At 39.2% G+C, this 120,933-nt stretch overlaps 3 protein-coding genes across 14 annotated transcripts; 2 read left to right on the top strand and 1 right to left on the bottom strand.

The window, feature by feature from the left end:
- The first annotated feature begins 5,145 nt into the window (after nt 1–5,145).
- Nucleotides 5,146–57,934, top strand: LOC139452740 (protein hu-li tai shao-like). Of its 9 annotated transcripts, none has more exons than XM_071234319.1 (19): nt 5,146–5,249; nt 32,501–32,591; nt 36,764–37,015; nt 38,024–38,172; nt 39,110–39,340; nt 40,046–40,189; nt 40,796–40,894; nt 41,458–41,628; nt 42,105–42,247; nt 44,457–44,586; nt 45,094–45,213; nt 45,565–45,657; nt 46,214–46,400; nt 47,154–47,237; nt 48,493–48,582; nt 52,060–52,125; nt 52,647–52,706; nt 53,548–53,654; nt 54,849–57,934. In XM_071234319.1, exons 2-19 carry the CDS (start codon nt 32,525–32,527, stop codon nt 54,960–54,962), a joined length of 2,307 nt encoding a protein of 768 aa, XP_071090420.1. In that variant the 5' UTR covers nt 5,146–5,249; nt 32,501–32,524; the 3' UTR covers nt 54,963–57,934. The 9 variants fall into 9 exon arrangements, with proteins under 9 accessions (XP_071090420.1, XP_071090424.1, XP_071090425.1 ...); XM_071234323.1 differs by having other exon boundaries at nt 46,217–46,400; XM_071234322.1 differs by lacking the exon at nt 5,146–5,249 and adding an exon at nt 5,615–5,676.
- A 4,267-nt stretch (nt 57,935–62,201) lies between these two features.
- On the bottom strand, nt 62,202–82,624 carry LOC139452272 (ras-related protein Rab-24-like). 2 transcript variants are annotated; one of them, XM_071233674.1, is made up of 8 exons: nt 82,545–82,624; nt 77,838–77,984; nt 76,766–76,834; nt 74,803–74,949; nt 73,805–73,904; nt 69,933–69,983; nt 66,574–66,636; nt 62,202–64,544 (listed from the first exon to the last, which is right to left on the bottom strand). In XM_071233674.1, the coding sequence occupies exons 2-8, from the start codon at nt 77,958–77,960 to the stop codon at nt 64,480–64,482; spliced, it is 618 nt and encodes a 205-aa protein (XP_071089775.1). In that variant the 5' UTR covers nt 77,961–77,984; nt 82,545–82,624; the 3' UTR covers nt 62,202–64,479. The 2 variants fall into 2 exon arrangements, with proteins under 2 accessions (XP_071089775.1, XP_071089774.1); XM_071233673.1 differs by having other exon boundaries at nt 82,541–82,624.
- Nucleotides 82,625–84,366: 1,742 nt separating this feature from the next.
- On the top strand, nt 84,367–117,739 carry LOC139452446 (probable tRNA(His) guanylyltransferase). 3 transcript variants are annotated; one of them, XM_071233923.1, is made up of 7 exons: nt 84,370–84,451; nt 102,594–103,347; nt 110,884–111,060; nt 111,917–112,086; nt 112,560–112,648; nt 114,038–114,145; nt 115,694–117,739. In XM_071233923.1, exons 2-7 carry the CDS (start codon nt 102,674–102,676, stop codon nt 115,868–115,870), a joined length of 1,395 nt encoding a protein of 464 aa, XP_071090024.1. In that variant the 5' UTR covers nt 84,370–84,451; nt 102,594–102,673; the 3' UTR covers nt 115,871–117,739. The 3 variants fall into 3 exon arrangements, with proteins under 3 accessions (XP_071090026.1, XP_071090024.1, XP_071090025.1); XM_071233925.1 differs by lacking the exon at nt 102,594–103,347 and having other exon boundaries at nt 84,367–84,451; XM_071233924.1 differs by lacking the exons at nt 84,370–84,451; nt 102,594–103,347 and adding an exon at nt 103,554–103,559.
- Nucleotides 117,740–120,933: the final 3,194 nt, after the last annotated feature.

A 120,933-nucleotide genomic window follows, 5' to 3' on the forward strand; every position in this document is an offset into this window, starting at 1 on the left:
CACGCAGGCAGTCTTTTTCACTTTAGAGTGAGTGAGTGAGTGAGTATGTTTTTTACGCCGCTTTTAGCAATATTCCAGCAATATCACGGCGGGGGACACCAGAAATGGGCTTCACACAATGTACCCATGTCGGGAATCGAACCCGGGTCTTCGGCGTGACGAGCGAACGCTTTAACCACTAGGCTACCCGACCGCCCTTCACTTTAGAAGAATAAGCACGCGTCTTTGTTTAGTAATTGTGGCGTTGTTTGAGTCTATTTCAATTGGTGAGGACTATAAGCAATTAGGGCAACGAAAATTATTTTTTTCTTGTCCTCAGAACAATTGAGCAGTCTCGGACTAGCGGACCAGCGCTAATTTCGAAGGCTATTAGTTAAGCAGTACTAATGACGTCTGTCATGCAGGACTAAAAGAAAAAAACCGGATAATATTATCATGATACTGCTTATATGTGTTTATGGTGTTTGCATAACTTGTAAACATAGCCTGTCCGCTAACATCAGAATGTATTATGGTCCGACTTCGATGAGTGATGGTTATTTTCTGATTAAGTTAGAACAATGGCTGCACTGTTGACCGGGCTTGGCGTTGAGGCGGGGGTCGCGGTTTAAACGTTATATCAACAGCAGTCTGTCAGTCAGCAGAGATGCTGAATGTTGTAAACCCATTAATTGATAGGAACTTCGAGGCGTGAGCTCATAGACGTAACATATGGGATAACAGTTTATAAAGCATGTGTAAACACGTGCAAATAAACATAAATATGTCTCGTGGAGCAATACATTTTAAAGGAGATTTTATAAGTCTAGTGGAAAATGAAACATTATACCATTAACGAATATATTTTCAGAAACACAGCGCCGTGTTAATAATGAGAACTCTATGTCGTGCATACGTTTGTTTTAGTGTATCCGTGAATAGATAATATTCGCATGACTCGTGAGAAATACATAGTCTTGCTCGTTATTACAGTATAATAAAGAAGTTGTTGCCATAAACTTTGTGTCTACTTTGTCATCCGTCAATTTCTTTAAAATGCCTGTCAAACAGAACGTATTTTAATTTTAGCGAGGGCACGGGTGGCGGTCTGAGGCGCCGCGATTCGCTGTGCAGAGTTGCGTCCCTTGGACACGCCAGAAACCTATGTTTGTGGGTCCGAATCCCGGTTCGCCCCAATTATGTTTCTAGGTTTGTCAGCACCATACCCGTGCTCGTGGGTTTCACCGAAGTGGTAAACGTCTGAGACCTGCATCACTTCGGGCTTTCCTCCCGCATTTAGCTGACACGCCGTGATAAAACTGGAATAATGTTAAAAGCGGCGTTAAACACAACTCACTCACTCACTTAATGTTAGCGTTCGGGATGAAAGGTGTGTTCAAAGAAATCATTCTCTAACCTAACGGTTGTAGTTGTTTCAGGGTTGACGTGGTATTTATGATCAGAAATACAAAACATCAATACGCACAGTTCATTTGAGCAACAGGTCAGTGTTTGCAATAACGCGAGAATGTCCGTCTATTTATGAAATCTCGCGATATTTACGTTGCCAATTTGCTGAGATTTAAATGTCCGACCTTCTTTAGACCTCGCTTATCCAGTTTCAGTAAGAGTTATCTCCCCTTCTTTTCTTTTCAATGAACAGCATCGTGATCGGTTTGTTGTTTTCACTGTTAAAGTATACATATGTGGTATCCGAGTGGTAAAGACGTACATATACTACATGCCAACAACCCGGGTTCGATGCCCGATGCATGGTTAAAAGTGAGACGCCCAATTTCTTCTTGACATAGTTGCAAGCGGAGTTAAATCTTACTCACTCACTCATTCTGTAGTTCCATCTAAACTTAAACTGATATTCTTTTTTGTGCCAGAATTATTAAAAATGTATATATATATACATACATTTGAGGGACATATATAGATAAACTGTCTGGCAAAAGAAACTAAACACCCATATAAATGGTTAAAATTGAAACAAACAAGAAATGGTTATTGGATGGCGATGTATTTGATACGGGTATCATAGTTGTTGTTGTTGTTGTTGTTTGCAGTGTTTCGGCGACTGTATTCAGCCTAGTTACGTTTTGATAATTCTAGCATGTTTTTTGGCCCAGTCCAATGTTCAAGTGTATACTTCATTTTGCCCGGCATTTTAGTTAAAATTGGAATTTAGAAACAACGGACGTCTGGTTATACAGCACATCACGGTTATAACAAACTCAAATGGACAGCTAGTTATATTTCGTTATAACCGAAGTTCGTTATAAGCATATATACAAGATATATACAACAAATGCCCGGGACAAAAACAGTTCGTTATATCCGTCAGCTCGTTGTAAGCGTGTTTGTTATAAACGTAGTTGACTTTAACTACCCATGTGGTACATAGTACTTTGGAGAATATAATTATGACAACAAACCTTAAGTGACCATTGAAAAAGATTTTAACAAAGATATGAATTGATACATGAATCCAGATATATTTAACCGATCACACATTTCTCCAGAAAAAAAAGAATGTGTTTCGGTGAGTGTGCCTGTGTGACGGGTGTTATTCAGGCTGCAGTCCGACTCTGATGGGACGGGGAAATTGCGATGGCTATTTATTCTTAAGTTTGTTCCCGCAATCTCTAGGGCCCAACAACAAACAACTGCTATCTTCCGTCAAACACTCCAGGTAAACTTTGATAGTCGGCAGATAAATCGAAAATGTTCATTCCCGCGACAGCATTAGTAGCGTAAGAACAGCCAGTGGATGGTGGACAGTCCTAATTTTCAGAGCCAGGTGACAGTTAAATAATTATAGAGTAACGAGGGAGGGGGCTCAAGTTTAAGTGGTTTAAACATTTTCATACGATGTTTATTTTTCAAATACAATATTTGACAAAGACAACCACCTGTATATTTCTGATTGTTATTATATGTTAATGTTTTCATCAATACTTAATATAGAATCACTATGATAATCATATACTTTTCAAGTGTGCGTTAGTGACAAACATCATGTGTTATGCATTATCAAGTTCTATGCATCACACAAGTCTTTAATAGGTTGCGAATGTTATATAATAGTAATATAAGTATTTCAAATTATGAAAACGTTCAAGTGGTGATAACTTTATTGGGTACTAGTATTCAGACACCCCCACAGGTTTATCCTCTTTAAAGTAGTGCTAATGATGACGAAGCTTTCTGCCAGGAATGTTGTGTGTATTAGAGAATGTATCTTAAGTCTTAATAACGGTACGCTCTGAGATGTGGTAATCGCAGCTTGTATATGAAAAATGCCACAGCTTATGCATGATATAGTAACAATAATGTCTTCTAATAGAAACACATCAACTTCGGGTATCCCATCAAAATGTTATGTAAACAATATGAATACTTATGGAATTAAATATGCAACTGCATACTCTGGTCCTGTTAACATCATATATGCAATTTGGTATACAATGTGTGAAACCCATTTCTGGAATATTGCTAAAAGCGGCATAAAACCAAACTCATCCTCTCATATATGCAATAGACATATAGATATTGGCGATGTACTGCTTGGTACATATGCATTAAAAGAAAATAATCGCAAAGAAATTATAGAGGTGTTCTTTGAGATCGTAGTGTATTTGTTATGAATAAAGTGAATGAATGAATGAATGAACCTAGCTAAACAGATTGTTGTGAATACTTATAAGGATCCATTACTCTTACCAGATATCCAATATATATATCATTGACCTGGACAAACACCCAACGGAAAAAACAATAATGATTAAATGAAGACGATATGTGACAATATTATGACTTACTATCCATTAACAACAACAAATGGATCCACAACCATCAAGAAATACATGGAAACGCTTCATTTTGGCTGAACATGGTTTTCACGTGGGGAAACTCACACATTATTTCATTTAAAATTAATATGAACACGAGGAGCGAAATTATAACAGCGTGAGAATTAACCCAGTATACCGTTCTCTCTACATCGTCTTGCACGAAGCACAAATTAGAGAGAGGATTGTGGTGACAAGACTCCGTCGTTACACGTACCTCCGACATTTCCTCCAGAATAAGTTATACAATTGAGTGGAAAGGCATTCTGCTTCCTATCCCGCAATTCCCTATCAAATTCGCGGTTTTAGGTTGAGGACATTTCAAGAAATGTGTCTCGGGGTCGAAATCTCGCAAACTGTGAATCAAAATCCATGGATACATTAAAGCTGAATATCTCACTTTGAAAATCAAATGGACAATTCCCTCTCCCTGCTCCAACATCCTTGATCGTCCTGGGCATATTTATGTTGACTCTTTGTTGTATGACGTCATTCCAAACCAAAGATGCACGTGTACGTTATAGAGTTAGTTAAGTGGACATTTGCATAACTGGGGATTTGTGGCAGGGTGTACAGACATTCGAACAACGCGTTTCTTTCAATTAATTCTAAACATGACAATTTGATAGCATTAAAATATATTAAAGATTATATCGAGTGTAAGTGTTGTGCTCAAGTTTTTTTTTTTTTTGAGTGACTTGTTTTAGAAAAAAATACATGGATGACGGAAAACTTTAATTAACGTGCAGATAATTCAAGAGACACAGAATTCGAGGGAATAAAATATGCTTAAAATCTAAGCCTCTGAAACCATTATTGATAAAAGAAGACTATTAAATTTAACGGTCGTAATATATTTTACCTGGCTGACAAATTTCACTGCGCTAGTTTCACGCGACAAAATCATAAGTTTCAAAGAGATATTAAAGCAGCCTTTGAATAAGAGTCTTCTTTGCCACAGGTTCTTTTGCGTAACCTTCAAACATGTCAAAAGAGCCGCGAAGCTACAATCCGTTTATTGTGTCACCTGTGCGATATAGCTCATTATTGTATGCGAGTTTGATGTCACCGCCTAGACAGTCCACTTCCGGTGGCTTTCCTCCCTCGGTAAGAAGCAGTCTTACTTGCTTTGTAATCTACCCAAGCCTGTGTTTTATCTTGGGTTCTCTTGAAAAGTTTATATACAGTGTTGGAGTATATCAAATAGATGTGAAAAAGGCTAATTGGTCCAACAAATTCTTAACGTGAATCACACAGACTATACGAGGTACACGTTTTATTGACGGAACAGCCGCCGTGGTTATTTCTGTACGCTTTTCCCTGTGTATTTGCATATTAGGAAGCCTGGTTTGTGGATCTGGGTCATACGGCGGCGCTATTACTGCCCAAGGATTTTCGTTGTTTGAATTACAGGTAAGAAATATATTGCTGAATAATATCTGTGCAGTTTTGATCGAAAAAGAAAGCCGGTAGATGCTTGAACACAGTGATCGCACGGTCTGCACTTCTATCGTGTGAAGCCAACACATTTGCCAGTGGACCCGGGGCCGGTATTTCAGATCATTCCAAAGCAAATTGCAATAGCGTATTACTTATAAAATGCAGAATGTCTGGAGTATTAGCGAAGATTGAAAAAATGAAAATGTATCGTAACGATTGATTTGCAGGATTATGTACAGCTATGTGTAAATTGTTCTGATCATGAAGTAAGCCGCCATTTTGGATAGTGAAGCATATGAGTCGGCCATTGGCAGTAGCCTTCGTTCAGGTGTGTCGGGGTACAACATATTCCTTCTCACTTGCGGAGAGAAACGCCTTGCATCTCCTCACCACTTAAGCTGTGAGTGCAAATGTGTAAATAATGTTTTAGCAAGTAATGTTGTTACAGTAAGGTACAGTAAGCTGATGGCGGACGCCGGTCTATCCATCCCCCGTTCACCTTGTAACTTTGCCTTGATTATTCACTGTTGCGCCTCTTCCCATTCGAACATGATGTTTGGATAGTGTATCGTCTCTATTCTCACCAGACCATCATTTTCGAATGTGTCAATATTAAAGTTTTAAAAGTCCATGGAAATACGTTCCATTTTGTATTTTTACTAGAGTGCACATTGCTTATTCATTCATACGGATGAGTGACATATTGTATGAATCATATCGTGATTCACGGTGATCATTTCATTGTTTGATCTTTGATCATTACACATAGGCTATGTGCACCGGTCAAATATACAGCAGGCATCCTTTCAGAACAAAATAACACCTTATGATTGTTCCATTCATGATGTTGCTTACTGATGTTCACCTCCAGTAACTATTTCTGATATTTTTTTTATGCTAAACGTGCATTAATATTATTTACTATTTTTTCTTGTCTGATCCAGCCTTAATGGATAGATAGACCTACTACTTCCAAAGTCCATGTACATCTATGAATCAGAATTTCAATCTAGTTCTATTTTGGCAAATGTGTCAGCCTGTGTTATACACTATTATAATACCAGGAATTGTGTTTTGCTGGTTAGTGTTTGTTTAGTCTTGATACTACTGCAGTAATTCTTTTTATGGTTGAGGTCAACATGCAATATCTCCGACATATGTTTGGTCATGCCCGCTGGCCTCTGTGGATATCTGGTTCAAGCATGGCTTTACAGAAAGCAAATCAATGAATGGGGACTATCTTGTCATGACCAATTGTGGGTGGGAGGTATTGTTGTCTGAGGTCAGCTGGGGTGAAGGAACAGCATGTTTGTTGAACTGGTGTTTCAGGCACATTCCTGAACAACCTGCAGCCAGTGAACAGGTTTAGGTTTTGAAATGATGGAAATTTGATGAATTCAGTGTTTTCAATTAAATTCTTCTGAAAAAGCACTTTTCTTTCATTTAGTTTTTCTTGTTCCTTTATCATGTTTACTTCTCACTTGGTATCAGCAATAATTACAAGTGATTATTCGATTATGAAAGTGACTTCAGACCATCACCCTACTGTTTGGGAAATATATCTGTTAACAGACATGGATACAGAATGTTTTACATTTACGATAATATGCTACTGGAGACAATGCTGTGAATTTCCTACTGATAACAATGAAATCTAACTGCAGGTAATATGACTATTACCTATTGATATTGTACTATGGTGTGTACTACATTAAAGGATGTTTGGGATCCTTAAGCGTGGGGAGGTTGGCGACAATATATAAGTCAAACGAAACCCTAAATATTCAATTGTTAATAAAAGGGTAATGACATTGATGAGGATCCCATGCATTTTGACTTCAATTTTCAAATTTCAATTCTGACAAGTTAGGCTTTTTGTTTTCAATCAGAAGTGAGATAAGTAATCAAACAGTTTTCTGCCACTGTTTTCAATAGTGTTAACCTTCATATGATTAGAAAACAACCTCCCCATATTTAAATCATATGTAACTTTGTAAAAATTGGATCAATGTATCAAGAAAATGAATGCCTAATATTTGGAACTGGACAGTGGTCATGTAACTACTAAGTGTAAGCACGGTGGTAGTTCTAAGGCTGCCTGAGCCTTACTTCTGAAGCATATCCTGCTGATCACATCCCACACCCTGTAATTAATTTCAGGATATGTGGTTATGGGTTGAGTTCAAGTGTGGTTGATCCATACAGGCAGTACGCAGTAATTACTAGCCACAGCACACACTATTGCACCATCAATACACTACACAAATGATATGCTTGGGTCGTTCAAGTCACTGCAGACAAACAGCAGCCAGACAGTGAAGAGGTTTGGGCATTATTGCAAGATCAGCAATAAATGTTGGCTTCACTGTATTGATAATCAATAGTTGGGTTCTGTCGGGTCAAACTGAAATCCTGATTGAAAGAGCGTGTTGTGAGTACATTTACCATCATGTGCGTAGATCATCATGAACTGGTGAAGCCTAATCTTAACTTCATTAGAATTCACTAAGCAGGATGCTTAAACAAGAAGAAACGAATGTAGGTTTTGAAGCAGGGCGTAACCAAAGTTATTTGTTTTCAAGTACTATTCCTGTTATTTGTGAGACAGTTTGTCAATGTGCCTTACTTCAGCAGGTCTCGTTTGCTTTCTTATTATGTGTAGACTTATTGTGGTGCTGTTTGAAACTAGTGACACAAGGCAACGTGTTTTTGAAAATGTAATGGTCATGACCATTATTATTTTTTATAATAAGTCAAAACCTTGTCAAATATTAGCATGATTAATGCTAGAAATGAAATGTATAGAACACTATGTTGGATGAGTACTTGTTCCACAATTCTGAACTTAGAATACAAAATAATATTTTAAGCTATTTTAAGAAACATTTCACCTTAAATGCAGCGTTCCCGTTTACTATAATTACCAGTTTGTTACCGGTAAAATTAGGCATGGACCGGTAATTCATGTGACTGCCAGTCCCAGTGGACTGACAAATCAAGCACCTTATAAATAAGTACATTTTTCGAACAAAGTCAGCTTGTCTGTTACCATCAGGATTTTTCCTTGTTTATTTCTAGGTTAAATGTCCATATGTAGTGACTTCGTCTTGAAATATTTTAATAGAAAAAGAGAAAATTGTGACTGAAGTGTGTGTGAATGACAAAGTTACTTCAGAGATGACATCTTTGCACTGAACATGATGTCGAAAGAATTAAAACCAAATAATTTTCATACATTTTTATATTTGTTGAAAGTTATGAATGGCAAAAATAAGGGGGGACTGGTAATTTTTAGAGTTGCCAGTCCACAAGGACTGGCAGTTTCAAAAGCCAGTAGGAACACTGAAATGTCTTTTCTTAGTTAGACATGTATTGTATTGTTCATGTCTCAGACACCCAACTACAGTGATCCCTCGCTCCAATGCTGACTTAAGGATCCAAATAATTGATGAGTGTATAGACGATTAGCAGTTAAACCGAGGTGGAGTTGTAGGGGGTAGATGACCAACACAACAGTACATGCTGTATGACAAGAATATGGTATTGATTTGTCCCTGGCTGATAATTTCTTTCACTTACAGTTACTCCCAATATGTGACAAAACACAATGAATGACAGCACATTGTGATGGAACTTGTATTTATTGATTTCCTAGACAAGTAAATGTTATGTGTGACACTGCACAGCTGGTCGGGAAACATGGAAGGAGTGTGTGTCCAGAGAGTGTACATGACAGTAACTATCTAGTCCTGTATTTCACATTGTATATCCTGTATCTATCTACAGTCAGTGTATATGGTCAGATATCACATGTGGCTAGGAAAGCAGCCCCAGCAGCGCATTCTGTGGGATATCTTCTCAGTGGTGATATTGACTCCTCCATATAGGATCATCTTTCGGTGGAGTTTTCTTCTTTCAGCTGCCAATGTAAACTGATCGGAACTGGCTGTCACTGATAATCTACACAGAATAGTTCTTAGGAAAGTAGTTTCTTGTTTGCTGTAGCTTCTCTCAGTAGGGTGTAGTCATTTATCTACATGACCTGACCTTGATAGTGTTACAGATATGACAGCCCCAATTACAGGGTACAGGCTGGAGTTATTGCGTGTAACACAGATGTCACTGTTCTTATGCTCTGCTAAGGTGGATAGCGAATGTCCTGCCAAAATTCTCGGTTTTATTCCACTCACGGTTCATTGGGTACAATACATTGTGTTATGGTGTGCAGGGTTTGACATGAGCTAAATCCTGCTTGTCCACAATTAATTTAGGAATTGTTGTTTTTATAAGTGTTTCTGATCCTTACAACTTTGGATTGGTCACACCTAGTGAATGCGTCAAACCCTGGTATTCTTGCTATCCCATGTACATTACTTGGTTTTTATCGATAATTATGATAAATTGGAAACCATTCAAAAGTAAGAACGTTTCGTTAGACTAAGGCTACCTCTGACATGGTCAAGTTGCTTTGGTTATGTAGGGAAATGGGCCAGTGCCTAATATTCTGAGTCACTGGTTTGTATATCCTGGTGTGGATGGAAAATCTCTTATGGGACTTAAAATCCTATCCACTGATGATCTGCCTAGGTTGCCAAGGTTTTTATTCACAGTCGTGACGACCATGGCCAACTTCAGAAGGTGTAGGGTTGTGCGAGACCTGATTGCCTACTCTGACATTTCTCTCAATATCTTACATCCTGTTATCAGGCTTATTACAGCACATTATCTGCTATCATGGCACACAGCAATACTGTGGCCAGGTCCCATCAAACTTGGCTTTAGTGTGTCAAGTGGAGTGAGTTTATGGTGTCCTTAGACATGCATGTTCATGTACTATTAATATTATATCACAGCTTTTGAATTAAGGATTGGTGTGATTATGTTGGTAAGAGTATGTACATACAGTGAAGGGAGAAAATGTTCGCCTTCCATATGGAACATTCAGAGTAAACATGTTTATAGCCTTGTTGACAGTAAAGATTTATGATAAACTTCAGGCCAGCTCTGAGTTTACCTGTTGTAAACTGTCACTGATAGTTCTTAGGACTGCAATTTTACAAAGTTTAACGATGACAGCTGTAAACAGTGCTGTATGCATCTATTGTGCACAGTCTGTGCCAAAATCATTTAAGTCTACTAACTAGAATTTGGTTTACGTGTTAGTATATGGATTATTATTAATTTTGCTGAACAGAATATTACTTGACTCATCCTTCGGACCAGAAGTGCCAGTTGCACACTGCTTCCAATAAGTAGTGCCTCCTATTTATAAAATACAGAATAGAAACTCCTATTAAACATGTCCTTGCTTTTTAGAAGGATTGATCCTTTCGCTAGTATTCCAATAAGTGTCCTGTTGGCTTCTTGTTGTTTTTTTCTGTGCACTATTGAATACAGTTATATGTTGAAGTGATAGTTTATGTTTTCAAAATATGGGTGACCCTTTGGTAGGCAGAATATCTCTTTCCATCAGTTCAACTGGAATAGGATAATTTATTTGGTAGGAAGTTCAATAAGAAGTTGAGCTCAGTCAGAGGTTGAACATGATTAACATCAAAGTATAGATTTTCTTGTTTCTTTTATTAATCCTGCCATTGTGAAGCATGTCAAACAACTCTCAATCAGCTCAGAAAGGTTGTTACCTGAATAAATAGAGGTTTTATTTTTTTTAAACATTACAAAGATAATGTATTATGTGTCATACACTCAGCTGTTATATTTTGTGCATTGCAGCAAGCACACATAACAATCATATTGGTGATGTAGCCTTAAGCAATATCACACGATTAAGCAAGTGTTATCAAGATATTTCTCAATGTTACTCCATGGTATGCTTGTTATCAGCTCCAGGTATAATCTCTGCCCTAGGTTGTGGACATTACAGACTGGCCTGGCCGATCAGGTCAGCCAGACAGAAGGTTGTTGGGCTGCAGATGGCCAAGGGTAATGCTGTTATGTAATGGTTCGTGGAAGTTAATGGCCCACATCCCTTGGTCCACCTTGGTTGAGGCCTGTCTGGTTTGCTACATTTGTGAGGGACAAAACAGAGGATTGGGTTTCACAAAATGCCCCAGCTGGTTCAAGGCTGAAAGCATTCCTGATTTTCACTAGATAAACCCCAAATCTGTGATGCTTCAAAGAATTGTTTCAAATTTACTGTCAGTTTGATTTGTGTAAATGTAAGAAATTACATTTGCAGGTTTGTTTAGTTGATAATAAGTACTTAAAAATGATTGAATAAGCATGATTTAAGGAAGTCCTTCATCACAATGTTTTTCAGTTACTGTCAGTGTGTTATGTGTAAACGTGTGATATTAAATCTATATGATAGTACTTCAAAAGTAATTGAATAAAGGAAGCAATATTTCTATAAGCATAATAACTTTATCTTTTTTAAAGTACCTTTGTTGAGAAAACGTTTGATCACAATATAAAACGATATAAAGGGTGAACATGACTGGAAGTCATAAGTCAGCACAAGCCCTGTGCTGTAATCAGAAAGCTCGGGTCAGTTACCTTAGTCATCACTGTTGGGTTAATGCAAGATAAGCAGGTAAGTTGAAACTTGGTCCTAATGCTAAATGATTACCCTATGAACTATGTATTCACCCTTCGGCTAGTCAGACGAGTTAATTGAATTTATTGGCCATGTTCATAGTATGTGAACTTTGGATAAGCGTAAAGTAAATTTATGCCTATCCACGGCAGATTACTCATGGATGTGTTGTTAGAACTCCTTGTTGAATAAATGTATATAATATGTGAAAGAGTCAACTGTGTAAGGGTAGACACCAGTTGTGTTTGAAATTAATGGGGGGTATAGAACTCCTATGGTTTATTTAACTCGAAGAATACCCACCAAACTTTAGTAATTGGGTTGTGACAAGGGTTATGACTTTCATGCTTCATTTTTCATTAAGAAAAGTAATATCAAACTCAGTCTTGTGTCACGCAAACAAGCTTTCAAGCACTTTTTTTGTCCAAGTCTATTTTACTGTTTATCTTTGAACAACATAAATCATGTATATTGTAATCTAACAAGAAAGAAGATTGATTTTCTCTGCAATTTTACATTTGAAGAAATGTTGTTCGTCCAGTTCATAGCTGTATTCATGGTATAGTTTGCAGAAAATTCATTTTGTGAAACTATCACAAGGTGACCTGAATACAAGCCTGGGGTGCCGCCGCTTTGATAATCCTGTATTGCAGCTAAAAGTGACATTAAATCTTCCTCTCATGATCATGGACCATCCATGAAATGAGAACATCACTTGTCTTGAGCAGTGTGTGAATTACCAACTGTTTCTGGTCTGCCTATTTAGGTCAGTGTTGCACTCCATGGTTATATAGGCATTGATCTGAACTTGAATTGTCCACAACCTTGGTACATTACCGTTATCCGCAAATAGTATGAACAGAAATAAATCAATACATGAAGCATAGACGTGGTAGCCATGTGACTCACACAGTACATGTGCAGGAATATGTCATGGGATTTCCATACATAGTGCTGTCTGGTGATCTGTGATCCTGTGATCCATAATGCTGGTTTATTAGTATCATGATATATCTGTTTATTGAAGTTTTTGGATTTAGGGTGAGTTGACATAGTTTCTTCTTTTAAGTTCATTTTCAATTTGAATTTCTGTGAAAAATATTACATCACTCATCACATTTATCATCATAATTGAATAACCTTGTGTCAGATATATGCCAGGTGGTTGTAGTTACTTTATTAAAACATAAAAGTCTGTGGAAAGAAATAGTAAAATGTAGTTTAAGGGCGTTTCTTTTCATACTATATATGTTGCAGTTTCAATTAATATTGTTTGAAGACAACACTTATTATGTAATGCTCCATGAAACTGCAAGAGATGCAGCCTCTGACTGATCCTGCCTCCTGGGGTGTAAGGGAGGCTGAGAGGGGAGGCTTGAGACATGGGGAGGCAAGGGAAGTGCATCTGTGCATATTGATTGGTGACCTGGGTTGTAATTGATTGTGCCGTGTTGGCTGGAATGTGTGTATTGTGCAGCGGTATCTGAGAGTTCAGCTATCTGTGGTGTGTGTTGGTGACTCACTCTCCGCTGTCCTCCGCCTTGTCATAGGTGCCACACCACTCTGTGCCTCTTACTCCAGTCTACACATGGATATGCTCTAATACCTCACCAAACTACAGGACTATACCATAATACTGGACTTGAAACCACATGCACATTTTGGGATAAGACTGGTTTGTATTTATGTGTCATTTCAAAATCTAATATGATTCAACCCATTACTGTATTTATTTTCATTTCATTCCTGTTAAAGGGAGTGGTCAAGTTCTGTGAGGATTGTAATCACAGGCTGATTCTCCTGAGCATATGGGAGGTCAGCTTTGGTTGGCATTCGGCACTTATATCAGAACCAAACACTCAAAGATAATACCACCGTTCCTTGCTTTGCAGATATTTCCTTAAACTAGGATCAGTGTTGGTGCTAGATTGATTGTCTTTAATCCATGTAGTTATCAGTTCGGATATTGCTCTAGGATAACAAGATTGGGGTAATGTATTCAACATCTGGAGTTGAGCATAAGGGAATGGTGGCTATATTGTTGATGGAACAGGATACTGTTATGGAGGAAATGTGCACAGTGGTTTTATTAGGGAAACAATGGAGCTGTTATATGGAAGGAAATGTTCGTATTAGAGAATTGGCCAAACTTGTATTACGGATGTTTCATGGAATTTGATTTTAAAACTGGAAATACTTTTCGGACACATTGTGGAAATATCTCTCCCACATATTATCAATATGTGAATGAGATTGTTTTGTTGGGTTGGGTGATAGTGTCTATCTAGGAGTGTAATGATTGCTGTGCTGCTGATGTACAGGCGATCTGTGTGTGGAGTTATTTCAGCTATGTAATCTGAGTCTGATTATCCTGTACCATTATCTCACATACATAATATCAGCTCTTTTTCTACAATGCAGTTTACTGTTTATTCACATCCAGTGAGTGAGTAAGTAAGTATTGCTTTGAGACACATCAGCAGTATTGCTATTTGCAGCAACTTGCAAGAAATGTGTTTTTAAATGTATATATAAATATATATTTATCATTTATACTACTCAAAACAAGTTAAAGAACACCCACTAATTGAAGACTTTGTGTTGCAGTACCCACAGCCATGGCAGATTAAATATAGCCAGATGCAAAATTTGGGTGTTCTGTAATTTCTTTTGATTAGTATATATATATGGAGAATATGGAGAAAAAATCTTGTGATCTATGTTTGTAAGGTTTACCAGTGTCATATGACATTCTTATGGGAATATGAAGTCTGTGGTTACCACTTAAAGACTACTTTATGCTCAGTAGGAAAATGTTTGAGTAAGAATGTAAGTGATGGGAGTAAATTATTCGCACTTGTACAGACGTCAGTGCAGTGTGCACATAACATTCAGAGGCTGTGTCTAGTAATGTATTGAAAATACATCTACCAGTATGCCTAGAACATCTAGCTAATTTAGTGAAAATTTGGTTCATGAGACAAATAAAATGGAACATTGACAAGTCAATTTTGAAATGAAGAAAGCAAAAAGTGTTTTGATATTACACTGTATAAGGGTCTGAAAACCTTTTTGGAATTGGTGATTTGCAGCATCATATAAGTCAAACCTTGACACTAATAATGCACAAAAAGTAATCCTAATGAAATTCATCCAGAGGAGTGTTTTGAGCCACTACAGTTAGTGAGCGTCTGTGGCAAGTGTATAGTACCCCTCACACAGGTTAGACTGACCAGCGCTGGTTGTGGGTTGGCTGGCAGTTAGTTTATCTCTATTCCAGTAAAGGTGAATGGTTACCTCTGAAGGGTTTTGATGTTTATCTTGACACAGGAAAGCCATTATCAGTTGTTATAAGTAGATCCTGGACATTAATGGAGCACAGGAACATGATGTTGGTTGTACACTTGATATAACTCTGACTCACAGGGTGACAGACTCTGCGTGTCACTGAGGGCATGGGTGGCCCGGTGAACTAATGCTGCGATTCACTATGCAAAACATGTTCAACGTCTTTGACCTGCATCTCTTCCGATCTTGCTTGCACTAAAAGTTGACACACCTTGATAATGATAGGAAGGCAGTACTGTTTAAAGTTGTGTTCAACCCAGCACACTTGCTCTACCTGACTTGTGACACAATCTGGCTTTAGGAATTCTGGGGCAGAAGAGGTTATCAGTATCCGGGTACAAATGCTGACTAAATGGGGTTGGGGTGGTCAGAGGTTTGGTGAACTGAAGGAACACTGACCAGTCTGATTTTGTCATACCTTTGATGGCATGGGACCTTGTTACATGTTATCCTCCATGATCTGAAAATGGGGCAAGTGTACGTAGTATTTTGCTGACCAGGGAGTGAAACACAATTCACTCGGTCATCGGAATGCTGTTGAACACAGAAAATCTTATCATAAGCCCCAATTTGTGAATAGACTTACAATTATGGCAGACTGTTGAGTAAAAAGAAAATCTGGTTGTTTTGAAAATAATTCTTTGTACCTATGCCGCCACTACATTTGAGATGGAAGCTGATTAAACTCAATGATTCATAATTTCGGCCCTCGGAAACATTAGCATATTTTTCAAAGATAAAGGTTTGTGATTCTAAGTTTGATAGTAGTAGGTGTACTAGAATAGAACAATTCATGATGCATTTTTATCAGAGGTCACATTGTACAATTCTTTATGAGAAGAATTTTCCCCTAATTACACCTTCAAATTTACATGTGTCATTGTACACTGTTTGAATGAAACTGAATTCAGAAGATGACAGGTAACTTGATTGACTTTATCAAACACTGATATATGATATGACCTTTCAAAATTTAGAAGGTCGTCCAACACTGCTACCTTGTTGCTGGAGGTCACATGAGGTCGGTGGAGCATGACCCATCTATTACAATAGCTGCAGCCCAGGGCATGGAGGCAGGTGTAACACAAGGAGTGACTGTGACTGTGGTGTAACTCCTGCTATGGTTGTCTTTGCTGATAAAGCATGCTCCCATAGATCAGGTTATACACTGCCTCAAGCAGGATAATACCTTAACGCCTATCCTTAATGTTAAGTCTTCATGAAAAGTTCTTGTATTATTTCTAAATGTCAAAGTATTAAGATTGGTATCTAAATGTAACATGCTCAATGGTGTATGGAAATTGAAAATAATGGGATTTTTTTTGTAAATCCACACGAGTTGGACATGAGAAATAATGAGTTTTCTAGAGTCCACACAGGATGGACATATTTATAGAGAATAAAGAGTATTATGGATTGTCCACACTAACTAGATGTAAGGAATAAAAGAATTGATAGATTTCCACATGGACAGAGATAATAGGGAAAAGTGAGTGTTGTTAGTCCACTCAAATTTGACACAAGCAGGGCTTGATTAAAGGAACCTGATTTAACTTGCACACGGTGCATGTTGACATGAAAACGTAGTTGCACCTGGTTGCATAAATTGCCATAAATATAACAAAGATGAAACATACACTGCATAAACTAATCTAAATAAATACAATCTCTGATGATCTGTTCATTGCTTAACATAAATTAATGACGTATTGCTGTAATTTCGAATAGCAACGTGTGCACATAAACTACTCAGTTATGGCCTCAGGTGGCGCATGATCTATCTTGGCCATTTCTTGAATGCATTGCTCACTGACAGTGCAAATATATGTGTGTGAGCTTTCTATTTACAGGCTGCATGGGAAAGCTCCAATTAACAGTTTTCTGGGATAAGTTTATTTATCATTGACGGGCCATCCAAATGAAGAAAAGGGATGAACAAGGCTGTCTTAGGTTGCTGAAAGTAAAACTGGATCAAGGCCAATAATTGTTAGTACATGATAGAGCTAAACAACAATCTGTTCCTGTGACCTGCCACCTCATCAATGGGATGTCCTGAAATGTACTGGTATCTGTTGCTATGGCATGTGTAGCCTATAGGACTGTGCCACTACTAGTCAGCTGGTACCACCAAGTCAGCCGGTTAAATAGGCCTCTGGGTTTGATGTCAGAAGTTTGTCATCACCATGGGTTTACAGTTACCATATGATTTGTGTTATTGATGTCAGAATGGGAACTTGATCCATCAGTGTCTAGAAGTCGCAGTTTTGGGAAATACAGCATAACATTATTTTGATGAACAGTAATTCCTGCAGTAGAAACAGAAAATATTTTTACTCTAGTAGACTTGGATAAATATCAGGGTAACTGGAAGGTGTGCACATAGGGTGTTAATGGTTTGTGTTCTCAAAGCTTTCATTATGACGTTTAGTATGTACTATGGTAACAGGAATGGACGACACAAGGGACTTCTTTTGATAAGGTGATTTGCTGCTATGTAATTTTGTGTAGTGTTTGCATGCTCCGTTTGCCAGGATGTTCCAGATCTCCTAATGGTATGGATGGTGACATAGCCTAATGGTTGAAGAGTTGGCTCATCTCACCAAAGACTTATGTTCAATTCCCAACTTTGGTGCAAAGTGTGAAGCCCATTCTTGTGTCCTTGCATAAGGCTTGCATATCGCTAAAATCAGCTCCTCACTCACTCACTCACTGGTATGATGTCACCCATCACTTCATGACAAAAGCAAACACAAGCACACACAATCTGCAAAACAGTTTGTCTTGAATTCTGTATTTAGAACAGACTATATCCTTCACCGAACAGCAAGACAGTGCATTCTTCCCATTACCATCATTCCATTATCTGATAGCCTTACCCACAGGAGAGCTGGGACGACTGACTTCAGGCAGACTCAGGCAGGGGAGCAGGGTCAGGATGTAGTCTGTGGCGGATGAGGACTTCAGTCAGAGCATTTTGTGCTGTTTCGAAGCTTTTTTCACTGGATTATTATGGAGCCTGAAGAGTTCCAGGTCAGCTCTTTCAGGCCACCAATTTCAATGAACATTGCAATTTCTGTATCTCATTTCCTGCCAATTGACAGCATCCATCTTGTCAGTATCCTCGGTCCTCAGTTTTGTGTTTCAAGTTTAGTTATAAAGTGTAGATGAAAATGTAGTTACAAGAGAGATTATCTGTTTTGAGGTATCACATGTCCATCTGTTAATTTAGGTGAGAAGTGTGGGCAAATTTATGTGCCTTATCTTCAACATAACCGGCCTGCAACATGTGCTTGGGTTTCCATTATATTCACACTACTGAGTATGTAGATTACCTGCAACTTGCTGAACATGCCAGAAGGTGGTTTGGTCCTTGAAAATGTTTACAGCAAATGCCTAATTATGAGGAAAACTTCATTGAGGGCCAAGAAAACCATTAATTAGCTTGACTGTCGGATGTCACAAGTGCTTTCCCGGTCCTGTCTCCTTGTATACACTTACAGCTGTAATGTGTCTAGTGAGCTGCAGAAGCAGGTTGTAGGATGCTTGCAGTCTCACTCTATCACACGCAGTTCCTCATTTCATTAAGGCCATTTGCTCATGCATTCCTCAGACTGAACACTGTAATGTTGAACACCTTTGTCACTACAATGTCATTGGCATGATGATCATAAAGGAGATTGTCTGGACTCAATGCTGTCTCCCAAATCAACTGAGTAGTGTGGCCAAGTGAAAAGATTGTGGCATTTACTTGAGCATTGACTTATATTTTTCTAATTTGATTTAGTGATTCTTTATGGCACATCAGAGGCAGTGATGACCCTAGTCTTTCATTTCACCTCAAAAGATTTTTTCATATGACTATAGTTCTTGGTTATGTGTCTTTGCTGATAGGTATTGCAACACACAGCCTTTCAACTGTGAGTGACTCATTTTGAGTAGTATATATACCCTTCAAATTGAATATTTATTAATGCTTATGAAATTATGGATAATAGGGGTTTGGGGGCCATTGAGTGTTATTCCTATATTTGAATCTCTGGTCTCCCTACCTTTTCAAGGTTAACATTCATGACATTAGGATAATGACTAGTACCGAGTGATTTCAGGATTAATTTTGAACACTTAGTAGTGATGTGTAATTCCCCTTCCTCATAGCACAAGGTTATGATAGTCTAAGTGTTGAGAGCTGTTGACAGGTAACATGTTTATTATCCATTTCAAGTATTTGGTAATTGAAGAAAATGTGTTCATGGTCTTAGTAATTTGTATGGGGTTTATGCTTGTTGTACACAGAGCCACATTGCTCTTGGAGATGAGGGAAGTCTTGTTCTGACAGATCCTAGCAAATAAATCAATTATACTTCGTTCTCCAGAGTGAAGTATGATGGGACTATTCAAGTGACATGTCGTAGCCATGGATGACTTTATATGTAATTCCAAACTTTGAGCTGTTAAATGTCTTAATGTGTCAGACTTTGACACTGACATGAGTAATATCTGTCAAACATAAGCCTACAATCCGCACATCAGAGGTAGATTCAATTGCATGTCCCATTAATGCTATTCATCTTGATAATAGCCTTCAGCAGCTTGAAAGACATCTTTAATTTCAAACCATAAAATGTCAAATGAGCATTCAATGCCTAGAAACAACCTTGTGTGCATCTTGTTTGCCTTTATTTCGTCTTATTCTCTGCCCAGACCGAACTGAAACTACAGAAACCTGTCTTTCAAGCACACAAAAAGAATTCATTTATGCATTACATGCTTTTAGCTGTTGGGTTAAGATATCTCTCAGGGCCTGGACATTCTATTTTAGGTTCAGTGGAAAAGATTCAGTTACATCTCTGAAAGCTTTCATTTAAAAGTGAGTGATTTATACATCTTTGATTTAAGAATTATTGATTTTCCCGATCATTGAACCTATAGGTTGGAATAATATTATATTCAGAATATTTATTTTACTTGTAATATTGTATTTATGTGAACATGGTGAAACAAAACCATTTGCTCTGAACTATTGTGATAAAAGAAAGAAAGCATTAAGGCATTTTGATAAAGGTTAATAACTAATCAACATTTTGATATTTTCTTTGCAAATTTGTGATATGGGGTGAAATGATAAATCGGTGCACCGGTGCATCATGACTTTTTAAGCAATGTTACCATACAAGATACATTTTTTGCTGTATCAATACAAGATGATACACTTGAAAAAATAAATTATGTACTGCTCATTTAATGACCTTCAAGTGTTTTTGTCAGTAAAATACTCCAAAATGTGCTGTAATTAGCTTTTCAAGTTCACTACTAAAAATAGCCACTATGAACATGTGTATACAGCTAGCCTTTGCCTTTGAACCTTCTCTGAAATATTTATAATCAAAATGTTTCCACAAGATTCAACCAAAATATGAGTATAGTGATACATGTTGTATCGTAACCTTCCTGTATCGTTTCACCCCTAATGTTATCACACTTATTGTTATTGTGACATTTTAATATTTTGTCATCTCATGCCTTATTCATAAGACAATAATGTTCTTAATAGTTTGCTGACTATGCTGAAAAGAGAAGAGATGAGTAAGCATAATTGCATTATAAGTAACTATATATACTTTGTATTCTGGTGCGATTGTAATGGAAATATCCTGCATTTTATTTTGATATTGGCTTTCTCTCACTGAATTGACATTTTTACCATTGGATGAACTTTATTAAAGGTGAATATTCATTAAATCCCTTCAGTGTTGAACTCCCAATTGTTGAGTATGCAGAAGTGTTAAATTACTGTTCTTATGCATAAACATGTAGGAAACTAAATAGCATTTTCATATTTGCTGAATAAGCACAAATGTTCTATGACTTGGCCATGTTGATGTTGCTGGTCATGTGTGGAAGTTCATGAAAACATCCATAGTGACAGCTGGGAGAAAGAGTGGAGGCATGTAAATTGGTAGGATCTGCATCAGGACAGTCAGTTTTAATATAAAGAAATGCTGAATGCATGGGTCATACCCAACTATAGATTCATTTTGGCATGGTTTCATAAAGTCAGTAACTCCAGACTCAGGCCGTGAATAGTAAGGTAGGTTGTTGGTGGTAGCAGTCGGTGGAGAAGTCTTGTTAGCAGCTTCTGTGGGGGATCTATGAATCCTTTCCCACCTTTCCATGCTGTAAGATGATTATTGGCAGTCTGCCTTCAGGGCCCTTACTTTAAACTGTTGTATATAGAATCTATATGGTAATACTAGTCATGGTGTTAGGGTGTGTATATTGATGCTTCTTTTAACATTATAGGTTTAACATTGCCACTAGTTTTGCTTGTTCCTGGACTATTGACAATCAGGAAGGAATATTTTTTGTTTCCCTCAAGTCTAATTATTGTAATAACCACCAGTTAGCAAAATGGGCAGTGGACCCATTCGCTACCATATTTGTTTTTGAGACTTAATTCAGACGGCTTATTCTCTGGCAAGACTGAAGCAAAACTACAGAAACCTACAAAAACACACAAAAAGAAATCATTGATTCATTTGCTACCATGGCATTGTATTTTCTAACTCCATAAGTTACTGTCATGAGCGAGATGAAGTTTGTACTAAGTGAAGAATAGGCGATGGAGATGGTGAGGTCACTACTGACACAAAGGTATGGTAGCAAATGTAACCTGGGTATATCTCATAATAGAATGGAGACATAATAAACTGGATCTTCAAGGATGTAGACAAGTTTGATTTAACCCAACCAGCTTTAAGGGTTCATGTTTCTGATGATTGCAGTGCAATAATAGAATGTTAAAGTGCCTTGTTTTGGCGTTATGTTTATTTTCATAAGCTTATGAGACAAACTCACAAGAAATAAACTGAAATTATAAAATAATATAAAATGACTTTTGACAATAGTATTACCATGATTACTTTTGTCCGACTCTTCTTTAACATTTATGTATAATACATGTTTAAAAATCCATTCTTACACCCCAAAAATCAAATATCTTGTTAAAAATTGTGTGTTTTTCATTCAAGTAGCAATATTAATCTGAAAGTTGAAAATAATAAAAAAAAAATTTCCGACCACCTACATGGAGTTTTAGGTTAATTTAAAGTAAAAAAAGGTCTGTGTAGTCTTTTCATGTACTGTTTTTGCTTGGCATTTGTTCCAAAGATGTGGGATTAATGATGAGTTTGGATGGTAAAGCATGTTTCTGTACTCGGTGTGCTGCACATGGGGGATTGTCTGGCTGGTGTTCATCTGCCAACACAAGCAGGGAATGAATCGGCAATAGATAGGAACAGGTCTAGCTGTATCCACTGCATTCATTATCTCCATGGAAGTGGAACTTTTTCTGGTTGTTGTGATAGCAGATACTACACAAACTACATCTGTGTCATGGCATTGGCCGTAAGCTTGCTTTCTGAGCATGAGTTCAGTGCAATAACAAGTTCCGATACAGTGTTATCTGTAGTGTAGAAATACTGCAGATGTTAATCTGGTGAGAATCACTAGAGTGTGAATTAATGAGGTGGTAATACTTGCTGAGGCTGCACAGAACATTGACACAGGGCCTTCACAGTGACAGGATGGCAGACTTATCTTGATGATGACATCAGTAGTTTGTCACCACCTGACAAGCTTAATAGGAATGTGCATCAGTGGAGAGTACAGAAGGACAGTTGCAGGAGTAGTGAATGAGGGAGTGTTTCACTCTGCAGTCACCAGTATTCAACTCAGTACCAGCTATGTCAAAGAGGTCTGTTATGATAATCAAATCGCACCAGTGGTTGCCACATAAGCAACCATCTCTCAATGTCAGGGCATGAGAAAAAAATACAAAAATTATTGCATGAAATCCCCACTCGAGTGCAGACATTACAGTAATAACTTGGCACATGAAATATCAACTCATATGTTAATAACATTATGACATGAAATATGAATGATATAAAATAAATATACTAAAAGGCTTAACTGAAAATAAGTCTGTTTATAATGCAAGTTGATGTGCAGTCAACTTGGTCAAACGTTTTGACCATCCAATCCTCATTAGTGGACTTGATGCCAAGGGTGGGTATTGGAGACCTGGAATCCTTATGCCAAGTTATGGGTAACATTGTGTGGTGTAGGTAGAGGGTTGACCGGAGTCTGACCTTCTGTAAATTCATATTAGATTCATTAGAGCTACCAAGCAAGTACTCCAAGATTCATTCCTGATGTGTATAAGCCCAGTGATATCCTTTGTCAAACACGTGAAGAGAGCTTTCGATATAATTCAAATTGCACAATTTTCATGAATCAATTTGCAAAGGTAACGACTTCATTTTGCATTGATAATCAGTTGCGTTTTACAGCTCTACAATGTTGACCTTAAGGTTTGTCTTGAGACCCTCAAGTTTTTCTCAATGATATTTGATAGAAAATTTTGAACTTTTAACAGTGCTATGACAAGAGATACCTTGACTTTCGTGCTTGATTTTGAACAATGCTGAATAAGAAGTTTCAATGGTCAAATAGTATGTGAAGCAATTACGGTTGATGTCAGTTCTAGATGTACTTGGTGAAGGTACAAGACTATGCCTGAAGAATGAAGTATGTGTGTACTGGGGATTGATTAGGGTCATGTGACAGATACACTAACATCTTGTCTAGGACATATTTGTGGTTGATGTGTGTTCTTACACTAGATGCACCTGATGGATTTACTGTCATCTTCATCAGTTCTGAAAAATAGACGCATCAGCAGTAGAAACAAGCCATTGTTGTAGGACCACAATACACAATATCGGAAGGGAAAGCAAACTGCCCTCCTAGATACCTGTGTGGAAACAGAAATAGAAAAGTTAAAACAGGCTCGAACATTTCTATATCACTAGTAACTAGTGTTTTCACAACTATTGTAGTAATTTTACAAATAATGCTGTAGCTTCGATTGTTCTACATTATGTTTTTTCACTGCTCTAAATTAAGTGGGGTCCATAAGGTTTTATGCTTTATTATTTGAGTAGGTAAGCCTATTCTGGTTATGTTTGAATATTTCAATATTAGAGTTATAGCAAGGACCGTTTCTTTCTTCCTGTTAATTGAAGTATGGATGTCATAGCCTGGCTCCAGACAGGTGAAACAGCTTGTCTCCATCTTGTCAATAATAAAAACATTCAGGTAAACTATTACAAATGGACTGTTGATGATCTTCATCTTGAGAGAATGATGCCTTTAATACTTTGATCACTTTTGTCAAGAGGCCAAGGGCCGCATACTTTTCCCTGTTGAGTTGTAGGGAAAAGTTGAATGTGGACAGATAATGATTTCAATATCACGCACAGCAAGACAATGACTAACTGTTTCCTCTGTTTACATGCCTGACAGCTGACTATGTTGAGTAGAGTACATGAATATAGAAGCTATGCTATTAATATCTTACTGTGCTAAATTTGGTTCCGCTTTCCAACGCCTTAATGTTTTTTGGTTGTGTAACTGATTCCACAAACTTGTTTATTGTTTCTTTTACTGTTTCACTTTGACTGGTATTATTTTGGCATTGAAACCCTGTCTGCCACTTCAGTTACTAGTCAGAAGCATAGTAACATTTATATGGAGTTGGCAAACGTATGAAAGAAACATTTGAAACTTAAATAAACTGAAATGATGACATGTTCCTGTTATTAGGATTGCAAGATCAGAAAAACTGTACAGTTCTAATTCACTTCTCAAGTTTGTTAAAGGTGTCTTGAGCTGTTTCCTCAGCATAACTCTTTACTCTCTTGCCCACTCACTTAACACATCTCCCTCAAACACTCACTCACTCAGTATTACAGGCTTCAGGTTTGAATCAGTGTTGAGAATACACTATCAAGATAGGCCAGACTGAAGTAATAAATATGCTTTGAGTGTGACTGATAATGAATCCAGTGTAAAAAACAGTATGCTCAAAGGCCTAACTGCATTAACATTGTACAGGTTGTAATTGAATAGGCTTTACCACAGTGTGCCTATTGTATATTCAGATAGCAAGCAGAGCTTTGTAAAGAATGACATATTCAATGTAAACAGTGTTCTCAATGTATGTTTAGATGCCCCACAACAGTATCAGCTGGTAGGTTGTAACATTGCAAGGGTAACATTGAGCTGCAGGAGAAACTGACATTTGGGGCGGGTTAGAATAAACAGTGAACTTGTGGGTCTCTATACATCTTTTTTTCTATAATCAGTTTTGAAACTTTTCTGTAGTGATAGGCATCGTTAGAAATTGGCTCTAGTCCTGTTGTCCGTGCCAAACTTCCCAATAGTTAGGTATCATAAGGACGAGTACAAATTTGCCATTTAAAATGGTTTTGCTATTTGTTGTCATTATAAGGACTAGTGGACTAAAAATGTTTCTGCCGCTGATAGGTACATGGAAACCTTACTTTTTGATAATTTCGGTTGCACCTGCGCAGATCTGAGTTAGGATTGGTCTTCAGCAACCAACCCATGCTTGTCATTAGAGACATCTAACGGAATGGGATGGTCAGGCTTGCTGACTTGGTTCATACATGTTATCATATCACAATGGCGTGGATCAATGCTCATGATGGCAATCACAAGATTGTCTGGTCCAGACTTGATTATTTTCAGACTGCCATAAATGTTTACAGAGTTGAATAAAAAAAAGCAAGCAAAAAAATCATTTCGCTTTTGACATTGTGACTGTTACCAGTGTGAAGCCAGTTCTGTCCTGATCTGGCTGGACTGGTGGTCGGAGGCACCACAACTTGATGTCCAAAGTTGTGCCCCTTAACTGTGCAGGGATGTACTGAATTCCATAATATGATCTTTTCTCAGTCAGTACCCTACCTGTTATTGTGTTGTATTACTGTCCATGACTGGCTTTCCTTCCACACTAAGTTGACGTGCCATGATAAGAATAAAATACTGAAAGCTGTGTAAACCCAACTGGCTCCTCTCCCTCCCTCGTCTCACATTCCAGCTATTGCTGCCACAGTAACAGTACACTGAATTCTTGGAGCATGTACCTGGAATCTCCAGCAGTAGAACTATGTGTATTTACTCTTCCCCAGACCAGATGCTGCAGTAGTAGTTCTAGTACTCATCATATGGACTCATTATTTAGGTCGTTTCTCTCCCAGCATGGTGTTCATGCTTGTTTTGGATGCAAATTATGCATAAGATTGCTTCCAGTGAGAGACACCAAGACAGTGATGCATGCCAACAAGAACAACTGTCTAGGGAGGTTATTTTGGTTTCCAGGGCGATTCGGAGGGGGGAATGCTTAGGACTGTTCTGCCCCATTTTCCGGCTCCTGTGTTTTGCATCATTTCCCTCTCACTGAATTGTCAGTGTTCAAAGTTAACCTAAGTCCGCTTATCCAAGACTAGTAATATTCTGGTAGGGCCAGTGACCTTTTCATATGGATGGCTACTTTTACCATAAAGTATATGGCACAGCTGGAGCAGATCATGTGTGTGGACATGTGAATAAGAAGTAGTTTTTAACCCTGAATTGTTGCAGTTGTCAAAGCTTCAAAGTGCTGATTCTAACTTGGATTATAACTTACGTTATTTGAAGAACAAAGTTTTCCTAACAGTGCCTATAGGGTTACACTTGAACAATAGGAAGCAAGTCAAAGACCTATAAAACATTGTGAGGATTTATGATTTTCTACCCACATTTTGTTGTGTTTTCTAATATGTTGCATACTTTGAAGTAGGATATCACACCTGACATCTTGACGTTGAGCTGTCTACCCATTCTGTTGTACTCCATTTGGAATTGGTGTTGGCAGTAATGTCATGATCAGGGTTTGGCTCTTTTGTCCCAAGAGAACATTGACTTCAAGTAGCTAATGTATTAATAGCATGCATGGTTTTAGTGGCAAAAAGACTTTTCTAATTTGGGCATGAGAAATAGGCTTGAGATTTAATAGAATCAACTTTGTACAATAATGATACCCACCTTCATGTTATTCCTGTGTTGTTAGTTACACTTACAGGGGCTTCACTATTTATGGCAACATTCTGAAACTAATGCTGTAATAAGCTCTTTATTATGGAGAATGCCCTGAAGTTCATTTGGTTTAAATATGTACATGATCAGACAGCCATCATTGCACTTGCTAACAAGAAACCATCTGTGTGCATGGCATGTATTGGCCATGAGCAGAATATGATGCATCTTCTAATCGGTACGTATGAAGCTCTTTGTGTTTCAATAGTACATTGTCAAGTTCAATGTTTTTGAAAACCTGTTATGTTCTCCAAGGTTTTTGAGAGTTGTTCAATTATATCTGGGGAATTGTCAGTACTGATGACAATACAGGAGTATCATGTCACGCAGCGTTAGAAATTGGCACTAGTCCTGTAGTCCTTACCAAACTGCCCAATAGTAAAGGTATCCAAAGGACTAGTAGAAATTGGCCCATTTTAAGGGTTTTGCTATATGTTATCATTATAAGGAGTAGTGGACAAAAACTGTTAGTTTCTAACCCTGGTGTGATGTTCATGCTTCCTACTGTTGTCAGAGGGTACACAGGTCCAGTGGATCAAGCCCTTACCTGTTACCGGATTCACTTGTTTTGGGTTTAAAGTTCAGATTTGCCCTGTTAGATTGTCATCATTGGTCTGTCAGCACTTGTTATGGGTTACGGTAAAATAGGAATTGCATTAATTTGGGCTTTCTTTCCATATAAAGCTATAACTGCACTATGTGCCTGAAATACCATTCACATTATTGTTAAACCGACTCACACACTCATTTGATACCAAGTACATGTAAGTATGCTTAAATTGTTTGCCCAATTAGTTGTGTGTAAACATGTTATATATCTTGTACAAATAGATCCTCAATACCCCTGTCTGGATTCCAGTTTACAATTAGTCGCCAACTGGTCGTAAGTGCTATCGAAATAGAACGGGTGTTCAGGCTGTGTGACGTGGTTGATAGTGTGTCCTTGTACCCTAACGACATGGACCGATGCTCACGATATCAATCACTGGATTTTTTTAGTCACTACTGGTAACTTACTATTTGCCTTAATGAAGCCTTCAGTATTAATGGTATTGAACTCTTAAAGTTAATATTAAGACCATTTCAGCTTTGGAATGGTATGCGTATGAATTCACCAATGTGTTACCATTAGATGCATAACATTATGTAGTGTGTTCTAATCCTACTCAATTGTATGCATACGACTTGATTTCACAAGCAGGTCTTGTATACGACTTGATTTCACAAGCAGGTCTTGTTACCTTTCAATACATAACAAATGTACTGTAGTTTACAGAAGTCATACATAATTGGTCAGCTTATCACTGATCATATCATCTTCTATTGAAGGGATCAAATATATCACACAGTTATTTGCATTGTTAATCACATAATGATGATACATCAGAGCAAATCAGCTGACATGTTATGTCAGGCAAATTAATGTATGATCTATCTAATTGATAACTGGTGGAGAAGTGGTGTGCTTGATCTGTGCTTGTGTAATAATCTCATTAGGTGGTAATACTCTAATCATCTTTCAAATACATGGCTACACTTTGCAATATGCCACATGTGACTACAGAATGATGCTCTTCGATTAAACTTATTTCATTGTGTATATTGTAGAGTTGTTGATATGAACTTAATTCTTGGTCTATGTGAAGTTGACACCTGTAATTTGCAGTGCGTTTAGCATTTTTAGTCTTGTTATAATAATTTGTTTTAGCGATAGAAAGGAAGAGTGGCCCCGGGCTCTGCAGTTTCTTTTAGATATTTGGAGTATTTTATTAGTCTGTGGAACTCTTAAGTCTTTTCTTAAGAACAGTAGGTTAATGACAAGGATCTCTTGACTGTCATACTTTGTTTCGGAAACTGGTTAATTCTTATAGATCTGATGTATTGGGTCACCCTGGTCTGGTCTTCAGCATGGTGTGAATTTAAGGAGGAGATTGTTTCACAAACAAGTAATCCCTCGGTGTGTTTGTAGGCTTGTCCTGGAAGCCTGCTGCAAATCTAGGTCATTGAAGGGCAGGGGGAACTTGAATACCTGTACTGTTGGTTTGATGAGGAAAATGTTGGCCATAAACTTGGCAAAATAGAAAGTACAGCTCCGTTCCAGACTATTGACATTGACTGGTGTAATAAAGTCAATATGACATGTTTGACTGGCTACTGATTTGAATCTGCCAATAGAATCGTTTACAATGTAAACTGGCTGGCTCAGGGGGCACCTGCGAGTGGAGGTGTAGAGTATGTATTGGTGTCAAGTCCAGCCTAGCATGAAAAGACTGGAGTGTTGGTTTCACCTCTACACCCAGCGTCAGTGCGAATGATTCTATTGATAGCACCTGCCACACATCAGACTTCTATAGCAAGTGCTGAACTTACCTGGCTGGATACCTGGGTATTTATGCATTATGTACAGGCAGTATTAACATCACATTCCAGTAAAGCCTTAGTTAGAGCAGTTGATTATTTCACTAAATTTGTATTATTTTGACTATCAATTTTATGTTATTGTCTTATTTCAATAATGTGAAGCAACTTTACAGACATTACATTTGCAGGAATGCAATTACATTTATGGACTATGTACTAGAACACATTTTTCTGTTCATGGTCAAGATAGTTATTTATAAAGTGCCAGAGAGTTTTTGCATATGTTAAGGACCAAGAATGTAACAGCCCATATTTAAATCCTTTCCCACAGGTGCAGGTTACTTCTCAGCTATAACTATTTCTGAACTAGTTGAGGAGGTGGCAAATACCTCAGTGATGATATATGTTGCAAGTCAGTGATGAATAGGATGTGAAATGACAAGAATCAATTTTCTGTGATCTCGATTGAAATATGAGGATAATATGTGAGATTATGTTCCTTGAGCTATCAAATGACAAATTCAGTGATTAAAATATGAGATTGTCAGACACTGATACAGGCCAGTGAGTAAATCCCTGGCCATGTGACTGAAGGCTTTATTTGTTTGACCTGTTGTTTTGTTGGCAGCTGGACACACGCTGTTGTGACAAGTAGACAGTACTTGTGAAGTAGCAGTGTGTGGTAACAACCCAAGGCTGTGTTGACTACCTAGGTTAAGTCGGTATTATCTATGTCATGGCTGAGCTTCAGCCAGGGAAGAGGGGCACAGCTATGCTGTAAAGTGGCCTTGAATATGTAGTATTTTGCAAGATTATGGTGTTGAAAATTATCCTGTGTCACGTTGTACTGTCAGATGCTTTATGGGATTTTAGCAAATATGTGTTGGTGTCAGTGTTATCTACACAGCGACCTTGAAGGCTGGGAGTGATGTTGGTGAAGTCTGATTCTCATCATCATATTGTTGCTATTGAATGTGATATTGGATGGAAGACAGATTATAAAGGGCGGACCCATCTACTTCAGCCCACAAGGGAGATGGGTTATTGAAAAAAAATTGGGTGGGAAGCCACAACTTCTCGCCCAGAGCAATCTGACCCATGTTAAAAGTTTCCTTCAGGAAAATATAGTTTGCTTTTATGTCATCATAAGTTAGCGAGTGCTGAGAAAAGTGGCTGTTTTCTTATCACACTCTGGTCTAAGTGATATTGGTCTGTCACAGTTTTGCGGATTTTTGACAGATCGAAGACTATGGTTGTATGATTATATGAATATACCTTGCTAACACATATTAATCAATTGTATGTAAAGTATGTACACATTGGAATATGAAGCAATGGAAATTGGTAAATTGTGTTGAATTGAAGGGCTCGATTTGGTGGGGGAAGAATAGTTGAATGAGGGAGGAGAGACAAGTTCAAGCTGTACGATCATTCAGCATGGCTACAGGGGATAATTGAAGGTTCACATGGGGGAACTAGATCTAGTGCCCTGTTCAGCAGATGATTGTGAGATAGCCCGCAGGACGAAGATGGGAAAGCCGGTGCTGTGAAGTGTGGGATGTGGGCGGGGCTGGAACACATGTCACTGACAGCCGTAGATATACAGACCACATTCCTGGGATTCCCTGCTCTATTTTCAAAGGCTGCAATTTGTCGGAATTTAGCATTGTTTATTAGATTACAGTCTCTTGTATTGTGGTACCATGTGCAGTCTGATATTTCTCTGGCATTGAACGTTGACAATGGGGAATATCAGATTAGTGTAGGTTTGTTGTGGAACATTCTTGTACAAGGAAATAGCTGATTATTTATGTCTGAATCATTGTTTTGACTTTTAATTCATTTGTTCCTATGAAAGAGACCATTTTGAACTTGCAAACCAAATTAGAAGCGTGCTTTGGCTGAGCTGGTTGACATGATTACAATGTTAAGACCAGGCCAAGATGGAGAATTATTTGTATCTTGATAAGGAATTGGCTACCGTCTGGGGCACTGCAAGGTCAGGCTGTCCTATCACTTGCCATGTCACTGTTACATCAATACAGCTTGTCTAAGACACCATGTTGAGCAGGTAACATGGTGTAGGCTGGTTCAGTTACCTCAATTAGACCATAGCAGTACATAATAGCTGTGACTCACTCATTACATTAATGACTAAATGGATAGTCACAGCCCTTCCTTTAAAGTTATGTCAGGTTTCCTAATGTAGCATCATTGATCTGTCTTGCATGCTCCATGGTCCTCCATGTCTGCTTGTGTCAGTAGTGATGCGTCTTAGGCTCAAGTGGTTGCCATAGGGCAGTGGAGCAAGAAATCATGACTCACTGACTTTTTTGCAAGATTGATCACTTTAAGGTGAGGTGGAATGGGTTTAACGTTGTGTTCATGATTATTGCAATTATAATGCGATATGTTTGTGCGTGGGGTGGCCTCTTGCACTAGTCCGGACTAATGCCACTGTTTTAGTGCTAACCCACTGAGATACCTATCGTTTCACATAGATAGCCCTCTCAGACACAGTATACTGACTCCAAACCAGTCCCTGTTTTATCCCCTAAATGCTGAATGTCAGGCAGAGTAACCACAAGAGCACCCTTTTATATCTTTTGGTACAACGCAGTATATGTAAGATAAGGCAGATGATTGTTTTAGCTTGTTTGGGGAATAGCTATATTTACTAGACTACATACACAGTAAGATTTTATTCTGATTCATTTGGTTTAATCACTGTTAATGCTTGAACAGTATGTAATTTGACTGAAATAGGTTTTGATATCTTGATCAATGGATTCATGAAATTAAATAATCGTTGCACTCATACATATACTAATACAATAAACTCTATTTATTATGTCAGGAAAACATTTTAAATGATAACATACTCTAACTTAAATGGTTATGTTCAAATCTGTTGTTGAGAATGATTATTTGACTAAATGTTTGTTTTGTTTTGCAGGGCGTGGCTGGCCAGTAACACGGGATGAGCGACGGAAGTGCCCAGGTTAACGGGCCAACCAGCCCCACGGGGAAGTACATAGACACAATAGGTCAGTATTCCCTTATACCAGACAGGTCAGGGTTCAACATGACCATATATACCAGTTGTGATTTGCAGACAAATCGGTTTCTGCCACAATATGGTTACTGCCTCAGTTCCTCTGGAATGAATTGTGGTCATGGGTATTTACCATTGTAGGACTCGATTATCGAAACTAGCACTTGCTGTTGAAACAGATCATAGAGATTGATAACTGCTTAACTATAAATACCGAACAATTATCAATGAATATTGGACAGGTAACTTTAAGCAAATATGCATGAAAGTGATTTCATGCCACGTGTGACACATTTATGCATGTATCACATTGTGGACATTTGAGATATAACAAAAACATTTGCCTTCCGTCTTGGCAATTAACATGATTACAATAACAATTCAGTTTAGATAAATCTAAACTTTATTTCATCACAATAGTTTATGGTAGTTATTATCGATGACACAATTTTTATATCGATAATCATTCTTCCCATCAACTATAACTCCAATTGTCAATCTTTTTATCCAGCCCTAATGGAAACGATTGACATTGAGCATCTGACACACAATATTAACATTCACCTATGAGCAACAATTAAGTCCAAATTACTTACTACTCCCCAAGCCCAAACAGATTTCTTGACACACAAAACAAGGAGTATTATAAAATCATTGAATTGTATTCTCCATTTATCATCTTGCACCAGATTTCTGTACTTGCTGTAGTAAGTGCACTGGGCGCTTAGAAAAACCATACACTATGAGTTAAGTTGTTTTCAGAGATTGAGTGGTAGTGAACAATCTTAGTTCAGACATGGATGAAGCTATGACTTTTTCGATAATGGTTACTAGGCAATGACATAGCCCTTCTGAGCTGCTGTTTTCTTTTTTTTTAAATCTGTAATGTACACAAAGGTATGGACTGTCATATAACATTTAAGCCTTTGTAGGGCTGCTTATTAGAGCAGGGTGCTTTATATGGCGAATGTGGTAACAGGGTTTTGGATATCTATGGATAATTTAGATGAGTTGCATTTATGGAAATAGGATTTGGGCAGAAGGTTTAAGTCAAGCAGATTGCATACATGCAAGAAACTACTTTAATTGCTGTTTAATCTAGAAGGTGGAAGTTTGGAATTCTTAAAGATAACCGGTAAGTGTGAGCACGAAAACACAGTACTAGAGTGCTTGCTTCAAAAGGTAAAATGTTTTAAAGATTATGTGGGAATGTAAGAATGTTTCTTTAACAGCTAGTTTCATTTTTCTGCTGATGTATATCAGTGTTTTCTCATGGGCAACAAACCCAGTCCCACTTGGCAGAGCTCCATGCATTTCTTGGGTAAGTTGAAGTAGGAAGTGCTGAGAGAGAGGTACACAGCATCAGGAGCAGTTCCTGCATCCCCTGGAGTCAAGGCAGCAGGGCATAAGGGGATGTAATTATTGTGACTAAGTGTCAGTCATTGTGGAGGCCCTACTTCAATACTTACCAACAACACATTATCTCCTGCTTTGCCTCTGGCTTGAACAAGAGTGCTACGAGATTAAGACATCTTGATTGAAGTTTGGCAGTCTTTCTAGTAAACTGGGCATGGAAACGATTTCCTTAATGTTATTCCTCATGATTGAGGGTGATTTTGTGAAGTGATCAAGGTCAAAATCTCATTGTTGATATATGGCTAAGGGGTATCTGTAAATCTACTTAACATAGACATGACAGATTGATCTGGAAATACTTGGTGTAATAATAGCTTTCATGACAGGAATTTGTGAAAGAATGTGTCTTTGCCAGCCAGAGTAACTCAGTATGTGATTTGTTCACAAAGGGTGATCAGCATTTTTATGACCCCTCAAGGAGATATAGACATTAGTAGTCAGCAGTATTTAATGCCCCAAATTATCTTGTGTTGGTGTGAAGTCATGCATTCTTAAAAGGTAGGTAATATTTTGAACTGTCCTAAATGTATCTTAATAATGTATTTCCTGTACATGTAACATGACCAAATTGCTATGAAGGGTTTTTCTGTAAGACTGAATTGAGACTTGTAAATTTGAGTTACTTTGTATACTGTTTATAATATCACACATGGAAAGCTCTTTGTGGCATTGCTAGGCATTGCTAGGCCATGTGGTAGCCCAGGGGTTAAAGCATTTGCTTGTCACGCTGTAGGCCCGGGTTCGATTCCCCACATGCCTGTTTTAGGCACCCCGACACTAAGTGTTCTTGTCAGGATTTACGGTACTTGTAGCCATAATGAATTGCAGTAAACAGTGGTATATTTAGATTTTATATACATGATGGCGTGAGGAAAAACACAAGTATGTCATATGATATCCTCAAAAGTGCCTGGTTTTTGAATGAGTGTTTGGATGTGATCTTGTTGAAGAACCAACTGTCTGGAAGGCGGCTTCCCACAAGGGTAAACAACAACATGGCTACGAGATAGCAAGGATACAAGATGCACTTTTTAACAATGAAGTCACTGTTTTAACAGTCAGACACTATAGCAGAAGGTCGGCTCTATCGGAGCACCTTCCTCAAGGCATAACTTGTGTGTCCTTCATTCCCTATTGCAAATAACTATTTCATTCATAAGTTTGTTTGCAAGCAGTATTTACCTTTATAAAAGCAAGGTTATCATGACCTTATAGAATGTCATCACTGGGTCATTTACACATTAGGTCATTAACACATTGGGTCAGTCTTATGTAGCATAATGTTATCCACATTTTCAAGGGTATTTGAATGGTAGATTGTATCCAGAATTTTCTTAAGTGACACATTCTCATGACGGTTGTTATTGTAAATCCTGATCGAAGGAAAGTGAACATTTTGTAAAAGGATGCACTCCTACGTTATAATAAGCCATCTGGCATCTATTTGTACTACATGCTGTGTCTCGTGACACATGTGCGCCAGACCCGTGTGTTGTATGACTGTTACCAGTGGTGTGTTTACTTAACGTGTACTACTACTGCCAGGCTTCGAGCAAGTCAACACCACCACTACTCAGGCCTGACTAGTCACTTGTGGAAGATTAGCTCCTAGATGGACATTTGCTCTCATAATAAGGGGTCAGTTTATTTTCTAAATTAAACAAATGATCCAATTGAATTTGGATAAGGTACCTATCATCCTATCTGTCAATTGTTGGTCCAGATATAATTTGTGTTTGATCCAATGATTTACATTGTACATCACATCACAGCAACACTGTGATAGAAGTCCTCAGCACTTTTAGTGATAGAGAATGTTAGGCCCTCAATCAAATCAATCTGCAAAATGGTGAATATATCATTTTGGAGAGGAGAGTATTCTTAGTTTTCCTAAATAGTCTCTATGTGATTATTCACATGAGTTTGTGAGAAAATTAGATCAATTATTCTATTCTGCTAATATTTGTGTTATTACATTGCTGAACCCCATGGGGATTCGGGGTAAGAATTGGTCCCCCACAATTTATGCTGGTTGTAAGGGGTGACCAAATGGTCAGCTTCTGTGACTTGTTTGATAGCGCGTTCTTTTGCTCTGTTGGCATGGATCGTTGCTCACAATTTCAATCACAGGATTGTCTGTTCCACACACTATTATTTACAGGCTGCCATCATATAACTCGAATATTGCTGATTTCGGCGCTAAACAAGAAACAATCTTCAGCTAAAACAGCTCTTCTGTGTGTGTAAACTTTATAGTAATACATACATTGACACAGGTGGTTCAAATCCCAAATTTTCTTCACCCATGATCTTAAGCCTGTTAACAACTCATCAGAGTTTGAAGGTATTGCCTCTGGTTAACATCCTCACAAATGTAGATAATGGGCGCAGAAAAAGAATATACTGCATCCTGAGGGATGTACAATAATATTCATTGTACCTACTGTGCATCAAGGCCAGTTATTGCTGTCTTATTTTATCCATCATTCTTGACCTCTGTCCACATGATCATTGATTCATTCCAGGCTCTAAAGTAATTATCTAAATGCGCAGTACACTTCACTATTTCATTACCTTCATATGACCTGCAGGGACCCTTAAAATTCATTATTGGGAGTCCACTGGACCCACTACCTATCACTGAAGGCATTGGGTCCACATACAGACAGTAATATGACTAGAAGTCTGTTCAAAGCTGCATTTAAACAAACTTATTAGTCTTATACTTGTATACACTTGTTGTTGCAGATCCGGAGGACCCGGAGTATCAGCGACAGATGCGGCGGCCGGCAGAGGTGAAGGAGGACGTGAAGCAGATGGAGAACCGCAGCCGAGTCTCCGTTATCCTCAACAGCCAGGCGTTTCGGGAGGAGCTGGAGCAGATTGTGGAGGAGCAGCTTGCCTCAGGGTCGCATCCTGCGTCGCTCATTGCCCTGCAACAGATCTCCGACCTTCTCCTCCCTCACACGCGATCTAACTTAGGATCCATGGCCAAAGGGGGTATGTAACACAACCAAGTACTACAGTCATCAAAACAAAAGATAAACTTCATGAGCCCTTTTCCTTGAACCCAAGGGGATCTTTTAGTAAAATGTTGCAGAACATTACAAGAACCCCTGTTTTGATACAAACACTGCATGACTATACATTATTGCGGAAACTCTATATTATCCCGGTATCGGTAAATCTCATAAAACACACACCCTGTCGACTGTTTACTTATGTCTAACCACGATATTTCATTGCTTGATTGAATACAAGACTCATTGCTGTATGTCACCGCTACTCGTAAATGTACACGTTAACTTTTTTATAATAGTTTCTGGAATGTTTTTGAAGTGAAATTACCCCTACCGCCATTTGAAATTGGTTAGAAAAGAACCCATTTGTTTGGACGATGTCCCTTGACCCAACCTAGGTCGTATGCATACACTGATTATGCATAATCCAAAACAGGAAGTGATGTAAACCATATAATCCACACGGATCACACAACAAACTAGTGATAAACTAGATATAATATAGAGTTGCCCGCTAATGACAGGTACTTTGTTTTCCGAACTCAGTAAAGAAAATCAAATCAACATGGATCAATCCTAATTGATGTGTCAGAAAAGTTGAAGAAAGATCAAGAAATATTTTGTTTAAGACATACTTAATAGGTTAGTAAGCGTGCGCCATTACTGTCCATTATAAATTAACTATCGCGATAATATAGTGTACCATGCTACTGGACCATTAATCTAAGGCGGTGTAGAGTTGGGTCTCTTGGTGTTGCCATGGCCTGTTTGTTGTGGGTTGTAATCCAGAATCAAGAGTTTGATCCTTGGTATGTCATGCCTGTTCCACAAAGTGATCTCAATGCTTAGGTGATTGTAACTCCCTTACTTTAACATATATTTCTGATATTGGCGCTAAGCCTTTTGTAACTCCCATGCTTTGACAGAGATTCACTATTGCAAAGCTGTGTTATTTCTACTTTTATTAATCCCTTGTATTGTGTTGCAGCCTCACCAGTCATTCCAGTAAATGATATCCGAGGGGTGGATTCACTGAACTACAGTAAGGGGGAGAAGGTCCTGCGATGTAAGCTGGCATCTTTATACAGACTCGTTGATATGAATGGCTGGACTCATGGAATCTACAACCACATTAGCGTATGTATTCCTGTATTCGCTGTGAACAGTTGTTTTACACTTTGTACACTGATTAGATAGAGGATGATTTGTTTTTTGTTGCTTAACGCAGCACTCAGCAATATTCAAGTTATATGAAAGGTGGTGTGTAAATAATCAGTCGGGACCAGACAAACCAGTGATTAATATCAAGGGCATCGATCGGCACAATTGGGATACAATGACATGCATCAACCAAGTCTGACCACCTGATCCTATTAGTTGGCTCCAATGAAGACCCATTCTAACCCGGATCTTCACGAGTGGACAATATGTAGGGGTGTCATGGATTGAAACGTTAAACATCATTATATCACGATACATCGATATTAAAAATTAATAAGTAACTATTTCTGTATTTGTATTGATAAACATTTTCCTACTTGCAATTAATCAACTGTTCCATTAAATATTTAATATATATTGAATTTTCTGCTTTCTTATTCTCCATCTTAACCATAGTAATCTTATATTGTTATAACATGTTAACATTTATGTGGCAGTAAAATATGCATTTTGTATCAATATTCATAAATTAGTTTCAATATTGAAAAATAATTGATAATTTGATTGTTGTTTGGTATATTTGCTCATCATGCTGAAGACCTCTGTTTGATTTTGTGGCGCTGGTGGCTGAGAAGCCTTGGCCACTGTGCAAAGGTGCCCCTTGTTCATTATCCACTGGTTATGAACTTGATTCTGACAAAAGCCTGATTAGCATGCTTGATTAGCGGATCCACTCAAATGCTCTTAGGTTCACAAGTTGCAACTTGACTTTATATAATGTAAGATCACTCAGTGAGATGTGTGTTAATTGACGGGGATCAACCATATATTCTCTACATGTTACATGTAAATCTACGCTGGCGCTGGAATCACAGTTTTGTTCCGTTCTTAACTCTCGCATTTCTCTGCGCAGGTGCGTGTAAGTCAGGAATCAGAGCACTTCCTGCTCAACCCATTTGGTTTGCTGTACCCTGAGGTGACGGCCTCAACACTCGTCAAGGTAGACATGAAAGGTAATCTCGTAGACCCAGGATCCACGACCTTCGGTGTCAACAAAGCTGGCTTCGTTCTACACTCTGCCATCCACCAGGCCCGCCCGGACATCAAGTGCATCATTCATCTTCACACACCCAATGTTGTTGCAGTAAGTAATCAGTTTTACATGAAGCTGCATTTTATATGCGTGATAAAAGTCAGATAGGTCTGTGACAGGCTCTGTGGTAGATTATTTGTGGACCAAAGGTACAATCCTATGGTCATATGATGTTATAATTATCTGGCATTATTACAGCTATGTTTTACATTTGTTACAGGTTTGCAACTAAAATATGAAAATATGATTTCTTCCTTAGTTAAATAATTTGTCAATATACAGAGACAAAAAGTCACATAAATTATCATAGACAATGGTAAAAAGAGGGCCATTACACCATCTGATAGGAACATGAGGGGGATGGAGTGGGCTTCAAATGCCACCTTTTCACTCTAAACATTCCCAAAATTTTGTATCATGTTTTCGTTTACTGACCAGAAGATACTAATTGTAATTTGGTAAAGTTGGCAACTTTGCAAGAAGAGATATATTGCCTTTTCTGTTATTAGAATCCTGTCGTGGTTCCCCTTTTGCTATCCTTAGTTAATTTAAACTTTTGGTTATTTATATTTTTGGGGGTTATGTTTGTGATCATGCTATAATTAAAGTGACCATTGTTAGGAATTATGCCACTGATGTTAAAGTCTGCAATAAGTTCCTAGTCTTTCATTGTAACATGGATATTTCTTGACATTTTTCTGTCTGTATATCAATACAGAACTATCATATCCCTCATTGTTATGACTTGTTTTCAAGGTATCTGCAATGCAGTCTGGATTACTTCCCCTGTCACAGGAGTCCCTTATTTGTGGGAGCATCAGTACTCACGACTACACTGGAATACTGGTAGACCAAGAAGAGCGAGACAAACTTGCTCGCAATCTCGGGCCCACAAATAAGGTTGGTCATACTCCAGGATCATTTATCCATTTGATGTGCCAATATTGACTTTATTATCTGTTCGGAGGCCAATATGCTGTCCCAAGTCTACAAATGTCAGTAAGAATTTCCAAGTGGGAATAAAACTATGCACAGTTGATGTTATAGTTGTAATAACTAATGGGATGGCTTGGTCAGGGTGACCTGTATTCCCTGATAACAAGACCAATAAAGTGAAGTGGGTTAATTTCACATAGTTGCTTTGGATACAATACCTCTTAAATTAAGAAAAAAAACTTTTAAGAATAACAATATAGAACTAACTTTTTTTCCCAATTTGCCTGCCAAGGGCACTTAGTTTTCAATCCTAGGTCAATGTCTGGTTTCAATATGCTTAGCAATTGGAGACACAGACAAATATATGTTGTATGTACAAGGAAGGGAATAAATTAAGACCAGGTCATAGGTCATGGGGATGGAATGATTGATATGGGTGGGGTCAGAACTGAGTTGGCTCTTAATGTGACTATTTCCGTAGGTGACAAATGTTTCCCTTTTCAATGTGGCCACCTTCCCTGATTGATGGAATAAGTAGTTATCTCTTTAACACCTGCGTGTATGTTTCAGGTGATGCTGTTACGGAACCATGGAATGGTAGCCTGTGGGGAAACTATGGAGGAGGCGTATCATTACGCATTCAATTTGGTCGCTGCCTGTGATACCCAAGTAAGTTTTGTTTGTATCCCCTTCTGTCCATCCATATTTTGTTTCCATTACATAACTTGAAAACCGTGAAAGATTTTTCAACCAAACTTGGTACATGTATTGATCAAGGGCTGAGGTGGTTCCTTTTGCTATTGTAGAAGCCCGGGGGGATTTGTCATTTTTTGATGACTCATTTTTAATTAATGAAGATATGTAACTGGGTTGGATATTTTGAACAATTTGATATTATGTCCTATTGCACAAATCCATCAGCACAATGTTAGCTGTCATAAATTCTAATTCCTGAGCACATGGTATCAATGGCTAGTGTCACATATCGTGAACATTAACTTTAGAATAGATTAAATTTATTCTAATTGCCCCTTATATTTGAAGTTACCAATATCACATCTGTCTTCAGTATTGCTATTAAATGCATATTTTACGTTAACAGTTTTGCTTATCCTCACTCATACACCAGGGCAATAAGTATGAGTCAGGATAAGTATAAATGATATTTCAAATGTTTCAAAGATATATTTTGCCTGCTATTTGTGTAACTAACCTAGACCTATTGTGTACAGATGAGAGCAGTACCAGCAGGGTTAGACAACCTGATCCTGGTCGATGACGAGACACGGCAGGAGACATTCAGGGTGGCTAGCATGGGTGGAGGTGGGGTGGACGTCACTGGACGCAGATGGAAGACAGGAGAGTTGGAGTTTGAGGCCCTCATGAGGCAGTTAGATAATGCTGTAAGTGTCTCTTCATCCTTTGTCTGTTGTTTGTAGGGTAAGAGTTGTTTCTTTATCACTATGTGGGACAGTGGGATAGTGTTTGCTCAGAAATGTAACTCACTCTCTCTCTCTCTCATTCACTCATGAAAGAATGAATGCACAATGTCATGTTCATGGCCTACATTGGTAAGGAACAGATTTGTCAAAATTTCAAGAATATATTCTATGCTAAATAAGTTTAACAACACCTGTTTCTTTCATGTTGCTATAGTTTATCTGTCATGCATGCAAACTTCTTTTGTATCATATGATCCTCTTCATCGTGATTATGGATAGACGTCAGAAGTCCTTTCCACATCACATAAAATAAGGATAGAAATCATAGCTCCTTGACTGTTCCCTGATGTTAAAAACAGGCAGGTTTATGGACCACTGTTCTAAAGTACCATAGCAAAGACCCACCCTTAATATTTGATACCCTTTGCTGGTTTCAGGGGTACCGCACGGGCCATGTTTACAAGATGCCTATCCTGAAGCAGGAGAAGAAGGAGAGGTCCAACAGTGATGTGGAGGTTCCCCCAGCCTCCAGCTCCTTCACATATGTGTTTGATGGCGACATCGAACATTCAAAATATGCGTGAGTAAAGCACTTCTTCATACACATCGCAAGCATGGCACTCAATGTGACATGTTATTACTATTGACACATAGTAAATTTTTGAAATCGTGACCCCAGATCTTTTACCTTGTTGTCTGACTAGGAATGGAATGGGTTGGCATTTGACTTTCTCTATAACAAAATGGCAGCAATCGTAATTGGGTTATAACAAGGGGATCGTAATCAACAGATTTTATAATTTCAGAATCATTCATATTGCGAAATATGAATGTATGCCTTACAACTATCTTAAGGGCAGCACATAAAGAACCTCTGCTCTTCATGTTCTACATACATAATTAAGACATTCAGAAATCCTACCTCATACATGGGACATGAAGAAATAATTCTTGTGTGCATTATATTCGAGAAAATTGGATTAAAACGCTGACATGTTGCATTTCAAGCCAGACTGTCATAGAGACTGTATGTTTGACTTTTGAGACCATTGTATGAGTAGCTTCTGCTGTAGACTAACAAACACCTCTGTAGAATTACATGTACTGATGATTGTGGAATGATTTGCTCAGTTTTGACAACTCAGCTGTAATTAACAACACTACTAACATGTTTCTGATTGCAGATTGAAGCATCTTTAGAATGTAAAACCCTTTTTGCTTGAGCCTATTAAACTCATGGTATTTGGAAGGTTTGGTGCATTTACCCAAGACTTGCTCATATGTTATCTTAGATATTCAGAAATAAAATTGTGGGATATTGATTTCTATCCTGTTGTTTATTAGACCAGAACTTGAACAAGTTTCAGAGGCACTTTACTTATTTTATCAGAAAATATTAACAGTATAGTATAGACAGTATTAGTAAATAAGTGGGGTTCTGTTTCCTTGAGGTTTCTTGCTGTGGTGTCTAGATCAAACAGACTCTCTAAGATAAGTATTTAACATTAGTGCTACAAGGACCCCTTAATATTCATCTCTAGTTACAAACACTGGACAAATAATCTCAAGCACGATTTAAGATTTTTATTTGTTAAAAACAGTGCCAGAGAACTTAGTTTCAGCTTCTTTTGGTCTTGTCTTGTTTATAACTCCAATTTTATTTTGCATTGATTATTGAGCTGGTTCCTTGAGTTCTTGTCACCAAGCTTTCATCTCCCAGTATTACTAACAGTAGATGTTCACAGCCTATCTTTGATTTACTTGTGTTCTGTAACTGCATGTTGAAATATGGCTGGTGTGGTCACTTTGCTAGAGATATTTGTAACCAAGGTAGCAGGACTGATTTCACCAGATTCACTCAATTTGGCAGATGCAGTAGTGATGATATACCTCAATACATGCATGCCCTGTCTAACACTCACTTGATAATACCTCTAGTGACCAGTGATTTCTATCTCCTTTTGACGTGAATAATGAATCAGTAATATTGATTCAGTGATTGTATTGATGATTGTTTGTGGATAGGTAGCCATGGTAACTGTTGAATCTGTCATATAAATATTACATTAATGGATTCCCTAATGTTCATGTGTAAATATATGGTTTAACAGGTAATATAGCAGTCCTTGTATTTCTGTGATACAACATTATTATTTTTAATTTTCATAGGTATATTTTGAAGTAAATTTGTTAAAAATGAAATGGCTATGGACTTCTCTTTGCTGCAGTTGATTGTATGTGTTAATAATCGTATGTCAGAACTGAGCAAATCTGTTAGTTCATAGATGCATTCCTTGCGAACATGTTAAAGGAGTCATCAGTATAAGATGACCAATGGACTAAAACAAAAGCTATGTTCTTGGATTTTCTAAATGTATGTTGGGTTTTCACGGGTATCCTATTCACCAAGAAGGGTCAATGGATATTCATTAGTAGCGCAGAGAGCATACTCCATGTAGTGCAGTCAAACCTGGTTAAATCCCTGCGACCCCAGTAAGTGTATGGAGTTGTCCATAGTTTCAGACAACCCGAGTGCCAACATCAGATACTAATAGCAGTTGTTCAAGATTGGATTTTTTTAATGCTATTATTTTTGTAAAATAAGTGAAACTGGGAAATCTTTGTTATTCAAATTGGGTATTCCAATTGCAGTAGACTTAGGGCTGAATATTGCCCTCTGTGCAGGTCCTTACAATCAGACCTTTAGGTGCCATCATCGGTATGTGGAGTTGGTTTCACTGTGTTGTTTACATGCATTGGCTAATTGTGTTTCTCTTTTTGTTGGTCAGGTCTCCCTTGAAGACTGCCTTGGAGAGACAGAAACAGGCCTACAAGGCTGGCTGGCTCACGTCCCCCAACACATACAAGAGACAAGAGCTGGAAGAGATTGGTACAACTAACCCCAAGAAGTACACGAAGGTATGTGAAACTGACTTGCTGTTGCTCTTAGATGTCTATAATTGCAAAGATCGGTTGGGTAATCGGGTGATTCAAACCAAAACCCCTTGTGATTCCAGGTTAGAATAGTCTAATACTGTAATAGACTAATGGATCGGGTGGTCAGACTTGGTAAATTAGTTGTTTGCGTGTCATCTAACCCGACAGCGTAGATTGTTGCCCATTATAGGACTATAACTGTTGGGTTCTAAACGTTTTTTGAAAGATTATTGTGGCAATAACTGTTGAAAATCAGTGTAGCCACACGACCTGTTTTTGGCTTTATCATTAATAAGTGTGTTTTCCTGTGTATATGTCAGAAATATATTGTGAGATCAACATTGTCAGCCTTGTCTATATATTGTCATAATATCAAACACTGGTTTGTCGATTGTTTGCAAGATGACATCATATAGCTGTCATTACTGTGTGCAGCTTTAAGCAACAAACAGCTACATATGTTGCAAAACCTTTGTCATTGTGTTTCAGTGGGTTCCAGATGGGACAGATTCGCCCTCCAAAACCAGCACCCCTATCAAGGTGGACGGCCCAAACCAGTTTGCACCACAGGGAGACAACCCAAAAGAACTTAAACTAAAACAGAAACAGGTATGTAAACATGACGTTGATGTGACGACTGCTGTGCAGGCAGTTGGAGATGTTATGACCCTGTTGATTAAAAAAAACCACTTTGTTCATTTCAACTGCCCCATGAAGATCTGGGATCAATTGTTCTTAGCCACCCATGCTTGTCAGAAGAAGTGACTAATGGGATCGGGTGGTCAGGCTTGCTGACTTGGTTGATGCATGTCATCGTGTCCCAATTCGATGCTCACGATGTCAATTATTGGAATTGTTCAGTCTCAATCAGGGACAGACCATCGTCATGTAACTTGAATATTGCTGAGTGTGGCATAAACAAATAACAAACATTTTATCTGCTTTTTATAACATTTCCAGATCCGAAAAGACTACTATGAGGACAAGGTAACAGCCGGACCCCAGTCCAGAGTCTTAGAAGGAATGTCATTTGATGAAGCACAGAAAATGAAAGTGAGTTAGATGTCATTACAAAAATTGTTGTTGATCTATGACAGTGTTCGAAATTAAGCATGAAAGTTAAGGGTCTTTGTCATAACCCTAGTGCTGAATGTTAGAAATTGAGGGGTATCTACTTTCAAATATTACAAGAGCAAACCTCAGTGAACCCAGGACCCTCTTAATTTCTAAATTCCAAATTGACTGGGAACAATTAAATAATTAAACAAGTAAATATTGACATACATGTGAAGAAAACATAAAGAAAACAAACTTACATAGTGATGTATGGAACATATGTGCTTTAAGAACTTATGCGTGTTAATAGTATCCAGACAGTCTGTATTGTTGCTCATGCCATCAACCACTAGCACAGCCAGTGAGTTTTGTACAAGTTGCTTAAGTGAAGCTGGAATAATACTTACTGCGTAAAACAACATTGACATATGCATATGGGAGGCCTTTCAAGACACCATTTTGTCATGTTAATTTATGTTTTATGTACCTCTACACTTCAACGTGTTTGGATGTTTGAATTCATGTACAAATTCCTGCTCCTGTTTGTCCACAGCAGGATGGGAACCTAAGCAATGCCTCGGACCACGTGATCGTTGTTGGAGCAGCATCTAAGGGCATAATCCAGCGCGACCACCAGCACAACGCTGTTGTGTACAGGTCATACTACGCAGCCAACCCCTTCGAGAACATGACAGAGAAGGAGCTGGAGGAATACCAGAAGGGGCTCAACAAGCAGGAAGGTAGCGTAGCTTGATAACTGAAATACCTGCTTATGGAATTGACCCCATTTAGCTTCTACTAGTCTGAGACTTTTGACAATCAGGAAGGACAAGTTACTTTCTCCCAAACTCTAATGATCTTCCATAAAATGTGATTAGTTTACAGAAACAATGAGTTGTGGACTCATTGGGCCTGGTCAATGTTATTACTGTGTGGGCTAGGTTAAATATATATTTAAGCTTTACCTGGCTTTTATGATATACTAGCCCTAATAGCAATTGCCTATAAGGATTGATACACTTAAACTTTATTTCCAAAAGCCTCTGAAGTATCTTTAGCACCAGGCAAATCCACTCAGTCTGTGAGACTGTTTGAAGAATGAATAGTTGTAGAATGGGTAGTGTGTCATAAATTTATAGTTTGCTGTCATTGGTGCAGCTGTAGCACTGTATCAGCCTTCAAGATTCACCCTACTCTGCTAGCCCGAGACAATCAGCTTGGGCTGAGGATGAGAAAGAATCCAATGATGGTAGTCCTCAAAGACTCGTAGCATTATTTTGAACCAGTTCCCAGTGCTTCAGTTTTGCTTCAAATTAGAACTGAATATAACCGACAGAAAATGTAAACATGGTAAACAATTTTGTCTCTAGTTACTAGTTAACTAACATGCCCAATAGTCCTCTGGACTGAATTTCTAAGGCAGCTGCATGTACCTCACTCACTCCAACTTTCACCATGCATAGGGACTGATTGTAATCCATGTTTCTCTGCAGGTGAGGACCTAAGTCCAGGTCCCGATGGCCGCCTCATCTCCTCAGAAGAGCGTATGCAACAGCTCAACTCCACATCTGCAGAAGGTGGGATATGTGTTCAGTATTTGCCTTGTCCCAAGAGTGTAGTGTTCCCGTGTTCTGTTGTTCTGTAGCTGTAGATGTTGTGGTGTGCCACTGTCGACACACCAGAAACTATGCATGTCACAAATCCTACAGGATCCTGTGTCTTCGGATTTAAGCTCATGAGAGCATTTCATAATTGCAATCAATGTTAACTTTATCTTCCTTAATTCAATTATTAATTTCCTGATAAAACAATTATGAGTATCAAGTGAAATTATAGCGAAAGAAACTGTGTAAATATGTAGGCTTCCAGAAATTCATTTAAGGAGAATGATGTTTATTCATTTTGAAACCGATGTGGATAGAAATAAAAAAACCACTTTATAATCTCTCGCGTATCCTGTAATGTTTGTAAACAGTTTGACAGGTTGTTTTGTTTGTAGTACTCTATAGTAACTCCTCTATCCATCTCCTGCATGTCAAGACCTATACATACATTAGACTAGTCGTTAGGAAATATTCATTCCTTTAGGTCATTTGTAATTCCTGATCCAACTTTCATGATTTGAGAAGAGATTTTGTAGTTTACAGAGTACTATGTTGATGTTGGTGTCAGTTTGTTGATAACTCCTATCGTACCTGCTTAGTGGTGAAGGATCATTGTAATTGGACAGGGTACTTACTTATTCAATAACTTCTTATATCTTTATTGTGGTATGATTCTATGACATCCTTAAAACGTATCAAAAATGTTTAAGATTGAGCTAAATTGGTAGTGTTTGACATGTTTTGGTGCTTATTTGTTAAAAGGTTCTTATATTACATGCTATATACTATCATATCAGTAATTCTTGAACCAAAAGGTATCCCAGTGGTTGGTGTTCGACTCCACACACTGTTGTAGTGAGTGACCTCGCTGATCGTGTGTCGGTTGTCCCACAGCAGCATTGATAGTGGGCAAACACTGGCTTCTTTGGTCTTGATTATATTTTATGGATAGCTGAGACATAATGTTGCAGAGAGTGACATAAAACAATATTCATTCAGTTGTCGCTACTGATTGATGGCTGTAATATGCTGCAAGCAGCAGTATGCTCTATTTTACCCTCAGTTAAGACCCTAAGTAACTGCAGATGTACACAAGCAGTATCTGATACTAGGAGCTGGCAGTTCTAACATTGAAGCTTACTAAGATGTACTGTGTTGGTGTGTGCACCCTGTTCTACTCTATAGTGTGTGTGTTGTTCTGTGCACGGAGCCTTGTTGTTTCATGTAGAGTCGGGCATTGCGCCACTGCCTGAGGAAACTAACCTTGATGAGAGTGTGAATGGCCAGCCAGAGTCGCTGCCATCCAACAATGAATCAGGTATGTACAGAGATCTAGCCGCCGCAGCTGCTGCCCAAGGGAATGGTGCTGTTTCTGTGCTTGCTGGATGCTTCAACAATGCTCTGACAATATACGCTGCCAAATTTCAGTTGTATCACATTCAGGGTTAGACAATCCCCGATTCCTCAGTTCAAGTCCATAATTCAAATTTATGATTTATGCACCTTTTGACAAATCCATCCATCCATTCTTCCATCCATCCATCAACCCATCAACCCATCCACCTACCACTATGGAAAACAATATATATTAAGTCCTAAAGATTTCTTGTCTTTGACAAGCAGTTTGATTGATAAATAATATAGTGACCTTTTCTTCTGAGTATTAAAATAGTATATGGTATACTAATGAAAGTATTTTTTTCCCCCCTAGACTTAAACAAGAAGTCTCAAGCTGTAATAAGTTTGATAAAATGTTTCCTTAAGTCTGCAGAATTGGGTGACAAGTCCTGTGAATGAAATAGGCCGAAGGTTAAAATTTAATAATTCAGGGAGCCCCAAAAGTCCAATAACATAGCATCAAACCTAAAGGACCATGGACCCCTTATACTTTTGAACACTTGCATCTTTTCGTGATCCAACAATATACCATCCTGTATCTATACCTAACTTACCATATACAAATACTAACAGATCAATATCAATCTACCAAGTTCTTCAATCCAATTTATTTTTAGAAATTATGGAGCAAAATTAAACCTTTTTATCATCCCTGTGTTACACATCTTCCATTCACAATTATGGGTGAACATTTTATTCCCCCTCTGCGTCTCTAACTTACATCACCCGTGACTGACCGTGGCGGCTTTTACTTGAAGCAGTATATTTCAGCAGCATGGTGAAGCATCCACTTTATTGTCAGACGATGAGCTGATGGTCTTCTGATACTAATTTATGTTCATTGATATAGCAATGCTTGTAGAACACTCGTAGTCTACTATGTCTATGAAAGTAAATGGCAATCCCTCTGGGTTGGATGTCTGTGCATGATTTCCTTCTATTTCTCTGCTTTGCTCTTTGTAATTTTACTCTACTTATTTCTCACTTTTGAAACATGTAGGTTATCATAGTTTTTATATATTGAAAATATCATAAGTATAAGGTATAGGTGTCTTAATACCTTACTGTAAATATGTAGTTTAGGTGCATGGCTGTTAGTGTTGTTACAGACACTGAGTATTCCAGGCAGAAAAGCACCCCAGTACCCTGTATTAGTGGAAAGAACTGACTAGTGAAGAATGGAAGGTTACAATGTGTGACCTAATGATAGTATTGTCATGAGGGGTGTTCAGTGTTACTGGTATACCAGTATATTGCAACATGGCCATCAGCAACACACATATCGCAATACCACCCTTGTGTAGCAATATTTCCAATACAGTTACAAAGGAATTAATATATTATCATATAAACAATATCTACTACCTTGAAACATTTGGATTGACTTGGTTCCCATCTAAATAGCACACACTTCGTTCTGTTTACATTAACATTCTATATTGATGACATAATTGGTAGTCACATTCATCCATACTGTCAAAACCCATCTTGCATCTGATGTCTGGATTATTGAGTTAAGCAGTACATTTGAACAGTACAATAATTTGGGCCCCCAAACCTTTTGCAATATGTATTGCAATACAGCTGTCAGTATTACGATATATTGCAATATGATTCAAGTGCCAATATGCCAACCCTATTGGTCATGCCCTGATTGCCTAGGCTGTTGCTCATTATGTACAGGCTGATGATTGTAGCTTGAATATTGCTTACGTAGCCTAAAAGAACAGTCACTGATCATTCATGCATATTATCCATCAACTCTAGTACCACCAGTACCACCCAAAAAGGGGAGACCTGGAGGTGGGCTTCTGGCGGGCGATTACCTGTATCCCCCTCAGCATGGCCAATCAGGTGACCGACTGTGTGTCATGTGACTTGTGGGCTGGGTACCGTGGTAACGTTGATACTGACAACTGTACTATTTGTCATAAACCCTGTACTTGGAACTCACAGATACGATGTAAAACTTTAACACTCTCACTCACAGAGCATATAATTAATTATATATGGGTGTTTAATATATGCTGTGTTAGAACAGACAGGTGCTCATTAACAAATAATTGTAAACAAATAATGAAAGTTCCTTATTAGGTATGTGGTCATTTTCTCTAAAACATATACTCACAAAAAGTAGTTTGTATGTACTAACATGACAATAATAATATATTCTGTAATGCAGCAATCTAACACATAAGGCTCTGTCTGATTTCTCGCTGATTAAAACTTTAGTCAAGTAAAGGCTTCAGCACCGTCTTCCTGTAAGTGTAGCCTGTTAATAAGCTTTAATGAATAAAAACAAACGTAAGGTCCATCAGATGGCCTCAATGAGTGCTGTGGGAATCCATTGGGGTTTTCCAGCTCCCATTGCTTGTTGCAAGAGCTGACATACATGGACTGGTTGTGATCTGACTATGTATGTGGGAACATATCACAACTTGTGTCAATGCTGCCAAACATGTCCAGTGTGCCGTTCCACAAAACGATCTTGGCACTACGATGTCATAAGTGTATGTTAATGTACAGGAGGTATGATCATCTTAGCACTAAGATCGTGTTATGGAACAGGGCCCTGGACTTAAGTATTAACCCATGTTAATATTTCACTCTTACTTTATAGATAGAAGCATGGAATAATATATCTGTAAAAATATCAGTCCGAGCATAAAATTTAGAGAAATATACACTATTTAAGAAAAACTGTTCAAATAATTTTTTCATGAACATTTGTGCTCAGCTTGTGATATGGCTGCTGAGCTACGTTGTCCAATGTATATGTACATATAGCAAGATATGAGCACGGAGCAGTGGGAATGTAGAGCAGCCTTAGAAATTCACGCTAGTCTTCTGGCCTGAGTCTTCTAATTTGTGCCAGGGACAGGTAAATATGCAATGATGGTAGTTCTCATAGACTAGTAGCATTTGAGAGCTGTAATTCTGAACCAGTTCTCATAGCTTCAATGTTACTACAAATTAAAACTGAATAAAACTTACAAAAAATGTAAATATAGTAAAAAAAATTGTTTTGTTCAAGCAGAATGAGCAAGACTCAGAGGACTAGTGAAGTAAAGTTTCCACTGATCCTCTGGTCTAGGCTTAAACATAATGAATGAACGGCTGTAGAGAAGTGTATACCACTCAACAGAAATTAAGGACCAATCGATTCTTTCATGTTACTATGTTTAATCTGCCATGGCTCTAGTTCATTAACTTCTTTTTAGTAGTATGAAAACTTGACAGAATATTTCAAAAGAAGAAATCCACCAAGTTGGTGTCGGTTACATCCTCCTGTCTTTTAGTTGAAACTTCTAACATGGGCACTGTTGCATGTCACATTGGTAGTGTGTAGTGTGCATGTTGTTGCATGCTTGGCACGTGTATTTTTGCATGTTCACAGATGAAAAACGTACTACTCAGGTTAAAAGGTCGGAGTCTGAGCGACAACCTATGAGAAGTCCTGAGAGTGAGTTTCACATCACATGACTTGGCATTTTAAACAGCACTTACCTGGAACTGGGGAATGCTTATATTAACCTCAGTCTTCTTTCCATTCTCAATTACATGAAGCCTCCAAATTTGGATGAACATGACAAACATGCGATTTTCATATATTTGTTTTGTGATCTGATGTTAGTTTAATATGCATTCACTCTTCATAACCTATATTTTTATTCACGTTATTTGCGCAAACACTTTAAAAATATTTTCCCTTTTGCTGTAAATGATTTAAATACTGCTCACTCAGCGTTATACACATTTTCCTCACATATGCCTCTCCCTATGGTATTTGCCATGATTATCCTGTCTCCCCATCTTCAGTTCTGCAAAGTTGATGGTCACTTATCAGCATTGCACAACAGAGAAACTTGGAGAATATGTGTGACATTGGCTTCCCTTCTACTAGTGATTTTGTTTATCTTGCTCTACTACTTTGTTAAGCTTTTGTTTGTGTCCTAGCTGTGCATTTTGTCTTTTCCTTGTTAGTGATTCGAGAACTTGAGAAGAAGAATCTGGAGCGATCAAAATCTGACAAACAGCCTCGAGGTGAGACGGTGTATATTTGTAGATTCATATTCTCTTCTGAACATGACTCTTTCCTTTCTATGTATAGCTGTGAAATTAGACAAAATTACTTTTTGTCGACTGTATAGGAACATGCCTTGATTGACTGAACAGACAGGTGGTTTGCGTTCCCAGAAGTGAGAACAGAACAGGTGACCTAGGCTTATTGTAGAAGGTGACTGTGCTTATTGTGTTTGGGCGGGGGGTAGGCTCGTCGTTGAAGTGTTTCGTCATGAAGAGGATGTTGGTATGATTCTCTATAGACAAAGTGTGGGAATCCCATTCCAGCTGTCCCAAGTCGTGATGTGGTCAGAATATTGCAGTTGCCCACTGTTTTGTCCCATCTAAGTCTCTTAATTGCATGCTGCTTTAAAGTAGCTACTTTAAAATTGATGATAATTCCTTACAACAATACCCCCAACTCGATTATTTATTCTGTGCTGCAGAGGATTGAGAAGTAAAAAATTATTTGTGTTATCACCGTAAAATATATTTGATTAGTTTAGAACTGCTGAATGCTGCATTGAATTATATTAATTGTCTTTGCATTCATTAGCTTTGCTGTTTATGATGTTCTTTTACAGAATGATATGACTTGAACTCTTGTATGTGCATTTCTTGATACCCAGCATGGTCTGAAATCCCATAGAGCTTAATGTACATTTAAGATCATTGTCATCCTCATCTGCAACTCTTGAGCAAGTCTGTAAATCTAAGTCTCTCCTGGGAGTAAGTTTTAAACATAATGTCTTCATAGGATAGTTTTTTCAGCGTGACTTGTCTTTGTGATATGTTATTCTGACTAAAATGTTTGTGTTAAAAGATGGTGGTGAAATTGAGAAACCAAGCTCCCCTGCCAAGTCGGACACACTGAGGTCGACAGACAGTGCCAGCGGAGGTGACACACTAGAGGAACGCAGTAGCAAGGAGGTAGGGTTCACAGTCAATATTTGTGTAGATGTAGAAACTAATCAGTAAAATACTGAAGACCTCGGCTTAATTATGGATTTTGCCTATTTTAATTGAGTAATATTTTATCGAAGTTTGAGCCCAGGGCAGACAAAAACTTGATATAAAGATTGAATATCCCAAATTTAATAAAACAATACTCACAAATGGAACCAGAGTGCAACACTTTAACATAGGCATGATTTCCTATTTCAAATTGAAAATTATGAACTAAGAACATGTTCAAAATAAGACGATTGTAATTCCCATACTTTATCAAAGACATATGACTGTATGATTGCTATGTGGTACGGGGCCCTTGTTGTATGATGATATTTTTGACAGACATTAAAGAATGAATAGTATTTGTATGATCACCACCCTTGTTCCTACTTAACCATTCCCTTTTAGTCAGAACATATTCATAAGGTTACATATGTACCAGATGATAATGAGGGTACCTCCTTAATATCCAACAACTCCCCAAGATAATAGTGGAAGTGTTAGACATGGCTCCATGTTGAAGTAAGCTAGGAAATCTGTATTGTCTGCAGGTAAAGATGCTCAGAATATTTTCATGATACTATTGGAACAGTTGTATGTGGAACTTTCACAGCACTATTGCAGTTGTCTAAATGCCAACAAATATCGCCCCCTCAAGATTACCACTAGAGTATTGCAAAGCTCAGATCAGATGTGTATTTTTGCAGAATACACAAACTAAATCACCATAACCACGTTAATATTGAGTTTCTTGCTTACTAATACACATGAAGAAATTTGATAACCCGATAGTATAACAACACTGTGTATCATTGCCCAATATAGATTTCTCAGCTTGCGTACACTCTACTGCAGTGAATAATGCACAGATGTGCAAAATCTCGCTTATTGTAACTTAGATATGTATAACTGTTATAAGGTTAGGAGAGCCGTGACTCAACTTGTTGCAGCTCACAAACACTTTAGAAGTTAATTAGCTGTTTGGGAGTTACCTGAACCGTATAGAAGTAACATTATTACAGAGCCTATAAGACTGGACCCAAGAGAGTAAATATATTTTAAATAATAAAGAAGACTATGAATACCCAGTGTGAATAAGCGAATACATACTCAATGGCTCAAAATGTTATTTGGATCCCTGGTATTGTCTGTAAATGTGCATATCCTTTGCAGGGCTCCCCAACCAAGGAACAGCCTTCTCCCAAGAAGGAGAAAAAGAAGAAGAAGTTTCGCATGCCATCCTTCTCCAAGAAGAAGAACAAGGAGAGCAAGGAAAGTGCAATCTGAGCGTTCCCCGATCAATGATGTCATCGGCAGCAAACTATGTTCTCACTTGCTACACGACTCACTCCATCTTCCCCTTTCAGGGGCGCTTTGAGCAGTCCGTCTGCCACTTGAACATTTGCTTTGTTGGGGACATGCTGCAGCGTTGATCGGAGGAGGAGGCGGCGAAACTTTGTTTCATTTAGCTTTTATACAAGAAAGAGATAAGGAAGGGAGGCAACTCTTGGTTTATTGCTTGTTACTGTCGTAGTCACAGTCTATGCATTTTCTCGCCACTCATTTCATCCTTGTACCAATGAGAGAAGACTGCAAGATCAATGCTGCCATTTGTGACATTTGAGGCCATGTGTCCAGCTTACCATGTACCCTGCTAGGTTAGTGAACGAGGAGGAGGAGGAGGAGCTTGGACATCTGGCTGGTTTTATCACCGTCATTTTTACGACAATATTGTCCAGGAGGCTACATTACAGATAATTGTTGTCATGGAAATTGTGCTTCCTGAGGGATAATTAGACAGTTTTTCTTCTGTTGTTATTTTGCATTTTAGTCACTTTTAATCATATGTTTCTTGAAATATATATTAGCACATGTATCACAATATTGCATTTATGTGCAACTGTTTCATGTTCATCCAACAAGTATTCGTACCATCATTCAGATACTGGCTCCTCCAACAATAGTGCTGTCCTTCCTGACTGCTTTCATCTCATGGAGACAGCTGTTCCAACAAGGCAGAGTCTGTCGGAGTGTGCTGCACTGATAGTGTCACTGCCCTCTTGATGTAGTATTACCATGGCAACTCCCAGACATCTGCCCTGTCCTATACAAAAGCATTACACCACATATTGCAGTGTTTTACAGCTATCTAGTTCTGTTGTAGTGGAGGTTGCATAGACTAGGGGCAGATAACTCTTTGCTTCCACTTCATTGAGTTCATGTCACAGTTTGCTGCTGAAAACATTTGAATAACCTAATAAGTATATTCAGGGGACCTCGCTTTCTATTTACAAACTTTAGAAACATTTCATGTTACCACAATATTTGATGAATTGGAAACCATGTCAAGACTTGCTTGAGAATTTCACCGATGTTTGTTGATGCGTTTTGGACTTTGGTAGCAGAGCATGAAATGTCAGGGATTGGGGATTTTGGTGTCAGGGGAGGTTACTCTGCTGTTTCCGTTCTGGATGTGTGTATCGATGTCAACAGTCCTGTGTAACTTATATACCAGATATGGATCCGTACGTGACCTTGCTGTGAGGCTTGACACGAAGACGTGTACAATTTTGTATTGTTTGTGATGTGTACAGTTGTGTCTCCACTCCTGTAAGGCTGTGTTTCCTTTCTCTCTCGCGACATTGTTGCTGGATGCTTGATGTTGGTACCACTGGGGCTGGGCATCTACCTTCCGCAAATAAGGACAAGTTGCATAACATTGAGGATGAATTATGCAAACCACTGACGTTGATATATCATTTAAGGTTTGGAACAGATGGGGAAAAAACGAAGTTCAAAAGAATATATTTGAGAAAGGTACATAACCAGCTCTAATAATAAATTGGATATAGCATCATCTGAGCATAAGATTGGTTGGTTCTAATGTGAGTTGCCCAGCTATGACAGTATCCTGTTCTATGATAGGCTTGCAGTTGTCAGCCTATTTCTCTTTGTGTTAGTTGTAGTTCTCATCTGTAAATAAGTGTAAAATCATACATCAACAAGTGACCAGAATTGCTTTTTAACCTTGTTTTGTACCCATGCATGAGCTGATAAATCGTAGAAATTACCATGGTGACATAGCTTAGTAGAATCTTATGTACATTTGATTGTATAATTGAAAGAGATATGATGGCCTTACTTAACCATGGAATTGAGGCTTTTTCTATTTTATGATTGTCAAGTTTTAAGCATCATTTGTGTTTTTATAATTCTGTTACGTCCATATTCTAGAGTTAGCGGCATGGTTGTGTTTCAACCAGCTCGGGGCAGAAATATTAAACCTGTAAATAACTTGGTGCCAACCCTAGTGAGCATAGTGCTAGATGTTCCACTAGAGTCCGTTTAGCTGCCTGTGGCCAGGTGTCGCTAGGACGAGGTGGAAGGGTTGATGTTTTATGCTGCTAGGAGTAGGTATTGGAGGAATCACTTGAAGACTGTACAGTGTAAATTTGACCAATCATGTAAGCTTTTGTTTTGTTATGAATGCCATTTTGTTTTCCTGGCAAGTGTTATGTAGCAGCGATGGAAGCAATCGGTTGTAAACCGCTTCCTGTCCTAAATGAAGAGTTCTCTCCCTTTACAGGTATTCACTTGTGGCCCTCTGTTCGCTATTTGAAATACTTTTCTATCATTTCATTCACAATTGTGAACTGGCAATGATAGGGAAACATTCCCAACAACGTTGCCATGGCACGATGTGAACAGAGGCTGTGAGAGGTAGCTGGCTAAAGGGAAGTCACAAAGCTTGCTGAGAAGGCACGAGCTGAATGATATAGTTAGTCTTCACATGAAAAATACAAGCAACCGTTGATCAGTTTATGTGAATTGTTAAAATGTCATGAATATATCCTGCCTGTGCCCTCCCCTGGTATTTAAGCGACTGTTCGTATGCTGATCAGAATGCTTTGTTGACTTTAGATGGTGCAATTTTTACATGAGAAATGTTTTAGGAACAATTTTAAGTATTTTATTTGCTGACACTAAGTGGTTGTGAAGTTTACCAGTGGATACTGTGTTCAAGTAGGATTACATGCTTTTTACAATTCTAGTTGTTTCTCAACAATAATAACCAATACTTATTGTGTAGTTCACCTGTTGCGACACATTGCTTCTTAGTGACTGTTCCTAGACCGTTTCCTCTGCCACGGTCACAGATGCTGATGACACAAGACGCTAGTGTCTGTCCACTCATCTTTTTGTTATGAACAGCTTGTAGTAACCCTGTACTGCTGTGGCAATAAACATGGTAAAATTGACTCCTAGTGTCATGGGATTTTGTCAGACTTTGGATACTGATGAAGAATGCTGTTGGCCGAAAGTATGGATAAAATGTGAGTGAATATTATGAAGCACTAATTACAAAGACAGCACATTATGTGCGTGTGTTTCTGTTGTGTAAAGCTTCTCCCAGCAATATTCCAGGTATATGATAAAGGCCCAGAAATAATAAAATCTGGACCAGACAATTCAGTGAATGAGGTTGAGAAAATCGGGGTACGATGACATAGTCACCAAGAGCACCCAATGGATTAAGTCTCCTCTTCCGACATTGGTTGCTGGGGACCAAATATTAAACTGGAATCCGTGTGGGGGTCATGCAAATTGCTTGGCAAAGAAGTTTTATGCTACTTGTAGCAACATCAGCAGCCATTTTGTGGTGATGGGAATAAATTGACCAGTTCGTCTCTCGTTTTGGTTCTAGGAATCAGGAGGCTCAGTTGTTATTTAAACAGACTTTATTGTGAGACAGGACAACAGATTTTGTTTTACACAAACAGCTATGAACAGAAAGAAACATTTCACTGAAGGCAAGCAAGAACATGACTGGACTATGAACAACAGAAACTGTTGAAACCTGGTAAGACCATATCACAGTATCTGCTGATTTCACATATAAAATAAATTCAGTGTTAACAAGTTCATTCATGAACGGGTATGAATATACACCTGGAAAATATGCTTCACTAACTTACATGTTCCATTCCACGTTTGATTGGGATAGTTTGTATCTCTTACCATGATACACAAAGATGATTCTCTTGTATGTATATGTATATAATCCTAAATTCCTATCAAAAGTTGAGTGGTGTATTTCCATATTAAATAAGTTAACGTATCGACATATATTTTCTGACAAAACACATTTGTGACATATTTGTATTGAATGACACAGAAATGTGTAATGACATTTTGGAATATATTAAAATGGAATGGTGCAACTTTTTCCCAGGTGTATATAAATGAGATGTTTCATAATTTTGTCGTCACATTTCTGAGAGGAATGAAAGTGGAAGTCTGGTGGGTAACAATCTTAAGTAGACAAGGAAACAATGCGTGGTCAGGACAAGGTCATCCCAGCTGTGGGGAAGTGAAGGGGATCTGTTCCTGTTTCAACATATAACTCCCAACAAAAATAACTGATCATGTTCCTATTTATCATACTGTAACATTTTAGAAGCACTGCACTCAAAATGTCTTCATTTTCCTTTGAAGGTTTATTGCACTGGTTCGGCTGAAGATGCACCCCAAAAAGTTCTGGCTGACAGTTGTGAATTTCTTACATAAGTAATGGTGGAATGTTCGGTCATCACCCATTATAGAGATATACAGCAGTAAAAACATCTGGTGTGACGTTTTTTCCTTCTTAAAACCTAAACCAATATAATGACGTCTTGCTATTGTTGCAGTTGATTCTGAGAGACACTAGTCTCAGCTAGTGGTATGTTGTGTATACAGTTCTACATAAGATCCATACAATTTTCCGTTATTGATATATCAACATGTTCACCATAATCTGTTACTGGAGTATAAGATGGTAAGATTATCACTGCAACAACCCATGTCACAAGTCCCGCAATACATACATAGGAGAGTGAAGATGGTATTCCAATATCCTCTCAGTTTTGCATTCGTTTGAAGGTGACAGAAACATATCTTGACATTCAAAAATAATTATGCAAATTTTCATTATCTTCAGATATATTCACAAAACAATATTTGTAATATATGTATAACATATCAGAATTTTATTCTAAAAAACTTGACCTCAAGAACAATCTCATTAAAGATCTTAGTGCTTGCTCCCACTTTGTGTCTGATTTAAATAAGACTGCATCAAGACTGGTATTTTGATTTTAGAAATCTTGATAAATCTTCACACTTCCTTGAGTAAATATATATATATATATATGTTGACACAGGCATGCACATCACGATTATATCTGCATAACAGAACAAAAACAAGGGATCTTGAAATCTACATCTAAAAACTGACAGCTCATGATCAATCAGCACCATATTATCTGCAGACTCCAAACATACAAAAATAACATTGTGGCACTAATATAGTCATAGTCTCCCACTCAAGTCTAGAATGGTTTGGCAAGTCCAGCATAGCTCCAGGCTCCTTTTGGATTTTATTTGGGATTTTGTAGCTATGTGATAACTTTTTATCTGGGACTAAATGTTAGTCTACCAGGGTGAGTGAGATGGGTCAAACATATTGCACAGTTTTTCAGTTATATCATGAACAGTCCGCATTATGTGGGAGGAGAGCTCAGAGTGATGCAGCTCGCAGACAAAAACCACTTGGTAAAAGTCATGTATACAGCAGTGGTGAAATCAAACCTGAAAAGTTAACTAACAGACAATAATGTTAGTCCGTCTTCCAGACCTGAGAGAATAAATAAAAAACTCAAGTCAAACTCAAGTCTAGTATGGTTTGGCAAGTCTAGATTGCCTCAGCTCCTGAAATTATGGATTATTTATTTGAATTTATTTTTTGTTTTGTAGACATTAGAGAACTTATAAGGTGAGGTTGACAGACCATGGCTCCTATGGTGTTACATGGTATTCAAGGGATGCAACTCTGCACTGACAAACACACTCTTGGGTAACTATTATCAACATGATAGATAGGTTTACATTGATGGAATTCCTGTAAAATGTTTTAAAAACATAATAAATGGTTTCTGATTTTTGGTGAGTGAGTGAGCGGTTAAAGCTGCTTTAACACTGATTTCCATGTATAAGGAACCACAGCCTTCCTTGTAATGTGCTGTCACTGATCGCCAACCTCTGCAAATTGATTTGAAATACTCATGTTGAAGATACATCAACTGTATGCCAGTGTATAGGGCACTTTTGTTATAATATCTAATATAGGATGAGTCTGTTCAGGCACAATACAATGTGAGTCTGGTACATACTCATGGCAGTATACAATGTGAGTCTGGTACAGACACATGGCATCATACAATGTGAGTCTGGTACATACACATGGCATTATACAATGTGAGTCTGGTACAGACACATGGCATCATACAATGTGAGTCTGGTACAGACACATGGCATCATACAATGTGAGTCTGGTACAGACACATGGCATCATACAATGTGAGTCTGGTACATACACATGGCATCATACAATGTGAGTCTGGTACAGACACATGGCATCATACAATGTGAGTCTGGTACATACACATGGCATTATACAATGTGAGTCTGGTACAGACACATGGCATCATACAATGTGAGTCTGGTACAGACACATGGCATCATACAATGTGAGTCTGGTACAGACACATGGCATCATTAAATGTGAGTCTGGTACATACACATGGCATCATACAATGTGAGTCTGGTACAGACACATGGCATCATACAATGTGAGTCTGGTACAGACACATGGCATCATACAATGTGAGTCTGGTACAGACATATGGCATCATACAATGTGAGTCTGGTACAGACACATGGCATCATACAATGTGAGTCTGGTACAGACATATGGCATCATACAATGTGAGTCTGGTACATACACATGGCATTATACAATGTGAGTCTGGTACAGACACATGGCATCATACAATGTGAGTCTGGTACAGACACATGGCATCATACAATGTGAGTCTGGTACAGACACATGGCATCATTAAATGTGAGTCTGGTACAGACACACGGCATCATACAATGTGAGTCTGGTACAGACACATGGCATCATACAATGTGAGTCTGGTACAGACACATGGCATCATACAATGTGAGTCTGGTACAGACACATGGCATCATACAATGTGAGTCTGGTACAGACACATGGCATCATACAATGTGAGTCTGGTACAGACATATGGCATCATACAATGTTAGCCTGGTACATACTCATGGCAGTATACAATGTGAGTCTGGTACAGACACATGACATCATACAATGCGAGTGGTACATACACATGACATTATACAATGCGAGTCTGGTACAGACACATGACATTATACAATGCGAGTGGTACATACACATGACATTATACAATGTGAGTCTGGTACAGACACATGACATTATACAATGTGAGTCTGGTACAGACACATGACATTATACAATGCGAGTGGTACATACACATGACATTATACAATGTGAGTCTGGTACAGACACATGGCATCATACAATGTGAGTCTGGTACATACACATGGCATTATACAATGTGAGTCTGGTACAGACACATGGCATCATACAATGTGAGTCTGGTACAGACACATGGCATCATACAATGTGAGTCTGGTACAGACACATGGCATCATACAATGTGAGTCTGGTACATACACATGGCATCATACAATGTGAGTCTGGTACAGACACATGGCATCATACAATGTTAGCCTGGTACATACTCATGGCAGTATACAATGTGAGTCTGGTACATACACATGGCAGTATACAATGTGAGTCTGGTACATACATGATTTGGGAAACTGAATGAAACCAATTGTCAACAAATTAACATATTCTGCTGATGTTACTATGGAATATAAATTTACATGATTATACTTACAAAATTAATATTCATAAAAAAAGAACATGACATATGAATAACGTCACTTGAAAGTATGCCCAAATTGTTCAGTTGATACTCTTTTTATCTGAAATTTCATCCAGAAATACTATCATCATGACAGTAAATTTACATTCTCCTGTATAAAGTCTGTTCTGTGTAATGCTGCGCTCAGCAATATTTCAGGTATATGACAGCAACTGAAAATAACCAAGTACTGACCAGACAATCCAGTGATTGATCGTGCGAGCAACGACCCGTTCTGTCGGGGTACGATGACACGCTATCAACAATGTCTCCGAGTCTACCACCCGAACCATTTAGTCACCTCTTGACCAGCATAGGCTGTTGTATGTCAGTTATATTACGACGGTCTGTAAATTGGCAAATCTGGACCAGACAATCCAGTGATTATCATGAGCACCGATCTATCTATTTGGGATGTGATAGTCCTGTGGGTACCCGGGTCCTACTCAGTACCCACCCGCCCCGAGTACCCGAGTACCTGAGTTACCTGTCCCAGCCCTACAATAATGCAGCATTGTGAGTAACCATAGCAATCACAGACGGAAGCATTTGTTACATATTTGAGGTATAAGAAAACCCTGTATGTTTATTTTGGAAAACAGGAAGTGACTTGCAACACATTCAAACATTCCACCAATCACATTGTCTGGTACTTCTGTACAAGTGACCAATCAGCACACACATCAGAAAATCAGAACTCATCACAACAGGGTTACTGTCAAAGCTTGGACTAACAGAGTGATAAAACTGAGAAAAAGATATTTTGACGTTTACTGTCTAAAATAAACAAGTTATCTAAAATGTATTCTTCATAGAAATAATCATCAATTACTATATACAAAACAAATAACCATAACAAACTTGTTATAAGCAAACATGAAACAGCGCTGTTTTCTTGGAAACGAGATTCTTTAAAAAGTTATTTTACTACATAAAAACATCTACTTATACAATAAGAAAATAACTATAATCTGTATATAATATAGCCAACATGCATCGTAATATCAGTTTGTTTGTTGTTTATCAGCTCACTCAGCAATATTCAAGCTATATGACCATGGTCTGTAAATAATTGAGTCTGAACCAGACAATCCAGTGATTGACATCATGAGTATCGATGGGATATGATGACATGCCATTAAGTAAGTCAACGAGTCTGACCAACCGATCCTGTTAGTTACCTCTTATGTCAAGCATGGGTTGATGAAACAATGTAAGATAATGCTGTCAGTTTATTCAACATGTAATGATTTAACAGATCAAGTAAAGGTCAAAAGAAAAGTCTTAATCTATCTTTAGAGAAATTTGTTTTCTGTTTTACCAAGGGCCAGTGCTGGATTTTACACAGTGAAAACAGAAAATAATTATATCCAGTGATGGACTGAAAAAAAGCTGATAAAACCCTTTTGTTTATTTAAATGCATTTTCAAATCAAAAATTTAATTTCACAAGTTTTTTTCAATAAATATTACAAACTAGCATAAACACTTCACTCCTTCTTGTGTGTATTTGAACTCGAGCATTTAGAGCCACAAGAACTTGACCAACCAGACCACCCGACATGCGGATAGACAGGCAAACACCAACCCAACTGAGCACAAGACCATACATGTGCTGTGCCCTAACAATTCACTGCCACACAAACACCACAAAACAATCTTTTAAAAAATCCTCTTTTCTCAAAACTGAGATAATAAAGGTACAATTGCACCATTCATATCATGAAAGTTTGCTTCAAGCAAGCAACACAGAGACTTGGCAATATCAGATATTGATTAACTGTAAAATAATTGTCCGCCATGGAGATTAATCAAGAATTGAAAGTCCTCTCTTCTGCCTCGTCCCCTTGTCAAAGTCAGTGCTGCTATCACCACGGCAACGATACGTTGACGATGAAGGTGGTGTATGACAGCTTCCTTCACATCAGCAGCATGGCATCATGGGATAGGTCAGCTGCCTTTACACATACACGTGGACTTGCGGAGTTCACGTAATACAAAGGTGTCTTTTCCTTCTGCAAATAAAGAAATTATACCAGGAGTTAAAGAGTGCTGAATAAAACAATGCTTCCCAAAGCACTTGACAGTCTTATGTCCCGATCTAGTTTGTTGGTTTGTTTGTTGTTTAACGCCGCACTCAGCAATATTCCAGCTATATGACGGCGGTCTGTAAATAATCGAGTCTGGACCAGACAATCCAGTGATTTACAGGTGGTTTTTGAGTTCCACTCCAGAAATGCTACGCAACGTGACGGACGAACAGAACCCAATCCTATATCCCCCTTTTACTCTGAAATGTTCCTCAAAATATAGATGTTGACATCCATCAACTCTCTTTCTTATGTGTATCACTTCTAAATGCCTTTCAAAGACAAGAATCCTATCATCAAATCTCAGCAGCGTTTGGACACGAAGCCATTCATCACTAGAACCTGATCTGGCCAAGTAGGTTGATAAGTAAGGTTGCAAAACACAGCCAGAGGGAGTAAGGTGAAATGGAGTTTAACTCACATTCAAGATTAAAGCCACTTCACCTCACACATCAGACTATGGTCTAACGACCTTACCCATGACCTGAATACAAGTGCTTCTGATCATGTGTTTATGTGTCTGTGATCCGAATAATCAACATTGACTGAAGACATCGGTGCATGGTCAAGAACAAAGGAATCCGCCTCACAGGAACAACAGTGAAACCACTGAATGAATAGCGTACAAAGATCTGCAAAGCTATGCTATTTAAATGGTATCCCTAATTAGGAGGGCTGGCTACAAAATATCGATAATCTGAATTATCGTCGATGGGAAGAAATATTAACAATTATCCATATGAAGATTGTGTCATCAATAATATCTTGTATAAACTTTTGTAATGAAATAAAGTATTAATTATCCAAAGCAGACTTGTTTTGTCCATTGCTGGGAAAGAAAGCAACTGATTTTGTTATGCCCACAAATTTTCTTAAATGCCCACAAATTTTCCTTGCATAGAGGTGTCACCACTCACCAGTGACATGAAATATGTTGTTTTGTTGCCATGGTTTTTGCATATTTGCTCAAAGTTACTTCTCCAATATTTATCGATAATTGATCGATATTTAGTTAATGATTATCGATCTATAAGATTCATATCGATAGCCAGCTCTACCACTTAGAGTCTATTCGTCAAAAGGGCACTAATGACGTTGATACTTCTACACTACTCTACAAACTTACTCTCTGGTGTCTCTGGCAGCTCTACCACTTAGAGTCTATTCATCAAAAAGGCGCTAATTACGTTGATACTTCTACACTACTCTACAAACTTACTCTCTGGTGTTTCTGGCAGCTCTACCACTTAGAGTCTATTCATCCAAAGGGCACTAATGACGTTGATACTTCTACACTACTCTACAAACTTACTCTCTGGTGTTTCTGGCAGCTCTACCACTTAGAGTCTATTCATCCAAAGGGCACTAATTACGTTGATACTTCTACACTACTCTACAAACTTACTCTCTGGTGTTTCTGGCAGCTCTACCACTTAGAGTCTATTCGTCCAAAGGGCACTAATTACATTGATACTTCTACACTACTCTACAAACTTACTCTCTGGTGTTTCTGGCAGCTCTACCACTTAGAGTCTATTCGTCAAAAGGGCGCTAATGACGTTGATACTTCTACACTACTCTACAAACTTACTCTCTGGTGTCTCTACCACTTAGAGTCTATTCGTCCAAAGGGCGCTAATGACGTTGATACTTCTACACTACTCTACAAACTTACTCTCTGGTGTTTCTGGCAGCTCTACCACTTAGAGTCTATGCGTCAAAAGGGCGCTAATTACGTTGATACTTCTACACTACTCTACAAACTTACTCTCTGGTGTTTCTGGCAGCTCTACCACTTAGAGTCTATTCGTCAAAAGGGCGCTAATTACGTTGATACTTCTACACTACTCTACAAACTTACTCTCTGGTGTTTCTGGCAGCTCTACCACTTAGAGTCTATGCGTCCAAAGGGCGCTAATTACGTTGATACTTCTACACTACTCTACAAACTTACTCTCTGGTGTCTCTGGTCTGACGGATGCCAGGTAATCTTTGGCTATCTGTACAAACAACTCCTCTGAAAAGAAGAGAAAAAGATTAACTTTAAACATTCAAATAATTTAGATTTTATCATGTTAAACACTGTTTAAATTACCTGACAAAACATATGCTATCATCACAGCGATGTGGGTAAAACTGACTCCAAGTTAATATCACCAGCTGAATAAATTCTTACTATTTGAGGAAAAAATAGTCTGGAAAAAGAGACAGGCTTTTAAAAATACACATTACACAATATCTGTCTGTGTCCTAAGTTAATGGTAACTCTAGTATAGTGAAATTGACAGTCTTGTCCAGCCAGCACGTCAGTGCACAGTCAAACAGACCCTAGCATGTCAATGTACAGTCAAACTGACCCTAGCATGTCAATGTACAGTCAAACTGACCCTAGCATGCCAATGTACAGTCAAACTGACCCTAGCATGTCAATGTACAGTCAAACCGACCCTAGCATGTCAATGTACAGTCAAACTGACCCTAGCATGTCAATGTACAGTCAAACTGACCCTAGCAGTCAATGTACAGTCACACTGATAGTCTTGTGTGCCTAGCATGTCAATGTACAGTCAAACCGACCCTAGCATGTCAATGTACAGTCAAACCGACCCTAGCATGTCAATGTACAGTCAAACTGACCCTAGCATGTCAATGTACAGTCAAACCGACCCTAGCATGTCAATGTACAGTCAAACCGACCCTAGCATGTCAGTGTACAGTCAAACTGACCCTAGCATGTCAATGTACAGTCAAACTGACCCTAGCATGTAAATGTACAGTCAAACTGACCCTAGCATGTCAATGTACAGTCAAACTGACCCCAGCATGCCAATGTACAGTCAAACTGACCCTAGCATGTCAATGTACAGTCAAACTGACCCTAGCATGTCAATGTACAGTGAAACTGACCCCAGCATGCCAATGTACAGTCAAACTGACCCTAGCATGTAAATGTACAGTCAAACTGACCCTATCATGTCAATGTACAGTCAAACTGACCCCAGCATGCCAATGTACATTGAAACTGACCCTAGCATGTCAATGTACAGTCAAACTGACCCCAGCATGCCAATGTACAGTGAAACTGACCCCAGCATGCCAATGTACATTGAAACTGACCCTAGCATGGCAATGTACAGTCAAACTGACCCCAGCATGCCAATGTACAGTGAAACTGACCCTAGCATGTCAATGTACAGTCAAACTGACCCTAGCATGTCAATGTACAGTGAAACTGACCATAGCATGTCAATATACAGTCAAACTGACCCCAGCATGTCAATGTACAGTGAAACTGACCCTAGCATGTCAATGTACAGTGAAACTGACCCTAGCATGTCAATGAACAGTCAAACTGACCCTAGCATGTCAATGAACAGTCAAACTGACCCCAGCATGTCAATGTACAGTGGAACTGACCCCAGCATGCCAATGTACAGTGAAACTGACCCTAGCATGTCAATGTACAGTCAAACTGACCCTATCATGTCAATGTACAGTCAAACTGACCCCAGCATGTCAATGTACAGTCAAACTGACCCCAGCATGCCAATGTACAGTGAAACTGACCCTAGCATGTCAATGAACAAACTGACCCTAGCATGTCAATGTACAGTCAAACTGACCCTAGCATGTCAATGTACAGTCAAACTGACCCCAGCATGCCAATGTACAGTGAAACTGACCCTAGCATGTCAATGAACAAACTGACCCTAGCATGTCAATGTACAGTCAAACTGACCCTAGCGTGTCAATGTACAGTCAAACTGACCCTAGCATGCCAATGTACAGTCAAACTGACCCTAGCATGTCAATGTACAGTGAAACTGACCCTAAAATGTCAATGTACAGTCAAACTGACCCTAGCATGTCAATGCACAGTCAAACTGACCCTAGAATGTCAATGTACAGTGACACTGACCCTAGCATTTCAATGTACAGTCAAACTGACCCTAGAATGTCAATGTACAGTCAAACTGACCCTAGCATGTCAATGAACAGTCAAACTGACCCTAGCATGGCAATGTACAGTCAAACCGACCCTAGCATGTCAATGTACAGTCAAACTGACCCTAGCATGCCAATGTACAGTGAAACTGTCCCTAGCATGGCAATGTACAGTCAAACTGACCCTAGCATGCCAATGTACAGTCAAACTGACCCTAGCATGTCAATGTACAGTCAAACTGACCCTAGCATGTCAATGTACAGTGAAACTGACCCTAGCATGTCAATGTACAGTGAAACTGACCCTAGAATGTCAATGTACAGTGAAACTGACCCTAGAATGTCAATGTACAGTCAAACTGACCCTAGCATGTCAATGTACAGTCAAACTGACCCTAGCATGTCAATGTACAGTGAAACTGACCCTAGCATTTCAATGTACAGTCAAACTGACCCTAGAATGTCAATGTACAGTCAAACTGACCCTAGCATGCCAATGTACAGTGAAACTGACCCTAGCATGTCAATGTACAGTTAAACTGACCCTAGCATGCCAATGTACAGTCAAACTGACCCCAGCATGCCAATGTACAGTGAAACTGTCCCTAGCATGGCAATGTACAGTCAAACTGACCCTAGCATGTCAATGTACAGTCAAACTGACCCTAGCATGGCAATGTACAGTGAAACTGACCCCAGCATGTCAATGTACAGTCAAACTGACCCTAGCATGCCAATGTACAGTGAAACTGTCCCTAGCATGGCAATGTACAGTCAAACTGACCCTAGCATGTCAATATACAGTCAAACTGACCCCAGCATGCCAATGTACAGTGAAACTGACCCTAGCATGTCAATGTACAGTCAAACTGACCCTAGCATGCCAATGTACAGTGAAACTGACCCTAGCATTTCAATGTACAGTCAAACTGACCCTAGCATGTCAATGTACAGTCAAACTGACCCTAGCATGTCAATGTACAGTCAAACTGACCCTAGCATGTCAATGTACAGTCAAACTGACCCTAGCATGTCAATGTACAGTCAAACTGACCCTAGCATGGCAGTGTACAGTGAAACAGACCCCAGCATGCCAATGTACAGTCAAACTGACCCTAGCATGTAAATGTACAGTCAAACTGACCCCAGCATGCCAATGTACAGTTAAACTGACCCTAGCACGTCAATGTACAGTTAAACTGACCCTAGCACATCAAAGTTCAGTCAAACTGACCCTAGCATGTCAATGTTCAGTAAAACTGACCTTGGCACCTCAATGTACAGTCAAACTGATCCTAGCATGTCAATGTAAAGTGCAGCTGACAGTCTTGTGTGCCTAGCACGTCAATATACACCTCACACACTTACTGATGTTTTCTCCTGACTTGCTGGAAGTCTCGTATATATCAGACATGCAATCTGAAAAGAAAATAGTGAGTGAGTAAGTGAAGTGGGTTTAAAGCCAATCTTACATTAAACTGCATATTTATATACTTTATATACCTATCTCACACTTTGCATTGAACCAAGTTGCCAGCTTCTATAAACAATTCAGCTGAACACATCCCAGCACCGCCATGGTCACCAAAAGTAATAGTCACCCTCTGTAATCCAGTGCATAGCAACCGACATGACATGATCACCTGACTACCCTTGCCACATCATTCTCTTTCTCAGAGCTGACAGCTGGAGGAGCTGTGATGTGGGGATGTTTGGGTCGGGCATATAGCGTGTAGTCTCTACATATGAGATGTCACACCTGAACATGAAAAATAAAGACAATGAACATAGGAGCGATAGTTACTGACTAGCAGGAGAGCAGGAGAGAACATGTGTATCATCCATCTGCGTTGGACTTGTGGATGCCCTGAACTTCAGTGACGGAGATGTCACATAGATAATGGGAAGCGAAGACAGTATCACTTCCAAAAGCATGACTCATAATGGCGAACAGGGTATCATTGCTGTGCAAGGCCATGGTAGAGGTGACAGCTCAAGCTACATATGGATTAGACGTCACAGGTAGAGGCAATCCAGTGAAGGTGTAGGCTCGCAGAATAGTCGAATGAAGCCAAACGGCCGCTGTAGAAAGTGGGATGAAGTGTCTCTAATGGGAGCGCTGAAGTGGGTGCACAGTCTTGAAGTAGATACAGAGTGCTCCACCTGGGCAAGTGGTCATCTGGGCTCAGGATGGACACCAGTGACGGGATGGTAAACAAACGGTCTGGCTGTTCTGGGAGGCTGATTGTTCATGATGAGGTCCCAGCATAGGCCCAGAAAGACCTTCCCATTCTGTAATCGCTCAAACTGGACCCTGTTGACATCCAAAGCATGGATCTCACTCACTCTAGCAGCAGTTGCAAGGGCAAGGAGAAAAAAACGTCTTTAAGGTGATCAGTCCTTGTCAGCCAGTGGTTCATATACTCAGCAGAAGTCAAATGGCGGAGGATGACATCAAAATCTCAAGCGGGCGTCCAGAAGTGAGACAACTGAACAGCCAACTTGAGAGACTGTAGCTCACCAACCATAGAGATCTTTGATCCGGTTGTAGTGGCAATGACAGTTGCTTGCCGTGAGATAACGTAACTTAAGTGGACCATTTAAGCTTCTGAGATGATCGCAAATGTTCGAGATAATTGGCGACCTGAGGAGGAGAAGCAACCTGTTGGTTGGCTTGGTGTTTACCATTTGGCAAGAAGCGACTTCTGGAGATGAGCCAGATGGAAAGATGGAGGGATTCGGGCAATGGGTATAGCAAATGGGAGTGAGGCTGGAGTAAAAATTGTAGAGTCTCTCATTGGAAGTTGAACAGCATTGTGAACCAACCCAGGGTTGGCAAATAGGGCACAACCAAAAGCAGTCACAAGTAATTGGTGGACGCCGCCTTCTGAATGACCCAAGGAAAGCTGGTAGGGCAAAAGGTGTATGCACGACATGGCCAAAGCTTGGCTTCCGTTGCAGACACTGTTTGCTGAATGGTAGTATCCAAGAGCGCGAGATCGCGAGGGGCACAGAGTCGCAAGATCACAATCTAGTTTGGGAACCAATAATGTAGAAGACAATCCATGCGTGCTGGAGTTGTCAAAGTTGGAGCGCGGCATCTGTAATCAATCACGTAGTTCATGGAAGGTACCAAATTCTGTGTCGAGGTTAGATGCGACATCAGACAGGATAAGCCAGACAGGAAGCATGATGGCAGAGGAACCGGCCGTGGGAAACAGTGGGAAACATGACAGCCAATCATCTGCTGAAGAGGTGAGGTTAGGTGAAATGGGGTTTAACATCGCGTCCAAGATTAGTGCACTTATATAGCGACGTGCATGCACGTGTGTGTGTGGCTGCTTGTACTAGTCCGGACTGATGTTGATTTATAGTGCTAGCACACTGAGATACCATGAACACCCCACTCAGACACAGTATACGGACTCCCAGCTGACCAGTCCTTGTTTTAGCCCTTTTTAATGCCGAGCGCCAGACAGGGTAACAACAAGAACCATGTTTTAACGTCTTTTGGTGTGACGCGGCCGGGGATCGAACCCCGGACCTTCCGCTCTCGGGGCGGACGCTCTACCACTAGACCACGGAGGCGGTCCATCTGCTGAAGAACTTCGCTTGAGCTGAAGACTGTCCACAATCAAAGGCAAGGGGCAAACGCAGGGTTGCTATTTCAAAGCTCCTTGTAGACAAAGTGGGGGAAGGCTGATCATCCAAGTCGATAACAGGTGACACAGTAGTAACACTTGGGGAACAGGAACTGCGGATCCAGAAGGAACGAACCATCATGAAGAGGTACAATCGGCTGACAGGAATGGTGCTGTAGGGCTGATGTGACAGCCTGCAGGAGCTACTCGGGGGCCAGAACACTGGTCTGGTCGTGATGGTCCCAGAAGCAGTCAGCGGCTGAGTGGATGGTTTGATCGCCACGGTAGGAGTTGGGAATGACTGGGAGAACAGCAAACCAATCAAGTGTCAGATGTGACAGTGATCTAAGGACCAATCCTCGGGAGTAGTAGCTAAGTGGTTGTCGTCAGCACAGGAGGTAGTCAGGATAAGGCGTTGCATAAGAGTAGACCTGCATGGGATGATAATGATCCATCAATCCCAACTGTGATGTTGATCCCTATAGTCGCTGTGGCGACAATGATCCCGAGACAAAGGACGAAAGTCTTGTCAATGAGGGTTAGAGTCGTAGGAGCGGCCACAATAATAATCTGTATCACATGAAGACGGGTGTGATACCAAGTCGATGAACAATCAGCTGTGTCTGTATAATATTCACCCTCCGAAGCGCATGATCGTCATGCTGAGCAGGAGTAGTATGTGACGAATTGGAAGCATCAGTGAGAGACCATAGATTCTGAGAAGGTCGATCTCCTAGGTGTAGATCGTGTTAGTGTCGATCCCGAGTGGGGTGTCCTGTAAACTGGCACGGCAATACTCGGAATGGTGATCCATAGAGTGTCGATTCTTTGAGGAGCGATCCTGAGATTGTTGAATCCTCAATCGCCACTCCTTAGACCGTCAATTCCTGGATGAAGAGTGGTGATCCCTGGCAGACTCGTGAGAGCGATCCCGGCTACAGTGATCCCTGTGAGAGGTAAAGGACGAACACGTACCATCATTCTGAGGCAAAGTTGAAATGGAGGAGGGGACACAGCCACCTTACAGTGCGTGTCCCACCTGTTTGGGTGGTGACCATCGTGATGCAAGGATGTGTTCGGGTGAATGGTTTTTGGAAGCTGGCAACTTTGTTCAAGCAAGTTTCCACAGTATGATCGAGAGAAGGAAGAAATTCAGTGTGAGATAGGATAAGTTTAAAAATGTATGTCAAAGTCGAATCTATCACTGAAATAAAGAGTGAGTTTAACGCCACTTTGAGCAACATATCGATCATATCCCAGCATCTCAGCTTCAAGTAGAAGCCCAAAGTGATGGAGAAACCCACAATCACAGGTATGATGCTGACAACCAAGAAACATAATCAGGGTGAGCCAGGATTTGGAACCCTGGCGAACCAGGATTTGGAACCAAACCCCAACAAGCATGAAATACTCATATCCCCCGCCAATATGACATGTCCGGTTGTATGCAAGGCATTAGCCCAGTGGTCAGGACAGTGGTAGCTATGTATAATATATCCCTACTGTTTCTTTCAAACATAATGTTTTATGAAAAATACAGAAGTATTTCAAAGATATTGAGTTTATGTGTATCTGGATGTATCCAAGAGTCTGTCATACCATCAGCCAATGCTTTCGCTGCTCTCTCGTTCACCCGCCGTAACTCTGGGTCATTGGTCACCAAGTCCTTCTTTGTACCACACAGGTAGATCTTGCAACTCTGCAGAAAACAAACAACTGTCACGTGTCTAGTTCTCAATAACAGTGAAACAGACTGAAAATCTTGATATAAATGCGTCTCCAAATAAATGGGACAACTGGCCCCTAACCCAAACTGCGACTCAATAATAATGCGACTTCCCCCTGTCCCAAGTAATCCAACCTCAATCCAATCAAACAGCAAATAGCACTGCTAATTTTCACTGAGTAGAGTACTTCCATATAAACAATAGTGTTTTCCTGACAACAACAAGGTTATATCAATGTTATTCTGTATGTATAGAAGGTGTCAACAAACTAGAAGGCAGATGACAGGACAAAGAGTGTAGATCTGAGGATAAGTGGGATGAAGCCTATACATGCATGCTGGGTCATGTTGGCCTTTGATGCAGTCGCCAAGAACAAAATACAGCGCGTTGCATAGGTCGCATCTGTCTGGACTTGCTGGAGCACTCAACGATGCCTAGTTTGACACGAGTGAGTAGGTCCTCTCATCCCAGCAGTGATAACTCACCGGATGTCCATTATGTATTTTCTACAGTTTGAACACTATATTGTATCATACTTGCTACAACTGCTGCTCAATAAATTGTGATGTGGAATAGATAGTTGTTTGTTTTTGTATCCAAGTGTGCAGTGAGGCTGCCTTATCAACAGTCATTTCTGAGACATAAATACGAAGTTTAATTAATGTGAGCAAAGACCACTTGCATTTTTCGCATTTAAAACAGTCTCAATTTAATTTCAATATTCTCTTAAGATGCTGAATGTTACATTTTTATTGCATTGCCTGTTACCCTACCTAAAACGCCAAATGGTTCTTGCTTTTCTTCCAAACATGAAATCAACAAATAAACTAATTCATACCATGAGCACACTGAGCCTGAAGTTCAACATACCTCTTCATGAGCCTTGAGTTCGCCTATCCAGAATCGAGCACGGTCAAAGCTGGATTTGTCTGTCAAGTCAAAACACAAGACAGCCGCTCTGGCACCACGATAGTAGATTCTGCTCATAGCCTCGTACCTTTCACTTCCTGCTGTGTCCTGCATTACATCACATCAATCTCTCCTTTATTCAGTACTGTTCACATCTTTGGTGGCATGCAGAATATCACAATGAATTTGAAAAAAATTGACACACAAATGAAATTGAAGCAGGTCAGGTGTTTTGTTTGTCTATTTGTTTGTTGCTTAATGCGCCACTCAGCAATATTCCAGCTATATGATGCCAGTCTGTATATAATCAAGTGGACCAGACACTCCAGTGATTGACATCATGAACACCGATCCATGCAATAGGCATACGATGACATGCATCAACCAAGTCAGCGAGCCTGACAACCCTATCCTGTTTGTCGCCTCTTACGACAAGCATAGTCGCCTTTTATGGCAAGCATGGGTTACTGAAGACGCATTCTACCCCGGATCTTCACAGGTCGCAGGTCAGATGTCTTTAATAATAGTATTATAAGCATTAAAGATAGCCCATTGAGCTACAATAAATAAACTGCAGGCAACTTTCTGTCCTTTGATTGGTTAGGCGACTATGCTTGTCGTAAGAGGTGACTAACAGGATTAGGTGGTCAGGCTCCCTGATTGGTTGATGCATGTGATAGATCCCAATTGCGTGAATCAATGCTCATGATATTAATTACTGGATTGTCTGGTCCAGACTCGATTATTTACAAACCGCCATCATATAGCTGGAATATTGCTGAGTGCGGTGTTAAACAACAAACCAACCAACCTTTGATTGGTTTAACCGAAAAGCTAAAACAAATTAGGCCAGATGCACTTCCTGATTGGATAATAATACAATGGGCAGGTCTGTATTGCATTTTTTGCTGAATGTCCCCGATTTCGTATTGTCATAATTACAAAACATTTTTCACTCAACAAACACAAAAAAAAGTACTGAAGTCGATTCTTATATAATGCCTCAATAAGGTTGTGACTCACATCACTGGTTTTGTGTGTATAAGCTATGTTGCAAACTTTGTTAAACGAAGATGATGTAGCAGATGTAGTGGTAGTTACCCATCTTTACAAGGCCAGGGTGTTAACTGACCACAAAAGTTCCGTTTCCACCCACCAGTGGCTATTACGAGTTATGTCCCTTCTAATGACAAATCAGATTTCACCTCCCATATCACTTACATTCGCTTCAAGCAAATTGGCGGTTCCCAGTCAAGATGATCTGATTGATAACAAAATGGGTTTTACCTCGCAGGGTGCATCAAAGCATTTGAGCACCTAGATTAAAAACATGAAAACATTTGGAAAATATCTGTCGACGCCCAGTTGACAGTACACATGCTTTGCAAATCCTGCAATCAACCGAAATCTCCACATTGAAATCCATGTCTAGTGCTTCGAACGATTTTGATTGGACTATGCATAGATTCTTTAGTCCAGCCAAAATGTAACTCTGGAATTCCAGCCTAGTTCGGCAAGGATGGAAACTGGACTTTCACAGTTTGTTAACTCCCTTGCCTTGGGAAGATGTGGTTACCAGATTGGTGTCATAAGCAAAAATGGAATTCAATTGTTGTTTGTTGTTAAATACTGTACTATGCAATACTCAAGCTATATAATAAGTATGTAAATGATCGTATGGGTCAGACCATCCAGGGACTGACATCACAATCATCAATCTGAGTAATTAGGATTTGATGACATGCATTCATCCAAGTCACCGAGTCTGACCACCCGATCCATTAAGTTGCCTCTTATGACTAACCTAGATTGCTGCGGACCAATTCTAACCAGGCATCACCATAGGGTGATCAAGCAATGGAACTGTAAATATATGTAGCAAACAATATGCATTTAGCATGTGTAGGGATTGTATTCCACTAACCCATATTCCCATTACAAGGGCCTGTCCATCAACGTCCATCTTCTTGGCACCAAAAGCTGCCCCGATTGTCTGGAGAAACACAAGTAAAATAAAGTAAAGTATATACAAGATTAACAGAGCAGTGTCAGTTCCAATGATGTTGCCATGGTTACTTGTATTGTTGTTACATGAAATATGTATGATTGGAATTTGCCAGAGACAATTAATTGCCTTCTTTTGAACTCTTGATGATTTGATTCATTGTTGTTGAATCTTCAGGACAACATTCTTTTTTTAGCCCTGACAATTACAACAGAATAATGAGAATGAATGTTACTAATAAAATTTCATGACTTCAGACAAATTAAATTAGATAACATATCCATATATTAGTAAAGCAGGGAAAATTAGTACAATGATGACTACTTTCAAGCAGACATGAAAAATAAACACACCAAGAACAGTGACATATACCAGTACAGACACCTGACAAGCACATCACTCAGGAATTTACCCAGGATTCCAAACTAAGTGTCCTTGTCAGGGACATTAGGAAAGAAATTGTCATTTTGTTCAATAAAGGAATTTCTTAAATTCAGGTGTATTTCAACATAGTATTTTAACACTGCACACCATGCAATAATGATAAACCATGCATTAAAGGATTTAAAGCCTCTCCTCCTTGATTGCTCCTCTTGTTAGTGAAATACAAACCACCTCTAAAATCTGTACCATCAGTGATGACAATTATATCTACATGGACATAAATTGGGAAGTTTTTAATTCCAATTTGGTAATTTTCCTGACATTTGTTGCAGACTTAGGGCCCCAATATCGGCCTCTGAGCAGGTCTAAATAAATCTGTGACACCAATCGAGAGAGCTCTGTCTGTGGTAGCTATGCTGAATCTGATTTCAGTGAACAAATCTTGAGTTGGGGTAAGCTTCAGCTTGACATTTATTTTGACGTTTTGTTTGGAGTGGAGATCATGGTGAAGAACAATAATAGATTTAGGCTTTACGCAGCAGCATACGGGTGTGAGGTGTGACGAACACAGGCAACAGAAGAGTGCAGCAAACTGTCAAACCATTACATTCTGGTATGGCACCACATCGCCACTGAATCGGTCATGGATGTAGCGCTCGACAAGACTTGTCTTCCCCGCGTATGCCTTCCCCAAAAGAACCACTTTGATGTCTACTCTACTTCCTGCCATCAGAACTCTTGGTCATCCTAGGTACTGAAAGAACAAATGTAGGTGATGATAGTAATAGATGCAGTGATGATAGTAAGAAATATGGAGATAATTACAGAATCAGTGGTGAATAGCAACCGTGGTAACAGACGCAGTGATGATTTTAATAAATGCAGTGATATCAGATGCAGTGACGATAGTAAGAAATATGGAGATAATTACAGAATCAGTGGTGAATAGCAACCGTGGTAACAGATGCAGTGATGATTTTAATAAATGCAGTGATATCAGATGCAGTGATGATAGTAAGAAATATGGAGATAATTACAGAATCAGTGGTGAATAGCAACCGTGGTAACAGATGCAGTGATGATTTTAATAAATGCAGTGATATCAGATGCAGTGATGATAGTAAGAAATATGGAGATAATTACAGAATCATTGGTGAATAGCAACCGTGGTAACAGATGCAGTGATGATTTTAATAAATGCAGTGATATCAGATGCAGTGATGATAGTAAGAAATATGGAGATAATTACAGAATCAGTGGTGAATAGTAACTTTGGTAACAGATGCAGTGATGATATTAATAGATGCAGTGATGATATTAATAGATGCAGTGATGATTTTAATCAATGCAGTGATATCAGATGCAGTGATGTTACTTATAGATGCAGTGATGGTATCAGATGAAGTGATGATATTAATAGATGCAGTGATGGTATCAGATGCAGTGATGATATTAATAGATGCAGTGATGATTTTAATCAATGCAGTGATATCAGATGCAGTGATGTTATTTATAGATGCAGTGATGGTATCAGATGCAGCGACAATATTAAGAGATGCAGTGATGATATCAGATGCAGCAACAATATTAATAGATGCGGAGATGATAATTGTAGATGCAGTGATGATAATAATAGGATACACACATGGTCATAAAAATCAGGTACATTTCCACGTCAGAGTCGTCTCATGAATTCAAGTACAGAGGAGGTTGCCAGTAACACATGCTTGTCATGACAGTCAACTTGGAATGAGAGCCAGGTGGATATTAAGGATGAAACGATACGCCGATATTCCGATGCATCGCGATACTTGACCCACGATACGATATACGAAAACATGGGCCCATTTATTGATACGCCACGATACGGAATGCAAATCGCAAGTACAGCGTTTCCTCGCTATTGTGCCTTTCAATAAACCGCTAACTTGGTTATAGCACGCGCAAACACATGGCTCCCAAAAACGTACTTACATTTTTAAAAAGCTTAGGTTTTGCACCGACAGATGTTTTTCCCTATCTCATAAAACATTATCAGCTGATCACCGCAAGCACATAACGCCGAAAATACCAGTCAGCAAATCCGAACTGAAGTAGGCAATTCAATACCATTATTATACTATCTTGTTATTAAAACGTGTTCATTGTATATCTGGACTTGTGTTTGTAATATATTTTATTAATTTTATTCAAAATTTCATTTAATATTTTTTTCTTTAAGTTATGTGAAATCGTGTGTGAAGAGATACAGCAACCACGGTCAGATTACCGCTTTTGACGCATTGAAACGAACTTTAGTTGCTAGAGAATGGATACATATATTAAAAATGCCATACTTTGACTCGTTATAAGTCATATTTGTGGCAATTTGGCTAATATATGTCAACATATTGTTATCGCAATCGAAATACATGTAGAACGGGAAGTCCCTAGGGTGACTGGTCAAATTGTTCCATGCATAAAAATATCCTGCAACAGCAATCACCAGTGCCAAAATGCTTCACTTGTGGTTCTCATAATTATAAATATATATATAGTAAAAGCTGCAACTAAGGTAACACGATATTGGAATAAATCATTCCTGATGAAACAATAATTTCAGATACAATTTCTTCGACCATTGCATCAAAATTCTTTGAAGTTGTATCACTGATGGAGTACATTAATTATTTTCTGGTGTTTGAACTTTGAATTGTTTTGAAGGAAAGTTGAACAACTTCAGTAGTCTTGTTATTATAAAATAATTTTGACTGTTCCAACATCATGAAAGGTTCAATCTTGACCTGCTTTAAGTCTTGTTTTTTTAGGTCATTGCGTTTGGAGATACGTATCGTATCGTGACCAGAATATCGAGATGTGGATATGTGCCCTAGTGGATATAATGTGTGACTATGGTCCCATTACTACATCCGTCAAAGTGTCATAGTGTCCTGATTATATGGATGATTGCTCGAACAGTCATGATCCACAGCTTGTTTGTCTTGCCCAGATGCAGCTTATTATAGGCTACCATGACAACCGTAAAATTGTTGACTGTAACATAAAACTACATTCACTCATTTAAGAATTGACTTTCACTTTGTGTGAGTTCATTGGAGTATGAACCTTCATAGAGTGAGGGCCAAACTGTATGAATGTCGGAGCTTGCAACGACGTTCATACAATGTTTGGCCCTCACTCTATGAAGGTACATACTCCAATGAACTCACACAAAGTGAAAGTCAATTCTTATAATTTTTTTATCACAATTTCTTACCTCAAAGGATGTAGGCCAAGATCTAAACACAATTTTATTTAGTACGTGTGACTTCATGTTTACACTGACAGCCATACAACGAGCTATATCGCGGAGTAAAATAGTTCCTCAAAAAGAGAGGTGACATGAGCGTATGGATGCACAACTTGCTCTTCAGAAACATCTTACGCAGCACATGTGTTCAAATCATATCCTCATTAGATGAGAAAGTTCTGGAAAGAACTACCTCAATAAGTCAGTCACAATGACAGCGCGTCGTAATACATTTACATCAAGTACAAGATGTCAAAATGGCTGACACGATAAACGTGACGGGAGAGATTTCCGAAGTTGTTAATGAACCTGTGGCGGTTACATGTGTTAGTCATTATTGATCAACTGGCCGATCATTGAAAGGTGAATAAAGATGCGTCAAACAGACACTAAGGTAAATTCATAGATTGCTGGAGACGGTCAGTGTCAGCCTAGACATGAATTGAGTCGATACTACGATGGTTTAGATGTGCATTTCTTCGTTTGTTCATTAGGATAGTCCGTAGCTCTCTGACATTTCTCAATGTATACTGAAACACTGAGACCAAGAATAAAGGTTCTAAATGATCAGAAAGAACACTTATGTATGTTTTCGTGCTAGGGAGTTCCCAGGGGTTTCCCCAGGAATGTGGAAGTAGTCCGTCAATGTTTACGTCATTTCAAGAACACTGTCTCGTGAAAAACGTTTGAACGTCAAATTGTGTCGTTCATACACTTATGAACATCAATTTCACGGTCATGTGACCGACCTCTCATCCAATGGAAAAGCTGTATATTGTGTAAGCTTCAAATTAAAAAATTATATAAAGTTATTTACAAGACAGAAGCAACTGTAGAGCGTGTTTCATCACAACTATGCCCTTGGAGAATCCAGCCCTATGGTAGCATGAAAAGGTTCCCTAACCCTAATGATGGCACATATGGTAGACATCTTAAAGGGAGGAGTGCAGGTTACATATGCATAAATGCAAACAGCGCTTGGAACAAATTGAAAAACATTATTAGCTACTAACCTAAAGTAGCTATCCTTCTTCCACAATGCGATGATCACAAGTTAAACATGTTACAGAATCTTTTGGCAAACAAAAATTCAGTCAAGAGATGAAAACAGTTATACACAACCTTCATTAGTGATTAGAAATTCTGGCACATCCATTAAGCAAAAACAAAATTTAACATGCATTTGACTTTGTTTGACAGGAATTACTTAGAAATTGACAGATAACAAGGAAGACACAATTTTATGGATAACAACTTCTTTAACACCGTAAAAAGCAACGTTTCGGTATAGATCCTTATACCGTTGTCGGACCGTTGTCAAGCAAGACTGTCCATAAAATGGTGTCTTCCATGCATTTTACTTCTTGTCACACTTATTAAGAACACTAATCATGCTAATTACTAATATATACTGTTTACTTCTGTAACAAATTTAATAAGCACGTTACTTTTACATTCAAACCTCAAAAGGGCAATAATTAAATGTACATATTATGTATACAAAATACGTGATGTATGTATACTATAGTCATAGTTTGTGAATGTTACTCAAAAGCCCAAGGTCCAAAAGTCAATGATGATTGCTCTGGTATGGTAGACATCTTGTGTTTTGTTCTTCATTATTACAGACAGAGTTTTTCTTTATCAGAGATTGTAGCCAATTTGGCTGACATCATCAACGGAAACAAACTATCTTACATTATTACACAAAACACTAAGCCTTTCCTGTGTTTGACAGCTGACCAGTCTGGGCTGATGAATCGCCTGTTCACGAAAGATCAAGGTAGTGGGCTAAAGCCAAGATTTGACCAACGGTCTTGTTTGACGGGTTTGACTAGCCAACGGCTCTGGGCTCATAGACATGACTATCAATACAATTTTCGATTTAGGCCTATTTGACTTAGGAATGACCAGAAACTAATGACTAATGGGCGCAAGCTATACGCCCTTATCTTAAAAACAACATCGACACGAAAAACTGTGGCCAACCTACAATGTGAATGTAAATCAAGACTATTTACCCACACTGAAAAGATCGGCTGTGTCAATTGTATCTTCTGCGAACAAAACCGCAAGGGTGTTTTCCACAAAAACCTAATTTTCAGAGTGACTCCCCTTGAAAAAGCTCCACCTATTCCGTCCAATCTCGCAAAAGCATACTTGTAAATAATCTGAAAACGGATTTTATTGGCTTGTATAAAACTGTCTTAAACTTAGATCTATGTTCATTATATTGTTATGCTGAAATGTATAAATATGATATGAAGACTAAGTAACCTAATGTACGTAGAGTAAGTATCACCTGAGTATTGGCCAAATGAGTGATCATGTGCCCATATATGTAGCTGTATTCCTCGTATGGGGGTTACATGATACTTGTTAAGTGTTAATAATATTTTAAAATTAATAAATATAAGCAACTGCTTTTTTGGACACTTAAGTATAATCTTCTGTTCAGGATAGTCAAGTCGGGACACATAACTTTATCCTACAATGCGAGACATGTGTAAATTGTTTTTTTCCCAGTATGTCAGGGACTTGCTTAAGTATTTTTGAAAAACAGCATCAACATTACGAAAATGGGAAGCTGTGTTGGAAAGAAATATAATATTGGAATTCTAGCCATTATGTAACCACCTATAACGTTTTCACTGTATGGAAGATACTTCCTTAGTCCATACAATGGTGTCAGTCCAAGATCATTACAATCTCTTACCTACCCTACCAATATTAGACCTAAATGCATGACTCTTTATGGATAGAAACGTCATTTATTCTTTGTCACAGCATTTCCGAGCTACTTCTTGCTCCTTCGTCCGGTGAATGATGTATATTAGATCAATGAAGATGGGACGAACAGATACTTATGCTTTCTCGGGCAGGAGCGGGAAAACTGGCTCTAAAGAAGAACTTAATAAAACAGCACATTTTGCTTGGATTTCCATACAGAAACAGTGACCACTTAATTATATTCATCATTCTCTTTAAGCAGATCATATTGAAATATGAGTGCGCACGGGTGGCCCAGTCGTCTAAGGCGCCGCGATTCGCTGTGCAGAGTTGCGTCCCTTGGGCATGCCAGAAACCTATGATTGTGGGTTCGATTCCCGGTTCGCCCCGAATATGTTTCTAGGTTTGTCAGCACCATACCCTTGCTCGTGGGTTTCACCGAAGTGGTAAACGTCTGAGACCTGCATCACTTTGGGCTTTCCTCCCACATTAAGCTGCCACGCCGTGATATAACTGGAATACTGTGAAAAGCGGCGTTAAACACCAACTCACTCACTATTGAAATATGGGATCACCGAAAGAATTCCAACTTTCCAATTCTGACAGTGGAATTATATCAATATTATCAAGATTATGAAATGTTCAGCAATTTCTTATCACTTTCATACTAAATTACTTTTATTTCATAAATATAACAAATTAGTTAATGTTACCCTTGTGCCGATATATGTAAAATGCAATATACTTGGCAGATGCCTCCCCAGATCTGAATCTCAATTCAATGGCAACACTGACATATTAAAGTTTTTAAATTCTTAACAATCTTCCTCCATTTATTGTTGATTTTGGGGAAAGTTAAGGAAATGAATACTACTTGTACATCTCACTTTTGTTACAGACTGACCCATGTTCATTTTTTAGATATAAGAATCATATTTATTTTTATAGATAAATTTATAAACACAGAGCGCCTATAAATTCATATGCGCGTTATGTAATTAATGAATACGTTTCCGGTTCTGATATATTTGGACTTTTAGTAATGACTGCGATAAATAATCAAGCTCGATGCATGGCGGATTTGTCTTTTGAAATGCAAAAGGAAGCGCTTACTGGTGCAAGGAGCTTTGCACACGTGAACAATTTTCTCCATATTGCAACATAAATGAAAACATATTGTTACTGTTCGCCCATAAAGAGTGGTAAGTAGTTCGACAAAATGTAAAATATATTGTCTCTATAAGAACCCATTTAGAAGACAAATGGGGACTCAGATGTCATGTATGAAGTTTACTATAGTGAAATGGTTCTAATTTCGATCACCAAAGTATCACCATTTTATGCGGTAAAGAATAAATGTTGGTTATGTTAAGTTTGAACGAATACCAGATGTCTTGTTTTTGACAATTGTTGTATATAACTGAGTTCAATTTTCATATATTGAGTTGTAGCAGTTGGCAAAGTAAATGGGAATAGCTGAATGTAGACAGTAAGACATATCCATTTCTTCCACATTGTTTATCATAATGTCATGTTTCTCATAAAGAAACACATTCTGTCGATTTGTGAGGTTTTTATTGTATCACATACTCAACACTATTAGTCAAGGGTTCATAGTCATAACATGGTGTTGCCAAATGCTCGCATAATACAATTCATATTTCTGATGTGATATTTACGATACTAACACACTCAGCTAATGATGTCTTCTAATCACAGTGCCTCTGACAATTTTTCTAATTAATCCAAAACACTGCAAAGATCGAATGAACATCATGAAGAGATAGGATGTATTCAAATAAGTCAAAGTGACTGTCATAGCAATCTGTAGTGTTTGTTAAACGAGCCAAAGATTGAAAGATGCACTCATAAAATAATACAGACACTCAGTCAAAGTGTTGTAAACCAAGACTGCAGCTTCATGTGGATCTACTGCAGGATTTAGTATTTTTGCATAAAAGATACAACCCAAATTCAAATAATATCATAATAAATATAATGAAGCATAGCACTTTATTTTACTTCCTTATTTTTCCCCCAAATACATGTGGTGTAGGTCAGTCCCAAGTTGGACTGGTGTTCAGATTATAAAAAAAGGATGCAAAAGTAGAAATAGAAACGTCACAGACCAAATTAAGGTGGGAAAATTTAACATTCAAGTGCTGTGTCATATAATTAAGGTGAGTTTCAGTGCATGTCTTGCTCTGTTGTCTCTCTTTGAAATTTTCTCATTTGGTATTTTTACCTCCTTGAGGACCGCCTCCGTGGTCTAGGGGTAGAGCGTCTGCCCGGAGAGCGGAAGGTCTGGGGTTCGATCCCCGGCCGCATCAAACCAAAAGATGTTAAAAGATGGTACTTGTTGTTACCCTGTCTGGCACTCGGCATTAAGGGGCTAAAACAAGGACTGGTGAGCTCGGAGTCAGTATACTGTGTCTGAGTGGGGTATTCATGTTAAACTGCAGAGTGGTATTCAGACTTTCAGTGACTACACTTAAGTTACAATGGCCAAGGATGATTACACTGGAAATACCACAGGCGTGATATGGCCTTGGATTGTTTTACCAACTTTAAGTAGAATGCACCATGCTATGTTATTTCTGCTTTAACATGTTTAATGAAACATGACATGAACAGGGTGAAGTCAGTGTGTGTGGGTATATGTGTAAACATGGCCTTGTCGTTGTAGCCTCCACTTGTTGTGTGGCGTTGCGATCCTCAGTTGCCACAGTCTGCAGGACATTCATCCTTATTTTGATCAACTGACAAACATACTCATCAGGTTCTTCCACGTGAAATGAAATGAAATGATACCCCTAAAATATACACAAAAAGTGTATATTTTGAACTAAAAGTAATATTTTTTTTATTGACATGGCAGAGGATGACATCTACACATTAACCTGCTTTGAGTTGTTTTAATTACTTACATTATTTGGACTTGATAGGGAGAAGAAAAAAAGATGTATCTGCACATATTTGTCAATCAAGGAATTTAAATGATAATATATGGGGTAAGTTGTGTGGGGCATTGTACAAGCTTGTCATGCCTGGATCTGCTGGTTGTTGGTTCAAATCCCATCATCACTCTGATTATGGTTCTTGCATGGTGTGGCACCCGTGTCACTTTGACCTTTCCTCATGAGTTGATATGCTGTGAAGTCATTGTAATATCTAGGATGGAGACCGGTTGGCTTCAGATTAGGTTTATTACATGAGTTACATGAGGCAGCCATGTTCTTTTCCAGAGACCGTCTTGATCATGTCATCATTAGGGCTGCAACGGTTCAGTTCGGTGCACCGAGAACCGGTACTTGTCGTCTCGATTCGATCTTCGATCTACAATGTCTAGATTTCGATTCGGTTCATTCCAATATTTGTAATAAATTTAAAATTAACAAAAATAACCTACCTCGTTGACGAAAAAAATTAAAAGATTCATATCGACGAAGGGAAAATGTCCAAAAATGCATTTGTTTGAAAATTTTGACAACTGTCACTTGAAAACAAAAATAGATTAGAGTGACCTCCCTTTGAAAGCATGGCAGACGACGTGCTGTCACCAGCCCCAAGTCATCTAAAATCTAAGGTTTGGGCTCATTTCGGGTTTAGGCAACAGTCGAAAGATGCTGCAACAAAGTTTGTTACATGGACAATACGTTCAAGGCTGGAAACACGACTAATCTTTCAAACCATTTGAAAAGAAAGCATGGACTCGATGTCAACGCGAAGACTATTGTCTAGTATTAGACTAATGAATCGAATAAAAAATAATCGAATCGAATGGAAGTATTGGTGAACCGTTGCAGCCCTAGACATCATTCTTTTCGTGATGTCATCAGTCCATGAGTACTATGATGACTATGTTGATACTACAGTCATCACCACTGGATAGTTCTTTATTCAAAATTAATCATGAAACTCAAGGGGCCTGTGTTATTACCCTCATCTAAACTTTTGAAAACTCTGGAGTCTTTAGATTCAATACTGTGAGGGCTATAAAGTATCATTTTCTGAACCAGTCTTCAATGCTTTCATTTTTCTGCAAACTGGAACTGAGTAAAACTGACAGAAAATGTAAACATAGTAAACATAGTAAACATAGTAAACATTTTGTCTTGTTCAAGCAGGACTAGCTAAAAGCTCTGAGAACTAGTGAAATAAGCTTTACACAAGTCCTCTGGACAAATCTTTAAAAAAATAGTTTCTAAGACTGATTGTTCAAAATATTATTTCTTAGTTTAGCCTTTGTATCTGTCTTATGCTTACCGGTAATACTACTCAACATGTTTTGCTAAGTACCAGAACTTTGGGTGGCAGGATACAGTTGCAAGTTGTAGTTGTATCATAACGATGAATTGTTACTGTTATCAACTGTGAAATTAGGCTAAAAGAATAAGTCTTGGTTCTCAGGCACCACCGACTATTATTTTTGTAGCCTTACCCATGAAACTATACCATTAGGTGCCTGATATCATTATTAGCATGTTTGTTTTCCATCAACAAACTACTGTCTAGTAGCCATCTTTAGTCAAAGGTGTTGTCCTTAGCAAATGTTGAGTAGTGTATTAGACAAATTCCAAATGTAGTCTATTGAAGAGAAATTTTATGATACATGTTTGAAGGTGAAAGTGAAGTCCTTAAGCCAGTCACATTGTTCAAATACACTTTAGTGCCAAAGTGAATAATCATATTAATCATGATAATGCTTGGCGATCAACAGAATTTTACACATTTAAACATGAGTAGTGATCCATTCTACAAGACACATATCTAAGAGAGAATACAAGTTAGAACTAGTGTTAAGTGCATATAGATTAAGTCTTTGTGTACAAATTGTATGATATGTTTCGAGTTGTTTACCATGTTTTCACAAACTTGTATGTTAATGAGCTGATAGGCAAATGCATCGGTGCGATGGGATCACATTTCAAGTGCGTATGTCAACCAGTTCCACTTAAGTCGTCACCTGCACTCTTTGATATGCAGTGTGTTATGCAGGCTTCACTCTGCCATTATTCTCATCATGCCTGTGTAATCATAGACTCAATTAGACACTTGCTGGGAAGCACAGAGGTGTGAGGTCATTGTTTGAACTAGCACGGACCCTATTTCTTTCCCCTGGAGTGCCAGGGATTTATACATTGGATTTTAAAACTGCCTGTTGCCAACACCTTTTTGAAAAAAACTTACTGTTTTTTTTTCAAATTTGAAGTTCTTATTTTCTTACCTTCAATGCAATGTCAAAGTAATCTCCTCTTTAGTGGACCTCTTATCAACAAAATGAAGGTGACCTTTGCAAACCTTAGAAATGGGGGTGCACAAAGTATGTGATCTAGACTACAAGTTGTCAGACTTCATTTTGTGGAGGCCTCGATGGCTGAGTAGGTTCGGTCGATGACTTTGTGTGCTTAGGTGCCATACTCTGAGAATGTGGGTTTGAATACCAGATGAGACTTCACCCAACAAGAGTTGGTACTTTAATAAGAAAATGTAATCCCACATATAACATGTTACATTTGACCACTTTCTGAAAGGCATTGTCTGTTCTTTTACATTACTTGTGTTTCTTGTAATTGGAGATGTTAAGTTCCATTTAGAGAATATTCACCATCCATTGCTGCAGACTTAGAGCCAAATACTGACCTGGCATGATAATTTCCATAGAGGGTTCAAAATTTGAAAGTGAGTAACCTTGAAAATTGTTGACTGTTGGTGTCCATACATTAATACTATAGTATTTGAAGATGGTCCCTGACTCCACCTCATTTTGAGTTGGTTCTATATTGTTGTTTGCTTGTTGAATTAACGTATATGGATATCAGGGTTTGATCAAACTGTCTACATGTACAGAGCGTGGTAGGGATGTCTTTGTGATTTCTCTGTTTTAGATATATTGTACGGGACTGTTAGTATTTGGTCTGTGTTTGGTAAGTGTTATAAGTGCATGAGACACAAATGTACTCCAACATGTTTGCTTACGTTTAAATTTCCCCTAGCTACGCCCTGATTTCTAATATGTTGTGTTTCCCATACAATATATTTTTGAGTTAATCATGTTAATTATTATAAGGACTTTATCAACCGAAACCTCTTTTAAAAGGAAGATTCACATTCAGTGAATAATTTTGATCCTTGGCTGCGTTATACCAAAAGACGTTAAAAGATGGTACTTGTTGTTACCCTGGCGCTCGGCATTAAGGGGCTAAAACAAGGACTGGTCGGCTCGGAGTCAGTAAACTGTGTCTGAGTGGGGTATTCATGTTAAACTGCGGCATGGTATCTCAGTGGGCAAGCACTATAAAATCGGCATCAGTCCGGACTAGTACAAGCAGCCACTCAAACACACACACGTACATGCACGTCGCTATATAAGTGCAATAAACTTGGAAGCGACGTTTAACCCCATTTCACCTCACCTCACCTAACCTGTCAGGCCATTGGTCATCCGTAGGTGGGTATTTTTGTTGACTGGGATTCCCGCCCGATGTCCCTTTGTCAGGCTCACATGGCTTACCTATCACAGAAGACTGGTTGTATGGAAACACAAACAGTAGAGATTACTGTGCTAATCCACAGATAATCTTAGGATTAGATATGGATCATGCTCTCCCGATCAGGTGATTCTGTCAGTCAGTCTTATATGATTGCCAGTAGGTTATGTGGTGGAGATTGTCACCTTCATTTCTGTTGAAAATGTCAGGAATATGATATACAGTGTATATATATTCACAATGGTTATACAAAGATGGTTGTTTGTGTGGTACTGAGACATTAACAGGGTTTTACCTTGAACTACAAAAGTGGAGGTCCAGGAGACCACCATTACTGAATTTTAAGGGTCTTTTCAGGCAATATGAAGGTCCTGTAAAGTAATGCAATGGTGTAGTGTACTGTACGTTTAGATAATTACTTAAGTCTGGAGCCTGAAATGAATCAATGATATTGTGGACAGTGGTATTGATTGATGGATGAAATGACAGACTCCCATAACTGCTCTTGATGCGCTGAAGGTACAATGAATTTTACTGTATATCCCTCAGGACGCGGTATATTCTTTTTCTGCGTCAAATCTCAACATTTGTGCGTACTGGATGCACATTTGTGCATTGTGTAAAACCCTGCTCTTATTATAATACACAGAATCCGTGTGTGAAATAGCCGTCTGGCTGCTAGCCCAAGCTAGCATAAATTCAGTTGAGCTAAAGATTCTGAAATGTCCCAAGCATGATAAGTTTAATCAATCACAGGCTTTACAAATTTTGACTACCCTTGACAATAAAATGTCGCATATTTAAGCCAGTGGAATTTGAAACTGGCTAGTAACTTTCAGGGTTAGTTATTTTTTAAGACTATTTCACCATGCTGACACACTGATCAGACGTGCAGACAGTTTATACATGGTAGCCCAGCTGCAGTACCTTTGTAGACATGTAACTAGTTGTGACTAGACTGGGATCTATTTGTATTAATCAAGTGGACAGGATTCCTTCTGAACTAGTCTGAGGACCATTACATAGATTTTGTGTGCCGAAGTAAGATAAGAACACCAAATCTTTAAGCCTATTCAAATAATGACAGGATTGTTCAGAAACTACTGTTTTTATAGTCTTCTTTCAATGTCTTTCTTCATAGAATCAATCAAAAGATATTTTTGTCTGTATTATTTTCACATTCTTAGTTGGGAAAGGAGGTGGTATTTTGTTGTCATCACCATGATCACCTGTCTTGGTAGTTGATACTATTTCTTGTAAATTTACAATGTTCTGGGCAGGTATTTCTCTACAAGTGAATTCTCGTGGAGAACTTGCTGTTATGATAACCATTAAAACTTATTCCAGCTTTTGATATGCTTACCATTTTAATTTTCAAAATTTGGTTTTATTTGTAGTGAGTGAGTATGGTTTTACGCCGCTTTTAGCAATATTCCAGCAATATCAGAGAACACCAGAAATGGGCTTCACACATTGTACCCATGTCGGGAATCGAACCCGGGTCTTCGGCATGACGAGCGAACGCTTTAACCACTAAGTTACCCGACCGCCCCTTTTTTATTTGTAATTTTTCGTAGATATTTCGTTATGTTGCCCACCATACGTAATCACTTTACACTACACAAGTCAACCAAGATTGATTCCGGTAACTAGACTGACCCTTCATTTCACACTGAACTTTTTAAGTCATACAAATTTATTTTAAATATAAAGTGTCTTTGTTTTACATACCCATCAATATTAGCACATTACCTAAAACCACAGTCAACCGTCTCCGTGGTCTAGTGGTAGAGCGTCCGCCTGGAGAGCGGGAGGTCAGGGGTTCGATCCCCGACCGTGTCATACCAAAAGATGTTTAAAGATGGTACTTGTTGTTACCCTGTCTGGCACTCGGCATTAAAGGGCTAAAGCAAGGACTGGTCGGCTCGGAGTCAGTATGCTGTGTCTGAGTGGGGTATTCATGTTAAACTGCGGCATGGTATCTCGGTGAGCTAGCACTATAAATCGGCATCAGTCCGGAATAGTACAAGCAGCCACACAAACACACACGTACATGCACGTTGCTATATAAGTGCAATAAACTTGGACGCGACGTTAAACCCCATTTCACCTCACCTCACCTAAAAACAAAGTATTTTAGGGGAATGGTGGGATGGGGCAAATACTACTGCCACGATTTTAGAAGAACTACCTCTTTGCCATCCTGGTAACACAAACATTAGGACAATCAAGTCTTCAATAATGTCCGCCGTACATAAACAACATTCAACTAATGTGTGCTGTGATATGATCAAACAGTAATCACTCATGACAGAAGGCTTGTAATGTATCTGTGTTGGGAGTTATTGAGCGAGATAAACCCGGGTGTCAGTGGTATTGATCTTGGTAATACCATTGGGGTGGAAGATGGATCAGCTCATCTATAGCTGTCTCTGTTGTCAACCCAGAGGGAGGGGTTCGATTGGTGTAATGGTGGATGTACACGAGAATGAGATGTCAAAGACAACGATCACAACAACTTGCCTACTAACACCTATGTATGTTTTCTTGAAAACGACAATTTTGTCAATCTAGATGGCAGCATATATACTTCTACAAATTATTATATAACACATTTAATGGCAATGCCTTTTAGGTAATTATGTTTTTGGCTTGCTGTTATGGATAAAACATGTCAGTAATATATCTCAGTCTCAATAAAATTGTTGAATAACTAAGGTTTAGGTGGGAACTCGCACGTGACATTCTTCTTTGGCCTGTTATTGCTGAGTAATTGACTGTTGCCATTTTTTGGTGATCTCAATTATTTCCACTGGTTAGATTCTATGTTACTTCCAGCAACCCATGCTTGCTGTGAAAGGCGACTTTGATGGTCGTAAGGGGTGACTAACGGGGTCGGGTGGCCAGGCTTGCTGACTTGGTTGATGCATATCATCTTATCCCTATTGCGTGAATCGATGCTCATGATATCAATCACTGGACTGTCTGGCCCAGACTCAATAATTTACCGACTGCCGACTTATAGCTGGAACATTGCCGAGTGCGGCGTTAAACAAAAACCAAACAAACTAGCGGGATCGTGTGGTCAGGCTTGCTGTCTTGGTTGATGCATTACATCGTATCCCAATTGCGATGCTCATAATATCAATCACTGGATTGTCATGTGATAGTTCATATTGCTTGAATATTACTCCGTGAAGGGGCTTTGGCTGTGAGGAGCTCTCTGTACTATCGCAGCCACCAGTCAAAGCTCACAACTGTGATAGGGGGCCACAACCAGCCGACCGACCATTATGTTTGCAAACAAGGGATGACTGCCATGTTGCCGAATACTCCTACCCCAGCTTAATTATTTTCTTTGTCAATTTGAATTTTTGTTTCATTACAACTATCATGTAATTGGGATAGTACATACCGTATTCGACCCAATAAGTGCCCCTCCCCCAATAAGCACCCCCCCCCCCCCCCCCCCTTTTCCGAAAATTTATATAGATCTAGTAATTATTTCGTTTTAAATGAAAATCGTCTGGGAACCGAGGTTTACGGATATTTGAAGTCCGTATGAGCGGGGCATGACTGTATTCTGTTTATTTTAGATGTTTGTAACTTTGAATATTATGCACAGAAACAAATTACACCGTACCCCTTCAGCGAAGTCCGGCAAACGAACAGGTGATGAGAAACTTCGTCAGTACAAATTCGAAATTTGGGATGTTGATTTACCATTTAAATTGTATTTTTTCTTCAGCTAGGCATTGTTTTATATCCATTGATTAAGATTACCTTGTGTATTTTCTCGTAAACTAAGCCGGACACAGCAATCAGCTGTATGCACATTTTCTTGGAATCTACCGGTGATTCGGTCAAGGCACACTCTATGATATAACTTTACAGGATTTTAAATACAAGGATTGGCAAAAGTTGTATCTGAAATTATTTTTTTATCAGGAATAATATATTCCAATATCTTGTTAATTTAGATGCAGCTTTTACTAAACATATTTAAAATAATAATAACCCTAAGCTAAGCAGCTGATCGCTATTGCCGGGTATTATTTTTTACATGGAACCAGTCTGACCAGTCACCGTCAAGGCTCCCGTGCATGTGATCGCGTGATCGCGTGATCGCGTGATCATTCGAATTACGTGTTGACATAGAATCGTCCAACAAAAACTAATATGACTTTGAACGAATCAAAGTATGGCATTTATGACATATATATCCATTCTCTGTCAACTAGAGTTCGTTTCAAGTCATTAGTAGCGATAATCTGACCGTGGTTGCTTCCGATTGCTTAACACACGATGTCGCCGAAATTAATTAAAACAATGTTAAAAAGAATTTTGAATAAAATTAATGAAATAAGTTACAAACATAAGTCCAGATATACAAAGAACTCTTTTTATAGCCAGACAGTGTACTTCAGTATGGATTTGTTGACATGGTATTTCCGGTGTTTCGTGCTCACAGTAATGTCTTTCCATGGGGGAAAAAACATAAAAACTCATTAATTCGTGTATAATGCGCACCCCCTTCTACACAGCTGTGTTTTTTGGAAAAAAAGTGCGCACTATTCTCAAGAAAATATGGTAAGGCTTACTGATGCATTTACGCCAATTTGACTCTGAATTGGTCCCAATAAGCGCCCACCCCTTCTGTCTTTATTTTAAGCGCCCTGGGCGCTTATTGGGTCGAATACGGTATGTAAGGAGGAATTTATCTGGGAAATCTGGTAAGTGGTAAACCTTCACCATTCACCATTTTGGCATTCCAAAGACATAAACAAAAATATAAAGGTGACTACATTTGGGGTTTGAAGACAAATTTCAAGATTCTTGTAATGGCTGCGCCCACACTGGTTGCAGCCATGTTACCGAAAGTGTAATGAAGGTGTCACATGCTGGGAAGGAGCTTGGATCAGATGATGAATTCAAGACACAGATGCATGTGGATTTCACACCTTGGTCTTTCAGCAGCTCATGGACTCCACTGAAATGCCAACAACCTGCATCACTTGGGGGCTGCCTTCCACTGTAACCAGTCTGTGACATCATTGAAATTATGTTCAAATCATCACCAACCCAGTCTGGTCTGATGATTTATGGCATTGACTGAAATGGTGTTCCCTAAGCCTAAGCCAGTCAGTTGTGTCAGTTTGTTAGGAACCTCCCTCCCCCCTCCCTTATTGTAACATCATTCCCAACTTAGTTTGATGTGTTGAATCTGCTTTTGTGTCTTTATTATATAATCAAACAAATATAAAGACTTTAGATGACGCCAAAGCCTGTTTCTATAAGCAATGTCAGCCTCAGTCAATATTGCTTTTTTTTATCCAATAGGTATATACCTCATATAAAGTCAACAGTTGTATACTGTGACTCATCTTCCCGAGGCAAGGGCGTTTACTGGCTAAAAAGTCCAGTTTCCAGCTTTGCTGAACTAGGCTGGAATTCCGGAGTTACATTATGGCTGGATCAATGAGTCTATGCATAGTCCAATCAAAGTCACGTAATTAACTAGACATCTGGTTTGCAAACAACTTGGATTTCAATGTGCAGATTTCAGTCGACTTCAGGATTTGCTAATCATGTGTACCGCCAACTGGGCGTCGACAGATATTTCCAGCAACTAATGAGATCATGTGGTTGGGCTCACTTACTTGGTCCAATTGCGTGGATCGATGCTCATGATGTCAATTACTAGATTGTCTGGCCCACTCGATTATGACTGTCGTCATGTAGCTGGAATATTGCTTAGTGTGGCTTTAAACAACAAACAAACAAACAAACTAACAAACAAACAAACATGAAGGTTCAGAGTACTAATGACCTGCCACAAAAAATTAATGTCAATTCCTAAATAATAACCGGCAAAATTATTGCATGTTGATGAGGTCAATTGAATAATGGACGAGGACCTGGAGAGTGCATACTTATTGACGATGTTCTCAAGTACAAATTGTCAATACATTTACCTCAGATAATCACCACCATAAAAGTGGAATTATTGTAACCCTGTAATGTGTTGTCATGGCAACACAGACATGAACAGATGTAGTTAATCAATGATAGTTGTTGATGTGAAGATGCGTATGCTTTCGTGTGGAATCTTACTTAACCAGTTCTGTAATATTTCTGTCTCAAGATATTCTGTGAACGACGAAACAATACTTTCCAGCTGCATAATGATTTATATAGAGTCCCGACAGCCATGGCTTCTCATGAGGTCCAACAAAACTGGGTACACAATATCTATTTTGCAGCCACTGAAACTGTTCATACAAACCAGTGGAGCCGTGGGGTAGCCTAGTGGTTAAATTGTTCACTCATCATGCCGATGACCCGGGTTCAGTTCCCTACATGGATGGGGGCACAGGTGGCCCAGTCATCTAAGGTGCTGCGATTCGCTCTGCAGAGTTGTGTCACTTGGGCACGCCAGAAACCTATGATTGTGGGTCCGAATCCCGGTTCTGCCCGATTATGTTTTAGGTTTGTCAGCACCATACCCATGCTTGTGGGTTTCACCGAAGTGGTAAACATCTGAGACCTGCATCACTTTGGGCTTTCCTCCCACATTAAGCTGCCACGCCGTGATATAACTGGAATACTGTTAAAAGCGGCATTAAACCCAACTTACTCACTCCCCACATGGGTACAATGTATGAAGCCCATTTCTGGTGTCCCCTGCCGTGATATTGCTGGCATATTGCTAAAAGCGGCGTAAAAAATAATAATCACTCGCTCACATAGAAAGTGAGCACTGTAATCTCCAGCCTTTGAAGTTCACCCTAGGCCGAGACAACAAAATTGTTCTGAGGACAAGTAGTCCTCATGGACTAGTAGCATTTGAGGACTATAATTCTGAACCAGTTCTGAAAGCTTGGTTTTGCTACAAATTGGAACTGAATATGTAAACGTAGTAAACATTTTGTCTTGTACAAACAGGACTAGCTACAAACTCTGAGGACTTGTGAAATAAGGTTTCAAGTAGTCCTCTTAACTAGTCTCTAAAACACAAATTTCTGTGAACACAGGGAATGAGTATAGCTGTAAAGTGTGAACACAGGGATTGAGTATCGCTGTAAAGTGTGAACACAGGGAATGAGCGTCGCTGTAAAGTGTGAACACAGGGAATGAGTATCGCTGTAAAGTGTGAACACAGGGAATGAGTATCGCTGTAAAGTGTGAACACAGGGAATGAGTATCGCTGTAAAGTGTGAACACAGGGAATGAGTATCGCTGTAAAGTGTGAACACAGGGAATGAGTAGATTGCTGTAAAGTGTGAACACAGGGAATGAGTAGATCGCTGTAAAGTGTGAACACAGGGAATGAGTAGATCGCTGTAAAGTGTGAACACAGGGAATGAGTAGATCGCTGTAAAGTGTGAACACAGGGATTGAGTATCGCTGTAAAGTGTGAACACAGGGAATGAGCATCGCTGTAAAGTGTGAACACAGGGAATGAGTATCGCTGTAAAGTGTGAACACAGGGAATGAGTATCGCTGTAAAGTGTGAACACAGGGAATGAGTATCGCTGTAAAGTGTGAACACAGGGAATGAGTAGATTGCTGTAAAGTGTGAACACAGGGAATGAGTAGATCGCTGTAAAGTGTGAACACAGGGAATGAGTAGATCGCTGTAAAGTGTGAACACAGGGAATGAGTATCGCTGTAAAGTGTGAACACAGGGAATGAGTAGATCGCTGTAAAGTGTGAACACAGGGAATGAGTATCGCTGTAAAGTGTGAACACAGGGAATGAGTATCACTGTAAAGTGTGAACACAGCGAATGAGTATCGCTGTAAAGTGTGAACACAGGGAATGAGTATCGCTGTAAAGTGTGAACACAGGGAATGAGTAGATCGCTGTAAAGTGTGAACATAGGGAATGAGTATCGCTGTAAAGTGTGAACACAGGGAATGAGTAGATCGCTGTAAAGTGTGAACACAGGGAATGAGTATCACTGTAAAGTGTGAATACAGGGAATGAGTATCACTGTAAAGTGTGAACACAGGGAATGAGTATCGCTGTAAAGTGTGAACACAGGGAATGAGTAGATCGCTGTAAAGTGTGAACACAGGGAATGAGTATCGCTGTAAAGTGTGAACACAGGGAATGAGTAGATCGCTGTAAAGTGTGAACACAGGGAATGAGTATCACTGTAAAGTGTGAATACAGGGAATGAGTATCACTGTAAAGTGTGAACACAGGGAATGAGTATCGCTGTAAAGTGTGAACACAGGGAATGAGTAGATCGCTGTAAAGTGTGAACACAGGGAATGAGTATCACTGTAAAGTGTGAACACAGGGAATGAGTATCGCTGTAAAGTGTGAACACATTGAATGAGTAGATCGCTGTAAAGTGTGAACACGGAATGAGTATCACTGTAAAGTGTGAACACAGGGAATGAGTATCGCTGTAAAGTGTGAACACAGGGAATGAGTAGATCGCTGTAAAGTGTGAACACAGGGAATGAGTATTGCTGTAAAGTGTGAACACAGGGAATGAGTATCGCTGTAAAGCAAAGTTTCTAGTGCAGTACCTGTTGTGCAGCTTCCAGAGGCAAGTTAGGTAACTGACTGAAAAAGTCCACTTTCCAACCTTACCGGAATTATGGAGTGGCTTGACTAACAAGTCTATGCATAGTCAAATCAAAATCATGTAACAAATTTGACATACGGTTCGTAAACAACATGGATTTCAACTTGCAGATTTCAGTTGACTGCAGGATTTGCAAAGGATGGACATCAACAGATATTTTCAAAATCTTTTCATGTTTTTAATCAAGGTTCTCATGTGAGATCTGATGCCCTTCGCGAGGTAATACCCGTTATATTACAATATAGATTTTGATCATATATCAGATCATGTTGACAGGGCGCTGCCATTTTGTTTGAAGCGAAATGCAAGTGATATCAGAGGTGGAATCTGATTGGTCAGTAGGACAGAAGGGACCATCGAGCCCAGAAATTCCAGTGTAATTTGGCAGCGATGGAAACTGGACTTTTAGAGTCAGTTAACTCACTTGCCTTGGGAAGATGCTGACATGTGAAGCAGACAGTTTGATTGGCTCTCAGTAAGTAACGTATTTCAAAATCCTGCACCTGTTTTTGAAGTATGAGCCCTCTCTTGTCACTGATAGTAGGCAGGGGTCCACTGTTATAAAAACTAGAATTTAAATTGGAATAAATGTTCATACAAATATATCATGTTTATGTGTCAGCTTACTTGTTTTATGTCTTATAAAGGTGTGACTCAAATATTAACAATTGGTCTTAGTTCATGCAGAATGTAGGAAGTCATGTGAGCAGTGATATTTTTTCTGTATGTTTAATGGCATTGCAGCAGGGATAGATCTAACAGACAGTTGTATGGGGTCATTCTATTGCATTAGGAATTGTGTGCGAGGCACTTGAGTTTAAAATGTTGGTCAGATAAGGTGCGGTGCATGGGTGTTTATGGAGACTTTATGAGACTTGTGATTGCCAAGTGGATGTTAGAGTGTTTGGAGAAGTCATTACAGCATGTTCATGTGACGTCTGGGTATGGTTCTGGTGTTTTTATCTTGGTTATAGGACGGTGGGGTAGCCTAGTGGTTAACGTGTTTGCTTGTCACACCAAAGACCCGGGTTAGATACCCCACATTGGTACAATGTGTGAAGTCCATTTCTGGTGTCTCCTGCTGTGATATTGCTGGAATATTGCTAATAGTGGCGTAAAACCATATTCACGACTCCCTATCTTGTTTATGAGAGACTTGGAACAGGAGTAGATTGCCTTGTTCTGGAACTTCAGGCTTTTCCAGTTAACGTTGGGATAGCACAGTGGTTAAAGCATTGGCTCATCAGTCTGTTGACCTGGGTTCTGTTCCGCAAAGCATTCATTGCCCTACGACTACTGTAAGGCTATGTTAAGTATGGGAGTTACGAATGCCTTAGCTCTGAGATCGCTTTGTGGAACGGGGCCCAGGGATGAATTTCCATCTCTTCCAGTGTCCCTGATGGAATTGATACTGATAGTCCAGTTAGAATTCGGGGCACAGATGGTCTAGTGTTCCGAGGTGCTGCATCTTGCTGTGTAAAGTTTTTCCCCATAGTTGCTAGGAGACAGCGATGGTGGTTTCAAAGGCTAGTTCCTTCCCCGAATGGGATCCCTTATCTGTCAGCATGATACCTGTGCTTATTGGTTTCACCTTCATGGTAAACGACTGGTGTCATATACTACTCAAACAAAGTTAAGGGTCACCTGACCCGTGAAGATCCGGGTAAGAATGCTTATCATGAGAGGCGACTAACAGGATCCTATGGTCAGGTTTGCTGACTTGGTTGATGTATGTCATTGTATCATTATGTATGATCAATGCTCATGATATCAATCACTGGATTGTCTTGATTATTTACGGACTACTGTCATATAGCTGGAATATTTCTGAGTGTAGTGTTTAACAACAAACAAACAAACATTTTAAAATAGTTAATCTGTTATGCTATGATTATTTATATACCTGGAATATTGATGAGTGTGATGTAAAACATGCTAAATAACAAACAAACACACACTAAAATAGCATGGATCCAGAATGGTCATGGTTTATAAATCTGCCTACTTGACAGCGGTACACAGCTCAGCAACTGATTCTGATTGGCCGGTGTGTCTGTCAAGTGGTTGATAAGTCGTAATAATCTGAATATCCTTGTTGAGATGTGTCCTGTTTTGCCATCCAGCTCAGTACTAATGAGGATTTGTTGAGCAAAATCTGTGTCCACTTTTTATTATGTTTCTTGGCAGAGAGTAAACCTGACTATACTTCTAGGAAAGGTCTGAATTAATTAGGTGTGTGACAATGGTGTGCTCATGCAGAAGCACGTGGGGAGTCTATCATTGCCAGGTTACGAGGGAGTGATCTGTAGGCCTACATGATCGCAGCACTGGATGACCTCTGTGAATGACAGCTCTCTTGCAGGGACAATAGGCTACTATCTGTGGTGAGCCGATGTAAAAATAATAAATAATTTTAATAGACTGTTTATAAAGCCCAAGACTCCCTTTCATAGGGCTAGGTCATGCTCCAAGCCCCGACATTATATACCCTGGTCAACAAATCTCTGTGTATTCAAACTGCGTTCTCAGCTCCCTGGGGAGAGTATTGCGGAAAGTGTCAGTTTGGCACTAGAAAGTATACATCGTTAATGATGCTTCAAGGTACAGATTCTCTTCAGATGAACAGAGGCTATAACCAATAGAAATACAAAAGCATTACATATCATATGTAGACTGTTCCAAGTCCCTGTATACCTGATGGTACCTAGGGTTCATTTCTGTAGTACCTGTTCTGTCAACGAGACCAACAGCGATAGACATCCCATTCTAAGGATTCTGAAGGTGAAACCATAGGTTGACCAGTCTAAGACATGTGGCTCTGATGATAAGGCTAGATCATTGCTGACCATGGCATTGGGCAACATTCAATCACATGAATCTGGACCAATCAGTTCAACAAGTGCTGCTATTGAGACAATATTTGTGTTGTCATTTTTGTTCATTGTGCTATACTGTTAACTATAGCATATTTATTTTAGAGGATACAATAGATAGAATCTATAAAAAGGAATTTTATTATCAAGGCACATTTAAAGAGACCATATAAATTGAGAACAGACAAGGGATATAAAATTTGTAATTGAGCGTCTGCCTCTTCAATCAAACCGTAGTGAAGAATCTTGCCAGACTTTTGATATCAAATATGGCAACTGGAGATAAAACTTTCAAACCCTCGGCAACAAGTGTTGATATATTTGATATTAAAAGACATGAGGTTGTCCTGCACTATGACTGTGGAATAAGTTTATTTTATGAAAAAACAAAACAATGTAAAAAAAGCGTATAAAAAAAGCAAGTCTAGCCAGCTCTTGCGAGCTCTATTCCAACTGCATAGGGAAAATTATTTTTTATTTTTACAGTCGAAAAGGATATTGTGTAATAATAAGATTTCATAAACTAAATGTTAGTCTAGACATGAGGGTGAGATTCTGTTTATCATCCAAACTCATTCTTCCAACCTTTTTAGTTTGTAAACAGTAATAGCCAGTGTCTTGAGTGCAAAAAGTAAGCTTCAGTGGCAGAGAGAATAGTGATGTCATTTGATTGTGATGTCAATGGCTACTTATATAGTAAACTACGGTTATAACGAACTCAAAGGGACCACCCATTTCAGTTCGTAATAACCGTAGTTTGTTATAAGCATATATACAGCATATATGCAACACATGGCCGGGGCTAACAAGTAAGTTTGTTTTAAGGGTGTTCGTTATAACCATAGTTTACTGTACTTGTTGTATTATCCTACGAGCTCTCAAATTTGGATTATTTTTTATTACCGGGTAAGAACAGGGCTTCAGATTGTCACAGTTTATTATTGAAATTATTTTACACTATTATCCATTAAACACAAGAAAACATTTGTCTGTGCTAAGAAAAGGTATTTTTGGGGTTCTCACCAAATAGGTAAACTTTCGAGACCTTCCTCCCTCATGAAGCTGACATGCCATGTTATAACTGGAATACTGTTAAAAGTGGTGAAAACCCAACTCACTCACTTTAGGTGTTCCTTGACTGTTTAGGCATGTTCAGTGAGATTATTTTGATCTAATTAAGAAATAGTTATATTGGAGTAGATGTGTTATTTACTTGTGAAAGCCATTACACCCAATCATATCTTTAGAGTGCCTGTTTGTCTTGAGTACTGGTATAATTCAATTGACAGGAGAGCTCGAGATGAATAAGTGCCATAACCCAAACAGAGACAAGTGGAAGCCGTGTTGTGTGTGACATTCCTCATTTCCCCTCTTTCAGGTATAGAGGAGCTGAGATAACAAGTGTTAAATCGTACTGTGGCCAGTGGACCCACTTCTTGATCGCATGACAATGGGGGCATGAGACCGCGGCCGGGCCTGTGGGCAGAGTTGATCAGACACACAGGGAAGACCGACAAGTTGTGTCAGCTCTCTTGTGCAGCAGACGGCAGGTTTGTGGACGGAGCAGACGGCAGGCTTGTGACTAGAGCAGCAGACGGCGTGATTGGGACTAGTCAGCAAACAGCTTTACAACTCGGAGACGTGGGATTACAGGCGTCATGGACATTGGGGTCTGATTCTTGTACCGAGAAACTAGATATATTGTATAGATACTTGCATTGTTGTGTTCACAGGAGTTGCTGTTTATCAGATTGTTTCAGCTTTAGTGGACAAGGCAGGAGACGTTATAGAAAGTGGGATTGTTTCCATGGAAGAAACTTAACACAGACCGGCTTGCCTGTAGGTGTAGAGGAGATTGACAGACAAAGTTGGAATTCACAGACTGGTAGAAAATTACAAACTAAAAGTAGAAATCTCAAGTTTGTCCAAAGGTTTTTGAATAAAGATCAGTCGTTTCTTGTGTGTTCTGGAAGGAAGAGATATTGTGGTGGTTTTAAGTCAAGGAGCTGTTTCCACTCGTCGGCAGTAATGGCCAAATCCAAGTTTGAGTATGTCAAGCAGTTTGAGCTGGAGGACAAGTGTCTGCCGAACTGCTGGATTGTGATCAGGATAGATGGCAAGGGATTCCACAGGTGAGTTGGCACGGGACTTGTGGGTGAGGGGGATGATGGGAGGCATTCCACAGGTGAGTTGGCATGGGACTTGTGGGTGAGGGGGATGATTGGAGGTATTCCACAGGTGAGTTGGCACGGGACTTGTGGCTGAGGGGGATGATGGGAGGTATTCCACAGGTGAGTTGGCACGGGACTTGTGGGTGAGGGGGATGATGGGAGGGATTCCACAGGTGAGTTGGCACGGGACTTGTGGGTGAGGGGGATGATGGGAGTGATTCCACAGGTGAGTTGGCACGGGACTTGTGGGTGAGGGGGATGATTGGAGGTATTCCACGGGTGAGTTGGCACGGGACTTGTGGGTGAGGGGGATGATTGGAGGTATTCCACAGGTGAGTTGGCATGGGACTTGTCGGTGAGGGGGATGATTGGAGGTATTCCACAGGTGAGTTGGCACAGGACTTGTGGGTGAGGGGGATGATGGGAGGGGGTGACGTTAGTGTGTGGGAGGAGGGGGCAGGGGAATTGTTTGGGTACAGTTATAGGTGTGTAGTGGAAATGCTGTGGTTATTGGTATGGGTGGGACATTACTGCGGGGCTGTGGTATGGGTTGGGTAATTGGTGTGGGGTAGTGGTTGGATGGACTTCTGGGTGTTGGGTTGTGTTATTGGTATGGGGTATTGGTATTGGGTAGTGGTATGGGTGGAGTTCTTGGTATGGGTGGGGTTATTGGTGTGGGAGAGTTATGGGGAGTGTGTGGGGTGTGTGTGTGTTATTGGTGTATGGTACACATAGTTGTATGGGTGGGTTATTAGCGTGGTGGTTGTTCGGTATTGGCATGGGGTTTTGGTGTGGAATAGAGTTGGGTACACATAGTGGTATGGGGGTGGGGGTGGTTATTTGGTGTTGGTTAGTGATATCAGGGTTATTGGTGTGGGGTAGTGGTGTGGAATAGAGTTATGGGGGAGTTATTGGTGTTGGGTTCACATAGTGGTATGGGGGGGGGGGGGGGATTTTGTGTTGGGAAGTGGTATAGGTGGGGGTAAGTGCTGTGGGGAAGTGGTGTGGGGAAGTGGTGTGGGTAGGGTTAGTGGTGTGGGGAAGTGGTGTGGGTGGGATTATTGGTGTGGTATAGTGGTGTGGGTGGGGTTATTGGCATGGTATACTGGTGTGGGTGGGGTTATTGGTGTGGTATACTGGTGTGGGTGGGGTTATTGGCATGGTATAGTGGTGTGGGTGGGGTTATTGATGGGGAATACTGGTGTGGGTGGGGTTATTGGTGTGGTATACTGGTGTGGGTGGGGTTATTGGTGGGGTATACTGGTGTGGGTTGGGTTATTGGCATGGTATAGTGGTGTGGGTGGGGTTATTGGTGGGGTATACTGGAGTGGGTGGGGTTATTGGCATGGTATAGTGGTGTGGGTGGGGTTATTGGCATGGTATAGTGATGTGTGTGTGGGGGGGTTATTTGCATGGTATACTGGAGTGGGTGGGGTTATTGGTGTTGTATACTGATGTAGATGGGGTTATTGGCATGGTATAGAGGTGTGTTTGGGGTTATTGGTGTGGTATACTGGTGTGGGTGGGGTTATTGGTGTGGTATACTGGTGTGGGTGGGGTTATTGGCATGGTATAGTGGTGTGGGTGGGGTTATTGGTGGGGTATACTGGTGTGGGTGGGATTATTGGCATGGTATAGTGATGTGGGTTAGTGGTGTGGGTTAGTGGTGTGGGTTGAGTTATTGGCATGGTTTGGGTTACATAGGCAGGTTATTGTTGGGTTCTGGGTACAGACAAGGATTGTTATATTACCAGTTATGGGTGTGAGTTGGGGTGATATGTATGGGTGGGGTAATGAGGGGAGGGGTAGTGGGTGGGGTGATGAACAAGTCGGTGGCTGGTGTGATGTTAGCGTGACACTAAAACAAGAACAAGGGATTCACAGGTTAATCATGTTACTGTGCAAGTTGATCCTGTGTGGGCTTGGTGCAGGTCTGTGGGTGAGTAGGATCAGGAAACATGGCTACCACAGGGATTGCTACTGCTGACCTCGCAGATACAAGTCAGGAACTCTCTTGTTTAGAATGGACTCATGTGTGTCTCTCATGTCAATGCTGATATCAATTATATCATGTAGGTATATCACCTGTGTGATCGTGTGTATTAAGTTACCATTTTCTTCCCTAACCAAGCTCACATTTGGAGCAGCTGTACACTGATACTTAGACTAACATCCTGTCTCTGTAATAAAATATTTTACAAAAAAAACAGTTGTTAAATTATAAGGAATTATGTTTCTAGGTTTGTCAGCACCATACCCATGCTCGTGGGTTTCACCAAAGTGGTGAACGTCCAAGACCTGCATCACTTTGGACTTTCTTCCCACATTAAGCTGCCACGCCATGATATAACTGGACTACTGTTAAAAGTGGCGTTAAACCAAACTCACTCACTCCCCACATGATAAAGTGATACTGAAAATATTACCTGTGTGAGAAAATTTATGTACCGTATGTCATTTTTTTAATATTTATCATAATAATGAAGGTGACATTCATAAATTATCTTCCTTAAGTGTATTACTCCTAAATATCTTTTAAAGACTTGTTAAAGTATAGTTATTAAATATAATAGCAAGGACTTTCTTTATTATAGACTTCCTTGGGCTGTATTGGATATACCGTATTCAACGTAATAAGCGCCCCGCTCTAATAAGCGCCCACGGCGATATTTGCTAATATATTGGCTAGTGAACAATCCCAATTAGCACCCCTTCCGACTGATCAATGTACACGGACTTATATATTCATGTATAATACGCACTCATGCGTTATATGCACCCTTAATTATGGTCAATTAAATTCTGGAAAAATATATCTGTCGTATATAAACATTTCAGGCTGTCAGCATAAACCACGAGATTTACGATCTTTCAACTCTGTTTTTTTTTTAACCAAAATAATTTTAATACAAGGCCTCTCTTTCTAATTTTGAGAGCGCCCTGGTCGCTTATTACGTCGAATACGGTACATGTATTTGTTTCAGGGTCTGTATGACAGAGTTACTGTCAATATGTCAAGGCTGTTACCAGTACAGTCTATTGAAACCAAAGTAGTGTAAACTGATGTCTCCCTGTCTACTTTTGATACCGCATACATACAATATACAGATGAATGGCTGCATTTGGATAACCTCTTAATCAGGTTAATAGATACAAGTTCATTCTGAGAGATTTGCCATGTCTACATCATAGAACTGAACATGCTTTACACTTGGTGACAGGAGACACATGGATGTGTATTACACATAGTGTGGTTACAATTGGCTTGACATTCAGATAACGGCTTAGGGTTTATTGCTTCATGTAAATTTCAGTTCATAACATAAAGACTGCTGGGATTATATAGCCAGGGGGATCAATGACCTGTGTACAGGTGTATACTGTGTGGATTATAGACTATGTATATCCACGCCTTACGATACCAACTAGGATTTCTGATAGATGTCTTACCATAAGGTGCTGGGGAGGGAAGAGGAGTGATGGTTGGGGAAGGGGGGTAATTATGGAGATTGTGGGAACGCTTATAAGATTATTTAACAATTTGCAATTTCACAAATTATTATCAAACAAATTTGGAAATATGAAAAAGATAATTTGAGAATGCTTATTCAGCAAATTGTTAAATTTAAATGAAAAGCTTAGAATATGTTAGAATAGGTTTTCAGCAACCCATTTAGTAGTAGTAGTAGTAGTAGTAGTAGTAGTAGTAGTAGTAGTAGTATGCCGTCAGTGTCAACAATCCTTGTCATAAGAGTCGAATAACGGGATCAGGTAGTCAGGCTCACTGACTTGGCTGATGCATGTCATCGTATCCCAATTGTGTGGATCAATGCTCATAATGTCAATCACTGGATTATCTGGTCCATACTTGATTATTCACAGACCGCTGTCATATAGCTGGAATATTGCTGAGTATGGCATAAACAACAAACAAAGTAATGTAATGTTGTTTGCTTGATGCTATTTTTGTGTTTTATAATTTGTCACATTTATTGAAAATAGTGTAGGTGGACAATTAAAAATGAACTTAAGTTATCATTTAGGTCAATCGAAACAATTTGAACTGAAAACATGGAATACTTAAAAAAGTTTGCCGTAGTGAAAACTGGTAATGCGTTTTGATAGTGAATGAGTTGAAGTGGTTTTATTTGTAAATAGCAATTTGAACTTTGATCTTTGACATTGTTAGCCATGGTAACGATAAGAATTCAGTATGATAATATTCATTTGTAATGAAAAGCAAATAATTCATACCACAGCATGCATTCATGTGCGAATCATTTAACAGACATTTTAGAAACCTTTGGACATAGTTCATGCCTAAATAAATATTTGGCTGTCTTTAATTTTGGAAATGCCAATCATCTGTAACTACAATGTAAAATAAGAGAAAAGAAAATACTTGACTGACATATTTACTAACTTCAACAGGATCATACTTGAACACTATGACAAGACTGTATTATATACTACTCAAAAGAAGTTAAGGATCACCAATGTTTTCATATAACTTAAGTTAATGATATGCCATGACAGATTAAACTATAGTAATATGAAAGAATTGGGTTATCCTTAACTTCTTTTGAGTAGTATATATACCATGTGCATGAAATGGAATTGTTAAAGATTTTGTTTGCATGACCTTAAACCGGCAAAGTTTAATATTCATAGACATGATAGAGATAAACAAGGTAAATAATATGAGAGGTAGGAGGCTTTACTCCGCATAAAGCATTGGAGTTCTTACCAAGAAAAAGTTAAAGTGTTTAGGAAAGTCAGACAATATCGCCAGTAAGAATGAAATATGATCTCCGATTAAGTGAGCCAGTGTTTGAATCCGTATTTTGAAGTTGTAGAGCAGATATAGTACAAAACACAGGTCAAATCTACAAGTCTTGCACTGGCCTCAAAATTAGGGGAGAATTTTTGTCACCATGGGTTAACGGAGAGATTATCCAAACACTGAAGTTTGTAGGATTCTCATAAATATTAAATGGCATGTTTGGCATGGAGCCAGTCTTGGACCACTGCTAGAATTACCAGCTGATAGCAGAGTACTGACAGGTCACACTGAAGCGTTTCAGGAGGACGTCACTATCAGTCATACTGCCCTGCCTGTTGGGTAATACCCCCTAATATCGCCACTCTGATAATATCCTTGTGTGTGGATTTGAAAACACTGTTGATGAGATTAGTGGTTGGGTATAATGAGTTATTGAAAGCCTATATAAGACTACAACTGTCAGTGTGATTAAAGTACAGTGTTAGCATAGTCCGAATTCCTTTGATTTGGGTATCAAATATTTGAATAGTGATTTTGTTTGAAGTGTATTGATTGAGTTTTGCTCAGGTTTTGCCTCATGCAGAAATTCTGAGTATATTCCATGTAATACGACCAGTAAAGACCAGCTCTCTTTATACAGTTGAGCCGAGGAATATAATGTTTTATGATGATAAATGATTGACTGGCTTTGTGTTTTTATTGTGGGTGGGGGGGGGGGGGTGGGGGGGGGGGGGGGGGAGGTGGGGGGGGGGGGGGGGGGGGAGAGAGGTGGCTAGAAATCGATTTTTGGGATTCCTTCATTTAATCAGTTTGTATATTTTCCATAAATAACAGGTCAGACTACCTCTTTATCATGATGAAGATTTGGATTGGTTGATGTGAATTATCAATATGGTTATGAACAAATAATTCAGTTAACGCAGTTAGGATAAACACATTATCACATCATGCACATAGGGCCATTTTCAATTTGAATATTGTATCATGTGCATTGGTAGATGGAAACTAATGAATTATCAGAACAGGATTAGTATTGCAAATGGAAGTAAATGGCATAACATGTTTCTCATTCAGGCTGTTTTCAGTTATACTTTAATGATTCCTATGCATTTACAAATTGTAGTGTCTCAATGGCCAATTAATGGGTGGATGCACGGTATCTTGTGTATATCTTATGTACATCTTATGTATATTTTATATTGATTTTGAAATGTGACATTTTAATAAACAATATACTACTACTGCTGCTTCTGCTACTATGACAACAACTACTACTACTTATTAAATACTACTGCTTCTAATTATTTAACTTTAATTATTTAAGGATGAAGGGATGTTTGGGTAGTTTAATGTTTCAAGAGTTGGCTCACTGTGATGACCAATGTTTGATGCCTGACATGGGTACAGTGAGTGATGGGTTTGGTGTTTGAAGGGGGGTATTCACTCCCTTCACCCCTTCCCGGGCTCGTCCAGAGTTCTAAGGGTTAACATGGTTAAGTAGGTACTCTTAGTGTACCAATTTAGATTATTGGTTACTGATTTTCCAGTCATGCATTTATAGGAATACATTCCGGACATCGGGTATATATATGCTGTATATATACTTACGAACTACGGTTATAAAGAACTAAAATTAGTGGTCCCTTTGAGTTCGTTATAACCATAGTTGACTGTACTTTGATGAAGATATAAATTTAGCTGATGAAAGTGGACCGCACAGGCTACATCTGTACAGCATATTATATATAAAGTTATCTATACATGTGATACATACCTATATACACGATATCAAATTGCTACTGCTTAACACTGACTGGTCAGCATTGTTATACATACCTATGTCATATACTGTAAATCTGGAAATTAATGAGATAGACACAATTTTTATGGATAACAACTTCTTTAATACTGTGAAAAGCGACGTTTCGGTATAGATCCTTATACCGTTGTCAAAATTAATGCGTCTCCAAATTAATACGACGGCTGACCACTAGCCAAAAATACGACTCAATATCAGGGCGACTCCCCCACCCCATCCCCAGTGAAATGATACATATCATAACTTTAATCCACTCAAACAGCAAATAGCACTGCTTATTAGCGCTGAGTAGAGCACTTCTGTAAAAATAAGAAAGAGTGTTTTCCTAAAACCAACACACAGTTTATATGTTTACTATATTGACTGGCATTAAGGAAGTTCAAAGGCAATAAAATAATTGAACCAACAACAGTTCACTGATTGGTATGAGGAGAAGGTGTCAAGAAGCTTGACACGAGTGGGTAGAACTCTTGACGCCAGCATTGATAACTCACCGGGTGCCCATTGTGTAATTCCTATTATTTGAATGACTTTGGTATATACTTATCATAACTCCTGCTTAATCAACCGTGTTTGTATTTATATTCAAGTTGGTATTTCTGCTATCTTCAAAGTGTGCAGTGAGGCCGTCATATTGCTGATGGTCATTTGGAGATATAAATGCGAAGTTAATTAATGTGAGCAAAGACAACTCGCATATTTCGCATTTAATTCACACTCGCGTTAATTTCAAGAATTACGGTACACGATATCCAAATTGCTTCTGTTCAACACCCATGATATGCTACTTTGAATATCAGCTTGGGTTTCCCAAATATTTGCTTAACTTATGAAATTAATTTAAGAAAAGAAGTTGAACTTTGGTAATGGAAGATGGCAAACACTGATGTTGCAGGTTTTCTGACACTCACCATTTTGTCAAACCAAATGATGAGAGGTCACTCGGCCTGATGACCCGAGCAGCCCTGGCTGTGATGGAGGACTTCAAGGATGTTGTCATGGCGTACGGGCAGAGTGACGAATACAGCTTCGTCTTCAAGAAACACACTACTATGTACAACCGACGGGGAAGGTAGGAGGATGTCAGGGTGGAAGGCTGGGGATGGAGGAGGAAGGGTGGGAATGGGGTGGGGGTGGGGGTGAATAAATGTCACTCAGTAAAATTTTCACACTCACATATGTCTTAGTTCACAGAAGCCTGACTTAAAAACGTTTTGTGTTTAATCTGGTAATAGGGGCGGTGGGTTAGCTTAGTGGTTAAAGCGATTGCTCGTCATGCTGAAGATCCGGGTTCAATTCCCCACATGGGCACAATGTGTGAAGCCTATAATGTCGCCCATAATGGCGCCCACCTTGATATTACTCACTCGATCTGGTAATACCATCCATGTTGGACAACATTTAGTCTTATGGGATGAAGAATGAGACAAGATCATCTTCATTGAACCTCTTTCTGGGAATTTTCACTCAGACACTGACTCTGGGCCGACCAGTCCTTGCTTATGCTTATATATCAAACGCCAGACAGAGTAAGAAACACCATCTTACAATGACTTTTAGTAAAACGAAGCTTGTGGGCGAACCACAGGGTAGATGCTCTATCCACTCCAATTTTCACTCAGACACTGACTCTGAGCCGACCAGTCCTTTTGTTTTATTCCCTTAATGTCAAATGCAAGACAGGGTACCATCTTTCAACGTCTCTTGGTATAACGTAGCTGGGATTGAACACTTGACCTTGGAGGCGATCTATGGAGTCAAGATGGGGGCATAGGTTTGACCTCTGTATCAGACAGTAGTAACAGGTAGTAGTTTGGGGAGGGGCACTGATCATGTTGATCATCATATCACCAGGATCTTACAAATAGGGAGGGTTATTGTTTTGATTGATCATTGTTTTGCAACATGGTCTTTTTTTCTTTTTTCAGCAAGATAATGACCAATCTAGTCAGCCTGTTCTCTTCAGCATTTGTGATGAACTGGCCTCGGTACTTCGCCACCCAGGAGCTGCAGTACCCACCAGCGTTTGACGCTAGGGTCGTCCTGTACCCCAGTGACCAGAATCTCAAGGACTACCTCTCCTGGAGACAGGCAGACTGTGAGTTGGGGCACAAGTATTCTGTGTAACTTCAGGATCGTTGCTGAAAATATAAGACCGGGAAGGATGAAATTTTAAACCAAAAGAAAAAGTTTATGTTTCAAGCATATTTTCCAAGAGATGCACATAACATATCTCTTGCTGATGTAGATGTACTTGAACAGAAGATTCTTAAAAGTATTGTGGTGTATCAGGCTGATAACGATAACGCTCATCAATTATTTGGACCCCGAAGGTAGCGTTGTTTGTTGTTTAAGATGTCCGGACAGAAAAATTTAAATGCCCTGTAAACAATATTTTAAATCGGACATTTGAGATTCCCAATCGGACATGTCCAGTGCATATGACCATTTCCAGACCCCTGGTATCAGCGCCTCTGTAGTCTAGTGGTGCATTGCAAGTTTCAAGTTTGATTAACCGAAATATAAAGCCATTCATCGTTTGGTTTTACATTATTCTGCACATTTGCCCAGGTCACATCAACAACTTGTATAACACTGTGTTCTGGAAGCTGGTACAGGAACGCTGCCTTACACCTGCACAATCTCAGGAAAAACTCAAGGTCAGTGTCGTCACCTTTGTGATCAGTACCGGAGGATTGGGGCAAAGTCTCTAAGAGCAATGAAAACACCTATGTAGCATTCAAGATATAAAAAACATTGTCAACATTTGTCAGATGATTTACAATCAGGTGGAGGTAATGCTTCAAGTTTCGCTGGACCGCTTCTGTGGTCTAGCGGTAGAGCATCTGCCCTGAGAGAGGAAGGTCGGGTGTCTGGGCCCCGTTCCTCAAAGCGATCTTAGACTACTATGATCGTAAGCCTATGTTAAAGTATAAGACTTACAATCACCTTAGTGCTAAGATCGCTTTGAGGAAGGGGGCCCTGATCCCAAGCCCCGTCATACCGAAAGACATAAAAGATGGTTCTTGTTGTTATCCTGCTCGGTATGAAGGGGATAAAACAAGGACTTGTCAGCTCGGAGTCAGCATGCTTTGTCTGAGTGGGGTATCCATGTCAAACTGTGGCATGGCATCTCAGTGGGCAAGCACATAACCTCGGCAAAAGTCTGGACTAGTACAAGCAGCCACACACATGTGTATGCATGTCGCTTTATGAGTGCAACAATCTTGAACGTGACATTGAACCCCATTTCACATCACCTCACCTCAGGATTGGCTGAAAACAACCTGAATAATACAACTGAATAAAAAGGTTGCCTGTTTTCATGATCGCTTGGTGTACAGATATTTGTTTACAATATTCACAGGGTTGGTTTGCCAAATGATTTTTTTTTTAATAGAAATGATTGGTTTTGCCTCATGTTTATCATGAGTGGCAATAATGTTGGTGTTGAAATAATTGTAAGGTAAGAAGAGACTCGGCGGTGAAACATGATTTGACTGACCTGTCACCTGGTTGTGTCTTATTGTGAGTGAGGGAGTAAGAGTTGGGTTTAACTCCGGTTTGAACAGTATTCCAATAATATCATAGCATGTCAGCTTAATGTGGTAGGAAAGCCCGAAGTGATACAGGTCTCAGAGGTTTACAACTTTAGTGAAACACACAAGCATGTTTATGGTGCTGACAAACCTAAAAACATAATCGGGGTGAATCATAGATTTCTGGCATGCCCAAGGGATGCAACTCTGCGTAGCAAATTGCAGTGCCTTAGATGACTGGGCCACCCGTGCCCTCTTTCTCTTGTTGTACACTGACAGGAGGGAATAGTATCGTGTGTCTATTCCTTGAGCTGTCTGGTGCTGGTTGGCTTGGTCCTGGCAATGTATATGTAGAGTATAGTAAATGAGGTAGGACAATGTTGCGTGATTCTCCTGGCTGTCTGGGTGCCATGATAACAGGGCAACATGGCATCGTAGTGCATACACACTACAGGTCTAGGGTGAAGACATGCTCCTTGTATGTAGGTGTTGACTGGCTCTATGTTGCAGGGCACGTTATCGAGTGACAAGAATGAGATTCTGTTCTCAGAGTTCAATATCAACTACAACAACCTGCCAGAGCTCTACAGGAAAGGAACAGTATTAATTAGGAAAAAGGTGAGTTTGGGAACGTGAAATGATGGTGAATTCCAAGACAAAATAGGTTCCCAGTACCCCATGCTCATCCTCAGTGGGAATTCCAAGACAAAATAGGTTCCCAGTACCCCATGCTCATCCTTGGTGAGAATTCCAAGACAAAATAGATTCCCAGTGCCCCATGCTCGTCCTCTGTGGGAATTCCAAGACAAAATAGATTCCCAGTACCCCATGCTAGTCCTCGGTGGGAATTCCAAGACAAAATAGATTCCCAGTACCCCATGCTAGTCCTCGGTGGGAATTCCAAGACAAAATAGATTCCCAGTACCCCATGCTCTTCCTCGAGGGGAATTCCAAGACAAAATAGATTCCCAGTTCCCCATGCTCGTCCTCGAGGGGAATTCCAAGACAAAATAGACTCCCAGTACCCCATGCTCATCCTCGAGGGGAATTCCAAGACAAAATAGACTCCCAGTACCCCATGCTCGTCCTCGAGGGGAATTCCAAGCCAAAATAGATTCCCAGTACCCCATGCTAGTCCTCCGTGGGAATTTCAAGACAAAATAGATTCCCAGTACCCCATGCTAGTCCTCCGTGGGAATTTCAAGACAAAATAGATTCCCAGTACCCCATGCTCGTCCTCGGTGGGAATTCCAAGACAAAATAGATTCCCAGTACCCCATGCTAGTCCTCGGTGGGAATTCCAAGACAAAATAGACTCCCAGTACCCCATGCTCGTCCTCGAGGGGAATTCCAAGACAAAATAGATTCCCAGTACCCCATGCTAGTCCTCCGTGGGAATTTCAAGACAAAATAGATTCCCAGTACCCCATGCTCATCGTCAGTGGGAATTCCAAGACATTTTGGGTTCCCAGTACTCATGTATGTCCTCCCTAGAAATTCCAGGACATATAGATTTCTGAGTACCTTATGCATGTCCATGATGGGAACTCCTGCATGTCTTCCGTAGGAATTCCAGGGCAAAATAGGTTCCCAGTACCTGATGCAAGTCCTCCGTAGGAATTCCAGGGTGAAACAGGTTCCCAGTAGCCCATGCTGTTCTCCGAAGTATTTCAGGGATTTGATTGGATAGTTACGATGTGTGACCTTGCTAATTCTGTGTTGGATTCAAATCAACAAGATCCTTCTCAAGCACTGGTTTGTCTGGTGCAGACTCAATAAGTTACAGGTCACTGTGATGTGGCTGCAGTGTTGCTGACCGTGGCTGAAACATTCACTCACTCACTGATCCTGGTGGAAACAACAGTTAGTGGATTATTCCACTTGTTCACATGTACTTATATGTGTTCATATTTACAAAGTGTTCTAATTTCTGCGAGTACTTCCCCTCTATTACATCAATGCCATATTCCAGAAATTTCGTTTGTAATCACACTGTAAAAATATTTTAAATTTTCAACAGAAGTTCTCTTCACCGTCAGTTGCCCCTAATTAGTTGTGTGGATAATAGTTTTCCTCCACCAGTGCTTTTGCGCATGTGCAAGTTTGGAAAATCTCACTTCTTTCTTGTAAATGTATTCTTTATATTATCTGATTCTTTCTTCCCAGGATGAGGTGTGCTCCTCCCCCACAAGGACTCATTCAGGAATGAACTCTCTCAACCACTCCATGTCGAAGCTGTCTACTGGAAAGTACAAGCCACTTGTGACAACACTACACTGTGATATTATTGGGGCCAAATTCTGGGAGGAATACCCTGAAATTCTCGACCCCAAGAAAGGATAACAGGGCATTCACATATGGATTCACTGGTTTTTTTTGTCCTTTTATACGCAATATGGATGTTAATATATTTAAACAATACCAAACATAAGATGGAAGTAGTCTGGATATTCTGAGCGAGTGTGATACCCATATCTGTTATAACGTAGGTGTCAGCACCTATGCGCATGGGTGTGGTGTAGAAAGAGGATCGACTGGCAGTCACAGCAAAGGGACACAACTCTGCACCTTAGACAAGTGGCATCTCTGAACCCTAGAAATTGTCATCTACCTGTATGATAATGATGAAGCAATTGTGATGATATATCTTTTATCGCACAATGGGTGTCAAATGCCAGACAGGTGAACTGTACAGGTTATCCAAGGTGGACTTGACTTGTGGAATCGTTCTGGTTCTTCAGCAAGGCCTCTGTTGATGGAAGACACAGACCTCACTCTGCAGATACAATCCTCTCACCCAATACACAGGCACTCTGTCATGAGCATTCTGTAAACCATGTATTTGCATCGGTCAACTCCTGGAGTTATTACGATCATATCCTTCTCAAACAAAGTTAAAGAACACCCACAATTGGAAGGCTGTGAGTTGCAAAAACCCACCAGTAGTAAAGTAGCAAACATCTGCCTCTGAAGAGTCTGGTCTTGTGATTTTTAGTCTTCACCTTTACTTTCACTGCAAGTTTTGTTCAGCAAGGGTCTTTGGGGTGACGTTTGGATCTTGGAAAGCAACTATTCAGTGTTTGAATAATTGTTTCAATAAGTACTTAATTTTTCTGAGTTGTAAAATAATGGTGGGTATACATCAATCCACACATTAATTATTCAATATTAACCAAACTGACATGTCACCTGAACTTATTTTTTAAATGTCTACACATTCTCTGAACCTTGGTGGTGCTGGGGTTGTGAAGAGAGGGCAACCTTAATATTGCCAATTACTTTGATCTATGAACACAGGTGCTGAACATTTGAAGCCCCATGTTATTCAGTAATGCATCATCACTGAAACACAGGAGTGTTGAGTGCCCAGTGTCTGTCTTGACAGTCCTCAGTCATACACATGAGTAGCTACATTATACTACTCAACTTTTCATAGGAATAATCAAATATGTCGTTCTATTTAAATATAGGATGTATACATTCTTACGAAATAAACATCCTATTTAAATATACACTTGACATGTGAGAATCATTTTTGTGCATCATGGTAAAATAAAAAAATCCCTATTCAAAGTGGAGTAGTATATATAATTATATCCACTGTAGGCAATGAAACAAAAGATTCTGCCATCAAGGTTGGTGAAATCGTTTAATTAAAATTTGCAGCATTCTTTGATTTGGAGAATCATACACTTGCATCCTGGTCAGGTAATGAACAAAGTTGGCTTGGTTGTCTCCCTTTAATGTGGCAGCCATTGCTGGCTTAACACAATGACCAACAAACACTTCCACTTTGTTTACATTTATTGTGCTTTCTTGTAAAACTGCAATAATACAGTGTTGTGTTTGCTTTAGACATGTAAAGCAAATTATGATCATGTACATCTGTACAGCATATTGTTATATACAAAGTTATCTATACATGTGATACATACCTATATACATGATATTCAAATTGCTACTGCTCAACACTGATTGGTCAACACAAGTCACATGAGCAGCATTTGAACCAATGAACAATGGCAAGTGACAGCCCATGGTGTATGGACCTGTTCATATTATTGCTACAGCCACTATCCATTATTAACCTCAAACATAGACACTGCTTCACATGCATATGAGGTCATAATCTGAATAAAGGGTATAGAAGAGGAATTGTGTTTTGATCATAATGTAAATAAGTACTCATAATTAATCGTACACAATGGATGTAGACAGGTCTGATCCCAGTGAAATGTTTGGATAAACAAATCATGGATTATTGTCCTTTTTTTATACGCCTTACCTAAAAGGGGTGGGGGTGGGGTGGGGGTGGGGTGGGGTGGGGTGGGGTGGGGTGGGGTGGGGGTGGGGTAGGGTATATAGTTATACCAAGGAATTCCGTCCGTCCGTTTATGTGTGACCTATAACTAGAACTACTTCATAGATTCTTTTCACATTTGGTGAACACATTTAAATCCTACAGGAGGGATGTAATGCTTAGTTTGATTTTAATATTTGGATTTTCTGAAGAAATACAGCGTTTATCATTTTACTTCATTTACTTTGAAATTTGTGGGACCTATAACTTAAAAACCTCTCCATGGATTCTTTTCAATTGGGGGTACAGTTTCTATACCAATAGGAAAGATGCAGTGCAAAGTTTCTGAGAAAATATTGCTTTTTCCATGTTTTGAACTTAGAAATATGTTTGGAGTCGAAGTTGTTTGGTTCATACAGTGAAACTCATTAGCCTGGACTCCAGAATCAAAACACCCTGCTTCCTGGACAGCTTAAGTTGGGAATGTCCATCTTTGGAATTCTGAACAAAGTGTTCTTGACTTAAAAATTGGGAATGAAAATAAAAAGGAGTTCTTTAACTTCTTTCGAGTAGTATATAAGTTTGTTAATTACATCACTAAAAATTGAGGTGCCTGACTTCCTGTTGAACAATCCTCAAACATAACATTTAGTTATTATGGATGTAGTTATAGTATTATCTATAGTGTGGGTGACAGCAAGGCAAATAGAAATTCAGAACAAAAGCCATTACTCAAAACATAAAATATCACTTTGATGGTTTGATTGTCACAATTATTTTCAGTGAATTTGAATTAAGTGCTCACTTCGAAAATGTGTTAAGAGACAACGTAGAGTCGACACACGCCATTAGGAAACAAACTGTATCTATGGGACAAGAAACTTGGTAGTTCAAAGAAAAGTATTCGTTTTGCATAAGGTATGTAGCATGTGGAAATTGTGGCAAACATTCACACAAGCAGTAACTGCATAGCCATACATAACTAATGGAAGATCTCTACCAAGGCCACACAACAATCAACACTACTGATACATTCTTGGCAAGGTTTTTAAAACGTTGAGACCAATCTATTATGGCTGTCTGGACAAAATAATGACAAACATATAGCATCTTAACATCTTAGCTATTGAAATGATAAACAGCTTGATTGAATAATAATATCTATATTATCTACAAAAGCTTCCTGATCGGAAAGCTAAGTTCCCCTTCTGCAAATGGGTAACTTACCCCATGAAGAGTTGCAAGTAGGTTTCATAAGAAAAGTAATTATGTAGTATAACTATGTAATTCCATGGACATAGAAGACAAGCCATCTGCCATTAACATACATAAACTGCCCTCTGAATGTGAATCACTGTCATTATCCTGATGATAAAAGATCTTGCACAGATTATCAAAGTTATGTACTTGTAGCTGAATGGTATGGTGTAAAAAGGGACCTAGCATCTGATATTCTGAGGTTTTGTATGGAGACTGGATATTTTTTTCAGCAAGAACTTCAAAACCACATATATTTTTTTATTAAAACAATGAGCCATAATATTTTGTTTTAAAAGCAAATTGAAAAATTTAAAAAAAAAAGATATGCGACTCCCTGGGCTGATCAGGCCCCTATTTCAGAGTGAATGTTAATATACATCTAAAGCCTCAAGCAATTACATTATTTGAGGTGCCTATTTAAATATGTTCTTGCCAATAGTTTTTTGTTGAGGCCACACTCTTCATTAAGGAGATGTTCCAGCATGGTTAAAGCTGGTTTCCACAGATACAATAGCAATTGTTGTGGATAAATTTAGCTAAACTGAGCGTTATACGTATCTCTATCTGAAGTAGACTAATATGTTCACTGTTCATGAACTAAACTGACTTCCTATACGCATATGGGTTCGACACAATGATACAATCTGTTACAATGAAGAAGAAACGAGCAGATGAATCTACCTGCAAACAGATTCTGTGGAGATGCTAGTGTTGGGCAAGCAGACCCTGTCAACCAATGGATACCTGTCCACACAGAGAAAGGCACATCCATAGAAATCAAATACATAATGAAAGTAGAATTGGGACAATACACCGATGCATGGGATTTTTTTACTAGTATCGATCACAATCGCATACAAAGTAAAAAGTATCAATTCTTACTTTAAATGTATTCATTAAAGGTTACACCAAACACTAATTACTAGTGAAAATAAGTAGTGAAAACGCATATATTTTCATCCGTGCCACAATTGATGCTACCAACTGTAAATTGTTTATGTGCCAGGTATTTGGCCATCCTGTCTATAAAAAGATGGCTTACGCACAACAGATAAGAGCACATGCAAGTATTGTGATGCGTATGGGATGATGAGGAAGATATTGATATCGTATCTGATCGCAGTTTGTGTATCGTCCCAGCCCTAAGTGAAATCATACTAACATACAAAAAACCCACAAATATACTACTAAAAAAATGTTAAGGAAAACCTGACTTTTTCATGACAATATAATCTGTCATGGCTGGTGTGCATTGCAACAAAAGCCTTCCAATTGTTGGTGTTCTTTAACTTCTTTTGACTTGTATATAATTCAATAGTCACAATCAATGACCTAGTACAAATGTTTGTTTCATTTGTATTTCAGTGATCAGTGTAGCTCATGCTAAGTGGTACAACTGTGCATGCTGCAGAGAAGATCAAGGTCACAATCTTGTAATGATCACTTGTTCATGGGCAAGTCACATATTAAAGTCCACTTGTCCAGGGCAAATTATCCAGATATTGTATCAACTAACGGCTAGAAAGATACTCACAGGCATGGTAACTACTGGCAAGACCATCCTAGATATGGAGGTGGGGTTTATGCTAAGCCCTGGTTTATTCAAAGGAAGTAGAAAGTACACTGGTGTTGCCCTTGATCACCGATTATGCCTTCATTGAGATGAAGTACAAATACAAATGCTGCAACCATTGGCTGGACACTTAGCAACAAATGAACATTCACCACCGCGGTCTGGGCTGAAGTGAATTACAAGACCACAAACATACTTCTAGGTAAATATCAAGACCTCCTGAATCACAAACCCAGTTATAATATTTTACCCAGTACCCAGAGATTGCATTTA

Source organism: Haliotis cracherodii, unplaced genomic scaffold (genome assembly GCF_022045235.1).
Source record: "Haliotis cracherodii isolate W230 unplaced genomic scaffold, xgHalCrac1.p SCAF_9, whole genome shotgun sequence".
Lineage (NCBI taxonomy): Eukaryota > Metazoa > Mollusca > Gastropoda > Lepetellida > Haliotidae > Haliotis > Haliotis cracherodii.

Excerpts from the sequence above, each read along its gene's own strand:
- LOC139452740 (XM_071234319.1), top strand. The coding sequence starts at position 32,525 with ATGAGCGACGGAAGTGCCCAGGTTAACGGGCCAACCAGCCCCACGGGG. Across the intron at positions 40,190-40,795 it reads ATCTCGGGCCCACAAATAAG|GTGATGCTGTTACGGAACCA; the intron begins GTTGGTCATACT and ends TGTATGTTTCAG. Across the intron at positions 52,707-53,547 it reads ATCTGACAAACAGCCTCGAG|ATGGTGGTGAAATTGAGAAA; the intron begins GTGAGACGGTGT and ends TTGTGTTAAAAG.
- LOC139452272 (XM_071233674.1), bottom strand. The coding sequence starts at position 77,960 with ATGGCAGGAAGTAGAGTAGACATCAAAGTGGTTCTTTTGGGGAAGGCA. Across the intron at positions 74,950-76,765 it reads CCCTTGTAATGGGAATATGG|GACACAGCAGGAAGTGAAAG; the intron begins GTTAGTGGAATA and ends GATGTAATGCAG. Across the intron at positions 69,984-73,804 it reads AGCGAAAGCATTGGCTGATG|ATTGCATGTCTGATATATAC; the intron begins GTATGACAGACT and ends TTTTCTTTTCAG.
- LOC139452446 (XM_071233923.1), top strand. The coding sequence starts at position 102,674 with ATGAGACCGCGGCCGGGCCTGTGGGCAGAGTTGATCAGACACACAGGG. Across the intron at positions 112,649-114,037 it reads AATCTCAGGAAAAACTCAAG|GGCACGTTATCGAGTGACAA; the intron begins GTCAGTGTCGTC and ends TCTATGTTGCAG. Across the intron at positions 114,146-115,693 it reads CAGTATTAATTAGGAAAAAG|GATGAGGTGTGCTCCTCCCC; the intron begins GTGAGTTTGGGA and ends CTTTCTTCCCAG.